General features: G+C 37.9%; 4 protein-coding genes and 1 pseudogene across 9 annotated transcripts; 3 read left to right on the top strand and 2 right to left on the bottom strand.

Annotated features, from left to right (window-relative positions):
- Nucleotides 1-39,977: 39,977 nt before the first annotated feature.
- On the bottom strand, nt 39,978-74,241 carry LOC311300249 (NLR family CARD domain-containing protein 3-like). 3 transcript variants are annotated; one of them, XM_084424412.1, is made up of 11 exons: nt 51,761-52,097; nt 49,531-49,602; nt 49,095-49,211; nt 48,202-48,261; nt 46,326-48,119; nt 45,991-46,152; nt 44,779-44,952; nt 44,291-44,464; nt 42,281-42,454; nt 41,789-41,962; nt 39,978-41,236 (listed from the first exon to the last, which is right to left on the bottom strand). In XM_084424412.1, exons 2-11 carry the CDS (start codon nt 49,578-49,580, stop codon nt 41,230-41,232), a joined length of 2,886 nt encoding a protein of 961 aa, XP_084280538.1. In that variant the 5' UTR covers nt 49,581-49,602; nt 51,761-52,097; the 3' UTR covers nt 39,978-41,229. The 3 variants fall into 3 exon arrangements, with proteins under 3 accessions (XP_084280538.1, XP_084280539.1, XP_084280540.1); XM_084424413.1 differs by lacking the exon at nt 49,095-49,211; XM_084424414.1 differs by lacking the exons at nt 49,095-49,211; nt 49,531-49,602; nt 51,761-52,097 and adding an exon at nt 74,227-74,241.
- LOC311300253 (protein NLRC3-like) lies at nt 55,501-78,337 on the bottom strand (annotated as a pseudogene). The gene is made up of 10 exons (XR_014630314.1): nt 78,198-78,337; nt 77,093-77,164; nt 76,637-76,753; nt 74,886-75,002; nt 72,081-72,140; nt 70,211-71,996; nt 69,873-70,046; nt 67,349-67,522; nt 66,789-66,962; nt 55,501-56,151 (listed from the first exon to the last, which is right to left on the bottom strand). The product of XR_014630314.1 is annotated as a protein NLRC3-like (transcript).
- A 3,609-nt stretch (nt 78,338-81,946) lies between these two features.
- Nucleotides 81,947-89,145, top strand: LOC311300164 (uncharacterized protein; the record flags this gene model as incomplete). The annotated part of the gene is made up of 2 exons (XM_084424297.1): nt 81,947-82,162; nt 82,374-89,145. The coding sequence occupies exon 2, from the start codon at nt 83,185-83,187 to the stop codon at nt 89,143-89,145; it is 5,961 nt and encodes a 1,986-aa protein (XP_084280423.1). The 5' UTR covers nt 81,947-82,162; nt 82,374-83,184.
- Nucleotides 89,146-89,481: 336 nt separating this feature from the next.
- On the top strand, nt 89,482-97,011 carry LOC311299324 (zinc-alpha-2-glycoprotein-like). 3 transcript variants are annotated; one of them, XM_084422838.1, is made up of 7 exons: nt 89,482-89,547; nt 89,759-89,888; nt 92,303-92,554; nt 93,293-93,562; nt 93,808-94,086; nt 94,370-94,492; nt 96,748-97,011. In XM_084422838.1, exons 2-7 carry the CDS (start codon nt 89,801-89,803, stop codon nt 96,792-96,794), a joined length of 1,059 nt encoding a protein of 352 aa, XP_084278964.1. In that variant the 5' UTR covers nt 89,482-89,547; nt 89,759-89,800; the 3' UTR covers nt 96,795-97,011. The 3 variants fall into 3 exon arrangements, with proteins under 3 accessions (XP_084278964.1, XP_084278965.1, XP_084278966.1); XM_084422839.1 differs by lacking the exon at nt 89,482-89,547 and having other exon boundaries at nt 89,765-89,888; nt 92,342-92,554; XM_084422840.1 differs by lacking the exons at nt 89,482-89,547; nt 89,759-89,888 and adding an exon at nt 91,181-92,066 and having other exon boundaries at nt 92,342-92,554.
- Nucleotides 97,012-106,380: 9,369 nt separating this feature from the next.
- On the top strand, nt 106,381-110,889 carry LOC311299871 (zinc-alpha-2-glycoprotein-like). Its single transcript, XM_084423769.1, has 6 exons — nt 106,381-106,630; nt 106,905-107,150; nt 107,243-107,509; nt 107,782-108,057; nt 108,287-108,409; nt 109,407-110,889. Exons 1-6 carry the CDS (start codon nt 106,555-106,557, stop codon nt 109,436-109,438), a joined length of 1,020 nt encoding a protein of 339 aa, XP_084279895.1. The 5' UTR covers nt 106,381-106,554; the 3' UTR covers nt 109,439-110,889.
- Nucleotides 110,890-124,702: the final 13,813 nt, after the last annotated feature.

The following is a 124,702-nucleotide window of genomic DNA, read 5'->3' as shown; positions in this document are numbered from 1 at the left end:
AGAATCAGTAAATCATACTTGAACATGGTAAATCGTGGTATACTATAGTAAATCATGGTAAACTATGGTAAATCGTGGTAAATCATGGTAAACTATGGTAAAATCATGGTAAACTATGATAAATCATGCTAGAATCAGTAAATCATACTTGAACATGGTAAATCGTGGTATACTATAGTAAATCATGGTAAACTATGGTAAATCGTGGTAAATCGTGGTAAATCGTGGTAAATCATGGTAAACTATGGTAAATGATGGTAATCTATGATAATTCATGCTAGAATCAGTAAATCATACTTGAACATGGTAAATCATGGTATACTATAGTAAATCATGGTAAACTATGGTAAATCGTGGTAAATCATGGTAAACTATGGTAAATCATGGTAAACTATGATAAATCATGCTAGAATCAGTAAATCATACTTGAACATGGTAAATCAAGGTATACTATAGTAAATCATGGTAAACTATGGTAAATCGTGGTAAATAATGGTAAACTATGGTAAATCATGGTAAACTATGATAAATCATGCTAGAATCAGTAAATCATACTTGAACATGGTAAATCATGGTATACTATAGTAAATCATGGTAAACTATGGTAAATCATGGTAAACTATGGTAAATCATGCTAGAATCAGTAAATCATACTTGAACATGGTAAATCATGGTATACTATAGTAAATCATGGTAAACTATGGTATATCGTAGTAAATCATGTTAAACTATGGTAAATCATGCTAGAATCAGTAAATTATACTTGAACATGGTAAATTGTGGTATACTATAGTAAATCATGGTAAACTATGGTAAATCGTGGTAAATCATGGTAAACTATGCTAAATCATGCTAGAATCAGTAAATCATACTTGAACATGTTAAATCATGGTATACTATAGTAAATCATGGTAAACTATGGTAAATCATGGTAAATCATGGTATACTATAGTAAATCATGGTAAACTATGGTAAATCGTGATAAATCATGGTAAACTATGGTAAATCATGGTAAACCATGCTAGCAACATGGTAAAAAAAATTCTAGCATCATGCTAGCAACATGATAATCATGCTAGCAACATGATAATCATGCTAGCATGGTAAACTATGGTAAATCATGGTAAACTATGGTAAATCGTGGTAAACTATGGTAAATCATGCTAGAATCATAGTAAATCATACTTGAACATGGTAAATCATGGTATACTATAGTAAATAATGGTAAACTATGGTAAATCATGGTAAATCATGGTAAACTATGGTAAATCATGCTAGAATCAGTAAATTATACTTGAACATGGCAAATCGTGGTATACTATAGTAAATCATGGTAAACTATAGTAAATCGTGGTAAATCATGGTAAACTATGGTAAATCATGCTAGAATCAATAAATCATACTTGAACATGGTAAATCATGGTATACTATAGTAAATCATGGTAAACTATGGTAAATCGTGGTAAATCATGGTAAACTATGGTAAATCATGCTAGAATCAGTAAATTATACTTGAACATGGTAAATCGTGGTATACTATAGTAAATCATGGTAAACTATGGTAAATCATGGTAAATCATGGTAAACTATGCTAAATCATGCTAGAATCAGTAAATCATACTTGAACATGGTAAATCGCTGTATACTATAGTAAATCATGGTAAACTATGGTAAATCATGGTAAACTATGGTAATCTATCTATCTTTTGAACTTTATCTATCTATCTATCTATCTATCTATCTATCTATCTATCTATCAACCTTATCTATCTATCTATCTATCTATCTATCTTTAAACCTTATCTATCTATCTATCTTTAAACCTTATCTATCTATCTCTCTATCTATCTATCTATCTATCTATCTATCTATCTATCTATCTATCTATCTATCTAACTGACTTATCTAACTGACTTATCTATCTTTCTTTCTTTCTTCCTAACTAATCTTTCTTTCTTTCTTTCTTTCTTTCTTTCTTTCTTTCTTTCTTTCTTTCTTTCTTTCTTTCAAACTTTAACCCACTTTAAACATCAAACGACTTTAAACTTCTTCAAACTCCATTGTCCGGCTTTCTCAAGCCAACTTAAAGTTTGTCTCAACAAACTTTTTTTTTCTAGTTCTGTTATTATAGCACTTTTATGCAAAAAAGGATCTGATCATAGATAACTAGATCTGGATATGGAAGGATATATCCTTGTCCACCATTGTGCTGAACAACATTAAATAAAAAGTTCTGATAAAAGACCAAAACAGATAAACATTCAACAGCATGCTGTACCACCGCCATACAAGAAAAAGCACGTATTTAGATGCTTACATCAGCTCCATTTAGACTCAGGAGTCATAAACAAGAGAGACATAGGTTTTAAGTTTTGCTTTGAAAAGCGATTCTGTTGTTACTGTTCTAATAAAAAGAAGTATATAGCAAAAGCCCAGTCGGCCCATTATGCCCACATCTGACACTCGTGGAGTGATGATCTGACCCTCGTAACACATGTAATGAAGCACTTTGACACTCCGTTCCTGTTTGCCAGATCTTGACCACAAGTAGGCCATAGCAATGCAACAAGCAAATTAATCATAACTGGTCCTTATTTAGGCCATCAAATCTGTGTATATTAGAGTGGTCTTAGCCTCAACAAGCCTGTTAAACAGAATCACTGAAGGAAAAAAAGAGAACAGTAAAAAGAGATGAGCAGAAACACAAGAACTACAACTGATTTCCAGTCACAGCCTTAGATGAAATCAACTGAAGAGAAAAGAAGACATTAAGCTCCATACACTCACAAAAATAGAATCAGCATTTTTTAAGCCATTACATCAACACCTCTCATAATGGGAGTGGGGGAACGGATTCCGACAGCTGTCTTTTTGCCGTCGGATTCCGTTCCCCCTATGTTTCTTACACAATAAGGTTCTAATATTTATTAAATTGTAGCTTTTTGCTAGCCCAAATAGCCTAGTGGTCAGTCCCCTGACAATTTTTTTTTTTAGCTCTGGGGCGACCCGAGTTCAAGTCCCGGGTCATCGAACTTTCTTGATACTATACTTTCCTATCATAATAAAAGGCAAAAAATATATTCTTTAAACTGTTGCAAGTTAAGCTCCATCCACACACAAAATAGAATCAGCATTTTTTAAGCCATTACATCAACACCTCTCATAATGGGAGTGGGGGAACGGATTCTGACAACTGTTTTTCTTTTTGCCGTCGGATTCTGTTCCCCCCATATTTCTGACACACTAAGGTTCTTATATTTATCAAATTGATGCTGTTTAAGCTCCATACACTCACAAAAATAGAATCAGCATTTTTTAAGCCATTACATCAACACCTCTCATAATGGGAGTGGGGGAACGGATTCCGACAGCTGTTTTTTTGCCGTCGGATTCCGTTCCCCCTATGTTTCTTACACAATAAGGTTCTAATATTTATTAAATTGTGGCATCTTGCTAGCCTCAATGGCCTAGTGGTCAGTCCCCTGACAATTTTTTTTTTTAGCTTTGGGGCGACCCGAGTTCAAGTCCCGGGTCATCGAACTTTCTTGATACTATACTTTCCTATCATAATAAAAGGCAAAAAATATATTCTTTAAACTGATGCAAGTTAAGCTCCATCCACACACAAAATAGAATCAGCATTTTTTAAGCTATTACATCAACACCTCTCATAATGGGAGTGGGGGAACGGATTCCGACAGCTGTCTTTTTGCCGTCGGATTCCGTTCCCCCTATGTTTCTTACACAATAAGGTTCTAATATTTATTAAATTGTAGCTTTTTGCTAGCCCAAATAGCCTAGTGGTCAGTCCCCTGACAATTTTTTTTTTTAGCTCTGGGGCGACCCGAGTTCAAGTCCCGGGTCATCGAACTTTCTTGATACTATACTTTCCTATCATAATAAAAGGCAAAAAATATATTCTTTAAACTGTTGCAAGTTAAGCTCCATCCACACACAAAATAGAATCAGCATTTTTTAAGCCATTACATCAACACCTCTCATAATGGGAGTGGGGGAACGGATTCCGACAGCTGTTTTTTTGCCGTCGGATTCCGTTCCCCCTATGTTTCTTACACAATAAGGTTCTAATATTTATTAAATTGTGGCATCTTGCTATCCTCAATAGCCTAGTGGTCAGTCCCCTGACAATTTTTTTTTTTAGCTTTGGGGCGACCCGAGTTCAAGTCCCGGGTCATCGAACTTTCTTGATACTATACTTTCCTATCATAATAAAAGGCAAAAAATATATTCTTTAAACTGATGCAAGTTAAGCTCCATCCACACACAAAATAAAATCAGCATTTTTTAAGTCATTACATCCACACCTCTCATAATGGGAGTGGGGGAACGGATTCCGACAGCTGTTTTTTTGCCGTCGGATTCCGTTCCCCCTATGTTTCTTACACAATAAGGTTCTAATATTTATTAAATTGTGCCATCTTGCTAGCCTCAATAGCCTAGTGGTCAGTCCCCTGACAATATTTTTTTTTAGCTTTGGGGCGACCCGAGTTCAAGTCCCGGGTCATCGAACTTTCTTGATACTATACTTTCCTATCATAATAAAAGGCAAAAAATATATTCTTTAAACTGTTGCAAGTTAAGCTCCATCCACACACAAAATAGAATCAGCATTTTTTAAGCCATTACATCGACACCTCTCATAATGGGAGTGGGGGAACGGATTCTGACAACTGTTTTTCTTTTTGCCGTCGGATTCTGTTCCCCCCATATTTCTGACACACTGAGGTTCTTATATTTATCAAATTGATGCTGTTTAAGCTCCATACACTCACAAAAATAGAATCAGCATTTTTTAAGCCATTACATCAACACCTCTCATAATGGGAGTGGGGGAACGGATTTCGACAGCTGAACTATTTGCCGTCGGATTCCGTTCCCCCTATGTTTCTTACACAATAAGGTTCTAATATTTATCAAATGGAAGGAAGTTTCTAGTCTCAATAGCCTAGTTTTCAGTACCCTAACAATATTTTTTTTAGCTTTGGGCAACCCGAGTTCAAGTCCAGGGTCGTCGAACTTTCTTGATACTATACTTTCCTATCATAATAAAAGGCAAAAAATATGTTCTTTAAACTGATGCAAGTTAAGCTCCATCCACACACAAAATAAAATCAGCATTTTTTAAGTCATTACATCAACACCTCTCATAATGGGAGTGGGGGAACGGATTCCGACAGCTGTTTTTTTGCCGTCGGATTCCGTTCCCCCTATGTTTCTTACACAATAAGGTTCTAATATTTATTAAATTGTGGCATCTTGCTAGCCTCAATAGCCTAGTGGTCAGTCCCCTGACAATTTTTTTTTTTAGCTTTGGGGCGACCCGAGTTCAAGTCCCGGGTCATCGAACTTTCTTGATACTATACTTTCCTATCATAATAAAAGGCAAAAAATATATTCTTTAAACTGATGCAAGTTAAGCTCCATCCACACACAAAATAGAATCAGCATTTTTTAAGTCATTACATCAACACCTCTCATAATGGGAGTGGGGGAACGGATTCCGACAGCTGTTTTTTTGCCGTCGGATTCCGTTCCCCCTATGTTTCTTACACAATAAGGTTCTAATATTTATTAAATTGTGCCATCTTGCTAGCCTCAATAGCCTAGTGGTCAGTCCCCTGACAATATTTTTTTTTAGCTTTGGGGCGACCCGAGTTCAAGTCCCGGGTCATCGAACTTTCTTGATACTATACTTTCCTATCATAATAAAAGGCAAAAAATATATTCTTTAAACTGTTGCAAGTTAAGCTCCATCCACACACAAAATAGAATCAGCATTTTTTAAGCTATTACATCAACACCTCTCATAATGGGAGTGGGGGAACGGATTCCGACAGCTGTCTTTTTGCCGTCGGATTCCGTTCCCCCTATGTTTCTTACACAATAAGGTTCTAATATTTATTAAATTGTAGCTTTTGCTAGCCCAAATAGCCTAGTGGTCAGTCCCCTGACAATATTTTTTTTTAGCTCTGGGGCGTCCCGAGTTCAAGTCCCGGGTCATCGAACTTTCTTGATACTATACTTTCCTATCATAATAAAAGGCAAAAAATATATTCTTTAAACTGTTGCAAGTTAAGCTCCATCCACACACAAAATAGAATCAGCATTTTTTAAGCCATTACATCGACACCTCTCATAATGGGAGTGGGGGAACGGATTCTGACAACTGTTTTTCTTTTTGCCGTCGGATTCTGTTCCCCCCATATTTCTGACACACTGAGGTTCTTATATTTATCAAATTGATGCTGTTTAAGCTCCATACACTCACAAAAATAGAATCAGCATTTTTTAAGCCATTACATCAACACCTCTCATAATGGGAGTGGGGGAACGGATTTCGACAGCTGAACTATTTGCCGTCGGATTCCGTTCCCCCTATGTTTCTTACACAATAAGGTTCTAATATTTATCAAATTGAAGGAAGTTTCTAGTCTCAATAGCCTAGTTTTCAGTACCCTAACAATATTTTTTTTAGCTTTGGGCAACCCGAGTTCAAGTCCAGGGTCGTCGAACTTTCTTGATACTATACTTTCCTATCATAATAAAAGGCAAAAAATATGTTCTTTAAACTGATGCAAGTTAAGCTCCATCCACACACAAAATAAAATCAGCATTTTTTAAGTCATTACATCAACACCTCTCATAATGGGAGTGGGGGAACGGATTCCGACAGCTGTTTTTTTGCCGTCGGATTCCGTTCCCCCTATGTTTCTTACACAATAAGGTTCTAAATTGTAGCATTTTGCTAGCCTCAATAGCCTAGTGGTCAGTCCCCTGACAATTTTTTTTTTTTTTTGCTTTGGGGCGACCCGAGTTCAAGTCCCGGGTCATCGAACTTTCTTGATACTATACTTTCCTATCATAATAAAAGGCAAAAAATATATTCTTTAAACTGTTGCAAGTTAAGCTCCATCCACACACAAAATAGAATCAGCATTTTTTAAGTCATTACATCAACACCTCTCATAATGGGAGTGGGGGAACGGATTCCGACAGCTGTTTATTTGCCGTCGGATTCCGTTCCCCCTATGTTTCTTACACAATAAGGTTCTAATATTTATTAAATTGTGGCATCTTGCTAGCCTCAATAGCCTAGTGGTCAGTCCCCTGACAATATTTTTTTTTAGATTTGGGGCTACCCGAGTTCAAGTCCCGGGTCATCGAACTTTCTTGATACTATACTTTCCTATCATAATAAAAGGCAACAAATATATTCTTTAAACTGATGCAAGTTAAGCTCCATCCACACACAAAATAGAATCAGCATTTTTTAAGTCATTACATCAACACCTCTCATAATGGGAGTGGGGGAACGGATTCCGACAGCTGTTTTTTTGCCGTCGGATTCCGTTCCCCCTATGTTTCTTACACAATAAGGTTCTAATATTTATTAAATTGTGGCATCTTGCTAGCCTCAATAGCCTAGTGGTCAGTCCCCTGACAATATTTTTATTTAGATTTGGGGCTACCCGAGTTCAAGTCCCGGGTCATCGAACTTTCTTGATACTATACTTTCCTATCATAATAAAAGGCAAAAAATATATTCTTTAAACTGTTGCAAGTTAAGCTCCATCCACACACAAAATAGAATCAGCATTTTTTAAGCCATTACATCAACACCTCTCATAATGGGAGTGGGGGAACGGATTCTGACAACTGTTTTTCCTTTTGCCGTCGGATTCTGTTCCCCCCATATTTCTGACACAGTGAGGTTCTTAAATGTTTTCAAATTGATGCTGTTTAACTTGCAACAGTTTAAAGAATATATTTTTTGCCTTTTATTATGATAGGAAAGTATAGTATCAAGAAAGTTCGATGACCCGGGACTTGAACTCGGGTCGCCCCAGAGCTAAAAAAAAATATTGTCAGGGGACTGACCACTAGGCTATTGGGGCTAGCCTGATGCCACAATTTAATAAATATTAGAACCTTATTGTGTAAGAAACATAGGGGGAACGGAATCCGACGGCAAATAAACAGCTGTCGGAATCCGTTCCCCCACTCCCATTATGAGAGGTGTTGATGTAATGACTTAAAAAATGCTGATTCTATTTTGTGTGTGGATGGAGCTTAACTTGCAACAGTTTAAAGAATATATTTTTTGCCTTTTATTATGATAGGAAAGTATAGTATCAAGAAAGTTCGATGACCCGGGACTTGAACTCGGGTCGCCCCAAAGCAAAAAAAAAAAAAATTGTCAGGGTACTGAAAACTAGGCTATTGAGACTAGTAACTTCCTTCAATTTGATAAATATTAGAACCTTATTGTGTAAGAAACATAGGGGGAACGGAATCCGACGGCAAATAGTTCAGCTGTCGAAATCTGTTCCCCCGCTCCCATTATGAGAGGTGTTGATGTAATGGCTTAAAAAATGCTGATTATATTTTTGTGAGTGTATGGAGCTTAAACAGCATCAATTTGATAAATATAAGAACCTCAGTGTGTCAGAAATATGGGGGGAACAGAATCCGACGGCAAAAAGAAAACCAGTTGTCAGAATCCGTTCCCCCACTCGCATTATGAGAGGTGTTGATGTAATGGCTTAAAAAATGCTGATTCTATTTTTGTGAGTGTATGGAGCTTAAACAGCATCAATTTGATAAATATAAGAACCTCAGTGTGTCAGAAATATGGGGGGAACAGAATCCGACGGCAAAAAGAAAAACAGTTGTCAGAATCCGTTCCCCCACTCCCATTATGAGAGGTGTTTATGTAATGGCTTAAAAAATGCTGATTCTATTTTGTGTGTGGATGGAGCTTAACTTGCAACAGTTTAAAGAATATATTTTTTGCCTTTTATTATGATAGGAAAGTATAGTATCAAGAAAGTTCGATGACCCGGGACTTGAACTCGGGTAGCCCCAAATCTAAAAAAAAATATTGTGTAAGAAACATAGGGGGAACGGAATCCGACGGCAAATAGTTCAGCTGTCGAAATCTGTTCCCCCACTCCCATTATGAGAAGTGTTGATGTAATGGCTTAAACAATGCTGATTCTATTTTTGTGAGTGTATGGAGCTTAAACAGCATCAATTTGATAAATATAAGAACCTCAGTGTGTCAGAAATATGGGGGGAACAGAATCCCCAAATCTAAAAAAAAATATTGTCAGGGGACTGACCACTAGGCTATTGAGGTTAGCAAGATGCCACAATTTAATAAATATTAGAACCTTATTGTGTAAGAAACATAGGGGGAACGGAATCCGACGGCAAAAAAACAGCTGTCGGAATCCGTTCCCCCACTCCCATTATGAGAGGTGTTGATGTAATGAATTAAAAATGCTGATTCTATTTTGTGTGTGGATGGAGCTTAACTTGCATCAGTTTAAAGAATATATTTTTTGCTTTTAATTATGATAGGAAAGTATAGTATCAAGAAAGTTCGAAGACCCGGGACTTGAACTCGGGTCGCCCCAGAGCTAAAAAAGAATATTGTCAGGGGACTGACCACTAGGCTATTGAGACTAGCAAAATTCCACATTTTAATAAATATTAGAACCTTATTGTGTAAGAAACATAGGTGGAATGGAATCCGACAGCAAAAACACAGCTGTCGGAATCCGTTCCCCCACTCCCATTATGAGAGGTGTTGATGTAATGACTTAAAAAATGCTGATTCTATTTTGTGTGTGGATGGAGCTTAACTTGCATCAGTTTAAAGAACATATTTTTTGCCTTTTATTATGATAGGAAAGTATAGTATCAAGAAAGTTCGACGACCCTGGACTTGAACTCGGGTTGCCCAAAGCTAAAAAAAAATATTGTCAGGGTACTGACAACTAGGCTATTGAGACTAGTAACTTACTTCAATTTGATAAATATTAGAACCTTATTGTGTAAGAAACATAGGGGGAACGGAATCCGACGGCAAATAGTTCAGCTGTCGAAATCTGTTCCCCCACTCCCATTATGAGAAGTGTTGATGTAATGGCTTAAACAATGCTGATTCTATTTTTGTGAGTGTATGGAGCTTACTGTAAACAGCATCAATTTGATAAATATAAGAACCTCAGTGTGTCAGAAATATGGGGGGAACAGAATCCGACGGCAAAAAGAAAACCAGTTGTCAGAATCCGTTCCCCCACTCCCATTATGAGAGGTGTTGATGTAATGGCTTAAAAATTGCTGATTCTATTTTGTGTGTGGATGGAGCTTAACTTGCAACAGTTTAAAGAATATATTTTTTGCCTTTTATTATGATAGGAAAGTATAGTATCAAGAAAGTTCGATGACCCGGGACTTGAACTCGGGTCGCCCCAAAGCTAAAAAAAAATATTGTCAGGGGACTGACCACAAGGCTATTGAGGCTAGCAAAATGCTTCAATTTAATAAATATTAGAACCTTATTGTGTAAGAAACATAGGGGGAACGGAATCCGACGGCAAAAAAACAGCTGTCGGAATCCGTTCCCCCACTCCCATTATGAGAGGTGTTGATGTAATGACTTAAAAAATGCTGATTCTATTTTGTGTGTGGATGGAGCTTAACTTGCATCAGTTTAAAGAACATATTTTTTGCCTTTTATTATGATAGGAAAGTATAGTATCAAGAAAGTTCGACGACCCTGGACTTGAACTCGGGTTGCCCAAAGCTAAAAAAAATATTGTCAGGGTACTGACAACTAGGCTATTGAGACCAGTAACATCCTTTAATTTGATAAATATTAGAACCTTATTGTGTAAGAAACATAGGGGGAACGGAATCCGACGGCAAATAGTTCAGCTGTCGAAATCCGTTCCCCCACTCCCATTATGAGAGGTGTTGATGTAATGGCTTAAAAAATGCTGATTCTATTTTTGTGAGTGTATGGAGCTTAAACAGCATCAATTTGATAAATATAAGAACCTCAGTGTGTCAGAAATATGGGGGGAACAGAATCCGACGGCAAAAAGAAAACCAGTTGTCAGAATCCGTTCCCCCACTCCCATTATGAGAGGTGTTGATGTAATGGCTTAAAAATTGCTGATTCTATTTTGTGTGTGGATGGAGCTTAACTTGCAACAGTTTAAAGAATATATTTTTTGCCTTTTATTATGATAGGAAAGTATAGTATCAAGAAAGTTCGATGACCCGGGACTTGAACTCGGGTCGCCCCAAAGCTAAAAAAAAATATTGTCAGGGGACTGACCACAAGGCTATTGAGGCTAGCAAAATGCTTCAATTTAATAAATATTAGAACCTTATTGTGTAAGAAACATAGGGGGAACGGAATCCGACGGCAAGAAAACAGCTGTCGGAATCCGTTCCCCCACTCCCATTATGAGAGGTGTTGATGTAATGGGTTAAAAAATGCTGATTCTATTTTTGTGAGTGTATGGAGCTTAAACAGCATCAATTTGATAAATATAAGAACCTCAGTGTGTCAGAAATATGGGGGGAACAGAATCCGACAGCAAAAAGAAAAACAGCTGTCGGAATCCGTTCCCCCACTCCCATTATGAGAGGTGTTGATGTAATGACTTAAAAAATGCTGATTCTATTTTGTGTGTGGATGGAGCTTAACTTGCAACAGTTTAAAGAATATATTTTTTGCCTTTTATTATGATAGGAAAGTATAGTATCAAGAAAGTTCGATGACCCGGGACTTGAACTCGGGTCGCCCCAAAGCTAAAAAAAAATATTGTCAGGGGACTGACCACTAGGCTATTGAGGCAAGCAAAATGCTACAATTTAATAAATATTAGAACCTTATTGTGTAAGAAACATAGGGGGAACGGAATCCGACGGCAAATAGTTCAGCTGTCGAAATCTGTTCCCCCACTCCCATTATGAGAGGTGTTGATGTAATGGCTTAAAAAATGCTGATTCTATTTTTGTGAGTGTATAGAGCTTACTGTAAACAGCAACAATTTAATAAATATTAGAACCTTATTGTGTAAGAAACATAGGGGGAACGGAATCCGACGGCAAAAAAACAGCTGTCGGAATCCGTTCCCCCACTCCCATTATGAGAGGTGTTGATGTAATGACTTAAAAAATGCTGATTCTATTTTGTGTGTGGATGGAGCTTAACTTGCATCAGTTTAAAGAACATATTTTTTGCCTTTTATTATGATAGGAAAGTATAGTATCAAGAAAGTTCGACGACCCTGGACTTGAACTCGGGTTGCCCAAAGCTAAAAAAAATATTGTCAGGGTACTGACAACTAGGCTATTGAGACTAACAAAATGCTACAATTTAATAAATATTAGAACCTTATTGTGTAAGAAACATAGGGGGAACGGAATCCGACGGCAAAAAAACAGCTGTCGGAATCCGTTCCCCCACTCCCATTATGAGAGGTGTTGATGTAATGGCTTAAAAAATGCTGATTCTATTTTTGTGAGTGTATGGAGCTTAAACAGCATCAATTTGATAAATATAAGAACCTCAGTGTGTCAGAAATATGGGGGGAACAGAATCCGACAGCAAAAAGAAAAACAGCTGTCGGAATCCGTTCCCCCACTCCCATTATGAGAGGTGTTGATGTAATGACTTAAAAAATGCTGATTCTATTTTGTGTGTGGATGGAGCTTAACTTGCAACAGTTTAAAGAATATATTTTTTGCCTTTTATTATGATAGGAAAGTATAGTATCAAGAAAGTTCGATGACCCGGGACTTGAACTCGGGTCGCCCCAAAGCTAAAAAAAAATATTGTCAGGGGACTGACCACTAGGCTATTGAGGCAAGCAAAATGCTACAATTTAATAAATATTAGAACCTTATTGTGTAAGAAACATAGGGGGAACGGAATCCGACGGCAAATAGTTCGATTGTCGAAATCTGTTCCCCCACTCCCATTATGAGAGGTGTTGATGTAATGGCTTAAAAAATGCTGATTCTATTTTTGTGAGTGTATAGAGCTTACTGTAAACAGCATCAATTTGATAAATATAAGAACCTCAGTGTGTCAGAAATATGTGGGGGAACAGAATCCGACGGCAACAAGAAAACCAGTTGTCAGAATCCGTTCCCCCACTCCCATTATGAGAGGTGTTGATGTAATGGCTTAAAAATTGCTGATTCTATTTTGTGTGTGGATGGAGCTTAACTTGCAACAGTTTAAAGAATATATTTTTTGCCTTTTATTATGATAGGAAAGTATAGTATCAAGAAAGTTCGATGACCCGGGACTTGAACTCGGGTCGCCCCAAAGCTAAAAAAAAATATTGTCAGGGGACTGACCACAAGGCTATTGAGGCTAGCAAAATGCTTCAATTTAATAAATATTAGAACCTTATTGTGTAAGAAACATAGGGGGAACGGAATCCGACGGCAAAAAAACAGCTGTCGGAATCCGTTCCCCCACTCCCATTATGAGAGGTGTTGATGTAATGACTTAAAAAATGCTGATTCTATTTTGTGTGTGGATGGAGCTTAACTTGCATCAGTTTAAAGAACATATTTTTTGCCTTTTATTATGATAGGAAAGTATAGTATCAAGAAAGTTCGACGACCCTGGACTTGAACTCGGGTTGCCCAAAGCTAAAAAAAATATTGTCAGGGTACTGAGAACTAGGCTATTGAGACCAGTAACATCCTTTAATTTGATAAATATTAGAACCTTATTGTGTAAGAAACATAGGGGGAACGGAATCCGACGGCAAATAGTTCAGCTGTCGAAATCCGTTCCCCCACTCCCATTATGAGAGGTGTTGATGTAATGGCTTAAAAAATGCTGATTCTATTTTTGTGAGTGTATAGAGCTTAAACAGCATCAATTTGATAAATATAAGAACCTCAGTGTGTCAGAAATATGGGGGGAACAGAATCCGACGGCAAAAAGAAAACCAGTTGTCAGAATCCGTTCCCCCACTCCCATTATGAGAGGTGTAGATGTAATGGCTTAAAAATTGCTGATTCTATTTTGTGTGTGGATGGAGCTTAACTTGCAACAGTTTAAAGTATATATTTTTTGCCTTTTATTATGATAGGAAAGTATAGTATCAAGAAAGTTCGATGACCCGGGACTTGAACTCGGGTCGCCCCAAAGCTAAAAAAAAAAAATTGTCAGGGGACTGACCACTAGGCTATTGAGACTAACAAAATGCTACAATTTAATAAATATTAGAACCTTATTGTGTAAGAAACATAGGGGGAACGGAATCCGACGGCAAAAAAACAGCTGTCGGAATCCGTTCCCCCACTCCCATTATGAGAGGTGTTGATGTAATGGCTTAAAAAATGCTGATTCTATTTTTGTGAGTGTATGGAGCTTAAACAGCATCAATTTGATAAATATAAGAACCTCAGTGTGTCAGAAATATGGGGGGAACAGAATCCGACAGCAAAAAGAAAAACAGCTGTCGGAATCCGTTCCCCCACTCCCATTATGAGAGGTGTTGATGTAATGACTTAAAAAATGCTGATTCTATTTTGTGTGTGGATGGAGCTTAACTTGTATCAGTTTAAAGAACATATTTTTTGCCTTTTATTATGATAGGAAAGTATAGTATCAAGAAAGTTCGACGACCCTGGACTTGAACTCGGGTTGCCCAAAGCTAAAAAATAAATATTGCCAGGGTACTGACAACTAGGCTATTGAGACCAGTAACTTCCTTCAATTTGATAAATATTAGAACCTTATTGTGTAAGAAACATAGGGGGAACGGAATCCGACGGCAAATAGTTCAGCTGTCGAAATCCGTTCCCCCACTCCCATTATGAGAGGTGTTGATGTAATGGCTTAAAAAATGCTGCTTCTATTTTTGTGAGTGTATGGCGCTTAAACAGCATCAATTTTATAAATATAAGAACCTCAGTGTGTCAGAAATATGGGGGGAACAGAATCCGACGGCAAAAAGAAAAACAGTTGTCAGAATACGTTCCCCCACTCCCATTATGAGAGGTGTTGATGTAATGGCTTAAAAAATGCTGATTCTATTTTGTGTGTGGATGGAGCTTAACTTGCAACAGTTTAAAGAATATATTTTTGCCTTTTATTATGATAGGAAAGTATAGTATCAAGAAAGTTCGATGACCCGGGACTTGAACTCGGGTCGCCCCAGAGCTAAAAACAAATATTGTCAGGGGACTGACCACTAGGCTATTGAGGCTAACAAATGCTACAATTTAATAAATATTAGAACCTTATTGTGTAAGAAACATAGGGGGAACGGAATCCGACGGCAAAAAAACAGCTGTCGGAATCCGTTCCCCCACTGCCATTATGAGAGGTGTTGATGTAATGAATTAAAAATGCTGATTCTATTTTGTGTGTGGATGGAGCTTAACTTGCATCAGTTTAAAGAATATATTTTTTGCTTTTAATTATGATAGGAAAGTATAGTATCAAGAAAGTTCGAAGACCCGGGACTTGACACTCGGGTCGCCCCAAAGCTAAAAAAGAATATTGTCAGGGGACTGACCACTAGGCTATTGAGACTAGCAAAATTCCACAATTTAATAAATATTAGAACCTTATTGTGTAAGAAACATAGGGGGAACGGAATCCGACGGCAAAAAAAAACAGCTGTCGGAATCCGTTGCCCCACTCCCATTATGAGAGGTGTTGATGTAATGACTTAAAAAATGCTGATTCTATTTTGTGTGTGGATGGAGCTTAACTTGCAACAGTTTAAAGAATATATTTTTTGCCTTTTATTATGATAGGAAAGTATAGTATCAAGAAAGTTCGATGACCCGGGACTTGAACTCGGGTCGCCCCAAAGCTAAAAAAGAAGATTTTCAGGGGACTGACCACTAGGCTATTGAGACTAGCAAAACTCTACAATTTAATACATATTAGAACCTTATTGTGTAAGAAACATAGGGGGAACGGAATCCGACGGCAAAAAAACAGCTGTCGGAATCCGTTCCCCCACTCCCATTATGAGAGGTGTTGATGTAATGACTTAAAAAATGCTGATTCTATTTTGTGTGTGGATGGAGCTTAACTTGCATCAGTTTACATAACATATTTTTTGCCTTTTATTATGATAGGGAAGTATAGTATCAAGAAAGTTCGACGACCCTGGACTTGAACTCGGGTTTCCCAAAGCTAAAAAAAAATATTGTCAGTGGACTGACCACTAGGCTATTGAGGCTAGCAAGATACCACAATTTAATAAATATTAGAACCTTATTGTGTAAGAAACATAGGGGGAACGGAATCCGATGGCAAAAAAACAGCTGTCGGAATCCGTTCCCCCACTCCCATTATGAGGGGTGTTGATGTAATGGCTTAAAAAATGCTGATTCTATTTTTGTGAGTGTATGGAGCTTAACTTGCATCAGTTTAAAGAATATATTTTTTGCCTTTTATTATGATAGGAAAGTATTATCAAGAAAGTTCGATGACCCGGGACTTGAACTCGGGTCGCCCCAAAGCTAAAAAAAAATATTGTCAGGGGACTGACCACTAGGCTATTGAGGCTAGCTAAATGCTACAATTTAATAAATATTAGAACCTTATTGTGTAAGAAACATAGGAGGAACGGAATCCGACGGCAAAAAAAAAACAGCTGTCTGAATCCGTTCCCCCACTCCCATTATGAGAGGTGTTGATGTAATGACTTAAAAAATGCTGATTATATTTTGTGTGTGGATGGAGCTTAACTTGCATCAGTTTAAAGAACATATTTTTTGCCTTTTATTATGATAGGAAAGTATAGTATCAAGAAAGTTCGATGACCCGGGACTTGAACTCGGGTAGCCCCAAATCTAAAAAAAAATATTGTCAGGGGACTGACCACTAGGCTATTGAGGCTAGCAAGATGCCACAATTTAATAAATATTAGAACCTTATTGTGTAAGAAACATAGGGGGAACGGAATCCGACGGCAAAAAAACAGCTGTCGGAATCCGTTCCCCCACTCCCATTATGAGAGGTGTTGATGTAATGACTTAAAAAAATGCTGATTCTATTTTGTGTGTGGATGGAGCTTAACTTGCATCAGTTTAAAGAACATATTTTTTGCCTTTTATTATGATAGGAAAGTATAGTATCAAGAAAGTTCGACGACCCTGGACTTGAACTCGGGTTGCCCAAAGCTAAAAAAAATATTGTCAGGGGACTGACCACTAGGCTATTGGGGCTAGCAAAATGCTACAATTTAATAAATATTAGAACCTTATTGTGTAAGAAACATAGGGGGAACGGAATCCGACGGCAAAAAAACAGCTGTCAGAATCCGTTCCCCCACTCCCATTATGAGAGGTGTTGATGTAATGACTTAAAAAATGCTGATTCTATTTAGTGTGTGGATGGAGATTAACTTGCAACAGTTTAAAGAATATATTTTTTGCCTTTTATTATGATAGGAAAGTATAGTATCAAGAAAGTTCGATGACCCGGGACTTGAACTCGGGTAGCCCCAAATCTAAAAAAAAATATTGTCAGGGGACTGACCACTAGGCTATTGAGGCTAGCAAGATGCCACAATTTAATAAATATTAGAACCTTATTGTGTAAGAAACATAGGGGGAACAGAATCCGACGGCAAAAAAACAGCTGTCGGAATCCGTTCCCCCACTCCCATTATGAGAGGTGTTGATGTAATGACTTAAAACATGCTGATTCTATTTTGTGTGTGGATGGAGCTTAACTTGCAACAGTTTAAAGAATATATTTTTTGCCTTTTATTATGATAGGAAAGTATAGTATCAAGAAAGTTCGATGACCCGGGACTTGAACTCGGGTCGCCCCAAAGCTAAAAAAAAAAATTGTCAGGGGACTGACCACTAGGCTATTGAGGCTAGCAAAATGTTACAATTTAATAAATATTAGAACCTTATTGTGTAAGAAACATAGGGGGAACGGAATCCGACGGCAAAAAAACAGCTGTCGGAATCCGTTCCCCCACTCCCATTATGAGAGGTGTTGATGTAATGACTTAAAAAATGCTGATTCTATTTTTTGTGTGGATGGAGCTTAACTTGCATCAGTTTAAAGAACATATTTTTTGCCTTTTATTATGATAGGAAAGTATAGTATCAAGAAAGTTCGATGACCCGGGACTTGAACTCGGGTCGCCCCAAAGCTAAAAAAAAAAATTGTCAGGGGACTGACCACTAGGCTATTGAGGCTAGCAAAATGCTACAATTTAATAAATATTAGAACCTTATTGTGTAAGAAACATAGGGGGAACGGAATCCGACGGCAAAAAAACAGCTGTCGGAATCCGTTCCCCCACTCCCATTATGAGAGGTGTTGATGTAATGACTTAAAAAATGCTGATTCTATTTTTTGTGTGGATGGAGCTTAACTTGCATCAGTTTAAAGAACATATTTTTTGCCTTTTATTATGATAGGAAAGTATAGTATCAAGAAAGTTCGACGACCCTGGACTTGAACTCGGGTTGCCCAAAGCTAAAAAAAATATTGTCAGGGTACTGAAAACTAGGCTATTGAGACTAGTAACTTCCTTCAATTTGATAAATATTAGAACCTTATTGTGTAAGAAACATAGGGGGAACGGAATCCGACGGCAAATAGTTCAGCTGTCGAAATCTGTTCCCCCGCTCCCATTATGAGAGGTGTTGATGTAATGGCTTAAAAAAGGCTGATTCTATTTTTGTGAGTGTATGGAGCTTAAACAGCATCAATTTGATAAATATAAGAACCTCAGAAATATGGGGGGAACAGAATCCGACGGCAAAAAGAAAACCAGTTGTCAGAATCCGTTCCCCCACTCCCATTATGAGAGGTGTTGATGTAATGGCTTAAAAAATGCTGATTCTATTTTGTGTGTGGATGGAGCTTAACTTGCAACAGTTTAAAGAATATATTTTTTGCCTTTTATTATGATAGGAAAGTATAGTATCAAGAAAGTTCGATGACCCGGGACTTGAACTCAGGTCGCCCCAAAGCTAAAAAAAAATATTGTCAGGGGACTGACCACAAGGCTATTGAGGCTAGCAAAATGCTACAATTTAATAAATATTAGAACCTTATTGTGTAAGAAACATAGGGGGAACGGAATCCGACGGCAACAACACAGCTGTCGGAATCCGTTCCCCCACTCCCATTATGAGAGGTGTTGATGTAATGACTTAAAAAATGCTGATTCTATTTTGTGTGTGGATGGAGCTTAACTTGTATCAGTTTAAAGAACATATTTTTTGCCTTTTATTATGATAGGAAAGTATAGTATCAAGAAAGTTCGACGACCCTGGACTTGAACTCAGGTTGCCCAAAGCTAAAAAATAAATATTGTCAGGGTACTGACAACTAGGCTATTGAGACCAGTAACTTCCTTCAATTTGATAAATATTAGAACCTTATTGTGTAAGAAACATAGGGGGAACGGAATCCGACGGCAAATAGTTCAGCTGTCGAAATCCGTTCCCCCACTCCCATTATGAGAGGTGTTGATGTAATGGCTTAAAAAATGCTGCTTCTATTTTTGTGAGTGTATGGCGCTTAAACAGCATCAATTTGATAAATATAAGAACCTCAGTGTGTCAGAAATATGGGGGGAACAGAATCCGATGGCAAAAAGAAAAACAGTTGTCAGAATCCGTTCCCCCACTCCCATTATGAGAGGTGTTGATGTAATGGCTTAAAAAATGCTGATTCTATTTTGTGTGTGGATGGAGCTTAACTTGCAACAGTTTAAAGAATATATTTTTTGCCTTTTATTATGATAGGAAAGTATAGTATCAAGAAAGTTCGATGACCCGGGATTTGAACTCGGGTCGCCCCAGAGCTAAAAAAAAATATTGTCAGGGGACTGACCACTAGGCTAATGAGGCTAACAAATGCTACAATTTAATAAATATTAGAACCTTATTGTGTAAGAAACATAGGGGGAACGGAATCCGACGGCAAAAAAAACAGCTGTCGGAATCCGTTCCCCCACTGCCATTATGAGAGGTGTTGATGTAATGAATTAAAAATGCTGATTCTATTTTGTGTGTGGATGGAGCTTAACTTGCATCAGTTTAAAGAATATATATTTTTGCTTTTAATTATGATAGGAAAGTATAGTATCAAGAAAGTTCGAAGACCCGGGACTTGAACTCGGGTCGCCCCAGAGCTAAAAAAGAATATTGTCAGGGGACTGACCACTAGGCTATTGAGACTAGCAAAATTCCACATTTTAATAAATATTAGAACCTTATTGTGTAAGAAACATAGGGGGAACGGAATCCGACGGCAAAAAAAACAGCTGTCGGAATCCGTTCCCCCACTCCCCATTATGAGAGGTGTTGATGTAATGACTTAAAAAATGCTGATTCTATTTTGTGTGTGGATGGAGCTTAACTTGCAGCAGTTTAAAGAATATATTTTTTGCCTTTTATTATGATAGGAAAGTATAGTATCAAGAAAGTTCGATGACCCGGGACTTGAACTCGGGTCGCCCCAAAGCTAAAAAAGAAGATTGTCAGGGGACTGACCACTAGGCTATTGAGATTAGCAAAACTCTACAATTTAATACATATTAGAACCTTATTGTGTAAGAAACATAGGGGGAACGGAATCCGACGGCAAAAAAACAGCTGTCGGAATCCGTTCCCCCACTCCCATTATGAGAGGTGTTGATGTAATGACTTAAAAAATGCTGATTCTATTTTTGTGTGTGGATGGAGCTTAACTTGCATCAGTTTACATAACATATTTTTTGCCTTTTATTATGATAGGGAAGTATAGTATCAAGAAAGTTCGACGACCCTGGACTTGAACTCGGGTTTCCCAAAGCTAAAAAAAAATATTGTCAGTGGACTGACCACTAGGCTATTGAGGCTAGCAAGATACCACAATTTAATAAATATTAGAACCTTATTGTGTAAGAAACATAGGGGGAACGGAATCCGATGGCAAAAAAACAGCTGTCGGAATCCGTTCCCCCACTCCCATTATGAGGGGTGTTGATGTAATGGCTTAAAAAATGCTGATTCTATTTTTGTGAGTGTATGGAGCTTAACTTGCATCAGTTTAAAGAATATATTTTTTGCCTTTTATTATGATAGGAAAGTATTATCAAGAAAGTTCGATGACCCGGGACTTGAACTCGGGTCGCCCCAAAGCTAAAAAAAAATATTGTCAGGGGACTGACCACTAGGCTATTGAGGCTAGCGAAATGCTACAATTTAATAAATATTAGAACCTTATTGTGTAAGAAACATAGGAGGAACGGAATCCGACGGCAAAAAAAAACAGCTGTCTGAATCCGTTCCCCCACTCCCATTATGAGAGGTGTTGATGTAATGACTTAAAAAATGCTGATTATATTTTGTGTGTGGATGGAGCTTAACTTGCATCAGTTTAAAGAACATATTTTTTGCCTTTTATTATGATAGGAAAGTATAGTATCAAGAAAGTTCGATGACCCGGGACTTGAACTCGGGTAGCCCCAAATCTAAAAAAAAATATTGTCAGGGGACTGACCACTAGGCTATTGAGGCTAGCAAGATGCCACAATTTAATAAATATTAGAACCTTATTGTGTAAGAAACATAGGGGGAACGGAATCCGACGGCAAAAAAACAGCTGTCGGAATCCGTTCCCCCACTCCCATTATGAGAGGTGTTGATGTAATGACTTAAAAAAATGCTGATTCTATTTTGTGTGTGGATGGAGCTTAACTTGCATCAGTTTAAAGAACATATTTTTTGCCTTTTATTATGATAGGAAAGTATAGTATCAAGAAAGTTCGACGACCCTGGACTTGAACTCGGGTTGCCCAAAGCTAAAAAAAATATTGTCAGGGGACTGACCACTAGGCTATTGGGGCTAGCAAAATGCTACAATTTAATAAATATTAGAACCTTATTGTGTAAGAAACATAGGGGGAACGGAATCCGACGGCAAAAAAACAGCTGTCAGAATCCGTTCCCCCACTCCCATTATGAGAGGTGTTGATGTAATGACTTAAAAAATGCTGATTCTATTTAGTGTGTGGATGGAGATTAACTTGCAACAGTTTAAAGAATATATTTTTTGCCTTTTATTATGATAGGAAAGTATAGTATCAAGAAAGTTCGATGACCCGGGACTTGAACTCGGGTAGCCCCAAATCTAAAAAAAAATATTGTCAGGGGACTGACCACTAGGCTATTGAGGCTAGCAAGATGCCACAATTTAATAAATATTAGAACCTTATTGTGTAAGAAACATAGGGGGAACAGAATCCGACGGCAAAAAAACAGCTGTCGGAATCCGTTCCCCCACTCCCATTATGAGAGGTGTTGATGTAATGACTTAAAAAATGCTGATTCTATTTTTTGTGTGGATGGAGCTTAACTTGCATCAGTTTAAAGAACATATTTTTTGCCTTTTATTATGATAGGAAAGTATAGTATCAAGAAAGTTCGATGACCCGGGACTTGAACTCGGGTCGCCCCAAAGCTAAAAAAAAAAATTGTCAGGGGACTGACCACTAGGCTATTGAGGCTAGCAAAATGCTACAATTTAATAAATATTAGAACCTTATTGTGTAAGAAACATAGGGGGAACGGAATCCGACGGCAAAAAAACAGCTGTCGGAATCCGTTCCCCCACTCCCATTATGAGAGGTGTTGATGTAATGACTTAAAAAATGCTGATTCTATTTTTTGTGTGGATGGAGCTTAACTTGCATCAGTTTAAAGAACATATTTTTTGCCTTTTATTATGATAGGAAAGTATAGTATCAAGAAAGTTCGACGACCCTGGACTTGAACTCGGGTTGCCCAAAGCTAAAAAAAATATTGTCAGGGTACTGAAAACTAGGCTATTGAGACTAGTAACTTCCTTCAATTTGATAAATATTAGAACCTTATTGTGTAAGAAACATAGGGGGAACGGAATCCGACGGCAAATAGTTCAGCTGTCGAAATCTGTACCCCCGCTCCCATTATGAGAGGTGTTGATGTAATGGCTTAAAAAAGGCTGATTCTATTTTTGTGAGTGTATGGAGCTTAAACAGCATCAATTTGATAAATATAAGAACCTCAGAAATATGGGGGGAACAGAATCCGACGGCAAAAAGAAAACCAGTTGTCAGAATCCGTTCCCCCACTCCCATTATGAGAGGTGTTGATGTAATGGCTTAAAAAATGCTGATTCTATTTTGTGTGTGGATGGAGCTTAACTTGCAACAGTTTAAAGAATATATTTTTTGCCTTTTATTATGATAGGAAAGTATAGTATCAAGAAAGTTCGATGACCCGGGACTTGAACTCAGGTCGCCCCAAAGCTAAAAAAAAATATTGTCAGGGGACTGACCACAAGGCTATTGAGGCTAGCAAAATGCTACAATTTAATAAATATTAGAACCTTATTGTGTAAGAAACATAGGGGGAACGGAATCCGACGGCAACAAAACAGCTGTCGGAATCCGTTCCCCCACTCCCATTATGAGAGGTGTTGATGTAATGACTTAAAAAATGCTGATTCTATTTTGTGTGTGGATGGAGCTTAACTTGTATCAGTTTAAAGAACATATTTTTTGCCTTTTATTATGATAGGAAAGTATAGTATCAAGAAAGTTCGACGACCCTGGACTTGAACTCAGGTTGCCCAAAGCTAAAAAATAAATATTGTCAGGGTACTGACAACTAGGCTATTGAGACCAGTAACTTCCTTCAATTTGATAAATATTAGAACCTTATTGTGTAAGAAACATAGGGGGAACGGAATCCGACGGCAAATAGTTCAGCTGTCGAAATCCGTTCCCCCACTCCCATTATGAGAGGTGTTGATGTAATGGCTTAAAAAATGCTGCTTCTATTTTTGTGAGTGTATGGCGCTTAAACAGCATCAATTTGATAAATATAAGAACCTCAGTGTGTCAGAAATATGGGGGGAACAGAATCCGATGGCAAAAAGAAAAACAGTTGTCAGAATCCGTTCCCCCACTCCCATTATGAGAGGTGTTGATGTAATGGCTTAAAAAATGCTGATTCTATTTTGTGTGTGGATGGAGCTTAACTTGCAACAGTTTAAAGAATATATTTTTTGCCTTTTATTATGATAGGAAAGTATAGTATCAAGAAAGTTCGATGACCCGGGATTTGAACTCGGGTCGCCCCAGAGCTAAAAAAAAATATTGTCAGGGGACTGACCACTAGGCTAATGAGGCTAACAAATGCTACAATTTAATAAATATTAGAACCTTATTGTGTAAGAAACATAGGGGGAACGGAATCCGACGGCAAAAAAACAGCTGTCGGAATCCGTTCCCCCACTGCCATTATGAGAGGTGTTGATGTAATGAATTAAAAATGCTGATTCTATTTTGTGTGTGGATGGAGCTTAACTTGCATCAGTTTAAAGAATATATATTTTTGCTTTTAATTATGATAGGAAAGTATAGTATCAAGAAAGTTCGAAGACCCGGGACTTGAACTCGGGTCGCCCCAGAGCTAAAAAAGAATATTGTCAGGGGACTGACCACTAGGCTATTGAGACTAGCAAAATTCCACATTTTAATAAATATTAGAACCTTATTGTGTAAGAAACATAGGGGGAACGGAATCCGACGGCAAAAAAAACAGCTGTCGGAATCCGTTCCCCCACTCCCCATTATGAGAGGTGTTGATGTAATGACTTAAAAAATGCTGATTCTATTTTGTGTGTGGATGGAGCTTAACTTGCAGCAGTTTAAAGAATATATTTTTTGCCTTTTATTATGATAGGAAAGTATAGTATCAAGAAAGTTCGATGACCCGGGACTTGAACTCGGGTCGCCCCAAAGCTAAAAAAGAAGATTGTCAGGGGACTGACCACTAGGCTATTGAGATTAGCAAAACTCTACAATTTAATACATATTAGAACCTTATTGTGTAAGAAACATAGGGGGAACGGAATCCGATGGCAAAAAAACAGCTGTCGGAATCCGTTCCCCCACTCCCATTATGAGAGGTGTTGATGTAATGACTTAAAAAATGCTGATTCTATTTTTGTGAGTGTATGGAGCTTAAACAGCATCAATTTGATAAATATAAGAACCTCAGTGTGTCAGAAATATGGGGGGAACAGAATCCGACGGTAAAAATAAAAACAGTTGTCAGAATCCGTTCCCCCACTCCCATTATGAGAGGTGTTGATGTAATGGCTTAAAAAATGCTGATTCTATTTTGTGTGTGGATGGAGCTTAACTTGCAACAGTTTAAAGAATATATTTTTTGCCTTTTATTATGATAGGATAGTATAGTATCAAGAAAGTTCGATGACCCGGGACTTGAACTCGGGTCGCCCCAAAGCTAAAAAAAAATATTGTCAGGGGACTGACCACTAGGCTATTGAGGCTAGCAAGATTCCACAATTTAATAAATATTAGAACCTTATTGTGTAAGAAACATAGGGGGAACGGAATCCAACGGCAAAAAAACAGCTGTCGGAATCCGTTCCCCCACTCCCATTATGAGAGGTGTTGATGTAATGGCTTAAAAAATGCTGATTCTATTTTTGTGAGTGTATGGAGCTTAAACAACATCAATTTGATAAATATAAGAACCTCAGTGTGTCAGAAATATGGGGGGAACGGAATCCGACGGCAAAAAAACAGCTGTCGGAATCCTTTCCCCCACTCCCATTATGAGAGGTGTTGATGTAATGACTTAAAAAATGCTGATTCTATTTTGTGTGTGGATGGAGCTTAACTTGCAACAGTTTAAAGAATATATTTTTTGCCTTTTATTATGATAGGAAAGTATAGTATCAAGAAAGTTCGATGACCCGGGACTTGAACTCGGGTCGCCCCAAAGCTAAAAAAAAATATTGTCAGGGGACTGACCACTAGGCTATTGAGGCTAGCAAAATGGTACAATTTAATAAATATTAGAACCTTATTGTGTAAGAAACATAGGGGGAACGGAATCCGACGGCAAATAGTTCAGCTGTCGAAATCTGTTCCCCCACTCCCATTATGAGAGGTGTTGATGTAATGGCTTAAAAAATGCTGATTCTATTTTTGTGAGTGTATAGAGCTTACTGTAAACAGCATCAATTTGATAAATATAAGAACCTCAGTGTGTCAGAAATATGGGGGGAACAGAATCCGACGGCAAAAAGAAAACCAGTTGTCAGAATCCGTTCCCCCACTCCCATTATGAGAGGTGTTGATGTAATGGCTTAAAAATTGCTGATTCTATTTTGTGTGTGGATGGAGCTTAACTTGCAACAGTTTAAAGAATATATTTTTTGCCTTTTATTATGATAGGAAAGTATAGTATCAAGAAAGTTCGATGACCCGGGACTTGAACTCGGGTCGCCCCAAAGCTAAAAAAAAAAATTGTCAGGGGACTGACCACTAGGCTATTGAGGCTAGCAAAATGCTACAATTTAATAAATATTAGAACCTTATTGTGTAAGAAACATAGGGGGAACGGAATCCGACGGCAAAAAAACAGCTGTCGGAATCCGTTCCCCCACTCCCATTATGAGAGGTGTTGATGTAATGACTTAAAAAATGCTGATTCTATTTTTTGTGTGGATGGAGCTTAACTTGCATCAGTTTAAAGAACATATTTTTTGCCTTTTATTATGATAGGAAAGTATAGTATCAAGAAAGTTCGACGACCCTGGACTTGAACTCGGGTTGCCCAAAGCTAAAAAAAATATTGTCAGGGTACTGAAAACTAGGCTATTGAGACTAGTAACTTCCTTCAATTTGATAAATATTAGAACCTTATTGTGTAAGAAACATAGGGGGAATGGAATCCGACGGCAAATAGTTCAGCTGTCGAAATCTGTTCCCCCGCTCCCATTATGAGAGGTGTTGATGTAATGGCTTAAAAAAGGCTGATTCTATTTTTGTGAGTGTATGGAGCTTAAACAGCATCAATTTGATAAATATAAGAACCTCAGAAATATGGGGGGAACAGAATCCGACGGCAAAAAGAAAAACAGTTGTCAGAATCCGTTCCCCCACTCCCATTATGAGAGGTGTTGATGTAATAGCTTAAAAAATGCTGATTCTATTTTGTGTGTGGATGGAGCTTAACTTGCAATAGTTTAAAGAATATATTTTTTGCCTTTTATTATGATAGGAAATTATAGTATCAAGAAAGTTCGATGACCCGGGACTTGAACTCGGGTCACCCCAAAGCTAAAAAAAAATATTGTCAGGGGACTGACCACAAGGCTATTGAGGCTAGCAAAATGCTACAATTTAATAAATATTAGAACCTTATTGTGTAAGAAACATAGGTGGAATGGGATCCGACAGCAAAAACACAGCTGTCGGAATCCGTTCCCACACTCCCATTATGAGAGGTGTTGATAAAATGACTTAAAAAATGCTGATTCTATTTTGTGTGTGGATGGAGCTTGTAACACCTCCTTTCTTTTTAAAGATGTTACTCTGAGGGGGTTCAACAGAATTTTGACATGTACTGATAACAATAACTCTTCACAAAACAAATGATCATTTGCTTCAATTTTATTTTCTTCACCAGTGCTTAATAAATGTGTCAAAAAGACAATAGAAATAAAGTCAGAGATCTTGGAGGTCTTTGTCTCTTCAATAAAGAGTCAATGAGATGGAGAAAACTTATCTCTTGGTATGTCTTGTCTTTGATAAGGTGTGTGTTGATGAAGTGATGATGAAGATGCAATGAGTCTCAGATCCCCAGAGTTATTTGAGTGCGATGCAAAGATTGAGTGCGATGCAATGATAGTAATCCTATAATCCTCCATACAAGAAAAGATTGTTTGAAATGAAGATGCTCAGTGAGCTGTCCTCAGCGCCACATAGCTGACCATGTGCAAGGCCATGTGCTGTAGGCTTGATGCTGGTGTGAACCGCTCTCGGATTCACTGTCTCTAGAATTCAGTCCGTGCTCACAAAGGAACATGTGGTAACTAAAATGTCCTTTCTAGAAAGAAATCAAATAACTAACATCAGTGATCTCAAACAAACACAACATCAAATATAAACCAAACCATACTCACAGTTGAGCAGAAACTCAAAGAGTTCTCAACACAGGACATTGGATGAGAAAGAAGGTAGCACAAGATCAATCCTCAGATTTCCCTCTACCAAACGAACTGACTTACTCTATGGTGTGAGTGTTTATATACCCAGTTACCTCCAGGCAATAGCGCCCTCTAACTGTTCCTGTTGTTACTGCCCGTGACTCCAGTACATCACAACAGGGTCTTAACAAAAATACTTAAAGAACAAATAAATAAATAATACAGAATTACAAAAAGTAACATTTTGTCCGTTACATACCCCTCCCTTTGGTGTCAAAAATTTGACATATGGTAAATTTTTAAGTTTTGGGTATGATAACTGTCAATCTGGGTAGGATCAGATAACATTGTCACCTTGTAATTTACTGGACCTAGCCTTTTAACTACTTTAGCTGGACCTCTCCATTTTGGTGCAATTTTAGCCATGAAACCATCATCTGCACGAGATAAAGGATGAGTACGCACCCAAACTAGATCACCCTCCTGGAAGTCTTGAGTTCTTCTCTTGAGGTTGTAATACTTTCTCTGTTTAGTTTGTGCTTTCTCAACATTTTCTCTAACAGTTTCGTACAGTAGTTTCTGGCGATCAATGGTACTGTAGCTTGGTTGATCTGGATCTGGCGGACTCTGTAGAGCTCTTTGTAGTGGTCCTTTTAATTGACGTCCCAGGGCCACTTCAGCAGGTGAAAATCCGGTACTTTCATGCCATGCAGTATTCAAAGCAAACCTAAATTCACAGATCCACTGATCCCAAGTGCGGTGATTATTGTCAACATAGGATGCGATCATGGTTTTTAGATTACGGTTAATGCGTTCAGTCAAGTTTGATTGTGGATGATAAGCAGTTGTGAGTTTTTGAGTTACCTGCCACTGCTTGCACAACTGATCCAGGAGGTTTGAGGTGAATTGAGTGCCTCTATCAGAAACAATAAAAGCTGGTGTTCCCCACCTTGTAAATATCTCTTCGATGAGAATACGAACAATGATGGTAGATTTGGCAGATCTCATGGGAAAGACCTCTACCCATTTAGAGAAGTAGTCTACCACCACTAGAAGATATTCATTTTGACGAGTACTCCGTGGGAATGGTCCCATAATGTCCATGCCAAGCATGTATCCGGGCTCAACAATGGGCACACTTTGGAGACATCCTGCTGGCTTTAAGTTTGTAAACTTATACTGCTGACATTTTTCACACTCTTTGCAGTGTTGCCATACGTCAATACGCATGGAAGGCCAATAAGCAAATTCTAGGAGTCTCATTAGAGTTTTAAATTTGCCTAAATGTCCACTGAGGGGGCTATCATGGGCATATGTTAAAAACTCTTCCTTCAAGCTAGCAGGTACCATAATTTGGAACTTTCGACCTCCTTTGGGGACTGGGACACTCCTGAATAAAATATCATTTTTCAAGACATAGTGAGTCCTCATAAGATCAGTGGTATTTTGGTTTTTGGCTCTTACCATGATTTCTTGGCACTCTGAATCTTTCTTCTGCTCAGCAGCAATCTGAGCCAGGTCCATTGGCAGTTCACAAGTGATAGGATTAAGAACATGTTTTGCAGGTGTGTGCATCAGCATGGCTGTTGGTTCAGCTAGATATCTCCTTGACAATACATCAGCAACAACATTACATTGTCCTTTTCTATAACGTACTACAAAGTGATAGCCTTGAAGTCTGATAGTCCATCTTTCCAACCTAGACGAAGGCTTTGGGTGCTGGAAAAGCCAAACCAAGGAAGCATGGTCAGTGATTACTTCAAATGCTCTGCCCTCAAGATAATGATGCCACTTTTCCACAGCCCAGACTACCGCTAGACATTCTTTCTCTGATGCGGAATATGATCTCTCAGCACCTCTCAGTAATCTAGATGCATAAGCAATCACTTTCTCTTGTCCATCCACCTCTTGTGTCAGCACTGCTCCCAAACCAACTCCGCTTGCATCTGTTTGCACTTTAAAAGAAGAATTAAAATGGGGTGTGTTTAACACAGGGGCTTTAGTCAGGTCATCTTTGAGTAATTCAAACGAACTCTGACACTCGTCTGTCCATATCCATTTAGCTCCTTTTTTCTTTAGTGCATGTAAGGGTGCTGCTTTAGTGGAGAAATCTGAAATAAAACGGTGGTACCAAGCCGCAAGACCTAGGAACCGTTGTAATTCTTTTATGGAAGTTGGTGTAGGGAATGATTTGACCGCGTCCACATTGTCAGCATTCACTTTGACTCCATCAGCAGTGATTGTGTGACCCAAGTAGTCCAGTGATGAACAGATAAATTTGCACTTCTTGAGATTGAGAGTGAGACCGGCAGTGTGCAGACTGTTGAATACTTGATTAAGATGTTGCAGATGTGTTTGAATGTCTGGTGAGTATACAATGATGTCGTCTATGTATACCATACAACACCTGTTTTTGTGCTCTCGGAGAACTTGTTCCATTAAACGTTGGAAAGAGGCAGCTGCATTTTTAAGACCAAAGGGAAGACACAAAAATTCATATAACCCTGAAGCGGTTACAAATGCAGTCTTCTCCACACTTGTAGCATTCATCTCTACTTGCCAGTAGCCACTCTTCAAGTCCAAAGTGCTAAACACCTTGGCTCCTTGCAAAGAATCCAGTATATCTGTAATTTGGGGCATCGGATAAGCATCAAGGTGAGTTTTAGAATTAAGACCACGATAGTCAACGCATAACCGAGATCCACCATCCTTCTTATCTACTACCACAACAGGGGAAGCCCATGGTGACGTGGAAGGTCTAATGATTTTTTGTTGAAGCAATTCTTTGATTTGTTCTTCAATAAAATCATTCTTGACTCTTGATACTCGATAAGGTCTCTTTCTTAGGGGAAGTTCATCAATTGTTTTTATTTCATGTTTGATGCAGTTTGTACGTCCTAGCTTGTGAGTGCAAACTGATGACCAATCATACATGAGAGATTTCAACTGATTCTTTACCGTGAAGGAGGCATGAGAATTTTCCACGGCTTGTTCAATGAGCTTCGAGTCTTCCTTTTTTGAGATCCATTCGGTATCATCTTGTGCAGCATAAAACTGAATGGTAGCATTCTCATGAAGTTCATTAAAACAAATGGGGTGACTGGCGTTGGAATCAGGCAAGTAAACACGTGAAGAATTAAAATCAATGGTGACTTTTGCTTCCCTTAGGAAATCCAGTCCCAGGATAACAGGAACAGCCAAGTCTTCATCATTCATCACATAGAACGTGACAGCAAGTTTCACTCCATATATTTCACATTGCCAGATAACCTTTCCCTGAGTTCTCTGACTTTGACCATTAGCAAGCATAAAAGATTGAGTACTTTCGGTCAGTTGCTCATCATTTCTTCTCAACCTCTGCCAAACTTTCTGCTGCATCAAAGAGAAGGTGCTTCCAGTGTCAATTACAGCATTAAAGTAAGAGTGATTTAAAATTATCGGAGTTTGCAGCACATTATTATATTGAGAGCTGCAAGTTGGATCAACGAGCATGAGGTGATTCTGTTGCCCTCTTCCACCAGCAGATTTCTTCCTCTGCTCCTCTTCTTTTCCTTGATTCCATCTCTTTTTACTCTCCACCCAATCCTTCTCTATCTGAGTACCGAGACGGACCAGATCATCAACCGTCTTCACTGTTCCCCTTAACAACGAAGCCAGTCGAGGGTTGCAGTTTCTTAAAGTCGCTTGAACGATCTCAGTTTCAGACATTTTAGGATTATTCTTCAGGCACAGAGCTCTGTAATTGAAAACAAAGTCTCTAATGTTCTCATTAATCCCTTGACGATAGTTTGCTAATTTTTGGGCAGCAACTTCTTTATGATCTTCATTTAAAAAAGAAAAAAGAAACTTTTCTTTGAAAGAAGACCAGTCTTTTATATTTTGTTTCTCCGCTTTCCACCAGCTCTTAGCGGTACCTTTCAGACTCACAGATAATGATGCTAACAGCTCTTCAGGATACAGAGGTCTCAGCTCATTATATTCTTCAAATCGATCAATAAAATCAATTGGGTCTTCTACATCAAGATTACTGAAGGTAGGCAGTTCAAGTTTAACTGGAGGATTAGGAGATGAGGAAAGATACGTTACTTGCTTTGAGCCGTGTTGTGGAGCTGGGTCAACCTTGGATGGGTATTGAGACATCTTATGAGTAGAAGTAGTACTGGTGTGCATGGGAGTAGACATAAGAGGTTTGAAGGTTTTAAATTGTTGCTCTAATTGTCGGTCTCGTCGCTTTAAGCAATCCACAATACTTTGGCCCATATCGTCGATTTTGGAAAGGAACAGCTGCTTAACACGATCCAACTCTCTTTGCAAACCATAGTTCATTTTGTCTTCACATGCTTGTAACTCTGCATTCATAGTTTCGATGGTAACCAGTCCACTGATACGATGCTCAAGATCAGCAAGATGCTCCTCAATGCTACACATGCGCTGGGCAGCCTCTCCATTTTCAAATTGCAGTCTGTCTTCGTGAAACTCAGGTGGTGGAGGAGGTAATGGCACGTCAATGGGTTTAGAAATAAGGTCACCTATCTGATCAGTGGACACATCTCTAAATTCCCTCTCTTCTTAAGAGTCTAAATATAACTCACTTAATGTATCAATGAGATAAGCTACAGGATCTCTGCGCTGAACAAAAGGTTCATCTGAGAAATCAGTGACAGCTGCGCTCTCTGCCATTGCAGCAGATGATTTATAATATTTGTTTGTGAAGATTAATCAGTACAGTCAAATTTGTTTTTTTTTAAAAGGACTCCATAAAGTTCAATTCAAGTCCCTGTTCGGACGCCATTCTGTAACACCTCCTTTCTTTTTAAAGATGTTACTCTGAGGGGGTTCAACAGAATTTTGACATGTACTGATAACAATAACTCTTCACAAAACAAATGATCATTTGCTTCAATTTTATTTTCTTCACCAGTGCTTAATAAATGTGTCAAAAAGACAATAGAAATAAAGTCAGAGATCTTGGAGGTCTTTGTCTCTTCAATAAAGAGTCAATGAGATGGAGAAAACTTATCTCTTGGTATGTCTTGTCTTTGATAAGGTGTGTGTTGATGAAGTGATGATGAAGATGCAATGAGTCTCAGATCCCCAGAGTTATTTGAGTGCGATGCAAAGATTGAGTGCGATGCAATGATAGTAATCCTATAATCCTCCATACAAGAAAAGATTGTTTGAAATGAAGATGCTCAGTGAGCTGTCCTCAGCGCCACATAGCTGACCATGTGCAAGGCCATGTGCTGTAGGCTTGATGCTGGTGTGAACCGCTCTCGGATTCACTGTCTCTAGAATTCAGTCCGTGCTCACAAAGGAACATGTGGTAACTAAAATGTCCTTTCTAGAAAGAAATCAAATAACTAACATCAGTGATCTCAAACAAACACAACATCAAATATAAACCAAACCATACTCACAGTTGAGCAGAAACTCAAAGAGTTCTCAACACAGGACATTGGATGAGAAAGAAGGTAGCACAAGATCAATCCTCAGATTTCCCTCTACCAAACGAACTGACTTACTCTATGGTGTGAGTGTTTATATACCCAGTTACCTCCAGGCAATAGCGCCCTCTAACTGTTCCTGTTGTTACTGCCCGTGACTCCAGTACATCACAACAGGGTCTTAACAAAAATACTTAAAGAACAAATAAATAAATAATACAGAATTACAAAAAGTAACATTTTGTCCGTTACAAGCTTAACTTGCATCAGTTTAAAGAACATATTTTTTGCCTTTTATTATGATAGGAAAGTATAGTATCAAGAAAGTTCGACGACCCTGGACTTGAACTCGGGTTGCCCAAAGCTAAAAAAAAATATTGTCAGGGTACTGACAACTAGGCTATTGAGACTAGTAACTTACTTCAATTTGATAAATATTAGAACCTTATTGTGTAAGAAACATAGGGGGAACGGAATCCGACGGCAAATAGTTCAGCTGTCGAAATCTGTTCCCCCACTCCCATTATGAGAAGTGTTGATGTAATGGCTTAAACAATGCTGATTCTATTTTTGTGAGTGTATGGAGCTTAAACAGGATCAATTTGATAAATATAAGAACCTCAGTGTGTCAGAAATATGGGGGGAACAGAATCCGACGGCAAAAAGAAAACCAGTTGTCAGAATCCGTTCCCCCACTCCCATTATGAGAGGTGTTGATGTAATGGCTTAAAAAATGCTGATTCTATTTTGTGTGTGGATGGAGCTTAACTTGCAACAGTTTAAAGAATATATTTTTTGCCTTTTATTATGATAGGAAAGTATAGTATCAAGAAAGTTCGATGACCCGGGACTTGAACTCAGGTCGCCCCAAAGCTAAAAAAAAATATTGTCAGGGGACTGACCACAAGGCTATTGAGGCTAGCAAAATGCTACAATTTAATAAATATTAGAACCTTATTGTGTAAGAAACATAGGGGGAACGGAATCCGACGGCAAAAAAACAGCTGTCGGAATCCGTTCCCCCACTCCCATTATGAGAGGTGTTGATGTAATGACTTAAAAAATGCTGATTCTATTTTGTGTGTGGATGGAGCTTAACTTGTATCAGTTTAAAGAACATATTTTTTGCCTTTTATTATGATAGGAAAGTATAGTATCAAGAAAGTTCGACGACCCTGGACTTGAACTCGGGTTGCCCAAAGCTAAAAAATAAATATTGTCAGGGTACTGACAACTAGGCTATTGAGACCAGTAACTTCCTTCAATTTGATAAATATTAGAACCTTATTGTGTAAGAAACATAGGGGGAACGGAATCCGACGGCAAATAGTTCAGCTGTCGAAATCCGTTCCCCCACTCCCATTATGAGAGGTGTTGATGTAATGGCTTAAAAAATGCTGCTTCTATTTTTGTGAGTGTATGGCGCTTAAACAGCATCAATTTGATAAATATAAGAACCTCAGTGTGTCAGAAATATGGGGGGAACAGAATCCGATGGCAAAAAGAAAAACAGTTGTCAGAATCCGTTCCCCCACTCCCATTATGAGAGGTGTTAATGTAATGGCTTAAAAAATGCTGATTCTATTTTGTGTGTGGATGGAGCTTAACTTGCAACAGTTTAAAGAATATATTTTTTGCCTTTTATTATGATAGGAAAGTATAGTATCAAGAAAGTTCGATGACCCGGGACTTGAACTCGGGTCGCCCCAGAGCTAAAAAAAAATATTGTCAGGGGACTGACCACTAGGCTATTGAGGCTAACAAATGCTACAATTTAATAAATATTAGAACCTTATTGTGTAAGAAACATAGGGGGAACGGAATCCGACGGCAAAAAAACAGCTGTCGGAATCCGTTCCCCCACTGCCATTATGAGAGGTGTTGATGTAATGAATTAAAAATGCTGATTCTATTTTGTGTGTGGATGGAGCTTAACTTGCATCAGTTTAAAGAATATATTTTTTGCTTTTAATTATGATAGGAAAGTATAGTATCAAGAAAGTTCGAAGACCCGGGACTTGAACTCGGGTCGCCCCAGAGCTAAAAAAGAATATTGTCAGGGGACTGACCACTAGGCTATTGAGACTAGCAAAATTCCACATTTTAATAAATATTAGAACCTTATTGTGTAAGAAACATAGGGGGAACGGAATCCGACGGCAAAAAAAACAGCTGTCGGAATCCGTTCCCCCACTCCCATTATGAGAGGTGTTGATGTAATGACTTAAAAAATGCTGATTCTATTTTGTGTGTGGATGGAGCTTAACTTGCAGCAGTTTAAAGAATATATTTTTTGCCTTTTATTATGATAGGAAAGTATAGTATCAAGAAAGTTCGATGACCCGGGACTTGAACTCGGGTAGCCCCAAATCTAAAAAAAAATATTGTCAGGGGACTGACCACTAGGCTATTGAGGCTAGCAAGATGCCACAATTTAATAAATATTAGAACCTTATTGTGTAAGAAACATAGGGGGAACGGAATCCGACGGCAAAAAAACAGCTGTCGGAATCCGTTCCCCCACTCCCATTATGAGAGGTGTTGATGTAATGACTTAAAAAAATGCTGATTCTATTTTGTGTGTGGATGGAGCTTAACTTGCATCAGTTTAAAGAACATATTTTTTGCCTTTTATTATGATAGGAAAGTATAGTATCAAGAAAGTTCGACGACCCTGGACTTGAACTCGGGTTGCCCAAAGCTAAAAAAAATATTGTCAGGGTACTGACAACTAGGCTATTGAGACTAGTAACTTCCTTTAATTTGATAAATATTAGAACCTTATTGTGTAAGAAACATAGGGGGAACGGAATCCGACGGCAAATAGTTCAGCTGTCGAAATCCGTTCCCCCACTCCCATTATGAGAGGTGTTGATGTAATGGCTTAAAAAATGCTGATTCTATTTTTGTGAGTGTATGGAGCTTAAACAGCATCAATTTGATAAATATAAGAACCTCAGTGTGTCAGAAATATGGGGGGAACAGAATCCGACGGCAAAAAGAAAAACAGTTGTCAGAATCCGTTCCCCCACTCCCATTATGAGAGGTGTTGATGTAATGGCTTAAAAAATGCTGATTCTATTTTGTGTGTGGATGGAGCTTAACTTGCAACAGTTTAAAGAATATATTTTTTGCCTTTTATTATGATAGGAATATATAGTATCAAGAAAGTTCGATGACCCGGGACTTGAACTCGGGTCGCCCTAAAGCTTAAAAAAAAATATTGTCAGGGGACTGACCACTTGGCTATTGGGGCTAGCAAAATGCTACAATTTAATAAATATTAGAACCTTATTGTGTAAGAAACATAGGGGGAACGGAATCCGACGGCAAAAAAACAGCTGTCAGAATCCGTTCCCCCACTCCCATTATGAGAGGTGTTGATGTAATGACTTAAAAAATGCTGATTCTATTTAGTGTGTGGATGGAGATTAACTTGCAACAGTTTAAAGAATATATTTTTTGCCTTTTATTATGATAGGAAAGTATAGTATCAAGAAAGTTCGATGACCCGGGACTTGAACTCGGGTAGCCCCAAATCTAAAAAAAAATATTGTCAGGGGACTGACCACTAGGCTATTGAGGCTAGCAAGATGCCACAATTTAATAAATATTAGAACCTTATTGTGTAAGAAACATAGGGGGAACGGAATCCGACGGCAAAAAAACAGCTGTCGGAATCCGTTCCCCCACTCCCATTATGAGAGGTGTTGATGTAATGACTTAAAAAATGCTGATTCTATTTTGTGTGTGGATGGAGCTTAACTTGCAACAGTTTAAAGAATATATTTTTTGCCTTTTATCATGATAGGAAAGTATAGTATCAAGAAAGTTCGATGACCCGGGACTTGAACTCGGGTCGCCCCAAAGCTAAAAAAAAAAATTGTCAGGGGACTGACCACTAGGCTATTGAGGCTAGCAAAATGCTACAATTTAATAAATATTAGAACCTTATTGTGTAAGAAACATAGGGGGAACGGAATCCGACAGCAAAAAAACAGCTGTCGGAATCCGTTCCCCCACTCCCATTATGAGAGGTGTTGATGTAATGACTTAAAAAATGCTGATTCTATTTTTTGTGTGGATGGAGCTTAACTTGCATCAGTTTAAAGAACATATTTTTTGCCTTTTATTATGATAGGAAAGTATAGTATCAAGAAAGTTCGACGACCCTGGACTTGAACTCGGGTTGCCCAAAGCTAAAAAAAATATTGTCAGGGTACTGAAAACTAGGCTATTGAGACTAGTAACTTCCTTCAATTTGATAAATATTAGAACCTTATTGTGTAAGAAACATAGGGGGAATGGAATCCGACGGCAAATAGTTCAGCTGTCGAAATCTGTTCCCCCGCTCCCATTATGAGAGGTGTTGATGTAATGGCTTAAAAAAGGCTGATTCTATTTTTGTGAGTGTATGGAGCTTAAACAGCATCAATTTGATAAATATAAGAACCTCAGAAATATGGGGGGAACAGAATCCGACGGCAAAAAGAAAAACAGTTGTCAGAATCCGTTCCCCCACTCCCATTATGAGAGGTGTTGATGTAATAGCTTAAAAAATGCTGATTCTATTTTGTGTGTGGATGGAGCTTAACTTGCAACAGTTTAAAGTATATATTTTTTGCCTTTTATTATGATAGGAAAGTATAGTATCAAGAAAGTTCGATGACCCGGGACTTGAACTCGGGTCGCCCCAAAGCTAAAAAAAAATATTGTCAGGGGACTGACCCCTAGGCTATTGAGGCTAGCAAGATGCCACAATTTAATAAATATTAGAACCTTATTGTGTAAGAAACATAGGGGGAACGGAATCCGACGGCAAAAAAACAGCTGTCGGAATCCGTTCCCCCACTCATTCTAGGGCAATTTTTCCACCACATTTTGAATTTTGGGTGCATATATTAATTCTGCTGACATTTTGCCCCCGACCCCCTGATAACATCTAACCCTGCTTTAAGAGAAACATAAAACATGACAAAACATTAACATTTTTTATGTTGTTTTTTGTCATTGGAAAGAACGACATATTTGGCTTTAAAGCATTATTGGAAAGAAAAGTGGCAATTAATGTTATACAAAACATATGCCATCATTAATTATCATTTGAATATTGACAACATTAAGCTACATTTGAAAACATAATTGTGTATAAAGAGGCATGCTGTTTTGACCAATATTCTCTCTAGATTTAAAGATTTAGTTTTAAAGAAAGTCAAATTAACAAACAGGTTAAACAAGCCATAGCTTACTTTTAGACGTGGTGAATGAAGTTTGACTGTTCGAGGTTGTGATGGTCGTCCGATATCCCTTGCCAGTTATTATGCGTACAGCAAATCTTCTTGTATGAATATGGTCCATTTTAGTCTTTATATCCAAAAAGAAACGATGCTGGGAGTGTCAGGGTTCTGTCACTCCTGTCTAGTTAAATTCCTGATTTTGTGACAGAGCTCTGACACTCCCGGTTTTTGTTTCGTCTTTGTCTGAGTGCGCGGTTTCAAGCGCTGTGCACTCACTTGTCTACGTACCTTGTTACATGTGCTGTGGTGTTTGGATCCCGGCACATCGGTCTAGTTTTGTTTCGGTTCTGTGTCGGGATTCAGACATCCATGCTCCGCGTGTTTGTCTTCTGTTGTGAGCGCACAGGATGAGTCCTTGTGCGCTCTATCTTGTCTTGTGTAGCACACAGCTTGTGTTTTACACTAGCTGTGTGCCTTCATGTTGTCATGTTCTGTGTGAACACGTGGCTTATGAGTTTTCATTGGCTGTGTGTTCATGTCTCGTTCTGTGTAAGCACATGGCTTGTGATTAGCTTTACTGGCCATGTGCTTGTGTTTTGTGTGAGCACATGGCTTGTCATGTGTTTCCTTGTGCCATGTGCTCTCCTGTGATTGTCTAACCCCGCCCACCTTGTTACCTGATTATTGATTCACTTTCCCCACCTGTCCTCCCTCGTTACCTGCCTTGTTTGCTCTCCCTATTTATTCTCCTTGTGTTTGCAGTCCTGTGCTGGTTCGTTGTATGTACACTGTGTGTTTCCCTGCTGTATAAGTCAAGTCAAGTCAAGTCAAGTCAAGCCGAGTCATGTTTTCCCCCTCGGGGTAGTTTTTGTTTGTATTTTGTTTTATTAAAATAAAGCCCATCAACTCTGCGTGAGTTTCACTTGAGTCCTCGCTTCATCCCCCACCCTCAACCCTGACAGGGAGATGCCATGGGACAACGATGCCTTGTGTTTTTATATTTAGCGCGCTCACCGCGATGTGTTTTTTCTGTGCTTGTGCAGCGTCACGCAAACGCGCAGAATCTGATGACTGGCGTCAATGGTTTTGTTGCTTTCATTTTGTTCATCAATTGATGTTGCGATGATTTATATAAAAATGTATATCAAGTCATTCTCGAGTCATACAGTTCAAGTCAAGTCAAGTCTCGAGTCATTGGATCTCAAGTCAAAGTCAAGTCGAGTCATTTTCTTAATTTAGTCAAGCAAGTCTCAAGTCCTTAAATTTGCGACTCGAGTCAATTCATGTGACTCGAGTCCCCCATCTCTGGTAAAAAGAGATGAAACACAAGAACTACAACTGACTTCCAGTCACAGCCTTAGATGAAATCAACTGAAGAGAAAAGAAGACATTAAATCTCTCCAGATCTCAGCAGAAGAGGATTAAAGAACTCCACAAACACCATTACCAGCTTCACTTATTACTAACCAGTTTGACTTTATTTCTGGCATTTGTCAACAAAGTGCATCATCAGTGAATAAATGAGGCATTTGAATGAATGAGGCATTTATATAACGCTTTCATATGTACTACTGTACACCTAAAGCACTTTACAATCATATCAGGGGATCTCTCCTCAACCACCACCAGTGTGCAGCATCCTCACTTGGATGATTTATATTCCATTTATAGCAATATCTTCAGTATTACTCAGAAGTCTAGTTTCAAATATAATTCTTTTGAAGTGATGGTACTTTCTGTAACGTTATCTATAGCGTAAGTGATAAATCCCATTTAACATTTGTGCTGGCTACTGTATACTGGACACCAGGGCACCATACAGATTTTATCAAAGAATTTGCTGATTTTCTATCAGAGTTAGTACTGGCTGCAGATAAAGTCCTAATTGTTGGTGATTTTAATATCCATGTAGATAATGAAAAAGACTAATTGGGATTAGCATTTACAGACATTCTAAACTCTATTGGAGTTAGACAACACGTATCAGGACCTACTCATTGTCGTAATCATACTTTAGATCTAATATTGTCACATGGAATCAGTGTTGATGCCGTTGAAAATCTGCAGCAGAGCGATGACATCTCAGATCATTATTTAATCTCATGGAAACTAGTTAAGGAAACATACACAATTTTGAGGCTTGAATTGAGGAACTGATTAGCCTGATAAATTTAAGGAAAAAGGGCTACCTATTTATTTTTGGAGAATTAGCTCAATTATGTGGTTTTATTTAGAGACACCCATGGCTGGAAATGGAGAGTAAATCTTGAAATTAAGTGTTATTTCATGTGTTTTTGAGTACAGGGAAACATCTGTTAATGTTTAATGTTCAGTTATGTTTGACATTTGAAAGAGTTTATATTATGTTAAAGTTTCCATTCGTTACCATTGTGCAGAGGAGCTTATGGTTAGGTTGTGAATAACTGCGTTTATCAATAATCTGAAGCATGTTGTTTTGTTCACTGAGCAATAACTCTGCTAATGATAATGAAGTAGTTCATTGGGTTGAAGTTAATTTGGTTGAAGATTTCCTTGTTTGACTTTGGATGAAGGATTGGATCACTCTGTAAAGTTACACAAACACATGTGTGTGTGATGATCACTGTGGGTTTGTGTCTGTTGATTCTGTTGAATGTGATTGTGTCTGTAGAGGCTCTTTATTCTCCATCAGCTGATCCAGAGAAGGTCAGACTAACATCTAGAACCTGTAAGTGAAACACAGACAGTCAAATGTGTGCAACATTATTGCATTATCAACTTTAGAACAACTAAAAGAAACTACTGAGATGATAAAGTGAGAGATTATAATATAATACTGTACGATTGTTAAAGCTGTTTTTAAACATTCAGATTTTGATTTTGCTTCTAAGTCACCATGAATGATGACCCTTCACCCTTATCTATAACCCTGTATGACTGTCCTATTTCTGTGACACTGGGTCAGGTTTATTTATGATAAAGAAACTATAGTGATAAATATTTACCATTATATTTTATTGCAATTGACATTCTCTCAAAATACATAATTTAGGGATTCAAAAACAGTGATGAAAGCAAAATATTGAATTGTTTGAAATAAAAAGAAACTTGAAGATATTTAATTGTTGCTATAAACTATTATAAAAATAAATTAACTAATCAAACTCTTATTAAACATGTTTATAGTGAGTAATTCACCATCACAAGGAAAGAAAATTAAGAAGAAACTAAATTAACTTTCAATTAAAATATGAACATTTTTAATTATCACTACTCACCAAAGCTTCTTCAGTTTGTAATGTGGATCCACCATCAGATCAGAGAGCAGCTTTACATCTGAGTCTATTAGATTATTCCATGACAGATCCAGTTTTCTCAGGTGTGAGGGGTTTGATCTCAGAGCTGAAGTCAGAGCAGCACAACCTTCATCTGTAACACCACAATACCACAACCTGTAGAGAACAATGACACTCTTCAGTCTCTCAGTTTAGGAAACACTGATACAAATGATATGATATATATGAATTTCTCCTCAACAGATTTATAAATGAAAGAACTTGTCACCTCTTCAGGACATCCAATCATGTTTTTGACTTGTAAAACTATCAAAAGTAAAATGACCTCAGAAGCTTTGGAAAGAATCCACTGAAGATTAAACATCCTTTTCAGTTACTTGATGGTAAACTTTTTGTATATATTATTTTTGTATATCATTGATTATTCACCACAGGAGAAATACAGACGACGTTGAGAGTTTTATAAAATCTTACCACAGATTCTCCAGTTTACAGTGAGGATCCTGCAGTAGATCAGAAAGCTGCTTGACTCCAGAATCTCCTATTTTATTCCTTGACAGACTCAGTTTTTTCAGGTGTGAGGGGTTTGATCTCAGTGCTGAAGTCAGAGCAGCACAACCTTTATCTGTAACACCACAAGCAATCAACCTGTAGAGAACAATGACCCTCTTCAGTCTCTCAGTTCAGGATCTACAGCTCAGATAAGCAGGAACTTCACAATCAGAGACTTAATCCACAGCACCATTAACAGGTCCAGTCTAAGGCTCAGACCCGCTTCAACAAACTGCTTGAGCGGGTTAGTTTCCATTTGATATAAATTGCAAGAATATTCGATAACACTTTATTTAACAGTGTCCACTTTTTTTAAAAAATTTTTATGCAAGTACCCAAAATCATCAACATATCTGTGTATGAACACGGTTGTCACATCTTTACATCATCCAATCATGTTTAATCATTAATATTGTAAAATGATGTCAGACACATTGGAAAGAATCTAATGAAAATAAAAGCAACATTCCCATTAGTAATTTCACAGTAGATTTTTTGTATGGCAATCTGTTACGGAAGCAGACTCAAGAGAAGGAGACTGAAGTTATTAGGGAGTTTATTGAGACAACAACTGAGCTAAGGTAGGGTAAAGGCGGGCATACACTGTGCGATGTCTGTGTGATTTCAGCAACGTACCTACTCACACTGAATGAGTAGATCGCATGCAATGTAAAGCCAAAGCTCAGGATTTATGTGCTCACACTATACTGTCTGAACGTCGAGCTGCGACTTCACTGCTCACACTATACGTGTGAAATATGCACAAATCAGCACGATAAACCCTTGTGTTGGGTTGCGCCTATAGACGATATCATGTATCCAGAGATATTGTCAAAACAAGCATCAGCTAACAATATCAAAATGATTTAGCATTTCCAAGTTATGTACTAAATTATTATTAGTATTATTGTATTATTATTATTATTATTATTATTATTAGGGAAGGCCTAGGCTACTTTTATTATAAAATTGATAGGCTATTATAATTAAATTGCCACGCAATAATTTCATAGCGCATCACCGCATAACCAACGCGCTGTGAGGATAATAAAATATTACATAGAAGCTTACTCTTCCTTATTGAAAATTGTCTAAAACATTTAGGTCGATTACAATGAATTATAGGCATATAATTAATTATTAATAGTCTATAATATGTCCGAACACTGCAATAATTCATCAATGAAAATTAAAAACAACTTTTTTTCAAAAACATTGTTTAACAAATTAATAAAAGAGGCAAAAGTGTACATCGCAGGTGGAAGACGTGGGTAATGGTTAACACATTTTGCAATATGAACTGGGGGTAAGCAACCGTAATTTGTAGCTTGTTTGAACAACAGAACTTAAAGATCTCCCTCTTTTTTTTTCTTTTTTTTTGCTGGAGACGAAATGGTTAAACGTCTGTTGTCGCGCAGGCGCAGTAAGGGAAAAAACACTGAGTTTAGGGCAAACGGTTCGTAGCTCTGCTTCAACTGTGCCATATAGTCATGAGGAGCGACCAAAATTTCTAACATGCCAGAAATTCATCCGACCATCCGATTGCCGGTCAGGAGAGGTTAATCGCCTCTCGTTTCCCCCTGTACACTGCACGAACACTGCACGACAAACGACGCACGGCAAAGCTGAAAATCGGCCCGACCCGAAAAAGAGTCGCACGAGTCAGAATCCGTCTCAAAATCGGACGAAAATCGCACAGTGTATGCCCAGCTTAAGTAGTCCTCCTCATAAAAATGAGACCGTACAATGAACTGTGGTGAAGTGTGTGTCTAAATATTGGCAGGAATGAGGGTGATTATGAGGTGCAGGTGTGTGTGATTAGAACTAGGGGATTTAGAATTAGGGAGTGCACTGTGATTGGCTGGTGTGAGAGCCTGGCATATCTGTAACACAATCATTATTTACCATATGAGACATTTTATACAATCTTACCTCAGAATCTCCAGTTTACAGTGAGGATCCTGCAGTAGATCAGAGAGCAGCTTGACTCCAGAATCTCCTACTTTATTCCTTGACAGATACAGTTTTCTCAGGTGTGAGGGGTTTGATCTCAGAGCTGAAGTCAGAGCAGCACAACCTTCATCTGTAACACCACAATTCCTCAACCTGTAGAGAACAATGACACTCTTCAGTCTCTCAGTTCAAGACACACTGATATAAATGATATATAGGAATTTATCCTAAACAGATTCATATATGAAAGCAGTTGTCACCTCTTCACGACATACAGTCATGTTTTTGACTTGTAAAACTATCAAAAGTAAAATGACTTCAGAAGCTTTGGAAAGAATCTAATGAAGATTAAACATCCTTTTCAGTTACTTGATGGTAAACTTTTTTGTATATTTTATTTTTGTATATCATTGATTATTCACCACAGGAGAAAAACAGATGACAGTGAGACTTTTATAAAATCTTACCTCAGTATTTCCAGTTTACAGTGAGGATCCTGCAGTAGATCAGAGAGCAGCTTGACTCCAGAATCTCCTACTTTATTTCCAGTCAGATCCAGTTCTCTCAGGTGTGAGGGGTTTGATCTCAGAGCTGAAGTCAGAGCAGCACAGCCTTCATCTGTAACACCACAATCACTCAACCTGTAGAGAACAATGACACTCTTCAGTCTCTCAGTTCAGGATCTACAGCTCAGATCAGCAGGAACTTCATAATCAGAGACTTAATCCACGGCACCATTTGATAAAAATTGCAAGAATATTCTATAACACTTTATTTAACAGTGTCCATGTTACATATGTTACATGAACTTTCCATAGTCATAACAGGTAAATTATGCATAATTACACGTAACGAATCCTCAACCAAATCCTAATCCTACCCTTATCCTATACTAAGTACATGTGGTTGCTTAATATTACTCAGTACTTAAATATATAAGTTCACTGTAACAATGACACCTTAAAATAAAGTGTAACCGAATATTATTTTTTTATGCAAGTACCCAAAATCATCAACATATCTGTATATGAACATGGTTGTCACATCTTTACATCATCCAATCATGTTTAATCATTAATATTGTAAAATGATGTCAGACACATTGGAAAGAATCTAATGAAAATAAAAGCAACATTCTCATTAGTAATATCACAGTAGATTTTTTTGTATGGCAATCTATTACGGAAGCAGACTCAAGAGAAGGAGATTGAAGTTAATAGGGGGTTTATTGAGACAACAACTGAGGGGATGAACTAAAAGCAGGTAAGTGTAAAGTGCAATGATACTTTAGAGAGCGGGATGCTGGCAGTGAATAGTGTGTTTCTTCTGACGGGTGTGATGACTGGTAGATGATGCAGTGAAGGCTGGAACTCTGAACAACACTAGACTTGGAGACACGGAGGAGAATGGAGACGATACTGGAAAAGGGTCGCTGGAGATATCAGGTAGTAGTCACTGAGGCAGGCTAAGTAGTCCTCTTCATACAAACGAGACCGGACAATGAACTGTGGTGAAGTGTGTGTGTCTAAATAGTGGCAGTCATGAGGGTGATTATGAGGTGCAGGTGTGTGTGATTAGCACTCAGGTGAGGGAGTGCGCTGTGATTGGCTGGTGTGAGAGCCTGGCAGATCTGTAACACAATCATTATTTACCATATGAGACATTTTATACAATCTTACCTCAGTATCTCCAGATCCTGCAGTAGATCTGAAAGCTGCTTGACTCCAGAATCTCCTACTTTATTGAATGTAAGACTCAGTTCTCTCAGGTGTGAGGGGTTTGATCTCAGAGCTGAAGTCAGAGCAGCACAACCTTCATCTGTAACACCACAATCCCTCAACCTGTAGAGAACAATGACACTCTTCAGTCTCTCAGTTCAGGAAACACTGATATAAATGATATTATGAATTTCTCATTTTACAGTATTCATTAGGTACAAAAGCACATGCTAAACTCATAAATATGATCATGTTTTATCAGTGTAATGACTGTAATGACTGTCAGAGTAACTTACTGAATTGATCTGGATTCTTTAACCACCGGCAGCAGCTTCAGAAGAACTTCATCTGCTGTATTTCGTGCTCCAATAAACTGATTTAGATTAAATACATCCATATTCTGCTCTGATGTCAGCAACACATAAACCAGAGCTGACCACTGTGAAGAGGAGAGTTGGGTTCCTCCTATTTCTCCAGATTTCAGATAACGTTGGATCTCCTGCATCAGTGAATCATCACCCAGTTCATTCAGACAGTGGAACAGATTGATGGATCTCTCTGGAGAGAGATTCTCCCTGATCTTCTGTTTGATGTACTGAACTGATTTCTCTTTGTTGTAGAAGCAGCTTCCAGTCTGTGTCAGTAGTTCTCGTAAGAGAGTCTGATTGGACTTCAATGAGAGACCCAGAAGGAAACGCAGGAAAAGGTCCAGATGTCCATTCTTACTCTGTAAAGCCTCATCCACAGCTCTCTGATGCAGCTCAGATAATGAATGATATTTCTTCTGGTTTAAGATTTTAGAAAATAAACTTTGTTTGGTTTTGTCAAACACATTTCTGTTCTTATTTGTAAGGTAAATGTGTGCATATAGAGCTGCTAGATGTTCCTGGATGCTCAGATGATCAAAGCAGAAGACTTTCCCCTGATACAAGCCCAACTCCTCTCTGAAGATCTGAGTGCACAATCCTGAGTACACTGATGCTTCTGTCACATCAATGCCACACCCTCTCAGGTCTTCCTCATAGAAGATCAGGTTGCCTTTCACAAGCTGCTGGAAAGCCAGTTTCCCCAGTTTGAGAATCATGTCTTCATCTTTCACTCTCTTCTCATAGTCCTTCTCATGTTTGATGTTGCTCTGAATGATCAGGAAGTGTGTGTACATTTGAGTGAGAGTCTTGGGAATCTCTCCTCTCTCTGCTTCACTCAACATCTCCTCTAGAACAGTGGCTGAGATCCAGCAGAACACTGGGATGTGGCACATGATGTGGAGGCTCCTCAAGGACTTCAGGTGTGTGATGATTGTATCAGCCAGACTCTGATCACTGATTCTCTTCCTGAAGTATTCCTCCTTCTGTGGCTCATTGAAGCCTCGTACCTCAGTCACTCGATGGACACACTCAGAGGGGACGAGATCCGCTGCTGCTGGTCTGGAGGTGATCCAGATGAGAGCAGATGGAAGCAGATTCCCCTCAATGAGGTTCATCAGTAGCTCGTCCACTGAGGCTGATTCAGATATATTACACAGTTTCTCTTCGCTCTTAAAGTTCAGAGACAGACGACACTCATCCAGACCATCAAAGATGAACAACACTTTATATTCATCACTGGATATTTCCATTTCTTTTGTTTCAGGGAAAAAGACATGTAGAAGATCTGAAAGATTGAGTGTTTTGTCCTTCATCAAGTTGATCTCTCTGAAAGGAAGTGGAAATATGAGCTGGACGTCCTGATTCTCCTTCCCTTCAGCCCAGTCCACAATGAACTTCTGCACAGAGACTGTTTTTCCAATGCCAGCGATTCCCTTTGTCAGCACAGTTCTGATGGGTTTGTCTTGTCCAGGAAAAGGTCTAAAGATGTCATTGCATTTGATCGGTGTGTCCTCTGTTTCTGCTCTCCTGGATTGTGTCTCGATCTGTCTCACCTCATGCTCATTATTGATCTCTCCACTTTCACTCTCTGTGATGTAGAGCTCTGTGTAGATCTCATTCAGGAGTTTTTGGTTTCCCTGCTTTGCTGTTCCTTCATACAGACACTGAAACCTCTTCAGCAGGTTTGATTTACATGTGCTTTGGACCAGTTGAGAATCACGACTGAAAGAATAAATTATTAGATTACAACAAATTTGTAAAAGTGATAGTGAAATATCTTTATGTCTAGACAGAAATGTTGTACCTCAGATTAGATGACATGTGTCTTCCCCTAAATGTTCCTCGAGTGTCCATAGACTGTTCACTAATTATTGACAAACACGGAGAGAACAGAGACAATACAACAGAGTCGAGAAAACAGAGGCAAAAATTCATATAGTGTTCATATAGAGCCAGGTAGAGGGGCGCCAATGAGCGCCTCAACGCTCCTGTTAACACTTTAACATAACTTTAATAATAAAATAATTTTAGTAAATGGACTGCATTTATATAGCACTTTCACAGACCTATGGCCACCAAAGCGCTTTACATAGCCTCACATTCACACACTGACGGCGGTGTCAGCCATGCAAGGCGCCATCCAGCTCGTCGGGAGCATTTTCAATCTCGTCGATTTGTAGACAACCTACATGAACCACTGAGCCACTGCCGTGGAAGTTGAGGGTTGAGTGTTTAAGTTGTAAAGGGGAATTAGTAAAATGGACAGAAATGGCCCTGTCTGTATTTAATGTTTTAATCATGTAATTGAAGTGTTCGTCTGCTGTCTGTGTGAAGACACAAGAGATCGTTCTGACACTGATAACAGCGGCAACACACACTCACCACCAGAATGAAATTAACACAAACTAATGAAATTAATACTCTTTCAAGTCAACTGGAGATGTTTCGTTTGTATCAGGTACAACCGTGCTGCGAGATGTTTCAAAAAGTGCTGGGGACAATATCGACCCTGGCAAAGAGTGGTGGGCACATGTCCCACATGTCCAACTCGCAAATTACGCCTACGTTTGTTGCATTATATGCCAAACGGTGACAGTTTAAAAATGTGACTCTGAAGCAGAAACTGTCATGTCTATTTTTTCCAAAGTTTGCATGCATGTAACTCAAGAAGATCTATCTATCTATGAAATGTTGTACCTCAGATCAGTTGATGTGTGTTTTCCCTCAAATTTCATTGGCTCTGTCATAGATGCGTCACTCTTAATGGACACACAGCTGGACTCCGGTGAGATTGATCTGTCACCCTTAAACTGACTTTAATAGAACAGAGATAACAGAATAGAGACAAGAATCAACTTGGCTGATTTAACATGAAAATAAATCCCACATGAGAAGGTTGTCTATTAAGACAGTGTGTTGAAGAGTGATGAGACTGTTCAAGGATAATGTCATATATCATCTAGCTGTCTACTGTATCTGTGTGTCTTTGGACAGTGTTTATAGACCCTGAGTGGCTCCAACTACTGATAGAGACAACAGATCACTATACCAACCCTGGCAAACACACACAACACCCTGTTATGTGCAGAAAATGGTCTTCTATAACATTAAGATCATATGAAGATTGAAGTACCTGAATCCTGGAGAAGAATCTCCATGTCTGAATGTGTGTGTGTCGTCCATGATTCATTTAGTCTTCATGGAGCTGCTCGGGTAAGAGATCAGTCATTCACACACTCAAATACAATACATTTCATTTGACATTTTCTTCAGTGTGTTTATGGAGACAAAACAATGTGATTTTCAATCATGTAAATGAATGGTCAGAATTAGAGTTGTTCCGATTCCGATACCAGTATCGGAAATGCCGCCGATACCAATCAAAATGCTGGCATCGGTATCGGCGAGTACTTGTACCCATGTACCGATCCGATACCATTTTCTTAAACAATAACATTACCTAGTAAAGCACGCTAGCTTTGCTTAACGCGGCAAAGCGGAGATCAATTCTTCTTCGCTGCTCTAAACAGTGGTTGCTTGTGGCAACGCAGGAAGTTGTGCTGTTGCCACAAGCAACCACTGTTTAGAGCAGCGAAGAAGAAATGAAAACGCGCGCTGGCAGTATGTCCGCTGTTTGGCAGTATTTCAGACTGGACCAACCAGCCATTAAAACGGCGACATGTCTCATATGCCATACTGTAATTTCGAGGGGTGGCACAAGAAGAAGCAACTTCAACACGAGTAACTTAGACCATTTGAAGACGCGTCACCCCGCAGAACACGACGGTTACATAAACGCAAGGGCAGAGAAGGATGAGCCGCGCCAGAATCAACAATCTCTGGAAGCTTCATTCAAACGAAGAGAAAAGTTTTCAAAAGACAGCCAACGAGCGATACATTTATCCAACAAAATTATTGAGTTTATTATTCTGGATGACCAGCCGCTGTTCAGTCATCGAAAACAATGGATTTCGCCGCTTAATTGAGAATTTGGAGCCCCGGTACAGTTTGTCTGGTCGCAAATACATCTCTGAAACAGCGTTCCCTATTCGAGATAGTGCGTAAACACATTTCATGTAAAATAAAAGATGTGAAAGCAATCAGCTTTACTACCGACATCTTTAGTTGAGGTTTATTTATACTCTATTACTCAAGTCTCTTATTTCACTACATTGTGGCTGCACTTATTTAAAGGACTAACGTTAGATTGAGTACAAGTTACTGTTGTACTTTTTTTTCTTTCTTTTTTTTCTTATGTATTTCAAAAATGAAATGCCGTTTATTTAGCAAATTGTTTCTGGACTTCAAGTTATAAAGAGATTATTTTTCTTATATTATTCATAGTTATATAACTAAATAAAACTAAAATACCTTTTTCAGTTTATAGGATTAGATGTGTGGCTGCATTTGAAGTTCTTTTTCACTTAAGAAAAATAAATAATATATTGCTGTGAAATGTACCGGTATGTCAGATAATAAAAATACTCTAGTTCACTGTATGTATTTGTTCATGTTTTATTAAGGGATTAGTCTGAAGCACACCATAAAATAATTATATCAATTCATACAGGGCTAGTATGAATTTCAGCTGTATACACACCCAGGTATCGGATCAGTACTCGGTATCGGCCGATACCCTGAGTCCAGGTATCGGAATCGGTATCGGGAAGGGAAAAAGGGTATCGGAACATCTCTAGTCAGAATTGCTATCATCTGAATCAGCAGATTCTCTTCTTCAGTCAAATATGTCACGTTTGCACCAGTATTTCATCTGTGTGTGTTTAAAACAGAAATATCTTGGCTGAACAGACTGGGAAGTTTGTAGGCTAACACTAGAGTTTAATGTTCTTCCACTGAAACCTAAAATATTGTACAAATGGGTCAGTTTACTGTAAACCCACATTTAATACATCTGTGAAACTGACTAACATACACAGATATTAGTTCAAGATCTTTTCCAACTATTTTAAAATAAAATATTTCCTACTGGTTTAGTTTAATTAAATGTTCAATAAAAATGACATTATATATAAAGGGAGATTGTAACAACAGCACTCTTTGTAATTGACATTCATTTAGGCCTACACAGAAAATTTGATCAAATTTTAAGAAACAACACAAGTTAAACAGTTAAAACAAACACTACAGATGTTAAAGAGAAAAGTGTTACAACACTGTGGTTTCTAAAAACTTTGGCTTTTAGTAATAAAACCGAAAATTAGACCTACATAAAAAGTGTAAAAGTGTATTTTAAAATATATGGTCTAGGCTATATGTCCAATAATTGATAAGTAAAAAAAAAAAAAAAAATGCATATTAAGAATTTCATGTGCAATGTACTTTAATATTTCATGGTTACTTACGTTATAGAGGAAGTCATTTTCATGCACCACACCAGAACACTTGCTTTGAATAAAAAGTTTTTAAACACCTCGAATTTTCCATCAACAGCACGTAAAATCGCACATAAACATATATATACAAACATCACTTGATACTTGGATGATCAGTTGTTCTTATTTAAAAATTCTTAAGCCCGGGTGTAAAATGGCACTTGTAAATAAAACACGCTGGAAAGTACTTTCACTTTCATTTTCGCAGCACATGTTCGATCAACTTTATTTGTAAATGATCAACGATCATTTCTATAACTCTTCAAAGGAAAAAGGCGCTGTATGTCAGCAGATATATAGTCGAAACGCATTTGTTTATACTTTTTTTTATCTCACAATAACGGAAAAAGCGGTAGCGCGCATGCGCTGTGTGCGAGAAAACTCACTGGTAACCACAGCAACCGTTCAGCGCAATATTGAAAACATCATATTATTATTTTTTCTCTCACTTTTTATAAGACTGATAATTCCCATTGCACTCCACACTTTGTGTTGAAACCTGTGCAAAAAAAGCGGTATAGAAACTCCTAATGTCAGAAATGTGTTTGACAGAAAATAGTAATCCAGACTCGTAGCAGAAAAGGACAGAAGTCTTTACATCCTAGAGCCCTTTTCATTTATAATGATGGATTTATGTTTCCAGATGAAAACTAATGGGGATATTATATATATTGCACTACATAATTGTGTTTGTCACTTGTAACTGATACAGTAAATTAACAGCACTTGCCAAAACCATCAACAACCATTCAAAGGTCTATTTTAATGTCATTTCAAACATCAAAAGTGTAAAGAAAATTAACTCTTGTCTTTCATGATCTTCCTTTTGCTAATATTCTGTCATTCATCTTCCTCTGTCTTTTCTACAAAACAAAACTCTTCTTTTGGTTAAAAACAGGAAAATGCCTCAATCTTGTGGTTATGATGATGAATCCAGTGTGTTTGTGGACATGAAGCAGTAATACTGTAGTCCAGCATCTGATCTCTAAAGAGCTTCATGGGTAAAGATGGCGGCTAGATTACTGTTAAACAGCCTTAAGGTCTGAGATCAGAACTGTGCAAAATACACGCATGCTTTCATTTAGATTTGGCACAGCAGGTTTTAGCTCATATCGGTCTCAGATGGTGATGGATTCATCATCTAGTGTCAAAGCTGCTCAGATCCTGGAGAAAATATTAGCGGAGCCCTTTTCTGCTCTTCTTTACTGGAAAGATCTGCAGATGAAAAATACACACATTTGTGTAGAAGTCATTTTTTAATCACTGGATACAGTTTTCATGCTAGCTCAAGAAAATAGTTGATCTAACATCTAATATTTATCACATATGACTGTAAGTAATGTGAGAATATGTGTGTAAAGTGTGTAATATCTGCTCTTTTCTCATGTGAAACTGTGAGGTGTTCTGAACACGACATAGTGACAGTGCAGTCGAGCGATAGTGTCCCCCTGAACCATGTCATCCAGGCATATCGAGCCCCGGGACAAAACATCATCTACAGAAAGAGAAAACATCCCAACATCACTATCAGCATCAGAGAAGCTCAGAGCCGCAGTAGTCAGCTGATGACACATGGTGGCACTGTTCTACAACAAAACACATCAGCATTAAAATACACAGTGGAGGACAGAAACACTGGAGCTGACAGCCAGTCCAGCATTAAAGAAATATTATGTTTCACTCAGATATTTTTCAGCAGCTTCAACTCTGTTTGAGAGCTCAAGATTGCAGGAACAGGCCAATGATAAACTGGACAGAAAGAGAGAGTCCTGCGGTCAGTGTGTGATAGTGACGCTTGTTCTTACCGTTATAATGGAGTCTGGGTTTGGAGAAACACATGAGGAAATCAACAAACAAAATCTGAGCATATAGGACAGTGAAATACAGCTGAAAATCTAAATAATCATATTTCTCTCAATTATTTTTTTCTGTATTTAATAATGTAGATCAGCTGGGAAAAATCAAAGCTATTTATTTGCTCTCAGTACATTAAGAGCACATTGCTATAATAACATTTACATTTACATTTATTCATTTAGCTGACGCTTTTATCCAAAGCGACTTACAATTGCTATATATGTCAGAGGTCGCACGCCTCTGGAGCAACTAAGGGTTAAGTGTCTTGCTCAGGGACACATTGGTGTCTCACAGTGGATTCGAACCCGGGTCTCTCACACCAAAGGCATGTGTCTTATCCATTGCGCCACACCACCAACATGGACACAAAAAAAACCCCATCTATGTTCCTGGTAGAAAATTCCACTAAAACATCATTAACCTGTTAGCCAGCAACCACACTTTTGGCATTCGCAAATTGAAAAATGACAAAAAAAAAAAAAAAAACGCAAAACTTTTGTGCAAATCTGTAATGGAAACGCGCCTAGTGTTACACTTTTTTTTTTCAGTACTACTTTATTATGCTGCATCATGATTAGCTGAGCTACAGGAACACTATAGTGACACAGGTATCCTGTAACCTGGATAATCATCATCATGGTGTGAGCAAACCCAAAGTCATGGATTTGATTCCCAGGGATCAGATGTATAGATTGAATGCAATGTAAGTCTTTTTGATTAAAGTGTCTGATACATGCATACATGTGCCTCTGGATAATGAGTTGTTAAATGTGCAATATAAGAAATAAATGAGTCTTGAGTGTGAGTGTATGTTAATTGGACTGTGCAACATGATGTTTATGTTTGAAGATTTCTCTCAGCTCATATAAATATAGAATGTGTTCGATAGTCATTACATTTACATTTACGTTTAGTCATTTAGCAGACGCTTTTATCCAAAGCGACTTACAAATTAGGACTAAATAAAGCGAGTCCTCATGAAGAGGCAAAAACAACAACAACGCAAGAAGTGCTCAGAATACAAAGTTCAGGCATTATTCAGACAATGTGCCGAATCGAAACTTGACTAAAACACAACACTTAGATAACAGGAAAACTGAGTAGTCCAGAAAAACACTTGCATGCGCGTTCTTTGCCGTGCCTCTTATGCTGAACGCTGGTCCTCTTATGCTCTTATGCTGAACGCTAGTCAGAGAAAACAACTTTCAAAAAGATTTGTAGAACAATAGGAATGATTATTTTTCAGTTTTCACAAATTATTAAGAAGATGCTCTTCTGTTTGTTTCTGTTATTCTGTTATTAAAGCACTTATATGCAAAAAAAGATCTTATCACAGATAACTAGATCTGGATATAGAAGGATATATCCTTGTCCACCATTGTGCTGAACAACATTAAATAAAAGGTTCTGATAAAAGACCAAAACAGATCATTCAACAGCATGCTGTACATCCGCCATACAAGAAAAAGCATGTATTAAGATGCTTACATCAGCTCCATTTAGACTCAGGAGTCATAAACAAGAGAGACATAGGTTTTAAGTTTTGCTTTGAATAGCGATTCTGTTGTTACTGTTTTAATAAAAAGTGATATATAGCAAAAGCCCAGTCGGCCCATTATGCCCACATCTGACACTCGCGGAGTGATGATCTGACCCTCGTAACACATGTAATGAAGCACTTTGGCGCTCTGCTCCTGTTTGCCAGATCTGGACCACAAGTAGGCCATAGCAATGCAATTTTGTCTACAAAGTGCATCATCAGTGAATAAATATGTTTATGTTTGACATGTGAAAGAGTTTGTATTATGTTAAAGTGTGCAGAGGAGCTTATGGTTAGGTTGTGAATATCTGCATTCATCAATAATCTGAAAGCATGTTGTTTTGTTCATTGAGCAATAACTCTGCTAATGATAGTGAAGTAACAAGTTTCTGTGCTGTGCTATAGCAGCATACAGTCTTTTAATAATACAATATCCCTCAAAAGTAAAATATAAACAGGTCATTTCCATTCACTTGAATTCACACAATTTTGAGAGTAAAAAATACTTAAAATAAAAAAGCATATTTCACTAAAAATATTAAATTCATCATGTCATAGACCTAAATAAATTAGGGGATTTTACATGATTTATTCAGGTAGATTCCATGAAAGAAATCAAGCCTTTACTCAAACATATTATGTGTAAAATTGTTACCATAATTTTTTTTATTCTTACATAAGTAAATAGCAGTAACATTTTTTACAGTGTATGATTCAGGCATTACAGGTCAGAGGTCAGATTGGATCTGAACATTCAGAATATTTATCCAGTTCCATCTGGTTGAAGGTTTCCTTGTTTGACTTTGGATAAAGGATTGGATCATTCTGTAAAGTTACACAAACACGTGTGTGTGATGATCACTGTGGGTTTGTGTCTGTTGATTCTGTTGAATGTGATTGTGTCTGTAGAGGCTCTTTATTCTCCATCAGCTGATCCAGAGAAGGTCAGACTAACATCTAAAACCTGTAAGTAAAACACAGACAGTCAAGTCAAGTCAAGTCAAGTATATTTGTATAGCGCTTTTCACAATACAGATTGTATCAAAGCAGCTTCACAGTATTAAATTAAAATAATACAACAAGGTTTGTTTCTAGTGGAATTTATTGATTGATAAAATCAAATTAAATATCCCCAGAATATCCCCAACTGAGCAAGCCAAATGTCAAATGTGTGCGACATTATTGCATTATCCACTTTAGAAAAACTAAAAGAAACCACTTAGATGATTAAGTGAGATATTATAATATAATACTGCACGATTGTTAACCCTCTGGGGTCTGGGGTGTTTTTGGGGTCCTTGAGATGTTCTGACATGCCCTGACATTTGTGCTTTTTTCAGTTGCTTATAAACATATTAATGGCAAAGGTGTAAATTCACTCTATATAGCACAAACAGGACTACCATAATATGTGAGCCACATGTATGTACATGTTTTCATTTTTGAGAGAATAATGTTTATGCATGTGTTGAGGCAAAAACAAGTAACTAACAAAATAGCATCAGGCATAAGAGACATCAGGATTCAAATTGTCCTTAAAAGGTATTTATTCTTGCAAGAATAGTTCCCAGTCCATCCACAGTCCAGCTGCAGGCGGAGTGAGACCCAGAGCAGAGGTTGGCCAGCATTTTTATAGTGTTATCTCTTGTCACCCTTCACAGCACAAGGAACAAAAGGGACCCCCCTTGACCCCTCTTGACCCCTCCCCAGCACGGGAATCTCCTTACCTCTGAAATCTCACACACACACACCCTGCAGCTGTATCAATATCATAAAAGAAACTCAAAATACAGCCAAAGAACGCATGGCATTCGTTTGTTAAATCGTTGAAAATAAAATACAAAGAAAAGATGAATTTTTCCACAACATTTCCTCCTCTTTATCATTCTCTGATAAAACAACATAGAAAAAATTCACTCTTGTTTTCTAATCAATCCCATTATACTATTAAATCTTTAAGAATAGAATTAATTCAAGTCTTAATTCAAGAACAGTTATACCCTTCATGTATATCAATACTAAGCCCTAATTTGATTCAATCAAATAAAATCGCAAAACTTTTCTTCAACCATTAATTGGTCAACATTTTCTCCAGATATGTTGATCATCTCGTTGCCTCATGGACGTTCCATCTTCACCAATATGACACTTTGCATGCCGTAGAGAGGATTTTTTTTTTTTTCCAACGTTGGCAGGGGAGATATGTTTCTAGCACATATCATTGATCCCCTACTTTATTCTTTGCGCTGGCGTGTGAGGTTGTTGATGTTGGTTGGTATAGTTTAGGTCAGATGCTTGGACCCAGGTCTAACATCCTTCAATCATTTTCAAATCCTTACAAGATTTTCCCTTAGATCACGATCGCACCCCCACTGGAATGAGTCATTTACTGTCTACTGTCACCTGCGAATAGAGGCCTTAAGTGATTTTGTTAGTGAGCGCGTGTCTTGTCGTCCCGTTGGTGTGACCTGTGAAATTTTCAACCTAAAACATATCACCGGATAATTTCTTGCTCATTGAATAGCACTCAGGGTCCTTGTTCCCCTGAAAAAAACATTCAACCCATGTTGTTCATGTTAACAAAACAATACAGAATCAGTTCTGTTTGGTTCAATCCATCCTGACATCCTGCAAAATGAAAATTTTAAGTTAGGCATTACACAGGGTTAGGCACTGTTTCTTCACTTTGCTCATGCCATGCGCAAAAGTCTGCATCTTCTGTAAAGAAAAACAAATGTTGAGGTTATTGTCACATAGTTTTCTTTTGTCTGCTGTGCTGCCACATCTGCTCCGGCGTTTCCTGTCAAAACAATTCTTGTTATTAGCACACTTAAAATACAAACAATGCACACAATTAAACCCAATGTCCTCCCAACATTTATCTTCCCACCTGTGCGATGGCTTTCAGCAAATGTGAACCCCTTAGTAAACCAGATCTAGCTGGTTAATACAAATAAAGTTCTTCAAATAAACCCCTCCTGGACTTTTACTGTCCTCATATACCGATGAGGTCAAAGCTAGATAACCTCTCAGCCTGCTGTGAAGACAATGGGTTTAGCCCTCCCCCCCTGGATTTACTGTTTTCCCACCTGTGAGGCCGAAATGTCTTTGTTTGTGGCCTGAATACAAATTATCCATACTAAAAAGTTCAAAGACTCATCTGACCACTTGTTTTACTGTGCGTTCTCTTGTTCCCGCCATGAGCATATTCATCCTCCTCTTGATGCACAACACCCATCTCGTGCATAAATTTAACATAATAAAATTCTCTTACTTTTATCAGACGCTTTTATCCATAGTGACTTCCATTTCAAAGTACACATTTACATTCTTATCAGTTCTTGCTTTCCCTCTGAAATCAAACCCATGACCTTGGCGTTACAGGTGTCAAACTCTAATGTTTGAGCTACAAGAAAACTACAATATTTGTTAATATTTATTTGGTAACATTTGTTTGGATAAAGTTTGCTAACCCAAACGTTGTCCTTCAGCCAAATTTCCTTTAGACATCTTTCTTTGCCTCTTAAACAAAAATATTACTTAAAGCCACAATTTCATCTTCTTATCAACTTGTTTTTAATTATGGCCTCTTAACCAGTTTCAAAGCATGTCCGTTCATTATTCATTTGATTTTAGAAAAGTCAGCTGGATTGTTTTGGTTCATTATCTTATTTTGCTCCAGCTTTCTTTGGCTGACTGATAACAGAAAGACAGACAGAGTACCATCCTCTTCCTCCACTCAAGCAGTCTCTTTCTCTCTCATTATAAGCAAATAATCTTTTCAACAGCCTCCTAGGACTGTAACTAAAATAATCATAGTCATAGTCAATCCTTAATAGTTCACAAATGTCAAAATACAAATGTTTGACTCAAATTAGAACCGTTACAATAATCTAAAATACATTATGCTATGATCTTTTTTTCTAAGGTTATTTTTAGTTTAAATACTCAATTCACCTAACCTTCGTTTTTCAGAAATTTCTCTTGACTCATCACAAGCTGTTCTCATCTTTAGCCACCACCATGTCTAATGACCTTCAGGAGTTAAAAACTAGTTCAATATCAAACATTTTTCTTTGCCCATAAGGCAACCAACATCATGTTCCTTATGTCACATCTTTGATCTTCTGTTAAAACAGAACGGTCAAATGTTTAAGGTGACAAGCTATTCGAAGTCCCCGTAATCAAGATGGTTGTTGGTTGTGCTCTGTGATTCTATTTACATATTACTGAGATTGGATGTAATTGTCTCTATATGATAATTAAGCTCTTTTAAGTGAAGGAACATTTTGATATATATATATTGGAGTGGAAGTTGTAGGGAACAGACCCCTCTTTGATGCTCTTGGCCCCAAGTAGCATCACAACCACTCCCTTCTTGTAGATAACACCTCCCGAACCTGGTGGGCAGGTGCCCCAGTGGCGGCGATAGTCCCTGTCTTAGGTTGTTCCCATCTATGGCCATCAGAGAATCTTACCCGTCTTTGGGATCTACGCCTCCTGCACACTGAGTTATGGCTCTACTTCACTTGAGCAAAATTATCATAGTTTGTGGTAATGAAATTTTTTTTTTTTTTTTTTTTTTTTTTTTTAATCGAGGTAATCAAGAACCATCATATCCACTTGGAACATTTAATATTGACATTCAGTGTACTGTTACTTCTGTAGCCTGAGCCATCAGCCCTGTTTTATGGTGGAGGCTAAAATGAGACAAAGTCACTGGTCCTAAAATAAACAAGTTCAAAACAGTATTATTTTAAAGACTTCTTTAAAGTCTTTCAGTTTTACTTTTACTTTCAGCTGACATTGAATGAGAGAGAGACTCTTGAGGCATTCAGGACTGATACACTGCATTCTCATAAACTTTTAACTTCAGACTTTATCTACCATCTTAAGGCATCTTTTCCATAAATTACATGTATTATAATTTAGACATTACAAATATCCACTCAGAATGAGTCTCTGTTGCACTGAAACTGTGGCAGTTTCAGTCACAGCACATGCCAGATTCAGATAAGCAAACCTGTTTTGGCCAAATCACAATCTTATCTTTTAAAATCAACATTAACAAGCCTTTGTTTAATCAAATGCCTTTTACACATTTTACATTTAGCAACTGTTAATCCTGTAACACTGCTTCTGTTTATTTTATCTTAAAGAAATAATAAGAATTATTCTAGTTCTTAATAACGTTTAAAATTTCATTTCAATTTTTGTTGTCAGGTTTTCAATTGCCATAATTTAATACCTGACTTCAATGTTTTCTCTAGGAGTTTATCAATCTGCTTCTATGATTCAACTTTTGAGGCTGCGCTCCCTGCTTGTGATACATTTTTTTTGATTATCATTATAAATCATTCATTAGATTTGTCTCTCCATATCATCTAAAACCTTATCAAAGCATTTCATTCAAAACACAATCATCCTTTTAGTGACCGGTACTTTTAAAATATTTTGCAACTCATTTAGTCTTATCTGTAATTTTATGTCAACCGGTACTTTTTATAGTTCTTTCCTTTCAAAAGGAATTCCTTACACTTAAATCTTTCAATCTTCTTACAACTTTCAAAAGTTCCAACTATGAACTTTATTTCTCCCTCATTTACTTTTACAGTCATACAGTGCGCATACAGTCACTGAATGACCCAGCTGACTGCAATAAAACACTCTCTGTTATTCTGCCTTTCATCTTTCTAACAGCTTCACCCTATTTTGCACTTCTGAAACATTGTGTTGTATTCAGGAAATGCAACAGAGCCATTGATAAGCAGTTCTCTGTCTTTTCTTTTACAGTTGCAAATTCAATTTCAATAGCTGAAACAATCTTCATCATATTAACATTGATCTACTTTCTAACCCATATTAACACAGACTTTTCTCTAAATTTGTGTCATTTTGGCACTTTCTTTGTTTGGAGCCAATTAAGTTATTGTTTATCTTTCCAATCACAATCAAACTTTTACAAAACATCATCTGCAAATCTCTTCAGAGCATGAGCAGAACTGCTTACAGCATTTGCTCTCTTTTATCTCACTATTTATAAGGACTGTTCAGTTACTCTTCATACAGTATTAAAACTTTAACGTGTCATTAATTTCATCAACACTGGTTTTAAAAGCTTATTCTTCTATCAAATGGTTAGTTTGCAGATTCAACATAAATCACAAGATTGTATTATAATTATTCAGTCCTACTTATCTCTACTGTTTCACAGAAAACACAAGATTCTCTAAATCTTCTCAGTCTCTAAATTACACAGACAGCTATCTTAGCCGCTTGCACCTTCAACTCTTGTTACAAAAATATGGCAATCTATTCTTCAATACTCTGTTCTCTTTTCATAACATTAATACAATAAAGCACATTCACATCACTATTATTGGCAGAACATTAATTTTCATAAGCGACACGGAAAATCTAAATATTCTAAATGGGTTTCACAAAGTTTCTGATTAACTTTAGTCACACGTGTCTGGGGAAATTATCTCCAACCCATAATTTCCTTTATAAAACAATATATTTCCTTAAATGGCTTAATATCAACAAAATATCCAATCTCTGGACATTTTCTAATTTGATATTATCATCAACAACACTGATTACAAAACAAGTATACATTTAACATTCAGAAGCTGGTTTGAACAAGCAAGCGCTGTTGCTGTACTCCCAGCATAGCTGGACCCTTTAGGTTCAAAAGACAATCGTTTTACTTAATGAAACATTCCTTATCCTTATATCATGCCAATCCCTGTTAATCATACTCAACGCCCCATTTCCATCTAAAACTCACTTTTCGTTCCATTTCAACTTAATTTGACTTAATCAGGCGTTCATAAATAGTTCCATGAACTCTATCGTTCCCTACATGCCAGTTCCTTCTGTATCTGTTCTGTTCTATCTACAATCCAACAATTCACTGTTTGTAATTTCCATCAGGAAAAACATTCTATCTTTCCCTAAATGCTAATCCTTTCTGCATTTATTTTCGTTTTCTTCTATCTTCTTCAGTTCAACAAACTACTGTCTGTTCACAGTTTTACACTCATGAACAAAACTACAACAACCCTTTGTTTAACAATTTTCCGTTTCCCAATTTCTTGCATGCATTTCTGGCTGTAATTTTTCCCATTTTACAGAAAAACTGGTGTAGCCTATAAAATTTTGTTCAAGCTTGCTTTGAGATGACCCCATATTGGCTGAGTTCCTCTTTTCTGGATTTCACAATTCGACACGTGTCTTACAGAATCTGTCAAACGTCTTCGACAGACCCGATCTTTTACTCCGAGATCGGACGGACCTCTGCTTGTTTACGTTCCACTCAAAGTTTTCTCACGTGCGCTTATTCGCTCGCTCAATTCTTTTTACTTGATTAATTCAACCTGGTCTTGTAATTACGTTCCACTCAAAGTTCCCCCACGTGCGCTTATTCGCTTGACTCAATTCAATGTGGTAAAACTTCGAGTAGAGCACAATCACCCAGAAACTTCTTAATCCTGTTTTAAACTTTCTCTAAGGTTTACATAAATTTCGAGTAGAACGTAATCATCTCAGCAGCTGTGATTTCTCTGAATCACCAGTGGATCCCCTGTCCACTAACGAGCTAAGTGAGGCAGAAACTGGTCTGCTTTGTCAGATCAATTTCTCCCCATAAAATTTGTGATTAACTGACTCACCTCTCGCCTCGTACCAAAAAGCAAAACTCAGCCAATATGGTTCACGTTCACTCACAATTATCAAAATAATTTAACTGTCTCTTACCCTAGATGCTTTTACTGCCTCCGAGTTCTTTCTGAATCCAGTGGGTTCCTCCTGGCCCTGATAGCAGTTTTGGCTCTTCTCTCTCAATTCGGCGAGGTAAGACTAAAGCCTTTTGTGCTTTAGGGTGATCAGTCCGTCAATACGCTTTCTCAGGGCCAGAAGAAACCTCATGGTTCGCACTTCTGACACCAACTTGTTGAGGCAAAAACAAGTAACTAACAAAATAGCATCAGGCATAAGAGACATCAGGATTCAAATTGTCCTTAAAAGGTATTTATTCTTGCAAGAATAGTTCCCAGTCCATCCACAGTCCAGCTGCAGGCGGAGTGAGACCCAGAGCAGAGGTTGGCCAGCATTTTTATAGTGTTATCTCTTGTCACCCTTCACAGCACAAGGAACAAAAGGGACCCCCCTTGACCCCTCTTGACCCCTCCCCAGCACGGGAATCTCCTTACCTCTGAAATCTCACACACACACACCCTGCAGCTGTATCAATATCATAAAAGAAACTCAAAATACAGCCAAAGAACGCATGGCATTCGTTTGTTAAATCGTTGAAAATAAAATACAAAGAAAAGATGAATTTTTCCACAACACATGGTTATCGAAAAAACTAAAAATTAAAGTTTCTGAAATAAGGCCACAAAACACATAATAAATATGTGGCAATAAGACTTTTGACTAATGGATGTCGTCGCCTAGAGTTTTTTCTTCAAAATGATGTGAAAATCATCCTGCCTAATCATTCACATAAAACGATACATTGATTTAAGTTTTGTGAAACACTTTTAGTTTGGAAAGCCAATATGCGGATGGGGCGTAAACGCTCCAACAGCATCATGCATATTTAGTAGTTCACACCTGGTGAGACAATGTCCCTGCATACTTAATGAGCAATTCATTCAGGTGTGTCACCTATAGCTAACTTAAATATACAAGCTTCATAATAAAAATGATCATTCTAGGAGAAAATTTCAGATGGCATTTAGAGGCTTTTGCATCTGAACTCTTCATATATACACACACACATATATATATATATATATATATATATATATATATATATGCATGCACATACATACTTTATAATCTTTTCAAAACTAGTCAACGTCTTTCAAAACTAAAGTATACATTTTATCATACGTATTTCAAAGTAAAGGATTCATTAGTTAGTTGATGACTTTATTTTTGACAAAACACATACAGTATATATTCTTCATCTCAGTATAGCAATAGAGTTTGCTAAAAGCTGTTCATTCAATACAGCAGTATTTGAAAATTTTGTAAAATTACATTTATATTTGCATTTATGTCAAAACCTAGACACTTTTAAACATCAAGATGACATTTATTAATATGTATTCGTGTCAAAATGACAAATAAACAGATTTTCCTATTCAATTTTGCTTGGAAACGCTTCCAAGACGCTTGCGTGTCACGTGAAAAATAGGTGTCGGTTCTATTTCTAGCCTGCACGCGTTTTCCACGCGGCTCGTGCCGCGCCTGAGACGCGCGTCTCACACAGGCAGTGTGCAAACTCTAAACTGTTAACATGGGAGCCGAAATAAAAACGGACACGCCACGCAGCTGAGATGCTTACGCCACGCATCCAGTGTGTCACCGGCCTTATCCAGCGGATTTGGGCGTTTCATAGGTTTGTATGGATCGCCTCACATTTGCGTTTGTATAGCGCGGTCTCCGTAGGCGGAGTCACATTAAAACTGAATTAGCTGAGATGAGAACGACTGACATCTCTCTCTTTACATACATATTATATAAACTGTGAATATTTGTTTTTTATAAAAAATACTTCATTTAAAAGAAGAGAATTCAAGCTTCATGCCTGTGTGACTATATGTGACCCGATCTGGCGAAATGAGTCGGAAGTCGCAACGTTTCATTTTAAGATATGGGCCGATTATGTGGAAAAACAATGAAATAATAGATTGAAAAAAAAAAATTTTTTTTTGCTAAATTTCAAAGAACAGACATTCAAAAATAATCTCCTAAAGTTTCGCAGTCCAGATAATTGAGTAAAGGTATTAAAATGACTATTAAAGTTTACAAAGTTTTACTAAATTCGCTGAAAATGAATATTGCTTTTCTCAACTCCTCTCCTCACCTCTGAGCATTTCCCGGGAATCCCCTCAAACGTCTCTGCTCTCCAAATATGGTGTTTCACGTTGTATAGGACCAATCAAAAAGCTTAGAAATGTACACAAACGCTGATCATTTGTCAATGGGAAGCCCCGTTTCGACTGACCGGCACGCGATTGGTCCAGCCATCCTCCTGTCAGACTCGTAGCGCTATGTGTAAACAAGCTAGCAGATCTCCTCAGAAAGACTAAATATTATTAATTTGAGAAATGTCGCTGTCAAAAGAGAGCAAAGTCGCCAAAAAGTCGCCAAAAGCGTTGAACTCACTAGAGGCTTCTAACCTAAGCTCTGCTGCTGGTCATCAAGAGTGGCTAAGGCTAGTCAGTGATTTTTTTGGATCTGGAGACGTGTCATCCTCTGATGACAGCGACAGCAGTGACAGCCCTGTGGCATTTATCGTGTATAGATGTGAATGAGTGCAATTATTCTGTGAGTGTATTTATTTAAGGAGAATCCATTACAATGTGTTTGATTTATTTTAACCCAATATTTAACTGTTGGTATCTCCGTTATGAATGTGTTACACTGTTATTGTCAACTAGCCTACACAAAGATATTGCATAGGCTAACATTATTTTGTTCTCTGTTTCCTTGTCTCTCTGCCTCTCTCACTTTCTCTCTCTCTCTCTCACAGACACACACAGACACACACAGACAGAGAGAGAGAGACACACACACACACACACACCCTCTCTCAAGGAAAACTGTAGCACCTCTGTTCAATCTTTCTGATTTTAGTAAATGTTTGTAAAAGTGCCTTTTAAATTATTTATTAAAACAAAAACTTTAAAATAATTTGAGCTTCAGCCTGGTTTAATAGCATATATTAATGTCTTTGGTCAAATTAAGCTGTACAATAAATAGTTTATCCCTTTAAATGCAATGGATTTTGAAAGATATCAACAAAAAACAGGCAAATAAACTTTAAAAGCGATTTTCTCAAGTTTTCAATTGGAAAAAGAGGACAGATGACCATAATTCAAATGTGTATATCTTTACAACCATCTCAATTTTGAAATTTGGGTCACTGTGACTCATTTTGCTGGATCAGGTCACATATGCCTGTTTGACTGAGTATTTGCTGAGTTACAGTTCATTTTTGGACGCGTTTCAGAATTGACTTCACTGACGGTGAGTAGGCAGAACTCGCATCATGTTTATTTTTCTTTATTTGGCGAAAAGCACAACACTTTGTTTTTATTATGAGCATACACAAAAAAAAATACACACTAAACAGGATCGATTGATGTATAACACAAGCATATAAGATTAAAAAAAAAAAAACCCCAGGGGGTTAAAGCTGTTTTTAAACATTCAGATTTTGCTTCTAAGTCACCATGAATGGTGACCCTTGACCCTTATCTATAATCGTGCATGACTGTCCTCTTTCTGTGTCACTGGGTCAGATTTATTTATGATAAAGAAACTATAGTGATAAATATTTACCATTATATTTTATTGCAAATTACATTCTCTAAAAATACATAATTTAGAGATAAAAAAAAAACAATGATAAAAGCAAAATATTGAATTGTTTGAAATAAAAATATATTTAATTGTTGCTATAAACTATTATAAAAATAAATCACTGAATCAAACTCTTATTAAACATGTTTATAGTGTCTAATTCACCATCACAAGGAAAGTAAACTACATTTCAGAACAGTTTTAATCATCACTACTTACTGAAGCGTCTCCAGTTTATAATGTGGATCCTCCTTCAGATCACAGAGCGGCTTCACATCTGAGTCTCTTAGATTATTAAATGTCAGATCCAGTTGTCTCAGGTGTGAGGGGTTTGATCTCAGAGCTGAAGTCAGAGCAGCACAACCTTCATCTGTAACACCACAATAACTCAACCTGTAGAGAACAATGACACTCTTCAGTCTCTCAGTTCAGGAAACACTGATATAAATGATATGATATACATGAATTTCTCCTCAACAGATTTGTATATGAAAGCAGTTGTCACTTCTTCACGACACCTCTTGACTTGTAAAACTATCAAAAGTAAAATGACCTCAGAAGCTTTGGAAAGAATCCACTGAAGATTAAACATCCTTTTCAGTTACTTGATGGTAAACTTTTTTGCATATCGTTAGTCTGATAGCATAATTGCCTAAGTCTTTTTTTTTTATCACTTGGGCAATTATGCTATGAGGCTAACAATATATAATTTTTGTATATCATTGATTATTCACCACAGGAGAAAAACAGACGACGTTGAGACTTTTATAAAATCTTACTCGAGTATCTCCAGTTTACAGTGAGGATCCTGCAGTAGATCAGAAAGCTGCTCGACTCCAGAATCTCCTACTTTATTATCAGTCAGATTCAGTTCTCTCAGGTGTGAGGGGTTTGATCTCAGAGCTGAAGTCAGAGCAGCACAACCTTCATTTGTAACACCACAATCCTCCAACCTGTAGAGAACAATGACACTCTTCAGTCTCTCAGTTCAGGATCTACAGCTCAGATCAGCAGGAACTTCACAATCAGAGACTTATTCACGGCACCATTAACAGGTCCAGTCTAAGGTTCAGACCCGCTTCAACAAACTGCTTGAGCGGGTTAGTCTCCATTTGATAAAAATTGCAAGAATATTTGATAACACTATTTTTAACAGTGTCCTTGTTACTGTACATATGTTGCATGAACTTACCATAGTAGTAACAGGTAAATGATGCATAATTGCACTTAACTAACCCTCAACCAAATCCTAATCCTACCCTTATCCTATACTAAGTACATAGTTGCTTAATATTACTCAGTACTTAAATACTTAATTACACTGTAACAATGATACCTTAAAATAAAGTGTAACCGAATATAATTTTTTTATGCAAGTACCCAAAATCATCAACATATCTGTATATGAACACGGTTGTCACATCTTTACATCATCCAGTCATGTTTAATCATTAATAATGTAAAATGATGTCAGACACATTGGAAAGAATCCAATGAAAATAAAAGCAACATTCCCATTAATAATTTCACAGTAGATTTTATTTGTATGGCAATCTGTTACAGAAGCAGACTCAAGAGAAGGAGATTGAAGTTAATAGGGAGTTTATTGAGACAACAACTGAGCGGATGAACTGAAAGCAGGTAAGTGGAAAGTGCAATGATACTTTGGAGAGCGGGATGCTGGCAGTGAATAGTATGTTTCTTCTGACGGGTGTGATGACTGGTAGATGATGCAGTGAAGGCTGGAACTCTGAACAAAACTAGACTTGGAGACACAGAGGAGAATTGAGACGAGACTGGAGAAGGGTCGCTGGAGATATCAGGTAGTAGTCGCTAAGGCTACATTTACACATAGCCGAGTATTTAGAGAAATTAATACCCCCCCCCCCCCCCCCCCCTCTGTTTTCAATTATAACATTGTGCACACAACATCGTTTTCAAAAAAGTTGTCATTTACATCAACTCGCATAAATACGCTGTCGAGCGCCATCATAACTATGCCAAACCTATGGGCGGTCGTGTAGGGAGAAGGATAAAGCCATGCAAGCCAATCAGAATGCTCAGAATCGACAACAACGAATAACACGAGCGACTTCCTGTTCCTTTCATAGGGCGCTCACATGATGTTAAGCATTTTCTGGTCAATAATGTGACGTTTGAGAACCTAAAACCCAGTTTCTCCCAGTTGACACGGCAACACATAACCAGCGTTATCAGAAATCTCCACTTTGGCCAGAGTTTTTAGAAATAATCGTTTTCTGTGATAAAAATGTGGTTTTTCGTGTAAATGAGAGGCCAAACCGCAGGGAAATACCTGTGTCTTCCCTTCGTGTAAACGGGGCCTAAGGCAGGGTAAGAAGTCCTCTTCATACAAACGAGACCGGACAGTGAACTGTGCTGTGTGTTGCTGCGTCCCAATTCGCCTACTTATACTACACCCTAAAAGTATGGACTCTTTTTGTGAAGAAAAAGTACATACTTTTGAGTGTGTAGCAAAAGAGTAGGCAAGCTTTGGGACATTCAACTTCATCATCTTAACGGACAGATCTGTCGTGTGCATCCTGTCACCGTAAACTGCCCTGTCAATCATCTTGTCACAGTTAAAATCCTCCATTCAATCTAATTTCATTTCCTACCGTTTCGGAGAGAAATGTAGTTGCACGTTCGTCTGCCAGTCGTGGGTTTTTCATGCGGAGACTCTCCTCATGTCTTTGCAATTTGAATATAATGATGCATTTAAAAGTTAATGGCTAAACGTATCTTTACAAAAGTCCACAATGCTGCAGATGCAATATAATGTAAACAACATTTAATAAATTAATTTTCGTCAGGTTAGATACTGATAATTAATCACTCAAACCCCTTTATCTAAACCTCTCTACATAACTGCCGGACTCGCGCGTCCTCCATGTTCGCGACTTCACTCGTGTTTGTAGTTCTAAACGAATCCTCGTCCAACGCGCAATGCGTTGTGGGCAATATTAGCCGTGAGTGCGCATCGATCTGCACTTCGGATTCTGACCGGAAATAGTAGATCATCCGGGTATCTTTGGAACACTCATTTCAACATACGAAGATTTGGGACGTACTAATTCTATTTTCGAATACTATTTAGGACGGATATTATGTGAATTGGGACGCACGTTGTGTTTAATAGTGGCAGTGATGAGGATGATGATGAGGTGCAGGTGTGTGTGATTAGAACTCAGGTGAGGGAGTGCACTGTGATTGGCTGGTGTGAGAGCCTGGCAGATCTATAACACAATCATTATTTACCATATGAGACATTTTATACAATCTTACCCCAGTTTCTCCAGTTTACAGTGGGGATCCTGCAGTAGATCAGAGAGCAGCTTGACTCCAGAATCTCCTACTTTATTCTCAGACAGATCCAGTTCTCTCAGGTGTGAGGGGTTTGATCTCAGAGCTGAAGTCAGAGCAGCACAACCTTTATCTGTAACACCACAATTATATAACCTGTAGAGAACAATGACACTCTTCAGTCTCTCAGTTCAGGAAACACTGATTTAAATATTATGAATTTATCCTTCTACAGTATTCCTTAGGTATAAAAGCACATGCTAAACTCATAAATATGATCATGTTTTATCAATGTAATGATTGTTGTCAGAGTGACTTACTGAACTGATCTGGATTCTTTAACCACAGGCAGCAGCTTCTGAAGAACTTTATCTGCAGTATTTCGTGTTCCAATAAACTGTTTTAGATCAAATACATCCATCTTCTGCTCTGATGTCAGCAACACATAAACCAGAGCCGACCACTGTGAAGAGGAGAGTTGGGTTCTTCCTATTTCTCCAGATTTCAGATAATCTTGGATCTCCTGCATCAGAGAATCATCACCCAGTTCATTCAGACAGTGGAACAGATTGATGGATCTCTCTGGAGAGAGATTCTCCCTGATCTTCTGTCTGATGTACTGAACTGTTTCCTCTTTGTTGTAGGAGCAGCTTCCAGTCTGTGTCAGTAGTTCTCGTAAGAGAGTCTGATTGGACTTCAATGAGAGACCCAGAAGGAAACGCAGGAAAAGGTCCAGATGTCCATTCTTACTCTGTAAAGCCTTATCCACAGCTCTCTGGTGCAGCTCAGATAATGAATGATATTTCTTCTGGTTTAAGATTTTAGAAAAGAAACTTTGTTTGGTTTTGTCAAACACATTTCTGTTCTCATTTGTAAAGTAAATGTGTGCATATAGAGCTGCTAGATGTTCCTGGATGCTCAGATGAACAAAGCAGAAGACTTTCCCCTGATACAAGCTCAACTCCTCTCTGAAGATCTGAGTGCACAATCCTGAGTACACTGATGCTTCTGTCACATCAATGCCACACTCTCTCAGGTCTTCCTCATAGAAGATCAGGTTGCCTTTCACAAGCTGCTGGAAAGCCAGTTTCCCCAGTTTGAGAATCATGTCTTCATCTTTCACTCTCTTCTCATAGTCCTTATCATGTTTGATGTTGGTCTGAATGATCAGGAAGTGTGTGTACATCTGAGTGAGAGTCTTGGGAATCTCTCCTCTCTCTGCTTCACTCAACATCTCCTCTAGAACAGTGGCTGAGATCCAGCAGAACACTGGGATGTGGCACATGATGTGGAGGCTCCTCGAGGACTTCAGGTGTGAGATGATTGTATTGGCCAGACTCTGATCACTGATTCTCTTCCTGAAGTATTCCTCCTTCTGTGGCTTATTGAAGCCTCGTACCTCTGTCACTCGATGGACACACTCAGAGGGGACGAGATCCGCTGCTGCTGGTCTGGAGGTGATCCAGATGAGAGCAGAGGGAAGCAGATTCCCCTCAATGAGGTTCATCAGCAGCTCGTCCACTGAGGCTGATTCAGATATATCACACAGTTTCACTTCGGTCTTAAAGTTCAGAGACAGACGACACTCATCCAGACCGTCAAAGATGAGCAACACTTTATATTCATCACTGGATATTTCCATTTCTTTTGTTGCAGGGAAAAAGACATGAAGAAGATCTGAAAGACTGAGTGTTTTTTCCTTCATCAAGTTGAGCTGGAAGTGGAAATATGAGCTGGATGTCCTGATTCTCTTTCCCTTCAGCCCAGTCCACAATGAACTTCTGCACAGAGACTGTTTTCCCAATGCCAGCGACTCCCTTTGTCAGCACAGTTCTGATGGGTTTGTCTTGTCCAGATAAAGGTCTAAAGATGTCATTGCATTTGATCGGTGTGTCCTCTGTTTCTGCTCTCCTGGATTGTGTCTCAATCTGTCTCACCTCATGCTCATTATTGATCTGTCCACTTTCACTCTCTGTGATGTAGAGCTCTGTGTAGATCTCATTCAGGAGTGTTGGGTTTCCCTGCTTTGCTGTTCCTTCAGACAGACACTGAAACTTCTTCAACAGATTTGATTTAAATCTGCTTTGGACCAGTTGAGAATCACGACTAAAAGAATAAATCATTAGATTAAAACATAAATTGAAGAAGTAAAAGTGATGGTAAAATATCTTTATGACAGAAATGTTTTACCTCAGATTAGATGGCATGTGTCTTCCCCTAAATGTTCCTCGAGTGTCCATAGACTGTTCACTAATTATGGACAAATACAGAGAGAACAGAGAAAATACAACAGTTGAGAAAACAGAGACAATAATTCATACAGTACTCATATAGAGTCAGATAGAGAGGTGCCAATGAGCGCCTCAACGCTCCTGTTAACACTTTAACATAACACTGTATTTTAGCACAAGTACATTTTGTAGCTGAATATTAGTATAAACAAGTAATAAAAACTCAGTGAGTGTTTTAGCGCAATTTTCTCACGTCATGGGATCACAACACAAAGAGATAGTAAATGAAAGAGAAAATAAGTTGCTCGAGAATATAACTTTCTCTTGAAATTCAAATGAACTTTCTGAAATCAAATCAGCAATGGATAATAAAAAAGGCACAATAACTTGACTAGTTGAACATCATTTTTTTTATTAGCTCATTATTTTTTACATCTTGTGTTCACTCAATATCCTCGATTTTCTCTGTATCAGCTTCCTTTTCTGCTTTGTCCTCTTCAGATTCTTCCTTCTTTTCTGCTTGACTATTGGCTTGTGACTTTGTAAACTCTTCTTCTGCTTTCGAGATATTTGCCAAAACATCCTCTTAAAGCCACGAGTCATCGTAGAAATCAGATACGCCTGATGAGGAAGCCGTTGGTGTGGATGTCGCCATCTTTTGTCGCTTTGCTGAACGTTCTTCCATTTATTTTGCAACAACCTCTTGTCGTTTTCTCATATATTCTTGCTCCTTCTCCAAATCTTGATCGATACCTTCATTGATTTCTTGCCGTAATTCAGTGGAATTAATTGTGCTCATGACTCTTGTGAATACCTTCCTTACGTATTTCTGTGGAACAATAGTTTTATAGGTGAAAAGGCAATGTTTTTCTTATTTCCCTTCATATAAAGTTTTAATTAATTTTTGAAGCATAAAGGAAAGATTTTTTATCAATTCTTTTTTTCTAATATTATTGTAAATTTTAGAAGCTATCGATTGCAATTTGTTTCAACTCGATAGCTATTATGGTTGCCGAGAAATTTGCAAAAAACTGAATTTTTTCTGGAATTTCCAGGAAATCCAAAATCTTTTCCTGGATTTTTTTTGTGCGTTCCCGAGATTAGACCTTCCTTAACATAATGCCGGAAACCCGAAGTCTCTAGGTGGTCTGGTTGAGGAGTAGATAGAAGTGCAAGATTGGTACAAGAGTGCAACTGGGATTCACTGATAATCCACTGTTACTGGTGAATGGGGCCGAACCGATTATCTCCCGCCTCGGCCTTCATCCTCCCGTTGCGCCGACAACTGGTGCCATCGTCGGCTGGCTTTCGTCAGCTTTCCCGCGAGTGGGCGTGGTTTCAGCGCAGCTAGCGGACACGCCCCCAGTGTTTGAGAGCAGAGACTACTGCTCATTTTTGCAAGATTTTGATCGCTTATTTTATGTACTTGCCGGCTTTTTTTATCATTCAAATTTGGCTGGGTGGCTAATAACACCTTTTTCTGTGGTGTGACAAACTCAGAAAACATACTTAATTTTGACTTTACAGGGACTTTAAGTTGAGTGTTTAAGCTGTAAAGGGGAATTAATAAAATGGTCAGAAATGGCCCTGTCTGTATTTAATGTTCAATCATGTAATTGAAGTGTTTGTCTGTTGTCTGTGTGAAGACACAAGAGATCGTTCTGACACTGATAACAGTGGCAACACACACTCAGCATGAGTTCAAAAGCACCAGAATGAAATTAACACAAACTAATGAAATTAATTCTCTGCTATAGTCAACTGGAGATGTTTTGTGTGTATTAGGTACATCCGTGCTGCGAGATGTTTCAAAAAGTGCTCGTGACAATATCGATCCTGGCAAAGAGTGGTGGGCACATGTCCCACATGTCCAACTCGCAAATTACGCCTACGTTTGTTGCATTATATGCCAAACGGTCTGAACACTCTGAAGCAACTGTCATGTGTATTTTTTTCCAAAGTTTGCATGTCTGTAACTCAAGAAGTTTTAAAGATATACTTTTAGATTTAAGTTCTTCTGTATTATTTTTTTGAGGGCCTATATTTGGTTAAATTCTATAAATGTATCTTGGTTTCCTCTATTAAAATAAATACATGGAACAAACCTGTCTGAGAGCCAAAAAAATTTCTTTTTCCAAAGTTTGCATGTATGTAACTCAAGAAGATCTATCTATCTATGAAATGTTGTACCTTAGATCAGTTGATGTGTGTTTTCCCTCAAATTTCATTGGCGCTATCATAGACGCATCACTCTTCATGGACACACACCTGGACTCTAGTGAGACTGATTTCTCCCTGTGGTTTTGACGTCAATATTACAGAGACAAGATTTCTTGTACATGAAGTACATGAAGATAAACCTCACATAGAGAATCAGTCCATCCACCTGTCTTTTACCATTGCTTTTTAATCTGTTGTTGTGTTTGTGTTTCCCAATAAGTGATGTAGTTGTGTTAGTTTGGTTGAGTTTGTCAGTTTTGTTCTGGTCCAGATTATCAGTGTTTTGTGGGTCAGTAGATGTTAGTGAAACATCAGGACTAAAGCTCTGGATCAGCTGTGAGAGGAGACCTTATCCTGTGCTCAATCCTGCTATTGCAGAGCTTTATAATAGTGTGAGTCACTGAGTTATACATGCTTACACAATATCATCACCTATTTCTGTATTTGTGGATATCCATAAGTGGTTATTTGCCAAATTATGCCACACATGCATTATTTGTGTGTGTCTGTGGTCTCTCTGTCTGTCTAAACAAAAATGTTGTACCTCAGATCAGTTGATGTGTGTTTTCCCTCAAATTTGATTGGAGCTCCCATAGACGCGTCACTCTTCATGGACACACAGCTGGACTCCGGTGAGACTGATCTTTCACCCTCACATTGACTTTAATAGAACAACAGAATAGAAATAATAGATTTATTCTCTACCAGAACCAATATGGTTGATTTTACATGAAAATAAATAAATTACTCTTTTTTTTCCCACCAGCTTTTTTTGTTTAAAGTTACCAGCCACCGCCAGCGTTTTTGACCATTTTCACAACATTTTCATGGTCCCCAGAATATTTTTTTGTATGAATATCTGAACATGCAATATATCAGAAGAAAGAACAGACCCTCTCCCTTAAAAAAAAAAAACGAAAAAAAAAAAACTTTTATTCTAGCTTTACACATTTTTTTTAATCAACACCTAAGTAACATTAGGCAGTTTTGATTTATATGCTGTTTAATGTTGATGATCGCGTTATTTTACATAAGCATATGATTACATTTGAGATCACTCGTTTTTACACCTTCGTTGCATGTGGTTTGATCAGGAGATTTAATACTCTTTCAGAAGATGCCTAATAGCGCCCCCTACCGTATAACAGGGAAAACACGGAAAGCCGGAAAATTCTGTCAATGGCGGGGAAAGAGTTAAAGGGGACCTATAATGCAAAATTCACCTTTACATGGTGTTTGAACATAAATGTGTGTCGGCAGTGTGTGTACACACAGAGGAGGACTTACCATTAGGCAAAAGTAAGCGACTGCTTTGAGCCCTCAAAAGTCAAAGGCCCCCTAAAAATGCTTTTTACATACAAGATGCGTATTAATACTGTTATAACCTGTTTAAATGAGAGTACCGTAACTGCACTGGGGTGAACATTTTTATATGGCAAGTGTAAGCCACACCACACCGCTCAGACAGTTCCATGCGTCGTAGCCTACTGTTGCTGTTTCGGGGTATAAAACAAGAATAAAAGCCATAATAATGTACATGAAGATGTAGAAAGATTGGACACCGCTGTGCATCAGCAAGCATCATAACAGAGAAAGAATCCTCAAGGATTATCCAGGTAAATGTGTGCAATTGTATAGGGCCCCATTCCTATTACCTAAATCCGCCCCTGTGTACACAACCACCCTATAATGGTAAAAATCCACCCACTCCTCTTTTTTGAATCTCCATAAATCATAATCTGTGTCTCAGAAAAGGCCATTTGCAGATGCTACTTTTTGTGACATCACAAAATGCCAAGGCCCCGCCCACTAATGCTGATAGACCCCGCCCTCAGTGACCTGAACACAGTCCACTATTTTCTACGTGCTGGAGCAGCTGTAGTGATGAGAAAAATGCCCCAGTTCCCTACTAAGAAAGCCAGGTGTGATGTTGTTGGATGTAAGAGTGAGCATCAGACTCTTCATTTACTCCCGGCAACTGAGCCACTGAAGACGCAGTGGATTCATTTTGTTCATGATGGGAATCTGCCGCTCAAGTTACCTAAAATCATTAATGTCTGCGCTAATCATATTACACCAGACTGCTTTGTGAACAAGGGTTAATACAAAGCAGTTTTTTTCTTCATTTTTCAGGGCCTATGTGGTTCAATTCAATAAATCTATCTTGTTTTCTGTGTTTTCCTCTATTAAAATAAATGGATAGAACAAATCTGTCTGAGAGCCAAAAAATAGTCTTTTTCCAAAGTGTGCATGCATGTAACTCGAGAAGATCTATCTATCTATGAAATGTTGTACCTCAGATCAGTTGATGTGTGTTTTCCCTCAAATCTCACTGGCTCTTCCATAGACGTGTCACTCTTCATGGACACACAGCTGAGCTCCGGTGAGATTGATCTTTCACCCTTAAACTGACTTTAATAGAACAGAGATAACAGAATAGAGACAAGAATCAACTTGGCTGATTTTACATGAAAATAAATCCCACATGAGGAGATTGTCTAAGATCGTATGTTGAAGAGTGATGAGACTGTCCAAGGATAATGTCATATATCATCTAGCTGTCTACTGTATCTGTGTGTCTTTGGACAGTGTTTAAAGACCCTGAGTGGCTCCAACTACTGTATATCCCGGCACCAGAATATGATAGAGACAACAGATCACTATACCAACCCTGGCAAACACACACAACACCCTGTTATGTGCAGAAAATGAGTCTTCTATAAGATTAAGATCATATGAAGATTGAAGTACCTGAATCCAGGAGAAGAATCTCCATGTCTGAATGTGTGTGTGTCGTCCATGATTCATTCAGTCTTCATGGAGCTGCTCGAGGAAGAGATCAGAAACACTCATTCACACACACTCAAATACAATACATTACAAAATGATTTGCAACTTTGACAAGTTTTTTTTTTTCAACAATCTTGATTATGTATGTTATGAAGAAAATAATAAATAAATAAATAAATAAATAAATAAATAAATAAATAAATAAATAAATAAATAAATAAATAAAGTCTCATATATTCTCTTTCCATCATGACATTTTCCCCCGTTATGTTATTGGTTAAAAAAAGCTGTGATAATGCTGAATTGCAAGAATATGATAAACACTTCTTTTTTTTTTTTTTTTTATAAAACATTACATCTGGTGTGTTAGTATAAAACTCACAACCTGGAAAAAATATAAAGAATATATATATATATAATTTATATATATATATGTTTATAAGTTGATTTGGGATCATGTAAATGAAAGTTAAAATTACAAAACTTGCAGGTTACTAGTTTAAGTTGATGTATCACAAAAAAATAATAAAAAATATATTCAGGACTTGAGGCCCAAAATGACAGAATTTCCTGCTGCTTTTCCAAAACATTGTTTGCGCTGAATTTTGATAAACTAATGTCACTTTCCCCGCTCATGTTAACATTTTAGCATCATTTTATGTCTATAAGCAATAGAAATATCATGACTGTACAATGCTCGTCTACTGGACCCACAAATACTGCAATAAATGCACTTATAAACTACAAACTGATAAAGTGGCTATAGTCTGCAATATTTGTTTATTTCCTTGATAACATGTTTCCTATTTTTTTTTTTTTTTTTTTTTTACATTTTCTTTAAATGTTTAATTAAACAGTTTAAAATTATTAACAGTAAGAGTTGTAACCAAACTCTTTATACTGGACATTACTTTAAAGACAATTATAATCAAACTATATGTCCAACAAATACAGTAAGGATTTGAATAATAAGATCAAGAACTTCATATTACATTAAGAACTTTAACTATGTTACTTTAAGTATTTCATGGCTACATAAGGTAATGTAAGGCTTTATGCGTCTCACCTGAAGACTCTCCTTGATCAGAATCAAAGGTAAGGTTATAGACACAGATTCTCAAATCCCTGCACAAGCAGCTGTAAACATCACTAGACACTTTGATATTCTATTTTACTGATTCAAAGAATCTTAATTCTGAGAGTCGATAAAAATGTGGAAGTTGGGAAATCTAGTATCACTTTCATTCTGCTAGTAAATCATGATTGCGAGATCTGCTCGAACTCATAACATCCGTTTCATACACAGGTCAGTTGAGAAAGACTAGTAGTGCTCCAGTTCTGACAATGTAAAAATGTAAAAACTTGCTCATTTTATTCTTTTCATACACAGTTCAGACACATGAAATTTTGCCTGTTCGAATAGAAAAGCATAAGCTCTGCAATATCTGTCTTAAAATAAGCTCTTGTATCTCCTCTCTGTATGACTCACAGACATGACTCTAGTTTTCATTCCAAAGTGCAGGAGAAATATTTATAATTCGGCCCGAGATAAAAATCGACGTCTACATACAAACGCAAAATATCAAACAAAAAATAGGAAAGCAAATTTTTTTGTGTGTGTGTGTGCAACATTATCTGTGTACAGTTCTTCTTATTCTTATTCAACATGATATTTGAAATACAATCTTTTTTATCTTCTTCTTCTTATTCCCATTATGGTTAAAACAATGAGAAAGGAATGGATGCAAAACTACATGTGGAGATTACATGTACACCAAATGGAGATTGATGAATATTAGAGTGAAGGCATTATAAGTTTAAGAAAATGTATTTTATTTAATGAACGAATAAGATCGGCTCATACCAAGTCAAAACTTAAAGGTTATTAATAATAACATTACAATTACAAAATACCAAGACATTGTTAAATCTCAGTAGCAAATTGAGTTGCTAATTTTGGCATGAATCCAGTTCTTACAGTGGTGATCTGATGGCAGATAAAGATGGTGATTTGGGGGATCAGTCGTTCTTATTATGACTGCTAGATTACTGTTAAACAGCCTTCAGGTCTGAGATCTATGGAAGCTCGTTTCGGCCACTGAATAATAAATAAATAATAATAATTGCAACTTTTTATCTCACAATTCTGACTTTTTTTTCTCACAATTGCGAGATATGAAGTCAGAATTTTGAGAAATAAAGTCGCAATTGGGAGATATAAAGTCAGAATTGCATGATATAAAGTTGCAATTGCATGTTATAAAGTCTGAATTGTGAGATACAATTAAAAAAAAAAAAAAAAAAAAAAGTCAGTCTATTTTTCCCTTAGAATTGGACTTTATTGCGAGATATAAACCCGCAATTATGTGTTATAAAGTCAGAATTGCATTATATAAAGTCGCAATTGCGAGAGAAAAAAGTCAGAATTCTGACTTTATAAGATGCAATTGCGACTATTTTACGCAATTCTGATTTTATATCTCGCAATTCTGACTTTATAACACATAATTGCGACTTTATTTCACGCAATTCTGATTTTATATCTCGCAATTCTGAGAAATAAAGTCAGAATTGTGAGATGTAAACTCGCAATTGTGAGATAAAAAGTCGCAATTATCTTTTAAAATGTTTTATTTTGTGGCGGAAACAAGCTTCCATTGAGATCAGAACTGTGCAAAATACACGCATGCTTTCATTTAGATTTGACACAGCAGGTTTTAGCTCATATCGGTTTCAGATGGTGATGGATTCATCATCTGGTGTCAAAGCTGCTCAGATCCTGGAGAAAATATTAGCGGAGCCCTTTTCTGCTCTTCTTTACTGGAAAGATCTGCAGATGAAAAACACACACATTTGTGTAGAAGTCTTTTTTAAATCACTGGATATAGGTTTCATGCTAGCTCAAGAAAATAGTTTATCTATCATATCTAATATTTATCACATGGGATTGTAAGTAATGTGAGAATATTTGTGTAAAGTGTGTAATATCTGCTCTTTTCTCATGAGAAACTGTGAGGTGTTCTGAACACGACATAGTGACAGTGCAGTCGAGCGATAGTGTCCCCCTGAACCATGTCATCCAGGCATATCGAGCCCCGGGACAAAACATCATCTACAGAAAGAGAAAACATCCCAACATCACTATCAGCATCAGAGAAGCTCAGAGCCGCAGTAGTCAGCTGATGTCACATGGTGGCGCTGTTCTACAACAAAACACATCAGCATTAAAATACACAGTGGAGGACAGAAACACTGGAGCTGACAGCCAGTCCAGCATTAAAGAAATATTATGTTTCACTCAGATATTTTTCAGCAGCTTCAACTCTGTTTGAGAGCTCAAGATTGCAGGAACAGGCCAATGATGAACTGGAGAGAGAGAGAGAGAGTCCTGCGGTCAGTGTGTGATAGTGACGCTTGTTCTTACCGTTATAATGGAGTCTGGGTTTGGAGAAACACATGAGGAAATCAACAAACAAACTCTGAGCATATAGGACAGTGAAATACAGCTGAAAATCTAAATAATCATATTTTTCTCAATTATTTTTTTCTGTATTTAATAATGTAGATCAGCTGGGAAAAATCAAAGCTATTTATTTGCTCTCAGTACATTAAGAGCACATTGCTATAATAACATGGACACAAAAAAAAACATCTATGTTCCTGGTAGAAAATTCCACTGAAACATCATTAACCTGTTAGCCAGCACCCCCACTTTTGGCATTCGCAAATTGAAAAATAAAAAAATAAAAATAAACGCAAAAGTTTTGCGAAAATCTGTAGTGGAAACGCGCCTAGTGTTACACTTTTTTTTTTTTTTGTACTACTTTATTATGCTGCATCATGATTAGCTGAGCTACAGGAACACTATAGTGATACAGGTATCCTGTAACCTGGATAATCATCATCATGGTGTGAGCAAACCCAAAGTCATGGATTTGATTCCCAGGGATCAGATGTATAGATTGAATGCAATGTAAGTCTTTTTGATTAAAGTGTCTGATACATGCATAAATGTGCATCTGGATAATGAGTTGTTAAATGTGCAATATAAGAAATAAACGAGTCTTGAGTGTGTGTTAATTGGACTGTGCAACATGATGTTTAGGTTTGAAGATTTCTCTCAGCTCATATGAATACAGCATGTGTTCGATAGTCAGAGAAAACAACTTTCAAAAAGATTTGCAGAACAATAGGAATGATTATTTTTCAGTTTTCACAAATTATTAAGAAGATGCTCTTGTTTGTTTCTGTTATTCTGTTATTAAAGCACTTTTATGCAAAAAAAGATCTGATCACAGATAACTAGATCTGGATATGGAAGGATATATCCTTGTCCACCATTGTGCTGAACAACATTAAATAAAAGGTTCTGATAAAAGACCAAAACAGATAAACATTCAACAGCATGCTGTACATCCGCCATACAAGAAAAAGCACGTATTAAGATGCTTACATCAGCTCCATTTAGACTCAGGAGTCATAAACCTTCCCAGAAAGACATGTTTTAAGTTTAGCTTTGAAAAGCGATTCTGTTGTTACTGTTCTAATAAAAAGTGGTATATAGCAAAAGCCCAGTCGGCCCATTATGCCCACATAGGCTATAGCACGTTAGTTGGCTAGAAAAAAAAGAGCTATAGAGAGTATTTTGCTAAACGTGTACTATATTACATATTTATTATATTTTTTACTTATATCATTAAATAAAGTTGTTATTATAATAAAAAACGCATTATATTTAATTATTTTTAACCTTAAATAATACTGCCAGCTGATAGGGCTGTCTGTAGGCAATGTTTACAGCATTATGTGTGTAAATGACCGCAAAAATATGTATGTGTGTGTGTCCCTTTAAACGTGTTGTGTGCGCGCACGCACGCTCTCTACGTAACGTAAGCTGTAACTCAGGGAGAAGAAAGAGGTGCGGACGAGGAGCACATTGTGGTGTTTACAAAAGTTTGAAATATATATTGTAAAAAGGTGGATGCACTTTTCGTTTTGGTTCTTTTAGTACCCTTTGGCAAGCGGAGCGAGGTATGTGTCTTTATTGTGTGTTTGCATGTTGTATTTTAAAGTAATATATAATTTCGTATGGCACGTGTTATTTGTCGAGCTCTTTTGGTTAATTTCTCATGTATGTAATAATTTATTTGCCTTTTGGGTATCTGTAGATGTGTATTTGTTTAAGTAATCTGTTATTTGTACATACGTTTTTTATTTATGAGTATATTGTTTCTTTATGTAGTTTCACGGTGCTACAACACAACGTTTATCGAAGTCACGGTTGATGGCGCTCAAAGCGAGCGGAATAAAGAAGATTAAGCACCCGTCGAAACTCTCTGTCTCGTTTGTCGACGCCGAGGGGCTGCTACAGTGAAACTCGACGCTTATCGGGACTCTGCATCGCTTCGCTGCTGCCCTGTTCGAGAGAGTTCATCACAACGCCGCACTAGGATCAGCACGGCGCTGCGGACGTCTGCGCAGTCACAGCGGATCGTGACGTCATTATAACTGCTTAAAGGGAAAGATCGCAAGGTGGTAGCAAGGCACCGTTTAACATTACAGATGAGATTGAGACTGTGAGTAAATCGTATTCCCACGTGAGCTGCATCCATTCATTGGAACTCTGTAAGTTGACATGTTCAAATGGAAAGGAGAATTGTTTTTTTTGAACTATTAAATTGAAGGATACAACTACAAGAGACATTTAAATTGAATAAGTCAAATCACAAAAAAAATATTCAAGTTTACTTGATTATTTAAAGACTATAAACTTGTGTGTTAAATTTGAACGTTTGATTGTTGAAGATTTATCTAGGACATTTAAAAAGTCATACACAAAGAGTACAGTTAACTTTATTACTGTTTGTAAACACTGAAATTTCTGATCTATTACAAGGGAAATATTTAAATGTTAAAAAGTGTTTACAGATATGCATTTGTGTTGATTCTCGTTGCTAATATTTTGAGTGCTTACATTTAAAGGTCTGATGGAAATGGTATCACTTATAGCTTAAGTTGCCCAGTTTAAAGAAGCAAACAACATTAAAGAGGCCATGGAAAACCCACCTGAAAAGGAAGTTGAATCAGTTGAGGAGATGCCACTTCCAGCTGAAGAAATAAGTAACCCACCAGTGCAACAGATCAGAGCAAGCTCACGTGAAAGAAGCTTCACAGAGAAAGGTCGAGAGATGCATGAGCTCGAAGCAAAGAAACAGGAAAGGTCCTTCCATAAGACATATGAGTCCTGGAAGCAGGCTGCAAGAGAGGCTAGATCAAATTTGAAAACATTCTGTACACGTGAAGACCTGGAGCAAATACAGCAGGACATTCAAGGCAGACATGATTCAGTCTATCAGCGTTATGAACCGATTCTGCGTAACCACACTACTACTCCAGACATTGTGAAACGTATGGATGCCTGCGCTGCACTAACTGCAGAGATCACTGATCTTGTCAGTAAACGACTGGAAACTTTTAATGAAAGTTATAACGAAGAACTTGTGAAGGAAAGAGTAAGGCAGGTGCTGAACAAGGATGAATATGGATCCGTTTTTGGATGTACAGTAACAAACACAGTCGTTTCAGAGTCATCACTGGGATCCGATAACCAATCAAAGACTTCTAAAGTCTCAAGTAAGCGTGCTGATGCACAGGCAGAATTTGCAGCGAAACTAGAACAAGCTAAAGCTTTACAAGAAATTCACAATCAACAAGCTAAGCTTGATAAGATGGAGCATGACTGGAAGCTTTGTGAATCGAGAATGTTAGCGGAGATAAAGCAGAAGGAGGCTGAAATGCAGTTAAGGCTAGTTGAGGAAAAGAAGCGGCTACAACAGCTACAAGTTGACAAAGACGTTAAAGTAGCAGCAGCTCGTGTCAAAGTGTATGACGATTTGGAAGGCAACCTTCATTGCTGTAAAGATGACGAAGGCCCTAGCATTCACACTGGCTGCCAAAGGACAGAGCTTACATCTCAACTGAACCCAGAAGCACAGTTGTTCCTACCTCAGCAAGCATCATGTGAAGGATATGAAGTTACATCACCTCAGGAAACTGCAGATCTAGCTCAAGCAATAGCAAACTCACTAAGCACACATCGGCTGCCAGTTCCAGAACCCACTGTCTTTGTTGGTGACCCTTTAAAATTCATAGATTGGAAGATGTCATTCATGGCCCTCATCGATCGAAAACCTCTTCCTTCTGGTGAAAAAATGTTCTATCTGAAGAATTACCTTGCTGGGGAAGCTCGCAAAGCGGTGGAGGGATATTTCTACAGAAATTCTGAGGATGCGTATCAAGGTGCCTGGAAAGTGTTACAGGAAAGGTACGGGAACTCGTTCGTCATCCAAAGAGCGTTTCGAGACAAGCTGATGAGATGGCCCAAAATTGGAGCAAATGACCCACTGGCATTACGAGATTTCACAGATTTCCTACAAGGTTGTGTCGAGGCAATTCCTCACGTAAAAGGATTAGCCATCCTAAATGATTCTGAAGAAAACCACAAGCTGTTAAAGAAACTCCCCGAATGGATTGTGAGAAAGTGGAACCGAATCGTGGTGGAAGAGCTAGACACATCAGGTGACTATCCAAGTTTCAAATGCTTCACAGAATTTCTGCAAAAGGAAGCAAAAATAGCTTGTAACCTTATAACCTCTGCGCTATTTGTGAATCAAAGGAACACAGATGAAAGGTTCCCCAAACGTGCTAAGGCTCTCAGTACAAAGGTTCAGGTGAACGACTCCAGCTCAAAAAGACCAGAGACGTACATCTCTAAGCCAAAGACATCGTGCCTTTTCTGCAAGGATGAAAAACATCACATTGCTCAATGCTCTACATTTGCTGGAAAGACTATTGAAGAAAAGAAAGCCTTCATTCATGAAACCCACCTCTGTTTCGGATGTCTCAGAAAGGGGCACATGAGTAAAGACTGTAGAAGAAGACATACATGTGGTACGTGTGGTCGAAGTCATCCTACCTGCTTACATGAAGAAAGGGATAAAGCTCCTTCAAAGGACCCTAAAGGGGCATCTACGAATGTTCAAGCAAATGAGGACGTTCATAAAGTCATGACCCACGCACTCACTCAATGTTCTCCTGCTACTTCCAGCATTGTGCCAGTTTTCATCTCTACAGTGGACGAACCCCAAAGAGAAGTACTAACTTATGCTCTACTTGACACCCAGAGCGACTCAAGTTTCATCTTGGAAGATCTTCTTGAAAGTTTGAATGTTGTCTCACAACCTGTGCAATTGAGGCTCAGCACCATGACAGCTGCTGACACGATCACTGCCAGTAAGAGAGTCCGTGGACTTAAAGTAAGAGGACTACAATCTGCAAGTTCTATACCACTACAGCAAGCATACACAAGAGACTTCATTCCAGTGGACAAGTCGTATATACCCACCAAGCACACAGCGCTTCAGTGGAGTCACCTCAGACACTTAGCAAGTCAGCTATCACCACTTTTGAACTGTGAAGTCGGACTTTTAATTGGATTTGACTGCCCATCTGCTCTAGCTCCCTTGGAAGCCATTATAGGTGGTGAAAATGAGCCTTTCGCGCAAAGAACTGTGCTTGGGTGGAGTATTATAGGCCTGTCTAATCCACACCTTGACCGACAAGGAAATCAGAGTTTTGTCCACCGTGTTGCAGTAAAGGAAATACCTGTCCCATCGCCCAATGATATCCTGAAAATTCTTGAGTCAGATTTCAATGAGAAAGCTTATGAGGATAAATGTGTGTCACAAGAGGATGTTCGTTTCATACAGCACCTCAGTGCCAATATTCATCAGAAGGATAATGGACATTACGAGCTTCCTCTCCCATTTAAGTGCAGCAGCCGACCCTCACTACCCAACAACAAAGGGCTAGTAACTGCTCGACTACAACACCTAAAGAAACGGCTCAAGTCCAATAAACAGTATTATGATCACTATAAGGCTTTCATGGAAGAGATGATTATCAAGGGTGATGCAGAACAAGCTCCAGCTATATTAAATGGAGAGACAGTGTGGTACATCCCACACCATGGGGTGTACCACCCTCAGAAACCAAACAAGCTGAGGGTGGTATTCGATTGTTCAGCAAAGTTTCGTGGTATATCTCTAAATGACACACTTCTGACTGGGCCTGATCTAACCAATTCCTTGGTGGGAGTGCTGTGCCGTTTTAGAAAGGAGCCAGTAGCAGTTACCTGTGACATAGAGAAGATGTTTCACCAGTTTCTCGTCCCACCTGATGAACGCAATTACCTGAGATTCTTATGGTGGGAGGGTGGAGACTTGGAGAAAGAGCCTCAAGAATATCGCATGGCAGTCCACCTCTTTGGTGCCACGTCTTCACCTGGGTGTGCCAATTTTGGCCTAAAGTACCTGGCACAGCAGCACAAGGTTAACTATCCTTCAGCCTCAGCATTCATTGAGAAGAACTTTTATGTGGATGATGGGTTAACCAGTGTTCCCTCAACCAGTGAAGCCAAAGAACTAATAATGCAAGCTCAAAGAGTGTGTAAACATGGAGGTTTACGGCTTCACAAATTTAACTCAAATAAGGAAGACGTTCTGAGTTGTTTAAACCCGTCAGAAAAGGCAACTACATCAAAGCCTCTTGACTTTAATCTTGAAGCAGCACCAGCTGGACGCGTACTCGGCATTCAATGGTCAACAAAGGATGACACATTCAGTTTCAGCATTGACCTTAAGGATCAACCATTGACTCGCCGTGGTATTCTGTCTGTTATAGCCTCTCTATATGACCCTCTTGGGTTTGTCGCCCCATTTATTCTACAGGGAAAGTGTATCCTACAAGAACTGTGTCGTAGAGGTACTGAATGGGACAACGAACTTCCTGATGACTTGCGTTCTCAATGGGTGGGTTGGAAAAACGATCTTCTGAAACTCAAGGAAGTATTGATACCAAGATGTTATCACCCACATACCTTCAGTGACATAGTCAGAACAGAGTTACACCACTTCTCTGATGCGAGTAATGTAGGATATGGTGCTTGTTCCTACCTCCGCTTCAAAAATGACAAGAGTGAAGTCCACTGCAGTCTGGTGATGGCTAAAGCCAGGGTCTCACCTACAAAGGTCATAAGCATTCCCAGGTTAGAACTCTCAGCCGCTGTCATATCTGCCAGAATGAGTGTCATGCTGAAAAATGAGCTGGAAATGAAGATTGACCAAGAGTTCTTCTGGACAGACTCGCAGGTCGTTTTAGCCTACATTAACAACGAAGCCCGTAGGTTTCATGTTTTTGTCGCAAATCGAGTGCAGCTGATACGAGATGTCACAGATCCTAGTCATTGGTGTTACGTAAATACAACAGATAATCCTGCTGATTATGCATCTAGAGGGCTTAATGCGTCTGCCATCTCTACATCAATGTGGTTATCAGGACCCAAATTCCTGTGGGAACAGGAAGTAAATGCAACACCATACACACCTGTGAACCTGCTTGTCGGTGATCCTGAAGTTAAATTAGTCCAAACCTTTGTGACCTCAGTCAGAGACGGAGCAGACATCCTCAGTCGCTTAAGTCGATTCTCTTCTTGGTCTATGCTTCTAAGGGTGGTTGCAAGAATAAACAGATTGGGCCACAAACAGATGTACAACGGTGATCATGTGACAGTTGAAGAACGTGAGAGAGCTGCTAAGGTGGTCATCAAGCTTGTACAGCAGCAAGCATTCTCAAAAGAAATGCAAATAATTGAAAGAGGAGAAGCTCTACCAAATTCAAGCGCACTGTACCCTCTGGATCCTATTTTGGACAATGGCATCCTCCGTGTTGGTGGGAGGCTAAAACACTCATCTCTCAGTCAAGATCTAAAACATCCTGTAATACTTCCAAAAGGTAACCACATCACTAAACTAATTCTGTCATATTACCACACCAAAGTTCGTCACCAGGGAAGAAGCCAAACTCAAATGGAGTTAAGAATGAATGGATTCTGGATCATTGGAGGCAGTAAGTCCGTCGCCAAGTTCATACACAAGTGTGTGCAATGTCGGAAACTCAGACGACCAGCTGAAGAACAGCGTATGGCAGAACTTCCCAGAGAACGTGTTGAGGTTTCCGCTCCATTCACGTACTGTGGTATGGACTGTTTCGGGCCATTTATTGTGAAGAGAGCTCGTAAGGAGCTTAAGAGATATGGCCTATTATTCACTTGTCTATCATCTCGTGCAGTCCATATTGAAATGATTGAGGACCTATCTACAGACTCCTTTATCAATGCCCTAAGGTGCTTTATCAGCCTCAGAGGAGCAGTTCGCAAACTTCAGTGTGACCACGGCACTAACTTTGTTGGAGCTAAAAATGAATTCGCAAAATCACTGGAAAAGATTGACACCAACGCCTTAGAGATCTTTCTTACAGAAAGGCAATGCGAGTTTGTCTTTAATGCTCCTTCTGCAAGCCATGCTGGAGGTGTCTGGGAGCGCCAGATACGAACTGTGCGAAATGTACTCAATGCCACACTTGCTTTATGCCCAGGCAGGCTTGATGACGCATCACTCAGAACGCTGTTTTATGAAGCAATGGCCATTGTAAACAGCCGCCCTCTAACGGTAGATGGGATTAATGATCCAAATTCACTCGAACCATTGACCCCAAACCATCTGATAATGATGAAGTCTGATGTTGCTCTTCCACCTCCAGGAGAGTTTGTAAAACAAGATGTGTATGCCACTAAAAGATGGCGCAGAGTTCAATACCTAATCGAACAATTTTGGAGTCGTTGGAAGAAGGAATACCTTCTCAACATTGCAGCACGTCAGAAATGGCATATTCCTCGCCGTAACCTTCAAGTGAATGATGTTGTAATCATCAAAGACGATATGCTTCCCAGAGGTCAGTGGCAATTAGGCCGAGTGGTGGAAACCAGTGAAGGAAGTGATGGTCTTGTAAGGCGAGTCAAGTTGCAGTTAGGGGAGCGAAAACAAAATCAATGCTCCAAGCCCACAGTCATTGAAAGGCCCATCCAAAAATTGGTGGTACTTATTGAAAATGAGTAATCAACGACTGCTTTGTGATTCCATTGCATCAGACCATGTAATTAAGTTCTATAAAACCTAACATTTTAGACTTCGCATGCATATAAACTGTTTGAAGGCGGTCATATTGATGTTCAGAAATCATGTTCTGATTCATTCACAGTTTGTCCTGTTCTTTCATCATTTCATAATTGGTGGGAGTGTAAATGACCGCAAAAATATGTATGTGTGTGTGTCCCTTTAAACGTGTTGTGTGCGCGCACGCACGCTCTCTACGTAACGTAAGCTGTAACTCAGGGAGAAGAAAGAGGTGCGGACGAGGAGCACATTGTGGTGTTTACAAAAGTTTGAAATATATATTGTAAAAAGGTGGATGCACTTTTCGTTTTGGTTCTTTTAGTACCCTTTGGCAAGCGGAGCGAGGTATGTGTCTTTATTGTGTGTTTGCATGTTGTATTTTAAAGTAATATATAATTTCGTATGGCACGTGTTATTTGTCGAGCTCTTTTGGTTAATTTCTCATGTATGTAATAATTTATTTGCCTTTTGGGTATCTGTAGATGTGTATTTGTTTAAGTAATCTGTTATTTGTACATACGTTTTTTATTTATGAGTATATTGTTTCTTTATGTAGTTTCACGGTGCTACAACACAACGTTTATCGAAGTCACGGTTGATGGCGCTCAAAGCGAGCGGAATAAAGAAGATTAAGCACCCGTCGAAACTCTCTGTCTCGTTTGTCGACGCCGAGGGGCTGCTACAATGTGAGTTGTTTTTTTCTTGAGAAAAATGAATGCCTATCTTGTGTAGCCTACCTAATATTTATCCAAATGAGTCAATAATAAATCAAATCACAATAATCAAATTTAATTGAAATAATAAAAAAGCGTAGCTTACCAGAAATAGTATCATGTAAACATTGTAACATGTTGTCACTAAACCTAATAAAATTCAATTATTTACTTAAATGTTTTGACAATCACAATACACTTATTGTGATGCAATATTTTTTTTACATCCCCTCCCCCCTCCCCCATAAATCTCACTCCAAGCAAAACTGAAAAGTTGGCAGCTATGAGTCAGCGATCTGAAATACTCACATTGAAGATTTGAGGTTCAGTATTACAGTTTTTTTTCGATTGCTAAACGACAGTGGGCACAACTGGAGTCACATGTGCAAAACTCTAACTACAGTCTGCACAGCAGCAGTTCATGTGGACCAAATTCTAGTTCGTTTTTCATTGCTTGAACAGTTTTCAAAACTCTACACACTTATCCCATGACTTTAACCACAACCTGCACAACACTGTGGATTTACAGCACTTTGTTCAAATGCTAACACACTGCTGTCAAAACTGTGAACCACACATTCAAAACAGAATAGATTTCAGCCTTGTGCCTTTCACACACTGCTGATTGCAATCTCAGCTGAAAGGCTCCCATACACAAAATAAATATATTTGAAATATATTTTTGGAATATATGCAAATATTCGAAATTGGCCCAATAAATATATTTTAGTTAAATATATGTAAATATATTTCACACTTACTGTAACATCATATATTTTTGTTATATTTCAGAATATATTTCAAAATGATAAATATAAGTGACCAACAATGCAAATATATTTCAATGTATTTGGAATATATGCCACATATATTTTTGACACTTTACGTAAAATATATTTCGTTTATTTGTTTGGTCACCACCCACATGACCAATTGTCTCTTTTGGAAGCCATGCGTGCCGGATGTGAGGACACGACTGCCAGGGATGGATAAGGCACTCCAGAAGGTTCTTCCCCAGGTGCATGGCAAGAGAGAACATTAGATGTGATGTTGATGAAAGCCTGTGGCCTGATGCTAGAGAGAGAGAGGCAGGATTAGCCCCTCAATTATTTGTTCGAATTACAGTATGTACTTTTATTTTCTACCTTTTTTTTCTCATTACTGTAATTCCGTAAATTACTACAGACTACTGACGCAAACTGCTAATTTTCATCTACATTAAAGAATTGTCATGTTCTAAAAATTTAAATAAATCATGTGAAAGAATGTCACTCTTTTCTTTGAAGAAAATATTACTTTGTATGAAGTCACTGAAATTGTTCAAACTGTAAAGATGAAAAGTTAGTATTTTCTGTATTGGTGTTTGATGCTAGTGTTTTTACTCTCAGTGTGTTCTGAGTGACAGTGTGTGTTATCTCAGTGAGGGTTGTGCCAGTGTTTGGCTGCACTGAGCCTGTTTTGAGCCATGTGTTAAGAGTTGTGTTGCTTGGAGTGAGTTTTGCAGGTGATGTGAACTGTTTAGCTCAGGAGACTGTTGGTAGTGCAGACTGTTTGTAGTTAGAGTTTTGCACATGTAGCTCCAGTTGTGCTCACTGTCGTTTAGCAATCAGAAAAAACTGTAAGTGATGGAGGCCCGTCTGATGAGAAGGACTCTGATTGGCTGAGTCTCATGAAGAGGCGCGTCCAGTCCTTGTAGATTATTCGGTCATATACTGCTCTCTGCTGGAGATACAACAACATGGAGCTTTTACATTGTTTAAATGTTGATATGTTGTTGTTTTTCCCCGGATATGTGCGTTCACTATTAAATGCTGAACCTTTACAGTTTATGTTCTCAATCTAGCGAGGCTGTCAAATGTGTTTTCAGGAGCTTCAAAAAAAGATGATTGTTTCTGACAACGATTTTTTTTTTTTTTTTTTTTTTTTTTTTACTTTTTTACTTTTTCCGCAACCTCAGTAATGAAAACGAAAGTTTAATTTCATCAAGCAGTCAGTGAGGGGCAGCATCACTAGCAGGAAGACATATAACCCACTTATAGACACATGGGGAAAGTGACTGAAAAGACAAAATGATTGAAAATATCTTGCTTGTAGACATAAAAATGTATTTGCTCATTTTTTTATTCTTTTCTCAAAGCATTGGGAATCAAGGTAAGCACTTAAACACTTCAGGTAAACACTTAATTTGTTTTGTGTGCTTCATTTCTTTCGAGTCTTTTGCAGAAATGCGACATACAAATGTAGGCTAGTCTAGTTTAAACCATTTGAGTTTGTTTTTAGGAATTTATTTAGGAAGTTCTTGCAACCATATGGTCGCCTGTTTTACAAACCATCCGATAAAATTAAATATGTCGTGACCTGTTTTCATTGTTGTTTGTGGTTTATAGTTTCTTCAGAAATACATTACCTTCGCTACATGTTTACAGTCCTGACCAAAGAAGACACATTTCCTGCGTTCATTGCTGAGGCTGAGTCCGATGACAAACTCATCGCTCACTACAGTAATGAAGAACGAGTCTGGATAAGAGAGAATCTGACCGACTGGACCAAAGCCCCTGCAGAACCTCCTGAAACCAGAGACTGGTACCTAAAGAAGTTGTCCGATTTTTCAAACTGCACACTGTTTAAAGAGTGTTCTGGTGAGTGTTTGAGTGGATCTATATACAATAATGACAATACTTTAAAAAAACGTTTTCAGTGGTAATGTATTCAAATCCAATAGTTAATTGTTAGTTCAACGATAATCACCTTTTTAATTTATATTAATACATGTATTAATATAATGTTTAAAATATTAATAAATGTTTAACCGTCACCGTGTTGTTTCCTATTTGACTGTATTAAGTGATAATGTTATTTTCTTCATGTTGTTACAAATTGTATTCAAATAGACATACATAATAAATGTAGCTACTTAATCCAAATACAAAAATAAACATTCTATACAAAGACTTGAACAAGTGAAACATGCATTTCTCTATAAAACAATAAGACATTTAATCAATTAAATATAGATTCAAATAATAATTTGAATATAGATAAAAAATAACAATTCAAATATATTAAATGTATAAATGGCAAAAAAAAAAATTAAAACACGCAAACTTTATAAATGCTCTTACTTTTTTACTTCAATTGAATGCGTTCCTGATTCATAATATATATATATATATATATATATATATATATATATATAATACTGACTCCAAACAGTGTGTGTGTGTGTGTGTGTGTGTGTGTGTGTGTGTGTGTGTGTGTGTGTGTGTGTGTGTGTGTGTGTGTGTGTGTGTGTGTGTGAATAGCTATATATAAATGTATATACTGTATATATATAGGCTATATATATGTTTCTCATGAGTGTTGTTCTGTGATTGCAGAGCTTCATGTTCTTCAGAGAATGGTTGGCTGTGAACTGGAGAAATTTCCTAATGGAACAAGGAAGAGTCTTAAGGGCTTTAATGATTTAGTATATGATGGAAATTATCGTTCTGCCTTTAATTCTGACACTATGCAGTGGATTGATAAAAGCCCCAAAGCCAAAGAAACTAAAAAGAAAGTGGATCGTCACAGAGAATACAACCAGTCCATCAAGCATTTCCTCAAGACCTGCACTGAGTGGATCCTCACATTTAACAACACAATTAAGAGTAAGTTCTGATCAGATCAGTGCAACACAGTGAACACATAACTATAGATTATGAATTATGAAGACAAAATTATTAAAGGAATAATCACCCAAAAAATTTAATTATAAATGAACTTTTCTTCTGGAAAACATAAAATGTGATTTCAAAAAAAGGAATAAAAAAACATTTCACAGCACAGAAACCACAGAGATGGAAAAAAAATATTTGTAAATGTTTGTCAATTGCATTTTTTTTTTCTTCTCCAGGTTCTCCAGATGTTCATGTCTCTGTGAGTAAATCTCCTGCTGATGAAAGTAAACTGGTTCTGGTCTGTCTGGCCACTGGTTTCTACCCCAGAGATGTTCAGATGAACATTAGATTGAACAGAATTAATCTTGAGAATCAAACATCTTCTGGAATCAGACCAAATACTGATGAAACCTTTCAGATGAGAATCAGTGTGAAGATCGACAGAAACCATGAAGGATCTTACGACTGTCTGGTCACTCACAGCAGTCTGACAGAACCAGTTACAGTAGACTGGGGTAAAGATCCATCATATATTGTCACTAACAATGTTGTAGCAAGAGAACATGATAATACAAACAATTACTGTCGAAGCCAAATGTAAAGATTATTTAACCACTAGAAGGCGGTGTGCACCTGTTCATGTCATATGATATTTAAACTTCGCTAACTCTTATACTTGCCCCGGCTTAAAGTAAAGCCACTAGAACTACAATTAAAGTCTCCACTAATTTTTAACAGTTCATAAGGTTGATAAAAACATTTATAATGAGTTTTTATATTATGTTTGTAATTCTGCAGATGGAACATGCTCTAACTGTGATCCAGAACCTCGATGGGTTGTCAGAGGAATAGTAGCAGGTCTGCTTTTAATTCTAGCTATTGCAGGGACTTATTTCTGCATCTTCAGAAGGAGGTCAAATCGTGAGTTATAAATTTAAACATTTATTTTTTAAGCACATTTAAAAACAACACAAGTTGGCCAAAGTGCTGTACATGTCTAAAAGTTACTCAATAAACACTCAACAAACATTACTCAACACAAAACAATGGCTCAATATACAACACTGATCAGTGTCCCAAAACCTAGGGGCAATTCACCTTTGGCTAAGCCCCGCCCCCCTTAGTTACTGTTACTACGTCCGACAACTTCATATTGTTGGACTGTGGCAACACGGTGGCGGTAACGTTAGTCACCTTCAAAACTACCACAACAGCGTGTCTGTAACATTAACGTTAGGTGTTTGTATCTTGAATAACAAAGTTAGCTAACATCCAGCCGCTAGTCAAAACATACAATCCTGACTTACGTGATAACTAAACTATCGCTAAGCTTGCTTGCTAGCACCTTGATTCTTCATTAATTAGGGTAGAGAACCGAAATTATAACCTAAAACAGCATAAAACTGTCTAACTAGTATAACTTCACAGTAAGGTTAAAAGCAAAATTTACCTTAGAGCACACAAAAGTGTGCTTGTTGATCCTTGAGGGGTTTAGCTGACTGTGAGGACGTCCACACAGTTTAATCCAAAGACGACACTTGTCAGGATTTGACTTCGGTTTTGGTAAGGGAAAAAAATGGACACCCCCCTCCAGCCTCTCTGGGAAACGCGTATCTGTGTTACAAATGCCCCAGGCACAATGTTTAACCATATTTTTGATAAAACTACGACATTAATAGCCTGAGACCAAAATTATGAGACGCCTGTGTTAAAGTAAATGCAGCGCTGTGAAAAAGTGTCGGACCTCTGTGGAAGCTCGTTCTTGGCTGCGCTGTGATTGGTCAATCTACATTCTAGGGTGTGGCTTAGCCAAAGGCGAGTTGTATGCCACAGCGTAGAGGTGTGTTTCCAGCATAGATTTAAAGGTCCCGTATTATGCCCCTTTTCACAAGATGTAAAATAAGTCTCTGATGTCCCCAGAGTGTGTATGTGAAGTTTGAGCTCAAAATACCCAACAGATCATTTTTTACAGCATGTTTAAATTGACATTTTTTGGGGCTCAGAAAAACGAGCTGTTTCAGTGTGTGCCCTTTAAATGCAAATGAGGTGCTGCTGGACGACACAGGGGGCGGAGCTTCATGAGCTCGCGCTCAGTCTCTCAGGACAATTTCATCTCACGGAATGATGATAATATCAGAAACTCTCAGTAACGGCGTTCATTTCGAGTCGGACAATAATGCCTACAGAGTCAGAGTGCTGTATAGAGATGAAACAGGTATGGTTTAGTAGTTTAATTACGGTTATTATAACGTATTTGTCATCTGCTTGTAGGCTATGTATCCATTATTTATTAATAGTAGAGTTGAGGGAGCATTCCTGTGGGCGGAGGTTAGTCAAGAAACGGTTCTAGTGACATCATTAAAGAAGGAAGTAGAGGGATGTAGTCCAATCGAGCCGTTTTTTGTAGTCAACTTCTGTTAAATAAAATATCTCGCTTGGCATTGAACTTTGAGCTTTATAATTTTACAGATATTATTTATGCTCTAACAGCAACATTACACACTAACTAAAGTTTGAAACATGGGATCACGTAGAACGGGACCTTTAAAACATTCTAACGAGTCACAGAATATGCAACACTTTTACTTTAAATGTCTTATTTTTAAATATCATACATTTTAAAATGTATGAACTATAAATGGACAGTTTCACAGTATATAGCCTACTGTGTGGCAGTAGAAATATGTGAACTAGTAGAGATTTTGATGATGATTTTCAATTTGGATTTTATTTGATGGGCACAGACAAAAAGGCAAGATGGGATATAATGAATGAATGAAAGGTGTGATATCAGTGCAGTTTGACATAAACATATTTACAAGAACATAATATCTGTATGTTTTCAAGATAAGTTTTTATCCTATTTATTTTTCATGTAAGAACGGCACAGTCATTTGTAACTTGAATGTGCAAGGCTTCTGGTGTCATTCGCTTCCAGTTATTAAAGCCGAACAAAAAACGGTCTGTTATGCTGCTTGAAATTGTGAATTTTTAATCATCATTTCATTATAATAATCCTGAACTCACTTGTTTGCAACACAAATAGCACTTAGTTATTCTTCCAGTTATTCACCTATAGGTGCTAATTAATCAAAGTCTCGCACATTCACATGAAATAGTTTACATCCACATTGTGAAATAAGTGATAACTGGAAAATATCCTGTAACTTTTGTAGGTCTGATGACAAGCTGGCCCTGTTATGGCGCAGTGACTGGGCAGTAAAGACTGCAATGGAGGAGAATATTATTATGATGAGGACCACATATTATCACCTCTACACACCGGTATCTCCACATCACATTCATTTTCTTTCTTTGTGCAAAGAGAGATGAAAAAATTAAATCAAAATCCAGTCCAAACTGCAGGTACAGACACCAGTCCAGTGGATCAGCAGTGATGGACTGGGATGTGAACAGGTTTATGGGCGCTGATGAGAAATTACTCATTTTGGGTCATTCTAAACAGACATAGTGTTCTTACATTCTGGCTCCATTCTGGGAAAAAAAGTTGTGTTTGTTCTTGATTTTGTTCCTTTAGCTGTTTCTAATCTGCATCACCTGTACTTTAATAAGAATGCTTAAAGGAGTCCTATTATGCTTTTTTCACTTTTCCGACTTTAGTTAGCGTGTAAGTCGCTGTTTGAGCTTAAATAAGATCTGCAAGGTTACAAGGGTCAAAATCCTCTCCAAAGGGAGATATTTTATTTAACAGAATACACTTTCCAAGAACTACAAAAAAATGGCTCGTTTGGACTACAACGTGATTTTTCCGGATCTTATGAAGTCATAATGTTACTCATTTAAATAATCGCGGCCCAAGGAATTCGCAAAAAAGGGATGAGGGACATTTACACTGCATGGTTCAAGTGACCCAATTTCGATTATTTCCTCCCATGTGGCACAGATCGGATATGACCCACGAACGTGTAAGCAGGGAAAAAGCACAATGGTTCCGATATTCTGAGATCGGTTTCAGGCCTCATTCACATGTGGAAATATACGTGCATTTGCGCCTGCCTTGTAAGATCAGATATTCTCCTGATAATGCGAGAATGTCAAATGTTTATGAAACATCTCACTGTACAGATATATCTATTACAAATGAAACATCTATAGTTGACAAGCAGAGTATTCATTTCGATGCGAAATAAGTGGCGATCTGGTGCTGAAATGTGAAATGATGCTGAGTTGCCGCTGTGACTGTCATCAGTGACGGAGGCTCATGCACAGACGAGCGCTTCAAACTATTGCTAACTGTTGTGGATGAGACTCTATTCGTTCTGGTGAAATTACTAAATAAAAATCACATTAATGACGTATCTCTGAGTTCTGTCAATAAATTAAACTCATTGCATTCATATTCTAGACTCATCTGCTTTACTAAACATATACTTTATTAATAGAGTTTGGTCTTTTGAAATCACTATGTTGCATTAAGCCACGTTAAGCATTTTTCACGTTAAGCCCGTGTAGTGTAATGCAGATATCGGTCACTTTTAAAAGAAGTAAGTAGGAGGTTAAAAAAATAGGATATGGTCAAAAAAATCCTAATTGGACATTCAGACTTGCAGTGTAAATGTGGCCAAGTAGAGAAGACAGTGTTGTCTTTGTCGTTGTTTTTTCCGTTTAATGCTGACGAACTTAGAGTGGCGAAATTTTATTTTAAACACTGTTCCTGAACATTAAAACAAACGAGTATCTATGCCTGGCAAATTTAATAAGAAAGAAATTGTTTTCTGTTGCTTTTGTAAGACCGTTTACCGCTCCTTTGGTAAATTAACCGTCATTTTGTGATCGATTACTGTTAGTACCTTAGTTTTCTGACAAATATCACGATTAAATGGTGGATTACATTGTATTTATAATGTATAAGAAAATTACAACAACAAAAAAACATACCACTCTGAAACGTCCTGTGAAATCCATGCTTGCTAAGTCCGTATCTTGTTCTTTAACATTGTCAGGGTCTGAATCTGTCTTGAATTGGTTTGAAATTGAAGCCATTCTTATGGCCAAAGTATGCTTCACTTTTTTTTTACTCGTATGCGAGTTTTTTTTTTTGCAGTATTTACATGGGTTGTAACTCGTGGCGAGAGATTGCTCAAAACTGCAAAGTCAAAAGAAGTATACTTTGCAAGGCTCTGTGTTCGACTGTGTGCTTATGCTCGCGTAAAAAAAACAAAGTATACTTACGGCTTTATTCATATTGACACTAGAGAAGAACTTGCAGTTATGAAGGGGTGGGACATTTCCCAAACACGTGCTAAGTGCTGCCTATCACAACACACTGGGCGAGCTAACCAATCACAGCACATTTTGTATTTCGTAAGGAGGGGCTTCATTGAAATCGGCATGTGCGAGCCAGACTGGGGAGAGAGGAGCTCTAATAATCTAAAATATGTGAAAAAGAATGCATTTTTTGAACAATCAAGCATGAAAACATATTCTAGTACACCCCAAAAACAAAATCAAGACTTCATAAAAGGGCATAATAAGACCCCTTTAATAATGGCAGCTACTGTACAATTGAATTCATTAAGCTGATCTTTCCAAATCAAACGATGAACAAAATCACACTCAACCACTTCTGGCCGCTCCACAACACTGCTGTGGTGTACCTTGTTGTTAGTTCTTTGTATTTAAAGGGGAAGTGTGTCATTTCTGCAGCACTAAAATCACCAAACAGGGCTGGAAAAATTACTGTTTCTAAAACGTATGTCATTGGTTGGACAAATAGCCCCACCCCCAAACTTATACCATTGGTTGAGTCAGAGATTGACTCAGATAGAAGTCACACACACACACACACACACACACACTTCAGGAAGTCAAACTACACACACACACACACACACACTTGTAATTGAGAATTAAGAAACAAGAAAGTATTAAACACCAAACTTACACTCATCACCATTAAGGATTAACCCTGTCACTTAAGTTTAGTGACTTTTATTTTGTCACTACATTTTCTGATAAATCACCTCCTCCTCAAGGTCAAAATTAAGAGCTGCTCGGAGCTTGTAATTATTTCCTTTTAGTGTTTATAATGACAAAAACGTCATATTTTGTAATAGTAATAATTTGATATGGATTTTTATATTTAAAAAGTAAATAAAAAAATGAGGTGATCCCTACTTAAGGAGTCAGATTCACAGAATTATTGATTATTTTTTGCAAATGGGTGAGATAGAGGGAATTATTATTCTGACATTTTATACTCTACCGAGGGATAGCCAGTCAATCCTGTTCCTCACACATTATACCTGTATCTTTTGATGTCCAGTCCCTGTGTACATGTAACACCACATTAAGACATTGAATCACATTTCTTATCAAAACTGATGTTGACTGATGTCTCCTCAAATGACTGTATGTACAAGCATCTTAACTGAAATTACTGACAAAAAAATGTTTACTATGATTTTTTTAGTCTATTTTTACTCTGTAGTAAATTAAAAAGTAAATGCAGTAGTAGACCCAAAGTGTGGAATACAAATTTAATTTCTGCACATGGTACAATGTAAATACAACCTGAAGCGAAAAGAGAGAAAAAGAGAGACTCGTATATTTGTTTTTACTACAAAATATATTTAAAGCAAATTAAGAATATTATAATTTTTTTGCAATCTGATGACAAACTTCCTGCCTTTCAGGATTCCAGTGAGAGCCATTATGGCAAAACAAAAACTCTCCTGTAGTAAATCATAAGTGGGAAAAACAATTGCATAAATATCTGATTATTGCAGTACTGTTAGATGTAATAGTATGTTAAACTAAAATGTGATTAATGGCCATGAAATGCACTTGTTTTACTGATAAATTATGATAAATTCAATAAAGAAAATCCATGTAAGATGATATTTTATTTGGAGAGACATTTGATACTAGCAAAGAACAGTCTAAATGTGGTCATTTACAAAAACACGTGTTACTAAATTACCACCTTGAGCAATTAACAGTTAACATATATTGTTATAGTCCACACATTGAATTCAAAACATAGTTTATATTATTAATTTTATGTTGTATCTCTGTATTTTCTGCTGTTACTGACAGGAATTGTGATGAGGGAAATAATTAAGGTGCAAAATTATTTATAAATGTATACTATTTTCAGCACAAGGATCAGAGAAAATATTTTTAGATTTAAGATTCACATTTGTAGTTTTATAAAATAATAATAATAATCTTCAAGTGTTTAAGCTTAACAGCGTTCATGTTTAAAGTCTACAGGTTGAATTTATGTAATGATATGCTATAAATCTTGTCAGTTTATTTGTCTGTGTGTTTTAAGTATTTATTGTATGTTTTGATCTGTAATGTTGCATTAATACATGTGTGTCCCTATAGTGTTGCTGTAGTTCATCATGATAACAGTGTTGGCAATGCCATTGTTTGATTCCCAGAGAAAACATCGATCAAATATAGCTCAGCTTGAATAATGTGTAAATCTCTTTGATAAAAGTGTCTGACAAATGCATAAATGTGCCTCTGTATTGTGTTCAATGTGCAATAAAATAAATAAATGTCTTACTATCCTGGTGAAACCTTTACTAGTGAGTGTGTTTATGTACTGGACATGGTGTAACATGCATGTTAGAAAGATCTTCACCAATATAAGACATTTATTTCAGTTCATGAAAGCAGCGAAAATACCTAAACATTATAAAAAAATAATAAAAAAAAAAACGTTAAAAAAAACAATGCACCATATGTTCTTAAATAAAGTGTGTGAGTTCACCAAACACTGCAAAAGTGCTGCAAGAATCTTCTCATACCCTGCTTCATCAAATGATGATGATGATGTTATGGTACTGTTTTCATTCGGTGTGTTTGAGCAGATAAACACGAGCTGACTCAGAAAACGAAAGTGTTTAAGAAACTTGTCATTCGGCATAGTGACTCAACACTAGAGACGCTTTCATCTTTAATTTACACCTATAAGACGCGAGTCTAAAATAGTATAAATGGTTCGCACGTCTAAAAACGTTTTCTTTATAGAGGTGGTTTGGCTTCTTTTTTACCCTTTTCTAAGCGATGCGCATCAATATGAGGTCAAAGGTAAGAACATTAGTTTACTTCTGATGCGCAGCAGTTTATTAACAAATAGCCTATCTAAACTAAACCTTTGAATTCATTAATTGCATTATGTATTATTAGTGTTTACATCGCGTAAGCCGGGTATCAACACGGGTTCGTCCATTCAATAGCCTATTTGTCCGCTAAAAGTGATGATGAAGGCTATGAGTGTCACGAAATAACAGGGAATCTGATGAAAATCAGACCGCAAGTGGTTACAGGAGACGCATTTCATTTGAAACGCTCGTTAAGTACCAGTTAACGGTAGAGCATTTTAGCTGACCGCTTTTGTGGTCAGATCACCGAAAGCGCATCTTAATGCGGTTGGGAAAAGCTTCTCTTCCGCTCGCTCAGGTCCGGCAGAATCCCTGGGATGTGTGTAGGCTATAAACAAAGACTGTGCCTTTGTAGTGATGGGACGGTTGATACCGGGGCTCCGACGCAGTTTCCAAAGCACTATTGTATCACACACTGAACCGATGATAGTATCGAAATGACAATACCACGTGATTGATGATGACGTTTAAAGCTCTGGTTCTGGTTCGGAAGGTCCGTATTTTTTTATTATTATTTTTTTCGTTTATTTTCTTCAAGTATTTGATTAAAATAATAATAATAATTGAAAAAAATCGGAAGGTCAGGACAACTGGTTTGAAAACAAAAAAGTATCATCTGATGCATAAAAAGGGAAATGATTATGGAGGAGGCATTATTATTTAACACTACACTTCCCTATAACATAGCCTAATTTATATATTTTGTTTAAACCTAACACCTAAAATATTTTTCAATTACATTTACTATAGGCCTAATTATGATTACATACTTTATATTATTACATAATGTATATTATTGATGAATATGTGAATCCGTTGACCAGGCTACACATGCCACGAGTTGTGGTCTCATTGGCACAAATTAATTTAGATGAGATAAGATTAGATAGAACTGTATTGACCCCACACTTCCGAAGCTTTGTTTGGTCACGTGCTTTTTCTGCTCTGCTGTGATTTGTTAGATATGGTGGAGAACACAAGTGTGACCACCAGATGTCACTAACGCGCTTTGGTTTAAAAGCTTCGAGTAATGAACCGTTTTTTGGCACAGTTTGATGAAAGCCTCAAACGCTTCAGAAAGCCTCGGTTTCTCGTCACTATTGCCTTGTCCAAATACCCACACTTGCGGTCTTTGCATTTGACTACTTGTCTACTTGCATGACGTATTTCCTCTATTTGGCCCAAGTGTTCAAGTAGACGTAAACACTGCAAGTATGTGTTGAACTTTTGATTATTTGATGGGACTCAATTATAGTCTTGCAAAATGCAGGTGTTTACAGAGCTTTTATTTATTATATTTTTAATAGCTATATCGCGATGTCGTCAATGTTTTTTTAGCAATATGAAGAGCACTGTTTTCACAGCACCAAATCATTTGGAAATTTTTATTTGTTAATTTCATTATGATTTTATGTTTCTATGTGCTCCAGGTTCTCCAGATGTTCACATGTTTGTGAGTAAATCTCCTAATGATGAAAGTAAGCTGGTTCTGATCTGTCTGGCCACTGGTTTCTACCCCAGAGATGTTCAGATGAACATTAGATTGAACAGAATTAATCTTGAGGATCAAACATCTTCTGGAATCAGACCAAATGAAGATGAAACCTTTCAGATGAGAATCAGTGTGAAGATCGACAGAAACCATGAAGGATCTTACGACTGTCAGGTCACTCACAGCAGTCTGACAGAACCAGTTACAGTAAACTGGGGTAAAATTCCCAATTAGTAGAGTGAATATGTGCAGAATGGCCTTTATACAGTAACACTGCTTCTGCAAGTATAACATATGAAACTTAATACAAGTCAGTGCTAATATCGCTTTTAACCATTTAACAATTAAAGTGCCTTAATTCACTCCAACATGTTAAATGCATTTATAATGTTTTTATTCTGCAGACAGAACAAGTGTTGAGAGTGAAACAGAACCTGGATGGTGTTTTACAGCAGGAGTCGCAGCAGCTGTGGCTGCATGTCTAGGGTTATTGTGTTGGCTGTGTCTCAAAGTTCAAAAGGTGAATTCTAGATATCCAACATGATCTTTATCTTGTTTTGAAACATCCTTGCTTAAAATACACTTTAAAATGTATAAATCGAGGATGGACAGATTGACAGTTTGTACTGTATGATGGCAGAAACATCTGAACTAATAGAAATTTTGATGATGATTTGCATTATTTGTTTAAAATGACTCTGTGGTTATACACTGTAAAAAGTGAACAGTTGGATCAACTTAAAAAAATTACTTCAATTGGTAACACCTAAAGAAATTAAGTTTTCTCAACTTAAATTATCACGTTTTATCGTGAAAAACGTGATAATTTAAGTTGAGAAAACTTAATTTCTTTAGGTGTTACCTATTGAAGTAATTTTTTTAAGTTGATCCAACTGTTCACTTTTTACAGTGTAAGATGCATGCATTAACGTCTTGAATCCTGTATGTGTATGTACTCCTGCTATCCTGAAGTGTTTATAAACTTCTGCTTTATCTTCTTATCTTCTGTTTCTCAGGTTCAAAGTAAAAATGCTGTAGAATCACTGACTTCAGTCCTGAATCCTGACACTGAACAAGCTGCCATTAGTCTGGTCCACTATGAGACAGGAGTCACACTTCTTACTGGGATCTGAGTAGTCTCATCTCAGTCATCAGCTGTGTTTACACTGGAAAACGTAATGCACAGATCTGATAAAAAAAAACATATCCGATTTTTTTGTCCCACCTGTTTGCATTTTCGCTTTAGAGACTATCCGACATCTGTGCTTATATTAATCCCCGCACAAAATTATTCTGTTGGTGATCGATTTACTAGCAACATTGACCCTCAGGTTTTTAATTATTTATGGATAAGTTAAAAACTGAAATCTGCACACAAAAAGAATCTTCAAATTTAAATTATTTTTATCATTTTAAATTATTTTAAATTATTTATTTATAGTAATAATAATTATTAGCATTAATCATTAACATATTTCTTTCTTTTTTTTAAATAGTCAAATAATTAACCCTTCTAGGCTGTTGTGAACTGAGAAGCATGATAATATTTTTTTTATGATTTGTGCGTTGATTGCAAGCAATCTGATGCGGATCTTCATATTTACTTGCAAATGTGAAGATTCATTTCTGTAGCTCTGATTGATTTTAAAATGTAATTTTGGCCCCTGAAATGGGTGACATGAGCAGTTGAGTTTATGCATTTTATTGCATGGACAGAGCAAATGTTTTAAATGCGACGTTAACTTGAAAGCTTGTCCTCTTTGACTTTTGATTTCTACTAAGCTGAATGTAAGCTGAGTATCTGCTTAAGCACAATCTTAACAACAACACTGAAGTGAGAGTATGTGGTTTATCTGTCGGTCAGATGCACGTGTACTGTAAGTCACACTCATTACTATAGAACAATACTATATATAACAGTAGGCTCCTGTCATTTACTTTCAGAATTGTCATTGGACAGTGGAAAGGTAAAACTGTTGTATTTTATTTGAAGCGAAAATAAAATATCTTCCTATCAATGGTTTGACCTTCAATATGTCAAGAGCCAGCCCTGGTATAAGATGCATTAAATGAAATGTAAATTAAGAAACATTTGGGGAAATTTTTCTTGCTTAGCCTGTTAATGTGTGTTGTGGGTGTGATGGGTTGATATTGGACTGATCATTCAGTGAGAGAAAACACATGCATTAAACATGTATTTTAAAAAAACGCTGTAGGTTGAATGCAAGCACTGTTAGTCTCTTTAAAGTGTCTGATAAATGCAAAAATGTTCCTTTGTGTACAACTGTACAAAATCTGTTTTCATAGTGCACTAATAAATGAATGTGTCTTGTGCTCGTTGTTCTTGGAGACCTTTAATGAGCCCTTTCAGAGAGTTTAAAAGAACAAAACTTTATGTTGAGAAGTTTTTTGTCTTTCATGCATAATTTATTAACTAACACCAAAGACTTTATAAGGTCGTAAGCTTAAGAAATATAATCGCAAGCTTGGCGAACAGTTTTGGAGAATTTGATGTTTCCCCATTTCAAAGATGGCCGCCGAGTAAATGACTTGTTTTAAAGGGACTTTTCTAACACTTAATCTGTGCAGATCTCAGACTGAATGATCAGTGATTCCTCTGTCTGTTTGAGAGATTCCCAAAAGAGAGACCCACCGCTGGAGAATCCCACTGATCTCACTTTTGCATCCAAATGTGATGAATGAAGCTGCTGCTGATCACTTTTCAGTCCTTCTGAGCTGAAATGAAGGAAATTACAGGCCTATAGACAACACATATGCATCCTTGAGTAAAGCACTGACCACTGCAGGAAACTCATGTAAAAGCACATCTGTCAATATTTCATGCATCAGGAGAACAGTAAATCATTTTGGCTGAGATTCAGAGGTTTAGTTTGTCTTTCTCTGTTGTTTCTTTCTCTCCGTCATGCAGATGTGGTCAGATTGAGGTTCACATCTCAATAACAGACCACAACAGTATGTAAAATAGAAGTCACATATTCCTACATATTTTATGGAGTAAGAGATTTATTTATACATTAACTTATTGATTGATTGTCCTGTTTGGACCTTGACAGAAAGTTTTATTGTATGTTCACAGTTTAAGAGAATCGTAAAAAAAATAATACTGTTAACAACGATTTTAAATTATTTTTTTACGGGAGGACTTTTCCTCAACGAATGACGTCAGGAATGAAAACGAAAGTGTAATCCCATGAAGCAGCCAGTGAAGGGCGACAGTGAGCTCAATACAACACGGAAGAGATGAGATAAACTTTCACTTTAATGTAGATGTGTTCAAGGAGCTCGTTTGAAATATAAATTACACATATTAATGATATGCTGTCTTTTAAAACATGCTCTGTATAGACAAAGGAATATTTTTTCTTATATGTTTATGGCTTCACATTTTTCTTAGCGATGCGCTGCAAGGTAAGAACACGGTTTATTAGTTTCAGTCAACGGTCGACGGCAAAAATCTCGACCATCATATTGCAGTCACAAACATACTAGACAATTTTGTAATAGGTATTATAAAGTTGAATGTAAATTAAGATACATTTTTATAGTATATTTTATAGTAAAGTTTTTTTTCATTAGTTTAAGGTAGTTTTAACAACCATTTGCCGCCTATCGTTTGACATGTGGCAGGAGCGCGCGCTTTTGTGTTGTCTCATATAGTTAGTTTGTGTTTTATATTCCTCAGAGAAACACTTCCTCTACTACGTGTTTACAGTCCTGACCAATGCAAACACATTCCCAGAGTTCAGTGCTGTGGGTGTTGCTAATGGCAGACAGATTAAACACTTCAGTAATGAAGAACGAGTCTGGGTCAGAGACGGTCGAACTGTGTTTGACTGGACAAATACTCCTGAAGATCCACCTGATTCTAGAGACTGGTTCATACATCAGATCAGGACTCTGTCAGACTGCACAGACTCACTGTGTTCTGGTGAGATTAATGCTTTATTTTCATGTTATGAAACTGCGTATATTAATTCTGCAGTATATGAGTTTTTCATGAGTGTTGTTCTGTGATTGTAGATCATGTTCTTCAGAGAATAATTGGCTGTGAACTGGAGAAACTTCCTGATGGAACAGTAACAAATCCTATTGTCTTTGATGAATATGGATTTGATGGAGAGGATTTTATAGCCTTTAATCCTGACACTATGAAGTGGATTGATAAAAGCCCCAAAGCCAAAGAAACCAAAATAAAATGGGATCGTCAAACAGGACGAAACCAAGCCATCAAACATTTCCTCAAGACCTGTGTGAACTGGATCTCGAAGTTTCACAAGACCGAAAAGTGTAAGTTCTGATCAGATCACTTAAATTACACCTGTCTTTGTGTGTGTGTGTGTGTCTGCATGTGTGTGTGTGTGTGTGTGTCTGCATGTGTGTGTGTTTATGTGTGTGAGTGTGTTGATAATTCACCTTGTCATAATTTTATTACCCTAAATTGTTGTTTCCCTTGTGTGTGAAAAATCCGATTTTTTTTTTCACCACACAGAAACCATTGAGACAGAATCAATTTCTGTGCATATAATTTCATTATGATTTTATGTTTCTTTGTGCTCTAGGTTCTCCAGATGTTCATGTCTCCGCAAGTAAATCTCCTGATGATGAAAGTAAACTGGTTCTGAGCTGTCTGGCCACTGGTTTCTACCCCAGAGATGTTCAGATGAACATTAGATCGAACAAATACATTGTTGAGGATCAAACATCTAAAATCAGACCAAATGATGATGAAACCTTTCAGATGAGAATCAGTGTGGAGATCGACAGAAACCATGAAGGATCTTACGACTGTCTGGTCATTCACAGTCGTCTGAGAGAACCAGTTACAGTAGACTGGGGTAAATATGATCATAAATACAGTCTTACAGTGAATATGAATGATCTTTATATCAGATCTTTACTTCTGCATCAATCATATTGTATCAGGAGAACATGATGATGCTGAAATAGATTCATGTTTCTGGTCACAAACAAATTTAGTTAAAGTGCCTCGATTCAGTTCAACAGGTGATAATGTTGATAAAAATACATTTATACTGGTTTTATATATATATCTTCATTCTGCAGATGGAAAATGTTTTGAACGTGGAACAGAATCTCTAAGTCGCATTGGCAGGATCAGTATACCAGGAGCAGTAGCTTCAGTTCTAGCTGTAGCTTTACTTCTCATTTGTTGGCGAATCTACAAACGTGAGTTCTAAATATTCAACATGATTATTGTTGTTTTAAATCTTTTGTTATTAAATATCCTTATTTTAAAGACATTTTTGAAATGGGTGAACTAGTGCTGGACAGTTTGACTGTATACAGGTATTTGAATTATATTTGTCAGACACAAACTATAAGATTAAGATTATCCAACCAATTTTTATTCCTTAAGCCATTTCTAATCTGTGACGCCTCTATTTTAGTAAGAATACTTAATTCGGGTGTAACAATACATCGTATCACAATACAAAAATGCAACAATATGTAGCGTGGATAGTGACAATATTTATTGTGAAGTTCAGCCAAAATAAAAATTACTGTGTGAGAAAATAATTAAAGTTTTCAGAGTTTAAGTGTCAGTACATTAAACTACTATATAATGTTGAATATAATGTATAATAATGCACTGGGGGAATATTAGTGTGTCCTGATAATGCCAAATGTCTGATGTTAGCAGTAAAAGTGGCCGTCATTATTTTAAATATATCTAGTCAGTGACAGAGATCAAGCATATTCATCTAAAATTATTCTGTATTTTCATCTTCAGAATCATGAATATTGTTATTCTGGTGTCTCTATTGTTCTGTGCTTTGGGTTTCCAGCACAAGTCCAAGCCTGTTCATTTACACACACAATGTAATACCAAATTTAGCATTTTAATCAACAGAACATTTAATCAAATGTCTAGTAGTGTCGCAATAATATCGTATCGTGAGTTCAGTATTGTGATGTGTATTGAATCATGACATGAGGGTATTGTTACATTCCTAATATTTTTTATTAGCTTTAAAAAACGAATCCCAGTAATCTGACATGAAGCTCCTCTAGAGTCTCAGCAGCGTCTCAAACTGTGCTCAGATTCAGTCTGCAATCAAATTCACACATTTCTCATATTCTGCTCTATATTCATTTCATATCTCTAGACTCAATACTGTATGACGACTACTGACTCGTGTGTGTGTGTGTGTGTGTGTTTTAGGAGGCAAAGATGATACTAAACCAACCGGATGACTTCAGAAGCTTTAATATGACACTTGTGATGGATAGGCCGCCTCCCCTTATTATCAGCACCCTGTCCCTTAAATCGCTGCCCTTTGCCAGGTTCCCGACTGGAGTGGGTGAGTGAGAGAGATGGGGCGTTGTAAATGAGGACTGGCCTACGTGATGAGGCACACCTAAAGATAATGAAGTCTCTTTCCCCGCACGCTGGTGTCCTCATGGGTCCAGGAAGGGAGAAGCATGTGACACCGCTGAAAAGCTAGAATGCCAGGCGCTGTTTCCCTCATTTTCACGAAGAGGGCGGAGCTTCAAGAGCTCATGCTCCTGCATACTGGAAACTACCCTGGAAATCCAGAGTTCTTGCGAGAGCACAAGTTGAATTTGCTCAGCGAGTTACTCTGGCGTCGAGTAATGATGCTCATTAAATATGCCCCTCGATCTGAGCTGCACCAATCACATCGGGTTATCTGATATAAGCGGCCCAGAGGCGAGCTAAACGACAGCGCTGTGACGTCGAAGTCATTAGTAAACATTACAAGATGGCTATAGATGAACACCAGTTGTTTGAAACGGCTTTGGCCGCTACAATGAACGAGTTAGACTTGGCTTTTTATCTAAAAGAGGAACAGAAGACGCCACTCGAATTGTTCCGATGCAAGAAGGGCGTTTTTGCCGACCAGATACGGCAAAAGTCTAATAGTCTAGAGTCTACCAGTCAGCTCCGCTGGTAGCTAAGCGTAGGGGGCTTTTTGTGATTGGTCACAGTGTTATCCAATTGCATGCAGTGAGATTTTCAAATGCATGCTTGGTGCCGCCCCTCAAACTGGGCGATTTTCATTAGTCGATGCCAGACCATTAATCTTTCAGATTTACTTCTGGATTTCCAGGCTAACCGGGAACAACAAAACAGGGACAATCTCACGCACTGAAAATGTCCGAAACTGTCAGTAGTGGTGTCCGGCCTTATATGTTCGAAGCAGAGTCGGACAATGATGGAGAGACTCGAGAAGAAGTGACAACATGAAGAATGCAACGGGATGTTTCTGAATGGTTAATTGACAAATGTATGTATTTTGTTTTTGGATGGTTATGCACAATATTCCCATTTATTCCCATCATATTTCTTTGGATAAAAACTTAACCCTTTGGTACTCCGACTGATTACACTGTTTTTTTTATTTTTTTTATAACTGTTTTAATTTAACCTTGCTTTTATTTTGTGCTTATTTTCTATGTAAAGCACTTTGAATTGCCATAGTGTATGAAATGTGCTATATAAATAAACTTGCCTTGGTACTGTTCAGTTGGGAGTTACACTTGTACTGACTTACTGTAGGCCTAAATTTTAGTTTGAAAGATGTTCACAGGTCAGCCAAATATCAGAGCATAAGCTGATCCATCTTTATCTTCAGCGTTGTGTTGGTCTTGTCAAAATAAAGTGATTCATTCTCATTATTCGGTTCAACAGAAGGGACTTGAGTCACCTCCATTTATATTAATTACAGCTCTGAGTTTTTATTCCCTTCAGTTGACAGGACAAAAAACTGCAGCCTTAACTATAAACTATACGTACGGCTACTGGTTTATTTTGTTATAGATGTTGGTGAAGGAGGAATTTAGCAGTCTCGAATGAGTTTAAGTGAATCGATTTGTAGATTTGTTTAAAGGTCCGGTTAAAAATCCAACTCATTTCAGGGAATCGGTTCCTTTTAATTAACGATCTAAATAACCTTTTCATCGAGTCTTTACGGGAGTCAGTGTTCTGATGTAGTAAAATTTTGCTGAAAAGTTTTGTTAAATCCGGCTATAGTGCGAAAAATATTTTCCTTAGAGTGTTTTTACCAACATTTCAAAAATCATCAGTAGGCCTAAAGTTATCTCTAAAATTGTCTAATATACAGTTAGCTTTACTACAATAAAGCTAACGTAACAACATTGCCTATGAAATAAAACCACAGAAATAAAAATAATTAACGGAAAGATTAAAAAAGCTTCAATAGCCTACATTAATCCCATAGGCCTACTACAATGGTTTCACAGTGTCAATAATTATTATGATCTCGACGTTATAATTCCCGTTATTTAATTTTTTCAACGGCTCGGATTAAGGAGTAAACGGATTTGGTAAATTAGATTTCTGAGGGAAACGCGAGTCGGTTCAACTGAATCACTGCAAAGAACCGTTCCAAATGAATCCCTCGGTCGAACCGTTCATTTGTTTATATCAGGGAATAAACAGACTCTCATCCCTCCAGAATATGACGGAGCTTCATCGCAGATCGTCAGCCGGTACCGGCGGCTCTCCGCCCGGGATCAGCCGCTCCAGGACCGCGGGTGGTGGAGGTGAAGGAAAAGGCGGATTATCGGCTGGATGTCAGTCTCTGCTGTCTTTCTCCATCCTTCTCCTGGCGTGTGTGTGTGGATTCAGCTCCAGATTGTTCGCCGTGATCCGCTTCGAGAGCCTCATTCATGAGTTTGATCCGTGGTGAGGAACTTTATTCCGTCCTGTCAGATATTAGCGCGCTCTTTACTTCAAACCTCAAACTCTCGATAACTGTGAAAGTCATCTTGTGTTTGATCTGTTGTAGCTGTTGTATCTGTGAGCTGACTACATAGACAGCATCTGTGAGCTGACTACATAGACAGTCACAGCATCTGTCAGATGACTACTTAGACAGCATCTGTGAGGTGACTACTTAGACAGCATCTGTGAGCTGACTACATAGATAACATCCGTGAGCTGACTACTTAGACAGCATCTGTGAGGTGACTACTTAGACAGCATCTGTGAGCTGACTACATAGACAGCATCTGTGAGCTGACTACTTAGACAGCATCCGTGAGCTGACTACATAGATAACATCCGTGAGCTGACTACTTAGACAGCATCTGTGAGGTGACTACTTAGACAGCATCTGTGAGCTGACTACATAGATAACATCCGTGAGCTGACTACTTAGACAGCATCTGTGAGGTGACTACTTAGACAGCATCTGTGAGCTGACTACATAGATAACATCCGTGAGCTGACTACTTAGACAGCATCTGTGAGGTGACTACTTAGACAGCATCTGTGAGGTGACTACTTAGACAGCATCTGTGAGGTGACTACTTAGACAGCATCTGTGAGCTGACTACATAGATAACATCTGTGAGCTGACTACTTAGACAGCATCTGTGAAGTGACTACTTAGACAGCATCTGTGAGCTGACTACATAGATAACATCTGTGAGCTGACTACTTAGACAGCATCTGTGAAGTGACTACTTAGACAGCATCTGTGAGGTGACTACCTAGACAACGCCGTCTGTGAGCTGAATACTTAGACAGTATCTGTGAGCTGACTACATAGATAACATCTGTGAGCTGACTACATAGATAACATCTGTGAGCTGACTACTTAGACAGCACGAGCTGATCATATTTTTTTCCAGGCACATTTTTCCAATTCCAACCACATTAATCTTAATAACTACTATTAATTTTATATTTAATCATTTATAAGTGATATATAATTGTTCATGAAGGCTGGAAATGAAAAACGCCTTATAGGCTATTCAGTTGTGGATAATTATTAGGCACGTTTTCTTTTACAGATAAAAAAAAAAAAGCCAAAAAAGAGATTTAACTCTTTAAAAATGATTAAATGCCCATGAGAAGAAGGATGCAATTCTAATGCAATACTAGAAATGACTGTTAAGGCATGACCCTTGGGTCAGACAAACACAGGTGGAGAAGAAAAGACACATGTTAACTGCAAAAGAATTAAGTGTGAAACCATCAGGAACCCTTTAGTCTCCAGCGCCTCCACTTTCCAGAACTGCAACCGATGGAGTCTCCAGAAGAGATCCTGATATCTTGCACTTCTGGAGACGGTTGCAGTTCTGGAAAATGGAAAATGACCTACACTTAAAGGTGCAGTGTGTGATATTTAGGAGAATCTGTTGACAAATGCAATATCATATTCATAACTATGTTTTCAGTGGTGTATAAAGACCTTACATAATGAACCGTTATGTTTTTATTATCTTAGAATGAGCATTTCTCTCTACACACACCGCGGGTGCACGAAGAACAACATAGTGACGAAACGCGTTTGTCTGTTCAGGGCCACTGTAGAAACATGTCGGTGTAAGGAGTTACACCGACATGTTTCTACAGTGGCCCTGAACAGACAAACGCGTTTCGTCACTATGTTGTTCTTCGTGCAAAGAAGCAAATAAAACACTGACACAGTGATGAACAAGTAGCAATAATATTCGCAATAACATCGTTCAGTCCGTCTCTGCAAAACGGAGACTTCAGGGTATGAGATGTCAGAACGAGACGTGGACGGATGGAGAAAGTGTGCGATCCTGTGGTTTGTTTTCCTCCCGCTGCTCGGTCACACACACACACACACACACACACACAGAGAGAGTTAACCAGTATTGATTACGTTTCTGTTAGAAACACCGCTGTGGTCTGTTCTCCTCGATAACACACACACACACACACACACAGGGGCGCTGCTAAGGATTTTGGGCCCCATGAAAAGAATCTTGACAGGGCCCCCAACACAGCTGAGACTTTTTTCATATTAATTTACATAAAATCATGGTTTATGGTATTTTGACTATCATTCTCATATATTTAAGTCAATCAGACAATTGAACATCCCATGTCCACACCCGTAATTTGTCCTCTGTAATACTGCACTACTTCAGTACTGTAATGTATATACTGTGCATAGCTGTACATGTGTCATATAGTGTATTCACATATATTTATATTTGTATGTATGTGAGGCAAAGCCGTGCACCTGCTGCACCCTGCTCTATCGAAACGTGCTATCTTGTCGAAAAATGCTACCGTAGAGACCTGGGGCCTCATGTACAAAGCGTGCGTATGCACAGAAAAGTGCCGAAGGCTACGATCACTGTCACGGGCGGTCCACTAACAATTTAGGCCTACTTAAAAACCCACCTTTTCTTGTGAAATATTGGGTAACATACTGTCGACCCTTTGCCTCTTTCCAGGGTTTCCCCAGGTTTGATCACCCCAAATTTAAGACTTTTTTAAGACCTTTTTAAGACCACTTTAATGAAAATTAAGACCTACATCGTAAAACACCAGATCAAATCCCAATAATGACTATTACTAACAAATGTTTTAATTAAAAATACATTTATTATAAAAAAAAACTCATTCAGCACAATAAGCACAGAATGGTAAATATCAAACATTCATAACAATAAACAGATAAACTAACTTTTCAAATCGTCTTAGTAAAGTTTCTCAGCATTCAAATTGCTTCAACCATTGCTTCAGAGGGGTAGACAGATAGGTAAGAGAGATATAGATAGTAGGGGTGTAACGTTCACAAAATTCACGGTTCGGTTCAATACGATACACTTGTGTCACGGTTTGGTACGTTTTCGATACAGCAAAAAAGAAATAAATGCCAGAGAATTTTTTTTTTTATTATTATTATTTTATTTATTAAAACTAATACACTTTGACCAATGATGGAGCTATAATAGACTCTTCTTAGGAGCATAAACAAAACAGCTCCTTGGAAAAAAATGAAATGTAACCTAATATTGTAGTAGTTATAAACAAAGGTCTATTTTTAGGTCAGATTAACATTTGAGGGCAGCAATTGTATTCATAATGTCAAAATAAAACCGACGTAATGTTACTTGAAGCCATTATAGCCTACTATTCCTTCCAAACCTCCATGGTTGCAGTTAGTGTTACTACAGTAAATCCATGGTGAATGTTGCTGATCTGTGGACACTGTTTCTTCCTGGCTTCCACGCGCTGTTTGATCCGTTAAAAACGGAGAAATGTGAATGTTTCTCACTAGATCTCACAGCGATGTTATTACTTCTGTGGCGAATTCAAATTATTTATTTACTGGATCTCTTATTAGCGCTGTGTAACAGTGTCGCTTGATCAAGATCGCTCGCGCTGCACTGGTCCAAACTGATAAACGGTCCTTCAACCACACAATAACGAGCAGCCCAGTTTCGTTCCGCTTACATTACGTTTGCACATTTGATGTTGGACAATGTTGTGGTCGCGCCGGCGGTTCTATGATACTTCATCACACCGGCGCTATAAGTGAAGTCAAGCTGTTTGTGTTGCTTGGATACAATTTGGGCGGACTGAACCATTTTATGATAATCGAGAGGGGGAGAGGGGCCCACGGACGTTTGTGTTTCCTAAACAAATACATTTTTAAAATAGAATAGAATAGCAAATAGAATAATTTAAAGTTAATAATTTTTACTATCAAATTTTTTTTAGCACCACAATTTTATTGGGGGCTTCTCTGGGCCCCCTCTTAGTCATGGGCCCCGAGAATCGTCATCGTTTACCCCCCCTTTACAGCGCCCCAGCACACACACACATATGGATTTCCTCCATCGTTTCAGGCTGTAATCCACCGAGTGCTGGATTCAGTCCAAACCGTAGATTAGTAAAGTAAATCAGGTCACAATGTAAAAGACACACTTGTTTTTGTATATGATTGCTGAAGTGTTTATTGCATGTGGGTCCTCAGTGATAGAATAAGCCTGAAAGCGCTTTACTTTTCTCTAGTGAAACTCATAATTGAGGTTTCATCACAGAACAGGGGAATTTAACCTATGAGCTAAAGATTAATTACGTCATTATAGAAACGTCTGAATCCCAGCAGCTCTTTTATGACACACTCATAAAATGGTTAGTTAAAGGCAGAACACACTGTAGTCTAAAGCCCGTTGCACATCGCTGTGTTTTTATATTTCAGATCATGTGACCCTGGTGAGATCTTCGTGATTGACAGCTCAGCTCGACTCTGTTTGTTTGTTTGTTTGTTGTTCTCCTTCAAAACTGCACACTCTGTCCCTGCATAATCCAGTGCATATTATTTGGTGAAATTATAAATATTTATTACATTATTCCTTTTTTTTTTTTTTTTTTTGTGCTGAGTGTTTTGCTGAGTGCTTCATGAATTTGTTTTATTATTCAGCAGTTTTGGGGATCTGAGCAGAGAGTGCACCGCTATGAGACAGTCAAGCTGATTATAATGCTTAACTCCATAATATACTCCATATACTGTTTCAAACATGGACATTTAGAAGATAAAGATTTTTATACTTTTTTCCATTATAGTCTAATTGGTTTCATACCAACAAAAAATATTTCAGGTATTTATGGAGCATATGAGTTTTATATGTTATTTATGAGTTATAAATTATTTTGAAGGGATGCACCGAAATGAAAATTCTGGGCCGAAAACCAAAACCGAAAATTATCAATCAATTCATTATTCCACAATCAATAACTTATTTAACTTATTTAATAATCAACACTCAAACAGTTAACACAAAAGTTTAAATTGCACATAAGGCAGTTTTTACAGTTTGTTGGTTAAATATAAACAATAAACTGTTATAACTTTTTATAACTTTTAGACAGGTTTATTCAGACATACATTAAATAATGAAGACATAAACAGGTTAAATAAAAATATTATGAATATCTAATACAGTGCATATATTTAGCAAAAAGCTCTTCTCTAGATCTAGAGTTATTTTAATGAGTTTATGGACATTGAATAGCTTTCTTGAGTTAAATGTATCGTTAAGTGACACTGTATAATGACTGGTCGAAACATTGATTGATGTCCCCTGAGTGTGTATGTGAAGTTTTAGCTCAAACTACCCCACAGATATTTGTATATAGCATGTTAAAATTGTCACTTTTTAAGGGTGAGCAAAAATGCACAGTTTTTGTGTCTGTCCCTTTACAGTTTTTCTCGATTGTTTACACACATTTTCTGAAAGCATGCCTCATATTCTCAGAACTCTACACACAAATCCAAAAACACACACACAATGGGCAAAACCCCTCAATTCTCCTGCAAAATGAAACTTTACATTCAAAACAATGTTATTTCTTCTCAAAATGGTATTTTGTTTTCAAATGACACACACAAACCATCATATGAATAGACATTTATAAGAACCAGTTGAACACTGATGTGCTCAATGTAAAACACTATGATGAATGTAAAACACTTCTTCTCCATTCATCATAATGACTTAGGCCTTTTTTTGTTCAGTGTTACACTTACTACAGACAGTACATATATAAGTGTGTTGTTAATATTTGAGAATATTGTTTTTATACTCAGAACACACAAATACATGGTAACAAATATATTTTATTTTTCCCACAAAAACAATGTACACAGTGTACATCCCAACCAACACAAAGTTGCACATACAGTGGTCTACATACAAAACAACAGAAGAATTTATTGTATACAGTTACAGTAATAAATAAAAAAAATCCAATGTTGGCTTCATTGCTCCATTGAAGAGCTCACCTGTTGCTCTTTTATGCTAAAGCTCTGATTGCTAATTGTAAAACTGTGTGACGGGTGTTTGCCCATGTGATGAGTCAGTGTGCATATTTGAATGGCAGTGTGTTCCTTGTGAAAACAAGAGATTTTCTGCATGAAAATTGTGCCAAAAGCAGAGAATTGTGTGTAGTGTTTTGAAAAAGGTGTGTTTTAGAACTGCAGTTTGAGTGTAAAGCAGGAATTGTGCTTGTAGTTTAGCAGAATTGGTTCAGGGGGTTGGTGAATGAGTTACATGTTGTGGTCATTGTGTCTCAAGTACCAGAAAATGTGTGTAAACAATCGAGAAAAACTGTAAATGCAAATGAGCTGCTGCTCCCGGCACAGGGGGGCGGAGCTACAACAGCTTGTGTCCTGAAAATTTCAAAAACTTTTTTTGTTCATGTTTAAATGTATGTAGCTGATGTGGAGTTAACGATCTTCTAGTCATTGATTAGCATATTCTGTCATGATAATCTATAAATCGTGTTCAGAGGGCGGGGTTTATGTAAATTCTAGGGTTGGTGATGTCACTAACCCGGGAGGAATGTGGTGTAGTCTCTACCAGCCGTTTGTTGTAGTCCTTAAAAAGCGATTTCTTTAAAAGCAAATATCTCTCTTTGCTTTGAACTTTGAGCGTTGTAACTTTGCAGATGTTGTTTATGCTCAAACAGCAACATTACACACTAACTAAAGTTAGAAAAGTGAAATCATAATCAAACACCCCTTTAAATGAGATGGGCTTCATTTCTCATTCATTGATAGACGCTGAACTCAGTCAAAACGTGCCATCGGAGAAGCGCTGATTAATGTGTGTCTGGTCTCTGATTTCGGCCCAAAAACGATAATGGCTGATTTGGCTGAAAATCTTCGTTAGCCAAAATTTCAGTGCATCCCTACCCTAGTATTCAGTGAATGTGTGTATCATATCTTCACAAGGTTTGAAGGGCACAGTAAGTGTATTTCGACTCTCAGTTCCTAAGTTCCCTCCTGAATTATTTACTCATGTGCCATTTAAGGTGTGTGTGTGTTTTGATGTGTGTGTTAAGATGATGATTGTCTCAGTGTCTCTTTAACACTCTGCATGTGATGTGAGAATCCAGAGAGAATTTTGAATTCCAGTTCCAGAATTCCAAAGTTCCATTAGAATCATCTGTTGTGTTGTTTTTGTGTCGTTGTGTTTTTGTTGTGTTGTGTTGTGTTGTGTTGTTGTGAGCAGCTTCTTCTGAAGGTTTGAGTGTTTAAACTCGCGCTGATGTGTGTAGCTCTGCGAGCGGCTCTGGGTTTGAGCGATAAACAGCTTCGTTTGTCTCTAGTAGCAGAAAAAGCCTCCGGTGCTTCAGCGACTGATTCTCTCTGAAGAGCTTCTCTCCTTCTGAAGGAAAATCAATCTCTTTGACTGAAGCTGCTCTTGTTTCTCTCTGTTTAATCTGAGACGTCACAGAGAAATCTGACTGAAACAAACTTCTGTGGCTCTTGAACCTGCTCATCTGAAGCTTCTGAAGTCATCCGGTTGGTTTAGGATCATCTTTGCCTCCTAAAACACAAACACACACACACACACACACACACACAGACACAGACACACGAGTCAATAGTTGTCATACAGTAAGAGTCTAGAGATATGTAATGAATATGGAGCAGAATATGAGAAATGTGTGAGTTTGACTGCAGACTGAATCTGAGCACAGTTTGAGACGCTGCTGAGACTCTAGAGGAGCTTCATGTCAGATTACTGGGATTCGTTTTTTAAAGCTAAATGAAAAATATTAGGAGTGTAACGATACCCTCATGTCATGATTCAATACACATCACAATACTGAACTCACGATACAATATTATATTGCGACACTACAAGACATATGATAAAATTTTCTGTTGATTAAAATGCTAAATTTGATATTACATTGTGTGTGTAAATGAACAGGCTTGGACTTGTGCTGGAAACCCAAAGCACAGGACAATAGAGACACCAGAATAACAATATTCATGATTCTGAAGATGAAAATACAGAATAATTTTAGATGAATATGCTTGAACTCTTTCACTGACTAGATCTATTTAAAATAAAGTGAGCCACTTTTTACTGCTAACATCAGACATCTGGCATTATCAGGACACACTAATATTCCCCCAGTGCATTATTATACAATATATTCAACATTATATAGTAGTTTAATGTACTGACACTAAAACTCTGTAAACGTAAAAAAAATTTCACACAGTAATTTTTAATTTGGGAGAACTATCCACAATACATATTGTTACATTTTTGTGTTGTGATATATTGTGACACGATATATTGTTACACACCCCTAAAAAATATGAATAAAAGCTATATAGTATATATAAACACTGCTCCAGTCGTCTGTGAGTGTTTGTTTGTCTCTGTTTGGCAGAGATGATTGTGTGTCTTTTCTCTGGCATTAACAGCCGGTCGGCTGGCTCTGGCTTCTCTGTGTGTGTGTGTGTGTGTGTGTGTGTGTGTGAGAGAGAGAATATAACAACATCATCCTCGTCTCTGGTGGCACACAGACTGTGTTTAGGCAGTGTGTGTGTTGCCGGTTGGCAGACTGTCAGTCAAACACAGACACATGGACCCGATCATCAGACCCACAGGAACATGAAAACAGAAAACACACAGTGATGGAGGAGGAAAGACAGTTCAGTGCCTGCATGTTGAGTGTGTGTTTGTGTGTGTGTATCTGCCCACAGTTTTCTGAAATGCTGCTGAAGTGACTCAGAAAACAGCAACACCGAGGTCAAGGGAATGCATGAACTGGTCAAATGTAAATCTTGAAGAACACTTGAAAAGCAGAAATGCACCAGTGTGATGGACATGTTACTAATGCCAAATGCATGGATGATTGTAAATGCACAGAAACTGATCATGCATGGGTGTCTGACGAGATTTAATTAATCTCTTTCTTCTTACTTCTTACTTCTTAATCTACTAGAAAATGATGTTTATTCAGCCAGTGCACATACCTGTATTTACATCCTGTTTTCGGTCGAAGTCCACAGTAATCGATTGTCGAGTTCACGCGCGTGCTTGCGCGCTGGAAGCTGTTTCATGCGGGGGGGCTGAGGGCTGGGTTGGAAAATGTGACGTCATTATGTTGTGGCTGACGACATGAAATTTCTCTGTACTGTTTAGGCTATGTGTTGTAGCCATTAAAGAAAACATATTTGTTTTCATATTTATGTTTAAATATTATAGGCTAATGTAAATTATTTTATTTTTTTTAATCAATGTTGATTATGAAAGTGAGCATGCAGCATGAGAAAGATACATCATGCGCAATAGCCTATGAGACATGGAGTGGGTAAGACATGATTTTGACCACTTTATTGAGTTTTGTTTTGTAGAAAGACTCTGTTTAAAAGATTTTCGTTTTGTATAAATTGAATCTTAATTTTGATCAATATTTTATCAACCAACTGCCTGTATTTAATAAACAAGCAGCAAATTAGCAGACAATGTAATAAGGCGCCGGCACATCACTTGTATTGCACGTGAACTGGAGGGCGCCGAAACTCAGCTTGTGCCTCACAGACAGTTTTGAGAAATATAGGCTATCTATTATAGAAAGCTTAAAAATGTCTACTTTTAAACGAAAATATTCAAAACGAAAAGAAATAGGCTACTCTCTGAATATGTAGGCCTAATCCATATGAAATGTGCATTTCTCTTTGGCGTTCATGGCGAGTCCACATCGTCAACTTCATCTTTGCAGCGACACAGAAAACACCATTATTAATAAACAATTAAATGTCTCCTTGCTATTTTTGACACATTCATAATCATTTCTTTAGCCGGTTCTTTGTGGCAAGCTTTATGCATGCGGTCGTGCGCTTGAGAGCGGCTAGTAAACGCCCATTATTCTGATCGGAACAAAGCATGACAAATTCTACCTTTATTTCATTTTCTCCATAGAAATGAGAGGCCAAGTCACAAGTCAAATAAAATGTTTTATTTACAATAATAGTGATTGTCGGAAGAGATAGGGGAAGCCTGGCTTCCCTTGGCTTCAGGGAGAAAACGCCACTGAGAACGGGGATGATCATTTCTAAAAAAAAAAAAAAAAAGAATTAAGTAATGTCATATATATTCACTAAATAATACATGCATATTATTTAGTGATGTGCTGCCTTATGCTAGCCTAGGCCTCTTCAGCCACAGGACTACGATGAATAGGCAATAGCATACAGAAATAAATAACGCTAAAATGCTCGGCGGCAGAATAAGGGATTTAAAACCATTTCTTACCTCGATTTAAAGTGCACCAAACATGGCCTTGCGTTCAGGTGTGTTGCTGATGAAGCTCCGAACAAGAGATGGTATATCCAGCCTGTCCAGAATGTCACTATGTATGTGCATTAGCGCCAGATGTGTCAACCTCTTCTGGCTTGTGGTACTTCGGGTCCAGGTTTTCAGTCGTCTGAGAGCTGAGAATGATCTTTCTGATGGAGCAGCTGACACAGGTAGACAAACAAAGCTCAATGAATGCCTCAACTTCTTTAAATAGCTCTCTAGTTTGGGGATGCAATGTTGAAATGAATTCAGCAAGCTCTTTCACTGCAGTGAACCGTCTCTCCTTAGTTAGGTCACCCAGTAGAGTTAGTTGCATTTGTAGACGTGATCGATCAAACTTTTTTCTTCATTTAGTCCAGACAGGTTTTGGTTTGCAGCTTCGATAAGAGTCGTTTCTCTTTGTGCAGCCACTTTAATTCCACTTTGATTAAATCTTCTTTCAAGCTCAGTTTGGATTAAGTCTACTGCTTCAAAGAACTGACGTCGCCACTGTGCTTCTCCAGATTTGCACACCAGAGCCTCTGGTTCTGAAGTGTTGCGGATGCGAGCTGGGGTTTTGCTCAATCTGGAGGGATTTGGCATTTTCAAATTGTTGCATCTTGCAGCGGTGTTAACCTTATCCATCAGCTCTTTGAAAGAGTCATCCCCCCGAAGTCTCTGCATATGTTGCTGGAGGACTGTGACACACTCAAGGGCTGCGCGTGCAGTTGATGTTTCACTCTGTAGACTTCGGGCCACTGCCTCAGAAGGCTCAAAAAGTGCCTGGCTGCACACTAATCCAAAATATGTCCTTGCTTGTTTAGCTTGTGTGCACAATACGGCTATCTTAGACCGAATCTCTGCCCTAACTGACTTGTCTCGCTCCAGAGTCTTTAGGGTCTCCAGTAGTGTAGCATATGCAGAGATGACTCTTGAAATCGCAGTGCTGTGGATGCACCATCGGGTTGGGCAAAGCCCCAGAAGATTGCACACCACATCTTCAGAGCCAAACAGAGACCTGAACAACTGCTTACGTTTGGCTGATTCTGAAATGACAACAGACACTCCCTGAACAAAATTCAATGTGTCTGCAATGAGTCTCACTTCCCTTGCTACCTCTTGCAGAACGAGGTCCAAAGCATGGTTACTGCAATGCACACATAGGGACACTGGACACTCTGCTTTTAGCTTCGCCTGAACACCATTTATACGGCCAGACATGTTGGACGCACCATCAAAACAATATCCTGCCAGACGTTCCAGAGGTATGTTTAAACGGATAAATATGTCTTTGATGCATGAAAACAATGTTTCTGCAGATGAGTCACTTGCGTTATAAAATCCAAGAAAGACGTTTTGTGCCCTTAAATCTGAATCCACAAACTGCAAACAACATGAAAATTGCTCGCTCGCGCTGATATCGGTTGTTCCGTCTGCTGTGAGTCCAAAGAAAGAACAGTGGCTAATTTGAGACATGATTTCACGTTGTATGGCATGAGCAAACATCCCGAGAATTTCGTTTTGAATTGTATCGGACATCCAATTGTCTCTGCGTAACATCTATTCTCTTTCTTTTGGGAGAGCGTGTGTCCTCTCCAGCATTAACTGCCAGAGGACTCCATCTCGGTGAGCGTGCCCTCTAAGTGACAACCCTTCGCGGCCCAGGAGCTTGATTGAGCGGAAGAAAAGATCCAGCACAGCCCTACCCGTTGTCTGGTCTCGAGCGGCAATATCCGAGATCACAGCGTTGATTGGTGTTAATTTTAAGGATTCCAAAGCACGCACTGAATCCGAGTGCAATTCGGATAACTCATGTTGAGCAAATTTTTCACGTGCTTTCTTCCAGTTACTATATCCACCAGCCTTTACTAAGGAGCTTTGATTGTCGTTGGTGAGGCGCAGTAATCCTTTATCCGTCGCTTTAGCACATATAAAACAAATCACAGAGTCAGATTCTCTAATATAATGCAGCCATTTCCATTTGTCAAACCATCCACATTGAAATGAACGCTCAAACGTTTCCCCACCAAATCTCCTGCCTGGAAATTTCATCCGGGGTTGGTAGGGCTTGTCAGCTTCCCTGGCAGCCATCCGATCATGTGTCCCGACCTCAGCAGAATCCATGTTAACGTCCAGCTCACAAACCTCGCTGCTCGCGGATGCTGACATAGGCCTACTAACAGCACTAGTCTGAACCGAGTTTGTGTCAGTGTCAGTCTTTGGCGAGGGATCAGTCGCCGTTTCATCAACGTTATTGTTGACATCCTTTGTTTGAGAAGAATTCCCATTACTATTTTTACTTTTCTTAACTGTGTTACCCGAAAAAAAGTCCGAAATACGTTTCTGCTGCTTATTGCTAGCCATGACCAAACAAGTGTGAGGTGACGGAAGCACTTCCTGAGTAGGCTAGTCTTTTATCAACGAAATATTAAAATGATTAATCATTAGTTTATATCTTATACACTATATCTTAATCCCATATTAAACACATTATGTTATGTCTATTTTTTATTTTATTTTTATTTCAAGTTTTTAAGTACAATATTATGTTAGACCACAGCCCCCCACCATTGCTGATGCTATGACGGGGGGGCTGCAGCCCCCGCAGCA

Source organism: Rutilus rutilus, assembly GCF_951802725.1.
Source record: "Rutilus rutilus genome assembly, chromosome: 11".
Lineage (NCBI taxonomy): Eukaryota > Metazoa > Chordata > Actinopteri > Cypriniformes > Leuciscidae > Rutilus > Rutilus rutilus.
The sequence above is the reverse complement of the archived record's forward strand: the minus strand, read 5'-3'. Positions and strand labels throughout refer to the sequence as shown.

Coding starts and splice junctions, on each gene's coding strand:
- LOC311300249 (XM_084424412.1), bottom strand. CDS start 49,580: ATGGACGACACACACACATTCAGACATGGAGATTCTTCTCCAGGATTC. Junction 48,120..48,201: donor CACATGTCATCTAATCTGAG/GTACAACATTTC, acceptor TTATTCTTTCAG/TCGTGATTCTCAACTGGTCC. Junction 44,465..44,778: donor TGTAAACTGGAAATACTGAG/GTAAGATTTTAT, acceptor TGTTCTCTACAG/GTTGAGGAATTGTGGTGTTA.
- LOC311299871 (XM_084423769.1), top strand. CDS start 106,555: ATGCTCTGTATAGACAAAGGAATATTTTTTCTTATATGTTTATGGCTT. Junction 108,058..108,286: donor ACCAGTTACAGTAGACTGGG/GTAAATATGATC, acceptor TTCATTCTGCAG/ATGGAAAATGTTTTGAACGT. Junction 108,410..109,406: donor TTGTTGGCGAATCTACAAAC/GTGAGTTCTAAA, acceptor TGTGTGTTTTAG/GAGGCAAAGATGATACTAAA.
- LOC311299324 (XM_084422838.1), top strand. CDS start 89,801: ATGGCGCTCAAAGCGAGCGGAATAAAGAAGATTAAGCACCCGTCGAAA. Junction 92,555..93,292: donor ACTGTTTAAAGAGTGTTCTG/GTGAGTGTTTGA, acceptor CTGTGATTGCAG/AGCTTCATGTTCTTCAGAGA. Junction 94,493..96,747: donor CTTCAGAAGGAGGTCAAATC/GTGAGTTATAAA, acceptor TAACTTTTGTAG/GTCTGATGACAAGCTGGCCC.